At 42.1% G+C, this 144,179-nt stretch overlaps 2 protein-coding genes and 1 long non-coding RNA gene across 12 annotated transcripts in view; 1 reads left to right on the top strand and 2 right to left on the bottom strand.

Moving 5' to 3' along the window:
- The window catches only part of fam222ba (family with sequence similarity 222 member Ba), a 145,532-nt gene extending 86,065 nt beyond the window's left edge, over positions 1-59,467 (bottom strand). Inside the window, exons 1-2 of one of the 5 annotated variants that reach the window (XR_009512878.1) lie at positions 58,319-59,467; positions 54,813-56,443 (exon numbers count right to left, since the gene is read on the bottom strand). The gene's annotated coding sequence lies outside the window, so the exon portion shown is untranslated. Of the gene's footprint in view, positions 1-53,854; positions 54,395-54,812; positions 56,444-58,318 lie in introns of those variants that run through there. The other 4 variants (XR_009512877.1, XR_009512879.1, XM_059973683.1 and 1 more) reach the window with 4 other exon arrangements.
- A 20,122-nt stretch (positions 59,468-79,589) lies between these two features.
- eral1 (Era-like 12S mitochondrial rRNA chaperone 1) lies at positions 79,590-129,439 on the top strand. 5 transcript variants are annotated; one of them, XM_059973680.1, is made up of 12 exons: positions 79,590-79,734; positions 82,303-82,461; positions 89,063-89,190; positions 90,454-90,531; positions 97,252-97,298; positions 97,387-97,448; positions 98,150-98,262; positions 98,922-99,338; positions 101,428-101,577; positions 103,416-103,504; positions 111,720-111,832; positions 129,279-129,411. In XM_059973680.1, exons 1-11 carry the CDS (start codon positions 79,671-79,673, stop codon positions 111,829-111,831), a joined length of 1,419 nt encoding a protein of 472 aa, XP_059829663.1. In that variant the 5' UTR covers positions 79,590-79,670; the 3' UTR covers position 111,832; positions 129,279-129,411. The 5 variants fall into 5 exon arrangements, with proteins under 5 accessions (XP_059829663.1, XP_059829665.1, XP_059829661.1 ...); XM_059973682.1 differs by lacking the exon at positions 111,720-111,832 and having other exon boundaries at positions 103,416-103,496; positions 129,279-129,439; XM_059973678.1 differs by lacking the exons at positions 111,720-111,832; positions 129,279-129,411 and adding an exon at positions 110,230-111,712 and having other exon boundaries at positions 103,416-103,496.
- Positions 111,827-129,272, bottom strand: LOC132396154 (uncharacterized). 2 transcript variants are annotated; one of them, XR_009512880.1, is made up of 3 exons: positions 120,304-129,272; positions 116,855-117,018; positions 111,827-116,160 (listed from the first exon to the last, which is right to left on the bottom strand). It is a non-coding gene; the product is annotated as an uncharacterized LOC132396154 (long non-coding RNA). The 2 variants fall into 2 exon arrangements; XR_009512881.1 differs by having other exon boundaries at positions 122,619-129,272.
- Positions 129,440-144,179: the final 14,740 nt, after the last annotated feature.

Below are 144,179 nucleotides of genomic sequence, written 5' to 3'. Positions count from 1 at the left end.
TCTATGGTTAAGAAGGCATACGGTATATTGGTCTTCATCAACCATGGGATTGAGTTTAAGAGCTGAGAGGTAATGTTAGTTATATAGGACCCTGGTCAGACCCCACTTGGAGTACAGTGCTTAGTTCTGGTCACCTCACTATAGCAAAGATGTGGAAACTATAGAAAGAGTGTAGAGAGATTTACAAGGTTGATGCCTGGATTGTGGAGCATGCCTTATGAGAATAGGCTGAGTGAATTTGGCCTTTTATCCTTGGAGCGATGGAGGATGAGAGGTGACCTGATTGAGGTGTATAAGATGATGAGAGGCATTGAGTGTGTGGATAGTCAGAGGCTTTTTCCAAAGCTGAAATGGTTAACACGAGCAGGCACAGTTTTAAGGTGCTTGGAAGTAGGTACAGAGAAGATGTCAGGGGTAAGTTTTTTTTTTAAAACGCAGAGTGATGAGTGCATGGAATAGGCTGCAGGCAACGGTGGTGGAGGCGGATACAATAGGGTCTTTTAAGAGATTCCTGGATAGATACAAGGAGCCGAGAAAAATAGGGGGCTAGATAATTTCTAAATTAAGTACATGTACATGTTTGGCACGACACTGTGAGCTGAAGGGCCTGTATTGTGCTGTAGGTTTTCAATGTTACAACATCCCCAGGTCACTGTTGAATAGAAGTTGAACTAGGTCAGCTACATAAATACTGGCTACAAGAGTAAACAGAGACTTGGTATCCTGCATTGATTTTGGATCGACTCTTGACATCCAACATCAAGTCATCCTTGATGACAGCATCATCAAGGACCCCACCGTCCAGGCCATGCTCTCTTCTCGCTGCTGCCATTGAGAAGCAGGTACAAGAGCCTTAGGTCCCACACCACCAGGTTCAGTAATAGTTATTTCCCCTCAACCATCAGGCTCCTGAACCAGTGTGAGTAATTTCCTTCACCTCAACTCTGAACTGAGAGCACAATCTGTGGACTTACTTTCAAAGGCTCTAAAACTCATGTTCTCAATACTAATATTTATTTATTTTGGGGATTTGCACAGTTTGTCTCTTTTGCACAATGGTTGTTTATCAGCCTTTGACTTTTTCATTGATTCTATTGTATCTCTTTGTATCTACTGTGAATGTCTGCAAGAAATAAATCTCAGGGTGACATATATGTACTTTGATAGTAAATTTACTTTCAACTTTGAACATCCTAAACTATTTGAGCCAATTCCAAGGCATAAGGCAGGAGTCGGATGCACTTCCCTTCCCTGGGAAAGTACAGTTCCTACAACTCTTAAGAAACTTCGCAAGGACAGGTGATTAACAGCCTGGAATTAAAGGTGCCTGAGAAGGTGTTTTAGTCAGGAATTTCAGAGATTAAAGCCTAAATGGTTAAGAGCACAACCCTGAGTGGGGGAGCAATTAAAATTGGGACAGACACAAGCAAGCAAAGTGGAGGAGTATAAATAGTCACTAGGCTAGAGGAGAGTGGAGCTGCTTTGTTCTGGTGTCAGAGAGGACCTTGGGACGAAACAGTGAGAATTGTAATAAGGGTGTATTTTTTTAAAAGACAATTGGCTTCCTTCTGCACCTCAACAATTTCACAGAGGTCATGACACAACTTGATAAAGCTGGTTAAGCCACAGCTGGGGTATTGTGTACAGTTCCACTATAGGAAGGAAGTGATTACACTGAAGGGGACGCAGAGGAGATTCTGCAAGATATTGCTTGGGACAGAAATATTTCAGTTACGAGAAAAGATTTGATAGATTGGTATGTTTTCCTTGGAGCAGAAGAAGCTAAATGGGAACCAATCAGGGCTGCGGTAATTCCCTCCCTTCCTTCCCCTAGCAGCCTAGGATATATCTCAATTCTGAGAGCCACAGACAGGGCAAATAATAGAAAAACTGTTCTCATTTAAAACGAAGGGCAGCAGGAGGAGAGCTAGAGTGGATCAGAGTAAGAAAAAAAATCACCAGGAGGGTGGTTATCAGTTGGAACACACTGCCTGAGAAAGTGGTGAAGGCAGGTGTTCTCTCAACACTTAGAAATATTTGGACAAGCAGTAGTATCGCCAAGGAGGCAAAGTAGCATAGTGGTTAGCATAATGCTTTACAGTGCCAGCTGTAAGGTCAGAGTTCGATTCTCACTACTGTCTGTAAGGAGTTTGTACGTCCTCCCTGTGACTATGCGTGTTTCTTCCGCATATTGTGGTTTCCTCACACATTCCTAAAGATGTATGATTAGCATTAGTAGTTGTGGGCACGCTGCATTGGCGCCAGTAGCATGGCAAAGCTTGCGAGGTCCTCATCATAATCCTCACTGATTTGATTTGATGAAACGATGCAGTTTGCGGTATGTTTCGATGTACATGTGACAATAAAGCTAATCATTTTCTTTTTTATCTGTTGATCTCCTAGTCCGTAAAGATCAATAAAACATCATACACATGATGTGTGATTATATCATCAAACTAGCAAGGAAAATACGAACACACAAATTGGGAGCCGGTGTAGGCGCCACCATCCAATAAAATCATACCTGATCACTGACTACCTGCTTTCTCCCAGTAACCTTTCACCCCTTTCCTAATCAAGAATCTATCTACCCTAATTTTAAAGAAAATAAACCATGGCTTTCTTCCTCAAAGAGAAGTGGAAGCAGTTCCAAAGTATATTTATAGTCAAAGTACGTATACAGAATACAACTCTGAGACTTGTGCTCCCACAGGCAGCAGCGAAACAAAGAGACACCATGGAATCTGCTCAAGTAAACATCAAACACCCAATGCACAAAAAAAGAACAGATTGTGCAGATGGCAAAAAGCAAGCAGACAACACACAGAATATAAAACGTCAAACCGGAAGTCCAGTAGTATTCAGTTTAGTTCAGCATTGTGCCATTGGCCTGCTACAAGCCATAGGAGCAAAGCATTCTTTACTGAAGCGCCCCAGTCCACATTGATCGCCTGAGTAACCAGAATCCAGGAACACGTGCAATATGAAGACCAAAGTCCCTCAAAATGAGTCCACAGCTCATTTAATCAATCCTTACTACTCGGTTCCCAAGACTCCTTCCTGCACTTTACTCCAACAGCAGCTAGCAAGAGGGAGAGGAAGACCGGTCAAACGCACAGACAGACAGCACCAAACACCCGCCCATCTCCACTCTCATCCTCATTAATTTCAACCTTCTTCGACACTTCAATCAAAGAAAAGCAGTGGAGGTAACTATGGGCTTGTGTCCTTGACTCCTCAATCAGAAAAAAGCAGTGAGATGCACAATTCTCAGAGAAATTTTCCTCATCTCTATTCAATGGGTGCCCTCTCATTTTAAACTGTGACCACCATCCCTATCATCAAATTTGCAGACGATACCAGAGTGACAGGACTAATTAGAAATAACAACAAAACAGTAGACAGAGAGGAGATGCAATAACCTTTCACTCAACATAAAAAAACAAAGAAATTATTATTGATTTCAGGTAATCAAGAAGGTATGAACAAACTCCACTAGTCAGAAATGGTGAAGCAGTGGCAATGGTCTCCAGCTTTTAAGTTCTTGCAAGAGAACATCACAGAGGAGCTCTCTTGGACCACCAACACCACCTTGACAATAGAGAAGGCTCAGCAGCACCTATACTATCTTATGAGTTTAAATAGAGTAAATCTGCCCAAAAGCTGCTGGTAAACTTTTACCAATGTGCCAATGAGAGCATACTGACCTACCTTACCGCATGACGGGATGGAGCATTAGCTGGAACAAGATTGATGAGAAAGCACTTCAACGAGTGATCAGTACTGCACAGAACATCAATGGGACACAACTACCAGATATAGAAGCCATTTACAACACATGGGCTCGCAACATTATGATGAACTCATCTCATCCCAATAATCACCTGTTCAATCTATCATTCGGCAGAAATTACAGAAACATCTCTGCACGGACAGCCTGACTGAAAATCAGGTTTTTGCCCAGGGCTGTCATGCAACTGAACAATGCCTCCTCTCCCACCCATAGTCCATAGGCACTTTTGACAAGCTCTAAACTACAATACAAGTACAATATTTGGGCAGCTACTTTCTTTGATTTCAGGGGGGCTTTTTAAATCTCAGCTTTAATTCTCGATGCCATTTTATATTTAAAAATTGTATTTTATAACATGGACATGTGCAACACTTGAAAGGGGCAGCCACTGTTTCTTTTAATTTTAGAGCTGTTTGTTTTAAATTCAGTTTAAATTCAGAATTACACTGAATGAAGTTTACTGCAATCTCGTTGTCCTCAGCAATGACAATACAGCACTAACTAACTAGTTTTAGATTCACCCACAAGAGGCAATACCGTCTCCACATTATAAAACACAAGATGCTGGAAATCTTGAGCAACACACATACAAAATGCTGGAGGGGCTCAGGAAGCATCTGTGGAGGGGAATAAACTGTCTTAATGAAGGATTTCCATAAGACCATAAGATATAGGAGCAGAAGTAGGCCATTTTGCCCATCGAGTCTGCTCTACCATTCAATCATGGGCTGATCTAATTCTTCCAGTCATCCCCACTCCCCTGCTTTCAACCCATATCCTTTGATGTCCTGGCTAATCAAGAACCAATCTACCTCTGCCTTAAATACACACAATGACTTGGCCTCCACAGTTGCTTGTGGCAAAAAATTCCACAGATTTACCACCCTCTGACTAAAGTAATTTCTCCACATCTCTATTCTAAATGGACATCTTTCAATCCTGAAGTCATGCCCTCTTGTCCTAGACTCCCCTACTATGGTAAATAACTTTGCCAGATATAATCTATTTCAGTTCAAAATGTCAACTGTTTATTTCTCCTGACTTGCTGAGTTCCTCCAACATTTTGTGTGTGTTACCCTATCCACATCAACCTCAGAAGATCCATCAAAATGTGCAAAAGACAAAATGCACAAATACAAACAAACAAATAAATATTGAAAACATTATTGTTGAGTCATTGAAAGTGAGTCTATAGGTTATGGAATAAGTTCAGTGTTGAGGTGAGTGAAGTTATCCACACAGGTTCAAAAGCCTGATGGTTGAAGGGTAATAACTATACCAGAACTTGATGGTGTACCTTCTGCCTGATGGTAGAATTGAGAAGAGAGCATGACTGGGATGGTGGGGGTTTATGATGATGGATGTTGCTGTCTTGGGCCAGATGTATCTTTTAACCATTCAATATGTTGCAAATCTAATCAAGAAGAAAAGAGCTTACGAAAGGTTCAAAAAACTAGGTAATGATAGGGATCTAGAAGATTATAAGGCTAGCAGGAAGGAGCTTAAGAATGGAATTAGGAGAGCCAGAAGGGGCCGTGAGAAGGCCTTGGCGGACAGGATAAAGGAAAACCCCAAGGCATTCTACAAGTATGTAAAGAGCAAGAGGATAAGACGTAAGAAAATAGGACCAATCAAGTATGACAGTGGAAAAGTGTGTATGTAACCTGAGGAGATGGTAGAGGTACTTAATGAGTACTTTGCTTCATTATTCACTGTAGAAAAGGACCTTGGCGATTGTAGGGATGTCTTGAAATGGATTGAAAAGCTTGAGCATGTAGATATTAAGGAAGAGGATGTGCTGGAGCTTTTGGAAAGCATCGTTGGATAAGTCACCGGGACTGGATTGGATGTACCCTAGGCTATTGTGGGAAGTGAGGGAGGAGATTGCTGAGCTTCTGGTGATGATCTTTGCATCATCAATGAGGATGGGAGAGGTTCCAGAGGATTGGAGGGTTGTGGATGTTGTTCCCTTATTCAAGAAAAGGAGTAGAGATAGCCCAGGAAATTATAGGCCAGTGAGTCTTCCTTCAGTGGTTGGAAAGTTGATGGAGAAGATCCTGAGAGGCAGGATTTATGAACATTTGGAGAGGCATAATATGATTAGGAATAGTCAGCAAGGCTTTGTCAAGGCAGGTCATGCCTTACGAACTTGATTGAATTTTTTGAAGATGTGACTAAACACATTGATGAACGTAGAGCCATAGATGTAATGTATATGGATTTCAGCAAAGCTTATAAAGGTACCCCATGCAAGGTTTTTGAGAAAGTAAGGAGGCATGGGATCCAAGGGTACATTGCTTTGTGGATCCAGAACTGGCTTGCTCACAGAAGGCAAAGAGTGGTTGTAGATGGGTCATATTCTGCATGGAGGTCAGTGACCAGTGGTGTGCCTCAGGGATCTGTTCTGGGACCCCTGCTCTTCATGACTTTTATAAATGACCTGGATAAGGAAGTAGAGGGATGGGTTAGTAAATCAGTTGATGACACAAAGGTTAGGGGTGTAGTCGATAGTGTGGAGGACTGTCAGAGCTTACAGTGGGACACTGACAGGATGCAAAACTGGCTTGAGAAGTGGCAGATAGAGTTCAACCCAGAGATGTGCGAAGTGGTTCATTTTGGTAGGTCAAATATGATGGCAGAATATAGTATTAATGGTAAGACAGTGTGGAGGATCAGAGGGATCTTGGGGTCCAAGTTCATAGGGCACTCAAAGCTGCTACACAGGTTGACTCTGTGGTTAAGAAGGCATATGGTGTATTGGCCTTCATCAACCGTAGGATTGAGTTTAAGAGCTGAGAGGTAATGTTAGAGCTATATAGGACTCTGGTCAGACCCCACTTGGAGTACTGTGCTCATTTCTGGTCACATTACTACAGGAAGGACGTGGAAACCACAGAAAGTGTACAAGATAATGAAAGGCATTGATAGCGTGGATAGTCAGAGGCTTTTTCCCAGGGCTGAAATGGCTAGCACAAGAGGGCATAGCTTTAAGCTACTTGGAAGTGAGTATAGAGGAGATGTACTTACGCAGAGAGTGGTGAGTGTGTGGAATGGGCTGCCGGTAGAGGTGGAGGAGGCAGAAATTATAGGGTCTTTTAAGAGACTCATGGATAGGTACATGGAGTTTAGAAAAATAGAGGGCTGTGGGTAAGCCTAAGTAGTTTTAAGGTAAGGGCATGTTCAGCACAACTTTGTGGGCTGAAGGGCCTGTATTGTGCTGTAGGTTTTCTATGTTCTATGCCCATACACAATTCTGAAACACTCATAACAGAAACTTGTCTTTCACAACACAGATATTATTCTGGATACAACAGATTTCATGACTCTAAAATGTATGAGAATAGATTAACAGCTTGTGGTCACAGCGGTTGAAATACAATCAATATACCTGACAGAACATCAACGTCCTTGGAGGGAAAGCCTACAAAAAATGGTGGACACAGCCCTTCCCACCATTGAGCACATCTCCAAAGAGCACTATCACAAATAAATAAGTCTTCAACAACCCCCACCATCCAGGCCATGCTCTCTTCTCACTGCCACCTTTGGGAAGGAGGTATAGGATCCTTAGGTCCCACACCACTAGGTTCAGGAACAGTTATTACCCCTCAACCATCAGGTTCCTGAACTAGTGTGGATAACTTCACTCACGTCATCATTGAACTGATCACTGATTCCACAACCTATGGACTCACTTTCAAGGACTTTACAATTCAGTTTTATGTATTATGTATGTAGGTATGTATTTTTTGACATTTGCACATTGTCTTTGTTTGCACATTGGTTGTGTGTAGTTTTTAATTGATTCTATTGTATTTCTTTGTTCTACTGTGAATGCCTTCAAGAAAATGAACCTCAGGGTAGTATATGTGTATTTTGATAATAAATTTACTTTGAACTTTGGGAAATCATGATTAAACTCCAAAGTACGATCAAGAAGTGAACAATAATTTTGACATTTCAGAAAACCAAACTAAAAACCTTAGTAATGAGATGTAACAGAGCCATATATCCATAAAACATTTCTTTCCTTGCCCACTTGAGAGCTAGGTTACGACAGCATGTTTTAGCTGGCTCTTCCCATAGATGTTTGAAATCACCGACCGTAGACAAGCTGCTTCCCAAGCAAATGTGCAAGACGAAGAGAATTTCATGTTATCTTGCAAATGATCCCTCAATCCCTCTGCTGAAAATTTCTTGAATTTTGACAATGATAATCTTGGAGCAATTTAAAATAATTCAGCAATTCAGTGCAAAATATCTGGCTGCAGGATTCAAGCTGGTGTCACTGAACTCATCTATGAAAAGATGAAAATTACAAAATCTCTGTATGCTTTTGTAAATTAAGTGGAAAGGAGCTGAGTGCTGTAATCATGTCTGTATTTTAAACAGGATTTTTAAGGAAGGATAACCATAAGGTCCAAGTAGCTCTGCCCTTTAAAATGTGTCAATACCATTCCCCCCCCCCCCCCACCCCCATCTCCACACTATGTCTCTCTAACAAGTTCTCTCTGGAAACATAAGATGATCCCTAAAGCCATTTGTACTGCCCACTTCAATGCCTTCTTGCTAACATATTCTGCAATTCCATTAACCTTTATGTGTTTGTAGTCTAGCCCAATTTCCCTTCTGACTCAATTTTTGAACATGCGGAACAGTGAAGATTCCTCTGGTACTTCAATCACTCTAATGACTATTACCTGAAGAATTGTACCATCTCCCTTCGTAATCTAGCAGTTTTCATTTAGGTCACTGAATCGTGCCCTGTATGAATATAATAAACCCAACGTCCTCATGCCTTGATTTCCTGATATGCATCCTGTTAACCTCTGCCTCTTTCCATAGGGGAGAACTGTTTAAACTGAGAAGTCAAACATTCAATTTTCTCAGTGGGCAAGTGGGTAACCTCAATTTTAATGGAACAGCCAGCTATTTGAGTTAGGAGGAAACTGCCCTTTAGCTTGGTAGCACAATTTGAGGTAGTTTTTTTTTCAAAACTTAATCCTAATTTTAAAAGGCTATTTTATCAGAACATTCATATAAAGTTGAGCTGTTAATTCTAAATTCATTAATTGGAGAGTATGAAGATTTCAGCCTGTCCCTGACCCACCTTTCTCAAACGCTCTTCTCATACTGCCCAATCAAGGGCTTTCTAACATTGCCCAAATCTTGAGAACTTACATCAATGAAAATAGGATCTTTGTGGTAAAGCAATTCAAATGCACAGGAATACAAGAAGCTGCAGGGAGTAGTGATGTCTTCACGGCTGCATCTTTCCCCACCATCAGTACATCAGTAGTAATGAACACAAGGTGCTACCTCATCCAGCTTCAAAGATCCCCACCATCCAAGCCATCTTTTCACAGTTACCATTAGGCAGGAGGTATAGAAGCCTGAAGTCTCACATCACCAGGCTCAAGTTAGCTACTTTCTTTCAACCACTTGGTTATTAAACAAAACAGCAAAACCCCACGGTTAAGCAACACTATGACCACTTAAGTCACTTTGTTCTAAAGTAGACTGTGCCCCTTTTAGTAAAAATCATGTGTTGTTTACATTTAATTTGTTTTTCTTATGAATGCTGCTTATATGATGCTATGTACCTGTGAAGCTGCTGCAAGTAAGACTTTCATTGCACATGTACACTTATGTACTTGCACATACAACAGTGAATTCAACTTTGACTTTGGTCCCGTATAAAAATATAACCTTACAAATTAGCAGACACTCTGGATGAAGTGGGCTACATTGCTAAAGTTAGTATGTCACCAAAGACCTTATAAATTTATGCAGGCAGGATGGAGAGCATCAGTGCTTCACAGGACCTACACATTGATGCAACCACAAAGAAGACATACTTCATTTGGAGTTTGAGAAGGTCTGGTATGTCACCAAAGACCTTATAAATTATAACAGATGCTTTCTGACTGGTTGTATCACTACGTGGTTTGGAGGCTCCAAATGCACAGGATCCCAAGCAGCCACAGGGCAGGGGTTCCCAACCATATTTATGCCATGGACCAATACCATTAACCTAGAGGTCCATGGATTCAGGTTGGGAGCCCCTCTGCAGAATTATAGATTCAGTCAGCTCCATCACAGGCACAACCAAGAGCAGCAGAATTAGGCCACTTGGACCAACCTGCTGTCTTAAATGGACACAAGAAGAACCCATTGCAGTTCAGCATGCAGTTATCTCTACTACTTTAGAACACAGAACATCAGAACACAGCAGAGGCCCTTCGGTCCATGACATTTGGCTGACCTTTTGCCTAGTCTAAGATCAATCTAACCTTTCACTTCCACATAGCTCTCCATTTTTCTATCGTAGATGTGCCTATCTAAGAGTCTCTTAAAAGTCCCTAGTGTGTATGCCTCTGCCACCACCCATGCAGCATGTTCCAAACCCCACCATTCTGTAAAAATCCTACTTCTGACATCCTCCTGTACTTTCCTTTGATCACCTTAAAATTATGTGCCCTATTAGCCATTTCTGCCCTGGGAAAAAGACTCTGGCTGTCCACTTGATCTACCCTCAGTGGCTATTATAATAGGTACACCTAACTGTTACCTAATCGCCTGATATGTGGCAGCAACTCAATGCATACCAGCATGCAGACATGGTCAAGAGGTTCAGTTGTATAGACCAAACATTAAAATGGGGAAGAAATGTGATCAAAGTGACTTTAACTATAGAATGATTGTTGACACAGACAGGGAGGGTCGAGTATCTCACAAACTGACCTCCTGGGATTTTCACACACAACAGTCTCTAGAGTTTACAGAGAAAAGTGAGAAAAACAAAAGTCGTCCAGTGAGCAGCAGTTCTAAGGGCGAGTACGCCTTGTTAAAGAGAGAAGTCAGAGGAGAATGGTCTGACTGGTTTCAGCTGACAGAATGGAAACAGTGACTCAAATAACCATGTGTTACAACAGTGGTGTGCAGAAGAGCAGCTCTGAATACACATGTTGAATCTTGAAGTTAATGGGCAACAACAGGAGAAGATCACAAATATACATTCAGTGGCCACTTTATTAGGTATAGGAATCGCCTGATAGAAGCATATATTCAGAGGCCACTCTATCAGCTCGTATACTTCTATCAAGTTATCTCTCATCCTCCTTCACTTGAAAAAGAAAAGCCCTAGCTTTCTAAACCTTTCCAATTAATGTACCTGTACAATCTTGTTCAACATTTATTCTTCAACCAATATAGAAATCATTCATTGTACTGAGGTTGAAGAGGGGAGTTTGCTTTGCAACATTATATATGATAGATTGTTTCAACAATGTAAGAAGTATTTTCTAAATACTTCATAAGTTATATAAAGAATTTTGGGCAGTTGACTTTCTGAAAAGTGTAATATAGAATATTGTCTAGCTTTCTTTATGAAGTTAATCCTGTCAGCTCAAATTTTTATTTTTTCATCGAGACGCAGAACCAACGCGCTTAAAGGCTTGGAAGGTTTCAACTTTCCAAGTCTAGCCTGTGCCCGACTCAAAAAGTTGCTGACTGTATTTTGAATTTGATAAGGTGGTGTTAACTGACCTTGATAAGGTCAGTTAACAACTACCTTATCAATTTCAAAATCTAGATTTTGCACTTCACAGATCTTAAAAGCAAAGTCACGTGCTACATCACAAGTTACTGCACATCAAGAACTAACCTTGAAACAAGTGCTAATCAGTTAGCAAAGCAAAGACATCTCACTTCTAAAAGTGTTGAACACATAGCATAGTACATGGTTCTGAATATACATTTTATAATTTGTGCATCCAGTGCAGTACCTGATAATACTCCCTACATAAAAGGGGAAACCATAAACACACGAGATTCTGCAGATGCTGGAAATCCAGAGTGATACACACAAAATGATGGATGAATTCAGCAGGTTAGCCAGGTTCCATGGAGAGGAATTAACAGTTGATGTTTTAGCCAGGTCGAGATAGAGAGCAAGAGTGCACGCGCACACACACACACACACACACACTCACTCACTCTACATAACTACATAAAGGGGCAGTGGCTTTGATCCATAGTCTGAAAAGTAGAGGAAAGAAAGCACAGTACTACAATCCAGTGTTCTTTCCCGCTCAGTTGTGACATGTTGGGAGGTTACCACAAACACCAACCCACAGCACCCTCTCTCCAGTCAAGTTGTACATTTGCATTAATAAAAAAGACTTCGGCTAGTACTAGAGAACACCTTTTGAATGATGCCTTACACTCAGTGACCACGTTATTAGATACATCTGTACACCTGCTTGATAATACAAATATCTAATTAGCCAATCATGTGGCGTCAACAGCAACTCAAAGCATAAAAGCAAGCAGACATGATCAAGAGATTCAGCTGTTCAGACCAAACATCAGAATGACGGAGAAAGGTGATCAAAGTGACTTTGACCATGGAATGACTGTTGATGCCAGATGGGGTGGTTTGAGTATTTCAGAAACTGCTGATCTCCTGAGATTTTCACACACAACAATCCCTAAAATTTACAGAGAATGGTGCAAGAAACAGAAGAAAAAAACATCCGGTGAGCAGCAATTCTGTAGGTGATAACACCTTGCTAATGAGAAAGTTCAGAGAATAGCCAGACTAGCTCAAGCAGACAGGAAGGCAACAGTAATTCAAATAACCACATGTTACAATAGTAGTATACAGAGGATCATCTCTGAATGCACATCATGTCAAACCTTGAAATGAATGGGTTTTAGCAGAAGATCATGAACCTACACTCAGAGGCCACTTTATTAGGAACAGGACATATCAAATAAAGTGGTCACTGAGTGCAGATAAGAGGCAATACTTTATAGAAGCTGGAAGTTACCAGTGATCAAAGAACAAACTGCTGGTGGAACTCAGATCAGGCGACATCTAAGGGGGTGGGGGGGGGGAGAGGAGAAGTTGACGTTTCAGGTTGAGATCCTTCAACTGGCCTGGAAATAAAATAATAAGCAAACACAGCCACATCTCTGAAGCTCTGCTCCCCATCACCAGTGTTATACTTATCTTGATCAGCACAGAGAAGAGGGAGCTATGTCCATGCCAGATTAAAATATATGCAGGCATTGTCAATTAGATTTGAAATACAATCTGAAAATAGCATAAATGCCAGAATTTGACATACAATCAGTCCCAATTTCACACACACTCACCTTGAGGGTAGACATCACACTGGGACAAATTCACTGACAATGCAATATAGAACGACAGCCAAATCACCATACTACATAAATAAATCCCAACAAGCTGCTACTGCCGGGAGTCAGCAATATAAATGGGTAGCATTCTCTAGTACCTTGACCCAATTATGACACTGAAACTCCATCTCAGCATATAACAGGATCTTCTGCAATTAATAAGCATCAGACATTCTAGATAAAAACACGAAACACTTTAATAAAAGGTTTGTGCAATTTCTCAAAGCCAGCCCACTTCAGTTAGATCAGCTACTGTAGAATCAGGTGCTAATTTGTTTCATTTTATGAACTCTTCTGAACTTTTACTTATCATTAGCTTGCTGAAACGGCTGTCAGCAACAATATGTGCCAGCCTAACAGTCAAACTAATGTTAGCAGAACCAGAAAATTTGATAGTCTATTGCACATTTTGAGCATTACAATACTAAGACTGACAAATTAATTGCTAAAATATGTCAATCCACATAGAAGATGTTAAAACTTGGGTCAATTATTTTCTGAGCACCTCATATATTCCTAAAAAGATGAGACCTTTCATAGGTCTCATCATGGTGTGGTAGTGTAACAGTTTATGCACCACCACCACCAGTGCCAGCCAATGATCACCAGTTGGGATTCAATTGCTGTCACTGTCTGTAAGGAGTTTGTACGTTCTCTCCATAACCGCATGGCTTTGCTCTAGATACTCCAGTTTCCTTCTACGTTCAAAAGATGTACAGGTTTCTTCAGGTACATAAAGTCTAAAAGAGAAGCCAGAGTGGATATCAGACTGCATGATGCTGGACAGGGGGTAATGGGGGACAATCAAATAGTGGGTGAACTGTGGAAGACAGTAACGGTATGGTGGAAGTTCCAGGTGTCAGGGGGCATGAAGTGTGAGAAGTTACCATAACTAGAGAAGCTTCTTGGGAAATTGAAAGGTCTGAAGTCACCTGGACCAGATGCTGTACACCCCAGAGTTCTGGAAGAGGCAGCTGAAGAGATTGTGGAGACATTCTTTCAAGAATCACTACATTCTGAAATGGTTCCAGAAGACTGGAAGATTGCAAATGTCATTCCACTCTTCAAGAAGCAGGGAAAAGGAAACCATAGGCCAGTTAGACTGACCTTACTGGTTGGGAAGATGTTGGACTCCATTATTAAGGATGAGGTCTCAGAGTAGTTGGAGGCACATGATAAAATAGGCCGTAGTCAGCATGGTTTCCTCACAGGAAAATCTTGCCTGACAAATTTGTTTGAATTCTCTGAAGAAGAAAAAACAAGCAGGATAGACAAAGAAGGATTGGTTGCTGTTGTGCACTAGGATTTTCAGAAGGCCTTTGACAAGGTGCCCTACACATGAGGCTGCTTAACAAGCTATAAGTCCATGGTATGACGGGAAAGATTCAAGCATGGATAAAGCAGTGGCTAATTGGCAAAGAGGCAAAGAGTGGGAATAAAGGGAGCCTTTTCTGGCTGGCTGCCAGTGACTAGTGATGTTCCACTAGTGGTCTGTGTTGGGACCTATTATTTTTACATTATATGTCAAAGATTCGGATGACGGAATTGATATGGCTCTGTTGCAAAGTTTGCAGATGATATGAAGATAGGTGGAGGAGCAGGTAGTTTTGAGGAAGTAGAGAGGCTACAGAAGGACTTAAGACAGGTTAGGAGAATGGGCGAAGAAATGGCAGATGGAATGCAGTGTCATGAAATGTATGGTCATTTACTTCAGCAGAAAAAAATGAAAGGGTTGACTATTTTCTAACTAGAGAGAAAATACAGAAAACAGTCGCAAAACAGCTTGCGAGTCTTTGTGCAGGATTCTCTCAAGGTTAATTTGCAGGTTGAGTGTGATGAAGAAGGCAAATGCAATGTTAGCATTCATTTCAAGGGGAATTGAATATAAAAACAAGGAGATAATGCTGATGTTTTATAAAATGCTAGTCAGTCTGCACTTGGAGTATAGTCAACAGTTTTGGACCCAATATCTCAGAAAAGATGTGTCATTAGACAGAGTCTAGAGGAGGTTCATGAGGGTGATTCTGGGAATGAAGGGGTTAACATAAGGAACATTTGGCTGCTTTGAGCCTGTACTCACTGGAATTTAGAAGAATGCAGGGGATCTCATTGAAATCTACCTAATGTTGAAAGGACTAGATAAGATGCATGTGGAGAGGATGTTTCCTATGGTGGGGGTGTCCAGAACCAGAGGGCACAGCCTCAAAATTGAGGGCCGACCCTTTAGAACAGAAGTAAGGAGGGATTTTTTTTTAGCCAGAGAGTAGTGAATCTGTGGAATGCTCTGCCACAGACCACGATACAAGTCAAGACCATGGGTATATTTAAAGTGAAAATTGATAGTTTCCTGATTGGTCAGGGCATCAAAGGCTACGGCGAGAAGTCAGGTGTATGGGATTGAGTGGGATCCAGGATCTGCCATGATGAAAAAGCAGAACAGATGATGGGCTGAATGGCCTAATTCTGCTCCTCTGAATGAGGGGTGACTTCATTGAAACCTATCGAATGGTGAAAGGCCTTATAGAGTGAATGTGGAGAGAATATTTCCTCTGGTGGGAGAGTCTAAGACCAGAGGACACAGCCTCAGAATAGAGGGGCGTCCTCTCAGAACGAAGATGAGGAGGAATTTGTTTAGCCACAGAGTGGTGAATCTATGGAATTCGTTTGCCACTGCCAGCTGTGGAGGCCAAGTCCTTATGCATAATTAAGGAAGAGGATGATAGATTCTTGAGTGATCAGGGCAGGAAGGGATACAGGAAGAAGGCAGGAGATTGGGTCTGACAGGAAAATTGGATTAGCCATGATGAGATGGCTAAGCAGATTCAATGGACCAAATGGCCTAATTCTTTTCTTATATCTTGTGGTGTTATGGCTTAGGGATAGTAAGTTGTGGGCATGCTGTGTTGGCGATGGAAGCATGGCAACACTTGTGGACTGCCTAGCACAATCCTCACTGATTTGATTTGACTCAAATGATGCATTTCACTGTATGTTTTGATGTACATTTGACAAATAAAGCTAATCTTTTAATCAGATCTTGCTTACTAAAAAGCTGAAAATTGAGAGGATGTGTAAATGGTCTTTCCCTGCTTGACAAGATGCAGCAAAGTATATCATGGTGTCATGGTGTAACATGATGTCTACAGGGATCAGTACTGAAGCCTCAACATTTATTCCCCAATTTATATTAACAACTTCAGAGTTCAAAGTAAACTTATAATCCAAATATGTATATGTCACCATATACTACCTTGAGATCCATTTTCCAGCAGGCATTTACAGGAAAATAAAGAAAATACTCCAGTCGCCTTGGTAGCACAGTTCAGTGCTATTACAGCTGAAGGAGTTCTGGAGTTCAGAATTCAATTTCGGTGCCGTTCTGTAAGGAGTCTCAGTACATTCTCTGCATGTAAGGTGTGAGTTTTTCCCCGGTTGTCCACTGTCCAAAGACATACCATGTAGGTTGATTAGTGATTGTAAATTATCCATGATGAGGTTAGGGTTAATTGGAGTCATGGGGTTGCTGGGCAGCACGGCTCAACGGGCTCGAAGTGCCTATTCCACACTACATCACTGAATAAATAAAGAAAATAAAAGGAATAAAGGTATGCATTGTAAACTTGCTATTGAACAAAGATAGGTAAGAACGTAAATGTAAAGAGGGCATATGATGACTATGAAGGAATATAGGAAGATCATTTATTCAAGTGAGTGAAGACCTGGCAATGGAAATTTATTATAACAAAAGTTTATTTGTCCAATTTGGCAAAACTAAATATCTAAATAGTGTGAGATGACAGAAGACTGACTATCAAAACATTTAGGTTCCTCGTGTGCATTCGCAGGAACAGAAAATAATTAGGAAAGCTAACAGAATGTTACTGGTTATTAAGCACTGGGGAATTAAATAGAAATGGAAGGTTATGCTTTGTTTGTGTACAACATTGCTGGAACCACATCTGCAGGATGTTTGCACAACAGAAGCTATTTGGAGGTTTATTAGAATAACACCTGGAACAAGTGGGAATAATTATAAGGGATGGTTGGATGAGGTTTGCATCTGCTGGAGATGAGATGAGCACATCTCAATCCTGAGGTGATATGGATGGAATGTTTCCTTGTGGGAGGAGTTAGTTATAAGGTTACTGTTTAAAAGTAAGAGGTTGACCTTCTCTGACAGGGATAAGGTAATTTTTTTTGGAATGGCAGCGTAGTGATTAGTACAATGCTTTACAGTGCCAACGACCACTGATCAGGGTTCAATTCTTGTCGCTGTCTGTAAGATGTTTGTACATTCTCTCTGTGGCCATTCCAAAGACATACAAGTTAGGGTTAGTAAGTTGTGGACATGTTATGCTGTCATTGAAAGCATGGACACACTTGAAGGCTGCCCCCAACACATTCTCAGACTGGGTTGGACATTGTCCTGAAACATACAGTGGAATGTGTTGTTTGCATCAAATTGGACAAATAAAGTTCATCTTCTTTAATCTTTTCTCTCACGGTTCATGCATTTTCAGAACTCTCTTCCTGATACACAAGAAGGTGTAAGGTTACCAGGAATGGGCAGGATGTGGAGATAAGGTTGATGGTCATTTGAGCTATGATCTAACTGAATAGCAGAGCAGGCTCAAACGGCAGAGAAGCCTATGCTTACTCGTAGAAGACAATGGTCAAGTAAGAAGACAACGAGTAACTACATGATAGCATTTTCACAGGCATTCTTTCATTTTCACATCAGAGGTGAGATATTGCATGAAATGCCACAACCGAGCAAATCAATAATGTAATGTTGACGTGACTTCAAGCATGATGTTGAAAGGAATTGTATATTTAACAACTAAATTAATGCAGATAAACACCGTGAACCAGTGTGCACCTGTTATAAAAATCCATGGTTAGGTGGAAGAGTGAGGGCAGTGGAAGCATGTTATACGACAGTATGAATTTAGAACAGTTCATTAACATATATTTGTTGCTTATTCACGAGTGGCTAACGACAGGCCTGCAGCTATAATCATTACAGACGATGGCACTGTGCCATAATCAGAACTGACTCCAAATATAAAATCCTCAACAATTTCTGTCCTACCTGGGAGGTGCAGGACTGAAGTGCCATTTACAAAATAAGCAATGACACTAGTTATTTTCCAGACAGCCCAAATCATCAAGTTATTGGCTCAATTACTTACATTAATATCAATGAAACGTTAATCAGACTTTTTACTACTAAAATGAGCTGACTTTCCCCAACCAGTATGAGAAATGTTTATTAATTGCGATTCTCAGATCAGCACAAATTAGTATACATCAATTTTCGAGAGAAGGTCACATTATTTCAGACGAGGACTTAATGGTAAAATCTCAGACTTGAATAAAAGCCACAGAAGAGAGTTTCAGAGTTTTCTAATCCCTTTCTTTCTACAGTATGTTATCACTTTATTTCTACAAGAATATACTCAGTGGTCACTATATTAGGAACACCTATACATCTGCTCATTAATGCAAATATCTAATCAGCCAATCACGTGGCAACAACTCAATGCATAGAAGCAAATGTGACCTAAGCAACTTTGACCTTGGACTTCTGGTTAAGATGGCACATGTACAACAGCTCACTGATAGTTCAAAAGGCATGACATTTGACCAAAACATTACTAATAACTTTTCTGAAATAAATTGTAATAAATTAGCACTGCAAGCTATGAAGAGGCGAACGGAGGCAAAGCGAGTTCGAGGAATGAGACATGCTGGTGTGTTGCAGAATCAATGCAGATAGAATGAGCCATTCGTGGAGGAGAAATTGGAGTATAGGATACCCATACAACTGGCCCAGGTGCAAGATTGGATCGCTCTGGGCGCTGAGCTCATTTGAAGAGTTTGAGAGTGGCCTTGGACTGGGCAGCAAAATCTAGGTCTGGACTGCGTTGCTGGACAGCGTGGTCTAGGCCGGGGATCCTTTGCAGCATCAGTACAGTCCACTATTCAGACAATTTATAAACACTGGCCCAGACCAGAGGTGAGAAGTCAATTTCACTTGCTCTCCCACAATGTTCACTCCTCTGTCCGTGGTGCCAGAGTCTTTTGCTGCAGTGGTTCCTGGGTCCTGATGCAAGGTACTATCCGTTGTTTGGACAATTTAAATGCTGGTCTAGATAGACTGGAAAGACTGCGTCGGGATTGGAGGCGAGCGCTAATTTTTGCTTGCTCTTTGCAATGGTGACTCCTGTCTCCATGGCGCTGAGGCTATGAAGACTGCCCCAGCTGCTGTGTTCTGTGTCCTCTAACATAATGAGCTGATACTAAGGCTTTAGACCTACTCCGGGCTGCCCTGGGGTTTGGATCTGAGGACTCCACTTGGTTCAGAATGTCGTTGCTCACTTTTATTGTTTGCATGATTTGTGTTCCCCCCTCCCCTTTCTGTGACACATTGGGTGTTGGTTTCTTTTTTTTTAAATTGGGTTCTTTCATGTTTCTTGCTTTGTGGCTACCTCTATGCAAACAAATCCCAAGGTTGTATAATTTATATATTCTTTGATAACAAATGTACTTTGAAACTTTGAATGACAGGGTGGTTTGAGTAACTCAGGAACTGCTGACCTCCTGAGAATTTCACAAACAAATCTCTATAGTTGAAAGAGAATGGTATGAAAAACAAAAAAAAAATAGGTGAAGTTAGAGGAGAATGGCCCAACTGGTTCATGCTGGCAGGAAGGCAAGAGTAACTCAAATAACCATGCATTACAATGGTGGTGTTGAGAAGAGCATCTCTGAATGTACAACACGTTGAATCTTGAAGTGGATGGGCGAGAGCAGCAGAAGACCACACTAGGTTCCACTCTTGTACCTAATAAAGTGGCCACTGAGTGTATATCATCCTGTGGAGATCCTCACAAAAATAGCTGTCAATCTCAGAAGTCCAAGAGCACACCATTGCCTCCTCAACCCTTGCTCCAACAGGATGTCCGTTTATCAAGGAAAGGGTTGTACAGATTAATGCATGATTAATACTCCAGGCAAAACCCAATAAACACTGACCACTTCTATCAGAAGGCCACTCTCAGGAAAAACAGCCATCAACAATGAAATTTTTAAAACATCAACAGAAAATGCAGGATATTCTCAGCAGGTTAGGCAACATATATGGAAAGATGCAGAAGGTTGTAAATCTAGTCAGCTCCATCTTGGGCACTAGCCTACAAAGTACCCAGGACATCCTTAGGGAGCGGTGTCTCAGAAAGGCAGCACCCATTATTAAGGACCTCTAGCACCCAGGGCATGCCCTTTTCTCACTGTTATCATCAGGTAGGAGCTACAGAAGCCTGAAAGCACACACTCAGCTTCTTCCCTTCTGCCATCCAATTCCTAAATGGGCATTGAAGCTTTGGACACTACCTCACTTTTTAAAAAATATACAGTATTTCTATTTTTTCACATTTTTAAAAATCTATTCAATATACATAATTGATTTACTTGTTTATTTATTGCTATGTTTTATTTTATTTATTATTTTTCTATCTCTGCTAGATTATGTATTGTATTGAACTGCTGCTGCTATGTTAACAAATTTCATGTCACATGCCAGTGATAATAAACCTGATCCTGATAAAATTATGTTTCAGGTCTGCTCCAATTTCCCTACCAGCACAACAGGTTCACAGTAGATGCCATCTCATTGGCTCTTCACTCAATCCTGGAATGTTAAACATGCATACATCAGGATGCTCTTCATTGACTATAGCTTGGCATTCAATACTATAATCCCCTCAAAACTAATCAATAAGCTTCAAGAGCTTGGCCTCAATACCTCCTTGTGCTATTTGATCTTCAATTTTATCACTTGCAGACCTAGTCAGTTTGGATAGGCAAAAACATCTCCTTAATCTCCATTAGCACTGCTTAGCCCCCTGCATGACTGTGTGGCTAAGCACAGCTCCATTGCCATATTTAAGTTTGCTGACAATACCACTGTCATCAGCCAAATCAAAGGTGGTGATGAATCAGCATATAGCATTGAGAATCTGACTGAATGATGCCACAACAACTATCTCTCGCTCAGTGTCAATAAGACCAAGAAGCTAATTATTGACTTCAGAAGGTGGAAACTGGAGATCCATGATCCGTCCTTATTGGGGGATCAAAGGTGAGGAGGTTCAACCAGTGCTTCTACTTTCTCTAGAGAATAAAGGAATATGGTATAACCCCTTTGACCCTCAAAATTTTTTTTATCATTGCACCATAGAAAGCATCCTATACAGATGCATCATGGCTTGATAGGACAACTGCTCTGCTCAAGACCATAAAGAACTTCAGAGCTTGGCACATCACGGAAACCAGCACCCCCACTCCCAATCAACTCTGTCTACTGTTTCCTAGTATAATAAGATGAGCTTTTGACCTTATCATTGACACAAACCTCCCCATCATCAAGGACATCTTCAAAAGCCTCAAAAATGCAGTATCCATCACAAAGGACTCTCAACATCTGAGACATGCTATCCTCTCATTACTATCATTAGGAAAGAGGTACAAGAGCCCGATGAGCCACACTCAATGTTCAGGCAATATATTGATAGATCTTTTCTGCACCCTTTCTAGATTAGTACCCTTTTTACCTGTGACCCTGCTTCAGCACAACTCTTCTTGCACAATCCTTGAAACATTTGCTGAAAGACTACTTCTACTTTGTCTATGCTGGCACATCAAGAGTTGAAACAACTCCAGTTTTCCATGCTGACTGAGTAACCTTGTAGTCAAAATTCAAGATGATTGGAATTATTATTCTAAGCCTCTTCTGCATCTTCTCTTCAGAGGCATTCCCTTCAGTTGGTATTGTGGAGCTAGAGATATTCCAATCATGCATTTTGACAGAAACACTTTCTACTCCAGTCACTATTGGCTTTTTGTTAAGAACTATAACATTGGTAAAATTTTTAAGTTCATTACAGCTTTGCTCAGTGCCTTCCTCTTTTACTTTCTTAGAAGCTTTTGTAGATTCAGGGATGTCACCTAAAACTTTGACAAACTTCTGCAGTGAAGAGTATCCTAACTGGTTGCATCTTGGCCTGATATGGAAACACCAATGCCCAAGAACAGAAAAGCTGAGTGATACGGCTCATTCCATCACAGGCAAAGCCTTCCCTCCCATTGAGGACATCTACAAAGAGTGCTGATACAAGAAAGCTGCATCTGTCATCAAGGACCCCACCAACCAGGCAATGCCCTCTTCTAGCTATTATCATTGGGAAGAAGGTGCAGGACCCTTAGGTCCCAAACTATCTGGTTTAGGAACAGTTATTACCCAAAACCAACAGGCTCCTAAACTGGCATGAATAACTTCACTCATCCTAACTCTGAACTGATTCCATAATCTACACACTCACTTTCAAGGACTCTTATTAACTCGTGTTCTCCATATTATTTATTTATATGATTTGTCTTCTTTTGCACATTGGTTGTTTGTCAGGCTTTGTTTATGTATAGCTTTTCATAAATTTTATTATATTTGTTTTCCTTCAAATGCTTGCAAGAAAATGAATCTCAAGTTAGTATATGGTATACACATATACATACTTGGATAATAAGTTTACTTTGACTTTTCCCCCAACTATTTCTTGACAGGTTGCTGGCCAGTGGCATCTGCACTGGACTTCAAGTTAAGTGGACCCTGGTTCCAAACCAGCCAGCTCCTTGCGCACATTCCATCCATGCTAGTTTGACCCTCGAGTTGGAACTTGGCCTCATTAAAAAAAACAGACAAATAAAAAGGTATAGAAACAACAATTTGATGCCGAATGCACCATGAGGTATGGAAAGAATCAACTATCTCTCAACAGGGATGCATCTTGGCTGAGTCACAGAATAGTGGAGTAATTTAAAAGTAACAAACACAAATGCATACGAACTTAACTTGAGTTCCAGCTCCATAAATCAGATTGCATTGAAACTCATAATCTGCAGTGCACACTTGGTTTGGATAAAAATGCATTAAAGAAAAATAATAAGAAAAGAATCCAGCTTCTCAACTGAAGAATTTGGGCTCCCTGACAATGACCTGCTTTCTATCCACCTTCCCTGTATGTAAAAAAATACCCCTCAGACTTCAAAGATCGGCACTGCTGACCCATTTTCAGTGGATTATATCTAACATAGTATCTTTCACACTCGACTCCAGTTTCAACTTCTGGAATGAAAATACCACTAAAATTTCACAAAGAAAACTCCTGGTTACAATAAACCAAACAAAACAAGGCCATACTCTGTACTAACTCTGGGAAATGATTCCAAATGGGAATAATTAGTGCTGTAATATCTTAAAAACTGAACCAATACCTAGCCAGTGAATGACCCATCTTGCGTAAACATGCAAACCAGTGAAATTCATTTGTTGCAAGCAAAATCTAAATTTCAGTCTGCACAATTAGTTCAATGTCACATGAGAACAATGCCCTTCTCAACTAGGTCAAACAGGAATTCATAAGCTTTGTGTATTTAATACAATCCAAAGTCAGCTGTTTGTACCTCAATCTCTTGTGGTGTGTTTGCATTGAGTGCATAAAGGCCAGATGTTCCTCAGAGCAACCAAGGTCACTCATCCAGAACCAACATTTTAAAATGCCTTACATTTTTATGTTACACAACATTCACAGACAGGAACAGGACTTAGGAACCTCTTTGGAATACAAGACTGAGCTCCCCAACACACAGCTAATGGCAGATTGAGCCTTCTGATTTTGATCCATGACAACATTTTGGAATCATTGTTTCTCTCAGCAAACTTAGAGTCACTTACAATCTTCTAATAAGGTCACAAAGCTTGTGTAAAGATTTGAAGGACTCTTTGCAATTAATGCTCTTGGTAATAATTGTTTTTTAATTTATTTGCATAATTTGTCTTATTTTGGTAATTTGCCAGTCTTAGCTGATATATGATTTTTTTGTAAATTCTACTGTATTTCTTCATCAAAGAGATTGTTGAAAGGATGGGAGGGATTATTAATGATGCAAAGCCTTAGCATTGTCAATGATCCCTCTCAATCTGTCCAACAATCTATTTGACCCCCTACCCACCTTAATTCTGGCATGGCCCCTGAGGACTGGAAGATTGCAAATGTCACTCCACTCTTTAAGAAAGGAGGAATACAAAATAAAGGAAATTATAGGACAGTTAGCCTAACCTCAATGGTTGAGAAAGTGTTGGAGTCTATTATTAAGGATGAGGTTTCTGGGTACTTGGAGACTAATGATAAAATAAGTCAAAGTCAGCATGGTTTCTGTAAAGGAAAATCTTCCTGACAAATCTGTTACAATTGTTCGAGGAAGTAACAAGCAGGGCGGACAAAGGAGAGGCAGTGAATGTTATTTACTTGGATTTTCAGGAGGCATTTGATAAGGTGCAACATATGAGGCTGTTTAACAAGATAAAATCCTATGGCATTACAGGAAAGATACTGGCATGGGTGGAAGAATGGCTGACAGGCAGGGGGCAGTGAGTGGGAATAAAAGGAGCCTTTTCCAATTGGCTGCCAATGACTAGTGGTGTTCCTCAGTATTGGGACCACTGCTTTTCCCATTGTTTGTCAATGATTTGGATAATGGAATTGATGGCTCTGTGGCAAAGTTTACGGATGATACAAAGATAGGTGGAGGGGTAGGTAATGCTGAGGAAGCAATGCGATTGCAGCAAGACTTAGAAAAGTCAGAAGAATGGGCACAAAAAGTGGCAGATGGAATACAGAGTTGGGAAATGTATGATTATGCATTTTAGTAAAAGGAACAATAGTACAGACTGTTATCTAAATGGGGAGAAGGTTCAAATATCAGAGGTGCAGAGGGACTTGGGAGTCCTCATGCAAGCCTCCCAGAAGGTTAATCTACAGGTTGAATCTGTGGTAAAGAAGGCAAATGCAATGTTGGGATTTACTTCGAGGGGAATAGAGTATAAAAGCAAGGAGATAAAAGATTTTAGTCAGCCTGCACTTGGAGTATTGTCAACCGTTTTGGGCCCCATATCTCAGAAAAGATGTGTTGTCATTGGAGACAGTCCAGAGAAGGCTCATGAGGAAGATTCCAGGAATGAATGGGTTAACATATGAGGAGCGTTTGGCAGCTTGGGGCCTGTACTCACTGGAATTTAGAAAAATGCAGGGGGATCTCATTGAAACCTACCAAATGTTGAAAGGACTAGATAGGGTGGATGTGGAGAATCTCAAGGTAATATATGGTAACATATATGTACTCGATAATAAAACTTATTTTATACTCGACTTTGAAGAAGATGTAAAAAAAAATGACAGAAAGGCATAAACACGTGAGATTCTGCAGATGCTGGAAATCCACAGCAACACCTGCAAGATGCTGGAGGAACTCAGCAGGTCAGGCAGTATCTGTGGAAATGAATAAATTTTCAATATATTTGGCTGAGACCCTTCATGAGGACAGTTCAATGATGGAAATGGACAAGTTCAAACTATTTCCCTTTCAGTCCCAAGTTCACATATAGCAGCCCACACAGAACTGTAGGAGCAGCAAACCTCTACAGGACATCAACAATCCACATGGATGAGAGATATGACCCAAAATCACCAAAGCAAATCAACAAGAATGACAACACATTGTCAACAAAAGAAAATCTCTTTTTATCCTGGCATCTTCCCCCTTACTTCTCGGTGCTGAAGAAGGGTTTTGGCCCAAAATGTTGACTGTGTACTCTTTTCCATAGATGCTGCCTGATCTTCTGAGTTCCTTCTGCATTTTGTGTGTTGAAAATCTGAATGCTAGTTAGTATGATTTAGCTGACTCATAAACTTGTCTGCCTATCAGACTGATATTCTCCATACTCAAGCATTTCTCCAAGTTACAAATACTAAATGGTAGGGGATTCATATAATACTCACAGATTATTCAAATTAGATCCGAACATAAAGAGTATGTTAAGACCTCAAGTCAAATTAAAATCCCACGTAGTCAACAGTGCACTAATTAATGCAGGCACTGGTTTCAGATTCATATTCATTTGCTTATCACATGAACATCAAACATACAGTGAAATGCATTATTTGTCTAAGCAACCAAAGGATGTGCTGGGGCAACCCACAACCACACATCATAATAATAAATTGTCAATATTTCTAGATGATACTGCATTTATTTGACTTGCCTTACTAGTGGCTCAAAATACCCCATTAAATATATGTCCAAAAATTCCCTCCTAGCCCTTTTCAGAGAGTTGTTGTGTTAATACGTAGTTATTCAAATTCAATCCCAATAACTTTTAACTCCGCAGGTTCCAATACTCCATTGCTTCTCGACTTAAGAAGGGGCTATTGCACAGGATCAGAAAAGGCTGCAGATGGTTGTAAACCCAGCCAGCTCCATCACAGGCACTAGCATCCCTATCATCAAGGATATCTTCAAATGGTGATGCCTCAAAAAGGCTGCATCCATCATTGAAGGCCCCTTACCACCCAAGACATATCCTGTTCTCACTGCTACCATCAAGGAGGTGGTAGAAAAAACAAACTCAACGTTTTTGGAATAGCGATTTCAGATTTCTGAACAGTCCATCTATCCGTGAACACTATCTCACTATTTTTCCCTCTTTCTGAGGTACTTACTTAATTTTTTTTCACTTGGCAATTTTTTATGGTACACATCTCCCAATTCATTAGAAACAGGGACTGATGGTCACACATTTGGAACATGGAACCTATTTTAAAAACCCGCAATATAAACCTGCGGGTGGCACGGTAGCATAGTGGTTAGCAGAAAGCTTTACAGTACTGGCATCCCGGGTTCAATCCCGCCACTGCCTGTGAGGAGTTTGTACATTCTCCCCATGACCACATGGGTTGGTACCAGCTGGTAGGTTAAATGGTCATTGTAAATTGTCCTGTGATTAGGCTAGGATTAAATCTGGAGATTGCTGGGCAGGTGTGGCTGGAAGGGCCTATTCCACACTGTATCTCAATAAATAAACAACAAATCAGTTTACCTAAGGACGACCTCCACGAGCCCAGCAAAATTCCTTTTGGGGAATGCCAAACATAAAATGGAAGCGGCACGACAGATATTCCCAATTGCTTCATGCAGTTTCAGGTAACCCAAGTTCAGCAACTAAAAAAACGTTTCCTAAATAAGTCACCTTGCAGCTTCTGTAGTAGACCATATGAACTAAATGTCACCGGAGTTTCTAAAAATAACCATTTTAAAATGCTTATGTTATCAGTCTAAGCTAAAGTGACAAAGATGTGCCGAATTTCAAAGCAAGGTAACAGCAGAGCAGGGAGGATTGAATAAAAACAGGAACTTAATGAAACCTTATTTGATTTTTTACTAATTATTAAACCTATGGGTTGCAAACAGACAAGCCAAGTGGTTGACATAGAAGATTTATTTACTTATGTAGCAATACTGTGCAGAACAGACCCTTCCCCACCCAGCAACTCACCTATTTAACCCTAGCCTAATCACAAGAAAATTTACAATGACCGATTAACCTACTAACCAGAGATTGGGAGGAAACCAGAGGAAACGGCTCACAGGAAGGACATACAAATCTCTTAGAAACGGTGTTGGAACTGAACTCTGAACTCCGACACACCAAGCTGTAAGAGTGACTAAGCTACTGTGGCACCCTGTAACCTAACAATGCAATATAATAAACATGCACCCTGCTCCAGCGTACACATTTGTTGAACTGGGGTGCAGAATTGTTTTGTTGAACTTTCCTATGCTTGCTTGTATATTTATATAATTTCATACATACATGTAATTGCCTTGAATTTTCCAGTTATTATGGTACAGTTGCTTCTGCATTTTTCTAGAAACTCCAGAGCTTTCAATAACAGCTGTCACACCACTTGAATCATCATCATCACTTGTGCTGTATCATATTACATGGGCGATCACAGTCTATGGCCACGATTGTTCTTGGCAAATTCTGCAGAAGTGGATTGCCATTGCCTTCTTCTGGGCAATGTCAATCAAGGTGGGTGATATGCACCAGCTGCTCATATGACCATCCACTGCTTCACATGACCCTAACCCTGTAGCAGGTGCTACACCCTGCCCAAGGGTGACCTGCAGGCTAGTGGAGGGAAGGAGAGCATTAGACCTCCTTTGGTAGAGACATAGCTCCACCCCAGCACCCAACCACTTGAACATGACTATTTTATAGGTTAATTACTATCATTAGAATTTGTGTTATCTATAGTCTGAGCATTCTCAGCACTTTTTGTTCTTCTTTGCTCATGTAATATTTAATAAAATGCCTATAAGTAATATGTTTTATGCCTCATTCTTGACTTCTGAAGAATCTATGTACACCAAGGTCTATAACACATTGGTCAAGCATTAAGTTTAAAACAGGAAATTAAGCAGAATATATTTACAGCACCATCTCCTAAATTTCTATGTGCTACTAATACTCAAAGCTGAAGTGCCCAAGCCAGAAATCTCTGGGTTCAAGATACTCTCTTGATATTTCAGAAGAAATCCAGGCTCTCGCACAAATCCCATGCAGAAGGAATACCCCATATGGAAAGATGTACCATCTCTCCAGATAATACATTAAACTGAAGTTCCATCTGCTTTCAGTTGGCATTATTTCAAGAGAAAAAAAAACTTTCCCCTGCTGCACTGATCAATATGCATCTTTCAGATCAACACTGAGATTATCTGGTCATTATCATCTTGCTCTCTGTGGCATCTTTGATGGTTTTGAGTCACAGTTTGTTCTAGATTTAAGCACCTGCAGTCTTTTGTCTTCATATTTAGCCTCGAACTCGTCAGTAAACAAGTTTGACGCTGGGTTCAGGGGAGGGGGAAAAATTGGTGTCAAAACAAAAACTGAAGCAAATATACATTTAATGCCTTCTCGCCCAACCATTAGATCAGGGGTGCCCAACATTTTTTTATGCCATGGACCCCTACTATTAACTGAGGGGTCTGTGGACTTCAGGTTGGGAACCCCTGCTTAGATTAATGCTTCCATTATAAAAATCAGGTAACGTTGACCTGTTACAGCTCTGTACATGCATCATCTCATCACATTACATCCTGCAGGGGATTGATGGCATTCCAATAATGCACAAAAATGCAATTTTGTAATTAGTTCAATACCTTGGGAACAGACAGCTGCACTGGTCCAAAGAAATAGAGCTCACAGTACCGTGCAGGATGAATACATTCAGATCAGGAATACATTCCAGGGTGAAGCAGATCGAATATTCCATCATTTCATAAATATCCACTCAAATGTCATGGAAGATTTCCATGTACATTTTTAATTAATGTACAAATGCACTGTACGCTTCTTCTGTTAGTTTGTTCCAGTTATTACAAGTCTATCCAGAATTGATGAAATGTTCATTAGTTATTCCAGGTTTAAGAGGATAAGGATCAACAGACTTTTCTAGGCAATAACATCAGGTGGACACCTGAAGCTATAGCATTTTTTTAGGTTTTGACAAATTTTTACCTTTTCAAATCACTCGAATTATATAGAATAAGATAGTCTTATGGTCTAATTATATAGAATGGAATCGGACCTTTTGGTCCCAAGTGGCCCATACTGACCAAGATGCTCATCCAAGCTCGTCCCATTTGGCCTATACCCTTTTAAACCCTCCTAGACTATTTCCCCAGGCAGCTCATATCACATTCCTTACTTGGAGATAATTCAGAGTTCACAATACTGAGTGAAAGGAATCATTGCATGCCAACTAGTGATATAACCCAAAACAACATCCAATATGGAATGAGCTACCAAAGGAATGTGGGAAGAGCTGCCAGAGAACATGGTTGAGGGAAGGTTTAGAAGGCAGACAAATGGGACTAGCCTGGATGGCCATCTTGGTCTGTATGGAGCAGTTGGGCCAAGGCCTGTTTTTGTTCTTTATGATTCTACAATTCAAACCACGAACACCGGTTTAGAAAGGGTTTCTGACTTCTGAAAGGTTCAGTCATTTTCCCATGGTTGGGAGCTCTTGACATCTACACCAATTTCTTCAAATGCCTAAATGGGAAATTCTCTTGCTATGGAGCAAAATTACTACTGCTGTCACACATGAACTTGTCTCACAATAACACACATCCAATTCACATTCCCTACTATTCCAGCTAAATCTGTTTTACAATTGATAGCTTCATCCATCCACAGGCAGATTTCTGAACTCAAAGCTGAAGAGCCAGTCTGAAGTGCTCGTCAGAAATCTCTGGCTTCAAGATGCTCCGAGATTTTAGCAGAAATCCAGGCTCTCCACAAATCCCATGCAGAAGGAATACCCCATGAACACTACTCTATTAGCTTGCGCTCTTTTTGCACCACTTACTTAATGTATTTACATAATTATTATAATTTAAGGTATATTTATGTAATGCACTGTACTGCTGCTGCAAAACAGCTAATTTCACAACATACAGTATATCAGTGATCGGTGATTCTGATTCTGATTCACTCAAGGTTCTTGGCTGGGCTATCAGAGAGGTATTGATTAAACCAATAGGAACAGGGAAAAAAAAACAGATTAAAGGAAAAAGGTGCATTTTTCAGCACAGTAACTTCACTCCATATAAACAGCCAAGTACTCAAAACAACCTCAGCAGAAACTTGAATTTGAAGATTGCCTGATTCATTCACCTCAATTTGGAAGTATTCACATTACCTCAAATAGGCTAAGCAAGTTAGACCAAATTGAATCCCTTATCACCATCAAAAAATGCACCTCAAAACCATTTTCCTATTTTAATGATGACAAATCAATAGTAAAATATAGAGTCAGAGAGCACAACACTACAGTCCACACTCATCTGGTCTTCAGCGAAGTCCCATCAACCTGCACCCAGACCCATAGCCACAAGACCATAAGACACAGCAGCAGAATTAGGCCATCCAGCCCATCATAGATGATTTATTATGCCACTCAACCCCATCCTTCTATTCTGAGGCTGTGCCCTCTGGTCCTAGACAACCCAACTAAAGTAAATGTCCTCTCTATGTCTGCTCTGTCTAGGCCTGTCAATATTCAATAGATTTCAATGATATCCTCCCCTCATACTTCTAAACTCCAGCGAGTACAGTCCCAGAGCCATCAAACACTCCTCATATGTCAACTCTTTCATTTCTGGGATCATTGTCATAAACCTCCTCTGGACCCTCTCCAACGTGAGCACATCCTTTCTTTGATAAGGGGCCAAAACTGCTCAAGATACTGCAAATGTGCTCTGCCAAATGCCTTATAAAGCCTCAGCATTACATCCTTCCTTTTTATTCTAGTCCTCTTTAAATGAATGCTAACATTGCATTTGCCTTCCTTACCACTGACTCAACCTGCAAAATTAACCGTTAGAGACCGGGTACATTTAAAGCTGAGGATGATAGGTTCTTGATGAGTCAGGGCATCAAAGGTTACAAGGTGAAGACAGGAGAATGGGACTGAGAGGGATAATAAATCAGCTATGGTGGAATGGCAGAGAGAACTCAATGGGCTGAATGGCCTAATTCTGCTCCTATGTGTTATGGAATCCTGCACACTGACTCCTAAGTTTCTTTACACCTCTGATTTGTGAACTTGCTCTCTGTTTAGAAAATAGTCTTTATTTCTTCTGCCGAAGTGTATGACCATACGCTTCCTACACTGTATTTCATCTGCCACTTCTTTACCCATTCTCCTAATCTGCTCAAGTCTTTCTGCAGACTCTGATTCCTTAACACTACCTGCCCTTCCACCTATCTTTGTATCATTTGCAAACCTGGCCACAAAGCCATCAATTCCATCTGCTTAAATGCTTCACCTTAAATCTCTGATCTCTAGATCCACTCTCACTCAAGTGGAGGACCAAAAGCCTGCAAACATTCAGGGCTATCCATCCCCGTTATGAATTCACTTAAACAGAGTAATACTTATCCAACTAATATTAGGACAACAGTGGAGAGGTACATATGAAAACGATCCTTCCCGTCACTGAGAAACAACATCACTGTTTAAACTGTACTGGGCATCAGACTGCAAGACCCTGCTGAGGATGGTAAAAACAACAAAGAGGGGATCTCCTTCCCCTTTATTTGTGACATTTACTGGGAGTGTTGTAGACAAAGGGCCCAAACATTGTTGAGGGTCCCTACCACCCATCCCACAACCTCTTTGACTGACTACCGTCAGTCAGGAGGTACTGGAGCATCAGGACTAGGACTGTCAGACTGGGTAACAGTTGTGAAACTAATGAATACCCTGTCACCACGGAGATCTCGTCACTAGGACGGCAAGCTGTTTACTGTACTACTTACCTGTGCTGTGCACTATATGCACATTGAATTATATTTTATATTTTATTAACTTGTTTGTGGTAATATTTTGCATTATGTGCTGAGTGTGATATATATATCGTGGGTGCACCATAGTCCAGAGGCAAGTTGATTCGTTTGGCTTTATACATGTACAGTGAAATGACCAATAAACTTGAACTGTCAGAGAGAAGCCATTAAATTTTTCTTGTAACCACCATTAGTGATAAATTGAGACGTAAACTCATAAATGACCTGAATAGGAAGTTGCACTATATATGGAGCATTTAATGTGACAGATTGTGATCCCAGTTTCCATTAATAGTGATACCAATCTTCACGACAAAACCTCTATAGATTCAATATGCTCATAAACACCATGTTCTTAGTCAGAGAAGTCCGTGAATGGATGGTTTTAATCAACTTCACGTTAACACCATTCTTAAGTTGTTCATTTATGAGGAAACTAATTACATGAATAGGTTTAAAAAGATTTGGCATGTCAACAAAAACTTCTATAGATACACAGTGGAGAGGATCCTACAGGCTACCTGATGGGCAAGTATGGAAACACCCATGCCCAGTAACAGAAAAGACTATAGCCCAAATTTCAAGTGTATTTATTATCAAAGTTATCATTTTCTTGAAGGCATTCAAAAACACAATAGAATCAATGAATGTAACACACACAGAACACTGGAAAAGGGTTGTGAGAGTTGCTTTGGATTTCTAGCACCTGCAGACTTTCACGCGTTTAAGAGCAAGTAAAAGACAGCACCCAACATGGCAGACAGACGCCAATGTGCAAAAGACAACAAACTCTGCAGAAGGAGAAATAATAATAATAAATAAATAAGCAATAAATATCAAGAAAATGTGATGAAAAGTCCTTAAAAGTGGGAACAGTTCAGTAATAGGGTGAATGTCCATCACAAGCAATGTCTACCCCACCACTGAACACACTTAAAAGGATCGCTGCCGCAAGAAAGCAGCATCCATCATCTCGGACCCCCCACCATCCAAGCTATGCTTTCTTCTCATTACGACTATTGGACAAGAGGTACAGAAGCACAGAGGTAATAACCACCATAACTTGAACTGACTCTACAACTCTACGACGAGAAGAGGCTGAGGACGAGCTTCACTTCAAGTGAGGTAAGGCCGGGTAAGTTCCTTTCAAAGGAGAAAGTTTCAAAAGTTGAGGCAAGTATTGGGTAGGTCATGGCAGCTGAGATTGGCCTCGTGGTTTGTTCATCCTGCAGCATGTGGGAAATCAGGGATACTTCCAGTGTCCCTGACGACTATGTGTGCAGGAAAGTGTGTCTAACTGCAGCTTCTGGCAGACCTCATTGAGCCACTGGAGCTGCGATTGGATTCATACTGGAGCATCCGCGATGCTGAGAAAGTCGTGAATAGCACATTCAGTGAGTTGGCCACACCGCAGGTAAAGGCTACACAGGCAGAAAGGGAAGGGGTGGCCACTAGACAGCGTAGCAGTAGGCAGGTAGTGCAGGAGTCCCCTGAGGTCATCTCCCTCCTAAACAGATATACTGTTTTGGATACTGTTGGGGGAGATGTCTCATCAGGGGAAGGCAGCAGCAGCCAAGTTCATTGCACCATGGGTGGCTCTGCGGCACAGGAGGAAAGGAAAAGGAGTGGGAGAGCTATAGTGATAGGGGATTCATTGTAAGGGGAATAGATAGGTGTTTCTGCGGCTGCAAACAAGACTCCAGGATGGTATGTTGCCTCCCTGGTGCAAGGGTCAAGGATGTCTCTGAGCGGCTGCAGGACATTCTGGAATGGGAGGGTGAACAGCCAGTGGTCGTAGTGCACATAGGTACCAACGATATAGGTAAAAAATGGGATGAGGTCCTACAAGGTGAATTTAGGGAGTTAGGAGATAAACTAAAAAGTAGGACCACAAAGGTAATAATCTCTGGATTACTAACAGTGCCACATGCTAGTCAGAGTAGAAATAGGAGGATATTTCAGTTGAATACGTGGCTTGAAAAATGGTGCAAGGGGGAGGGATTCAAATTTCTGGGGCATTGGGGCATTTCTGGGGGAGGTGGGACCGGTATAAACAGGACGGTCTGCACCTGAGCTGGACTGGAACCAATGTCCTAGGGTGAGCGTTTGTTACTGTTGTTCAGGAGGCTTTAAACTAATGTGGCAGGGGGATGGGAACAAGTGCAGAGAGACAGAAGGGTGTAAAATGAGGGTAGAAGCAAAAAGTAGTAAGGTGAAAAGTAAAAGTGGCAGGCAGGCAAATCCAAGGCAAAAAGCAAAAAGAGCCACTTTTCAACATAATTGTATAAGGGCTAAGAGTGTTGTAAAAACAAGTCTGAAGGCTTTATGTGTCAATGCGAAGAGCATTCGTAACAAGGTGGATGAATTGAATGTGCAGATAGTTATTCATGAATATGATATCGTTGGGATCACAGAGACATGGCTCCAGGGTGACCAAGGATGGGAGCTCAACATCCAGGGATATTCAATATTCAGGAGGGATAGACAGGAAAGAAAAGGAGGTGGGGTAGCATTGCTGGTTAGAAAGGAGATTAACACAATAGAAAGGAAGGACATTAGCCTGGAGGATGTGGAATCGATATAGGTAGAGCTGCATAACACTAAGGGGCAGAAAGCGCTGGTGGGAGTTGTGTACAGGCCACCTAACAGTAGTAGTGAGATTGGGGATGGCATTAAACAGGAAATTAGAAATGTGTGCAATAAAGGAACAGTAGTTATAATGGGTGACTTCAATCTACATATAGATTGGGTGAACCAAGTTGGTAAGGGTGCTGAGGAAGAGGATTTCTTGGAAAGTATGCAGGATGGTTTTCTGAACCAACATGTCGAGGAACCAACTGGAGAGCAGGCCATTCTAGATTGGGTATTGAGCAATGAGGAAGGATTAGTTAGCAATCTTGTCGTGCGAGGCCTCTTGGTTAAGAGTGACCATAATATGGTGGAATTCTTCATTAAGATGGAGAGTGACATAGTTAATTCAGAAACAAAGGTTCTGAACTTAAAGAAGGATAACTTTGAAGGTATGAGACGTGAATTAGCTAAGATAGACTGGCAAATGATACTTAAAGGGCTGACGGTGGATATGCAATGGCAAGCATTTAAAGATCGCATGGTTGAACTACAACAATTGTTCATCCCAGTCTGGCAAAAGAATAAACCAGGGAAGGTAGTGCACCCGTGGTTGACAAGGGAAATTAGGGATAGTATCAAGTCCAAAGAAGAAACATAAATTAGCAAAAAAAAGCGGCACACCTGAGGACTGGGAGAAATTCAGAGACTAGCAGAGGAGGACAATGGGCTTAATTAGGAAAGGGAAAAAAGGTTATGAGAGAAAGCTGGCAGGGAACATAAAAACTGACTGTAAAAGCTTTTATAGATACGTGAAAAGAAAAAAGATTGGTCAAGACAAATGTAGGTCCTTTACTGTCAGAAACAGGTGAATTGATTATAGGGAACAAAGACATGGCAGACCAACTGAATAACTACTTTGGTTCTGTCTTCACTAAGGAGGACATAAATAATCTTCCGGAAATAGTAAGGGGCCGAGGGTCTAGTGAGATGGAGGAACTGAGGGAAATACATGTTAATAGGGAAGTGGTGTTAGGTAAATTGAAGGGATTAAAGGCAGATAAATCCCCAGGGCCAGATGGTCTGCATCCCAGAGTGCTTAAGGAAGTAGCCCAAGAAATAGTGGATGCATTAGTGATAATTTTTCAAAACTCCTTAGATTCTGGATTAGTTCCTGAGGATTGGAGGGTGGCTAATGTAACCCCACTTTTTAAAAAAGGAGAGAGAAACCGGGGAATTATAGACCGGTTAGTCTGACATCGGTGGTGGGGAAAATGCTAGAGTCGGTTATCAAAGATGTGATAACAGCACATTTGGAAAGAGGTGAAATCATCGGATTTGTGAAAGGAAAATCATGTCCGACAAATCTTATAGAATTTTTTGAAGATGTAACTAGTAGAGTGGATAGGGGAGAGCCAGTGGATGTGGTATATTTAGATTTTCAAAGGGCTTTTGACAAGGTCCCACACAGGAGATTAGTGTGCAAACTTAAAGCACATGCTATTGGGGGTATGGTATTGATGTGGATAGAGAATTGGTTGGCAGACAGGAAACAAAGAGTGGGAGTAAACGGGACCTTTTCAGAATGGCAGTGGGGTACCGCAAGGCTCAGAGCTGGGACCCCAGTTGTTTACAATATATATTAATGATTTAGACGAGGGAATTAAATACAGCATCTCCAAGTTTGTGGATGACACGAAGCTGGGCGGCGGTGTTAGCTGTGAGGAGGATGCTAAGAGGATGCAGGGTGACTTGGATAGGTTAGGTGAGAGGGCAAATTCATGGCAGATACAATTTAATGTGGATAAATGTGAGGTTATCCACTTTGGTTGCAAGAACAGGAAAACAGATTATTATCTGAACGGTGGCCAATTAGAAAAAGGGGAGATGCAACAAGATCTGGGTGTCATTGTACACCAGCCATTGAAGGTGGGCATGCAGGTACAGCAGGTGGTGAAAAAGGCAAATGGTATGTTGGCATTCATAGCAAAAGGATTTGAGTACAGGAGCAGGGAGATCCTACTGCAGTTGTACAAGGCCTTGGTGAGACCGCACCTAGAATATTGTGTGCAGTTTTGGTCCCCTAATCTGAGGAAAGACATTCTTGCCATAGAGGGAGTACAGAGAAGGTTCACCAGATTGATTCCTGGGATGGCAGGACTTTCATATGAAGAAAGACTGGATCGACTAGGCTTATATTCACCGGAATTTAGAAGATTGGGGGGGGGGGGGATCTTATTGAAACGTATAAAATTCTAAAGGGATTGGACAGGCTAGATGCAGGAAGATTGTTTCCGATGTTGGGGAAGTCCAGAACGAGGGGTCACAGTTTAAGGATAAAGGGGAAGCCTTTTAGGACCGAGATGAGGAAGAACTTCTTCACACAGAGAGTGATGAATCTGTAGAATTCTCTGCCACAGGAAACAGTTGAGGCCGGTTCTTTGGCTATATTTAAGAGGAAGTTAGATATGGCCCTTGTGGCTAAAGGGATCGGGGGTATGGAGAGAAAGCAGGTACAGGGTTCTGAGTTGGATGATCAGCCATGATCATACTGAATGGCAGTGCAGGCTCGAAGGGTCGAATGGCCTACTCCTGCACCTATTTTCTATGTTTCTAACCTAGACTCACTTCCAAAGACTCTTTACAACTCATGTCCTCAGTTTTTTTTTAATATATTTACACAATTTATCTTCTTTTGCACATTGGTTGTTAGTTGGTCTTTGTTTATGCATAGGGTTTTCATAAATTCTATTGTACTTCTTTATTTTTCCTGTAAATACCTGCAAGAAAATGACTCTCAAGATAGTATTTGGAAGCAGATGTGTACTTTGATAGGATTTTACTTTAACTTTGGATACTGAAATTTAACATTAACTGGACTGTAAATCACAGAATCTGGCAGCAGACTTTTGTGCCTATGCTCTTTGGAAACAATATACACTCAGTGACCACTTTGTTAGGTACAGCAGATTGCTAATAAAGTGGCCACTGTGTATTTCTGTATGTTCTTGGCCTTCTGCTGCTGTAGCCCATCCATTTCAAGGTCTGATGTGCTGTGCATTCACAGATGCTCTTCCACACATCATTGTTTTAACATGTGGTTATTTGAGTTACTGCCATCTTCCTGTCAGCTTTAACCTGTCTCACCATTCTTCACTGACCTCTTTCACTAACAAGGCGTTTTTGCCCACAGAAATGCTGCTCACTGGATGTTTTCTTGTTTTTTTTTTCACCATTCTCTGTAAACTCTGGAGACTGTTGTGCATGAACATCCCAGGAGATCAGCAGTTTCTGAGAGACTCAAACCACCCTATCTGGCACCATCATTCCATGGTCAAAGTCACTTAGATCACATTTCTTCCCATTCTGATGTTTGGTGTGAACAACAACTGAACCACTTGACCATGTCTGCATGCTCTTATGCATTGAGGTGCTGCAGATTGACTGATTAGATATTTGCATTAATAAGCAGGTTACAGGTGTACATAATAAAGTGGCCACTGAGTGTACTTCAATAAGTTTGGAGGTGAGTTGCATTCACACACACACACACACCAGGCAGTCAAATGTATAGCAGAGACCATTTATTCAGCCTGTTTAAAAAGATTTTGTTGTAGCATAACCTTTCAACAAAATTGCAGCAACTTCTCACAATAAAAAAAAACAGCTATGAGAAGAAACATGTAACATGCAGATACATTAGGGATATTTATGAGACTTTTTTTTCGCTGCTGCACCAGATCCAGAATAAAAATCATTTGTTTTCCTTTACACTCATGTATTGAAGATTGACAATAAACAATCTTGAATCTTGGAAGGGAAATAGTACCACCTCTAACTTCACTCAGCACAAACCAAGTACAAAACAAAACACACAAAATGCTGGAAGAACTCAGCAGGTCAAAAGGCATCTATAAATAGTCAATGTTTCAGGCTGAGACCTTTCTTAAGGACTGAAAAGGAAAGGGGAAGACATCAGAATAAAAAGGAGAGGGGAGGAAAAAGCTAGAGGATGATAGGTGAAGCCTATGATAAGTGAGTTGGAAAGATAAAGGGCTGGAGAGGAGACTGATGCCATTGGAGAAAGGAAAGGAAAGGGGATCCACAGGGAGATGACAAACAGGTGAAGAGAGGTAATTGGCCAGAGTGCAGGATAGAAGGAGAGGGGAAAGGAGGGAAATTATTTCAACTGGAAAGAGAAATCAAAATGCCATCAGGTTGGAGGATACCCAGATGGAATATAAGGTGTTGCTCCTCCATTCTGAGGATGGTCTCGTCTTGGTACAAGAGGAAGCCATGGACCAACAGTTTATTACAGCGGAGTAAAGGGAATTACTGAGGCATAAGAGAAGAGTTGGCCAGTATTGATTGAGTTGGAAAAAAACACTGGCAGGAATGATGGCAGAGCAGCAACATTTGAAATTTCTGGAAACAATTCAGAAGGCAAAGGATATATACATCCCAAAGAAGAATTATTCAAAGAAAAGATGACACAACTGTGGCTAATAAGAGAAGTCAAAGCCAAAATAAAAGCCAGACAGAGGGCATATAATAGAGCAAAAATTAGTGGGAAGTTATAGAGGATTGGGAAGCTTTTGAAAACTGACAGAAGGCAACTTAAAAAAGTCATTAAGAAGATAAAGATACAATACAAAAGTAAGCTAGCCAATAATAATAAAGGGGATATCAAAAGGTTCTTCATATTCATAAAGCATAAAAGAGAGGTGAGAGCGGATATCAGACCTCTGGAAAATAATGCTGGAGAGGCAATAATGGAGGACAATGAAATGGCAGACAAACTGAATAAGAATTTTGCATTGGTCGTCACTGTGGAAGTTCCAGGTGTCAGGGGTCATGAAGTGTGTGAAGTTACCATAACTACTGAGAAGGTTCTTGCGAAACTGAAAGATCTGATGGTAGATAAATCACTTGGACCAGATGGTGTACACCTCAGAATTCTGAAAGAGGTGGTTGAAGAGATCGGGGAGGCATTGATCTTTCAAGAATCAGTAGATTCTGCAATGGTTCCAGAAGATTGGAAAATTGCAAACATCACTCCACTCTTCAAGAAGGGACAGAGGCAGAAGAAAGGAAACCATAGGCCAGTTAGTCTGACCTCAATGGTTGAGAAGATGTTGGACTCCATTATTACGGATGAGATCTCAGGGTACTTGGAGGCACATGATAAAATAGGCTGTAGTCAGCATGATTTCCTCAAGGGAAAATCTTGCCTGACAAATCTTTTGGAATTCTTTGAAGAAATAACAAGGATAGACAAAGAAGAATTGGTTGATGTTGTGTACTTGGATTTTCAGAAGGCCTTTGACAGGGTTTCACACAAGGCTGCTTAACAAGCTATGGGCCCATGGTATTACAGGACTAATTATAGCATGGATAAAACAAGGGCTGATTGGCAGGAGACAAAGACTGGGAATAAAGGGAGTCTTTTTCTGTCTGGCTGCTGGTAACTATTGGTATTCCACAGAGGTCTCTGTTAGAACCGATTATTTTTACTTTATATGTCAATGATGGAGTTAATGGCTTTGTTGCAAAATTTGCAGACAATATGAAGACAGGTAGAGGGGCAGGTAATTTTGAGGAAATAGAGAGGCTGCATTAGGACTTAGACAGACTAGGGGAATGAGCAAAAAAATGGCAGATGGAATATAGTGTTGGGAAGTGTTTGGTCATGCACTTTGGTAGAAGAAATGAAAGGTTTGACTATCTTCCAAATGGAGAGAAAATACAAAAAAAATCTGAGGCACAAAGGGACTTGAGAGTCCTTGTGCAAGATTCTCTAAAGGTTAATTTGCAGGTTGAGTCTCTGGTGAGGAAGGCAAATGAAATCTTAGCATTCATTTCAAGAGGATTAGAATATATAAATAAATTGTAATGTTGAGACTTTATAAAGCACTGGTAAGGCCTCACTTGGAATATTGTGAGCAGTTTTGGTATCTCAGAAAATATGTGCTGAAACTGGAAAGGGCTCAAACGACACATAAAAATGAATCCAGAATTGAATGGCTTGTCATTTGAAGAATGTTTGATGGCTCTGGGCCTGTATTTGCTGGAATTCAAAAGGTGACCTCATTGAAACCTATGAATGTGAAAGGCCTTGATGGAGGTTTCCTATGCTGGGAGAGTCAAAGACCAGAGGACACAGCCTCAGAATAGAGGTATGACCTTTTAGAATGTAGATGAGTAGGAATTTCTTTAGCCAAAAAATGGTGAATCTGTGGAATTCTTTGCCACAGGGAGCTGTGAAGGCCAAGTTTTTATGTATATTTGAGGCAAAGGTTGATAGATTATTGCTTGGTCAGGGCATGAAAAGATATGGGGAAAAGGCAGGAGATTGGGACTGAGAGAAAAATTGGATCAGCCATGATGAAGTGGCGGACCAGACTTGATGGGCCAAATGGCCTAATTCTGCTCCTATATCTTAAGGTCTTAGGGACACGTCAGAACAGGAATGGGAATCAGAATTAAAATGTTTGGCTACCAAAAATTTCCGCTTCTGGTGGATGGAGTGGAGGTGCTTGACAAAGCAATCCCACAATTTACAGTGGGTCTCACCAATGTCAAGGAAGCCATACCTGGAGCACTGGACACAATAGACAACTCCAGCAGATTTGCAGGTGAAGTGTTGCCTCATCTGGAAGGACTGTTTGGGATCATGAATGGATGTGAGGGAGGAGGTGTGTGGGCAGGTGTAGCATTTTGGCCACTTGCAGGGATAAGTGCCAGGAGGGAGATTAGTGAGAAGGAATGAATGGACAAGGGAATCACAGAGGGAGCAATCCCTGCAGAAAGCAGAGAGAGGGGGTAAGGTAAAGATATTTTTGATGGTCGAATCCCTTTGGAAATGGTGGAAGTTGTGAAGGATGATGTGTTGGATGCAAAGGCACATGGGGTGGTAGGTAAGAGTAAGAGGAAATCTAGCACTGTTAAAGTGGCAGGAAGATAGAGTCAATGCGGATTTTCGAGAAATTGAGGAGGTGTGGCTGAGGGCAGCAACAGTAGTGGAGGAAGGGAAACCCAGTTCTTTGAAGAAGGACAGATGTCCTAGAAACGAAAGTCACATCCTGGGAACAGATGCAGAGGAGGCGAAGGAACTGAGAAAATGGAATAGCATTTTTATAGGAGGCAGGGTGGGAAGTAGTATCATCAAGATAATCATGGGAATCAGTAGGTTTATAAAATATGGCAGTTAACAGTTTGTCTCCAGACATGAAAACAAAGAAATCAAAAAAGGGGAGGGAAGTACAATATTTGTTTGAAACCAGTGTCAGTGAATGAGTGTATTCAATCTAATTTAATTAGAAAGGTTAATCAAGCTTGAGTTTTCTTTCTGGAGCAAAGAAGGATGAGAGGTGACTTGACTGAGGTGTAAAAGATGATAAGAGGCACAGATACAGTGGACAGCCAGGACAGAAATGGACATAATTTTCAAGGGCAGAAATGGACATAATTTTAAGGTGATAAGAGGAAAATATATTGGGGGGGGGAACGTCAGAGGTAGTTTTGTTTAAATACACTGAATGGTGAGTGCAGGAATGGTGGTAGAGACAGATACATTCAGGACATTTAAGAAAGTCTTACGACACATGAATGAAAGAAAAATAAAGGGCAATATAGCAGGGAAGGGGTAGATTGATCTTGGATGAGGTTAAAAGGTCACTGTAACTATCCCCTGCCCACTTTTAGTGGAAGTTGCTGCAGCTTCCCTCATCTTAAGTCCATAAAATTAAAACTCTGTTATTGACAGGAGAATCATCCCATTATCTGACCGTAACTATACTTGGCCCTTTCAAACATTCAACTGGTCCTCACTTACCCTTCGCTCAAGCCATAACACAGGAGAGCTGTAAGTATTTATTGGAGAATATTATCACAATCAACTTTTAGGCACTTCTTTTCCTGATTAGAATATTGTGTTAAAAAAAGTTTCAAAGTAAATCTCTTTAAAAGTCCAATTTAAAAGACCAAGATTAAAGATTAGCTTTATTTGTCACATGTACATCAAATATAGAGTGAAATGTATTCCTTGCATAAAATCAAATCAGCAAGGATTGTGATTGTAAGTGTTGCCATGCTTCCGGCTCCAATATTGCATGCCTACAATTTACTCATCCATGTGCCTTTGAAATGTGGGAGGAAAAACACATGATCACAGGGAGAATGTAAAAACTCCTTATAAACAGAGGCAAGAATTGAACACCAATCAGTGATTGCTGGCACTGGACGGTAATTGAGCTGACTGCTATGCTACCCTGCTGCCCGTGCAGCATCTTAAATACTTTTAACTTTTATTTTGACACAGAACTGGCAATAGATAATTTAGATATTTGTGGGTAGGCACTTATTCCAGAGATACCTGCAATTGCATGTACTGATATATCACCCATCTCTCTCAGGATTGTTATTTCTTTAGAGAGAGCAATCACTGATTGAAATTGTTGCAGAAGTACCCCACTATATTTTTTTGAAATATAGAAATTGAATACGTACAGGGATTCAACTGCATCTGAAAGGAGAACTGATAGTCAGTATTTCTGATGGGAATTCCACACAAATGGAAAGTTATGATTGATTTACAGCTTTTGCAGTTCTGCTTTTATAAGCATCGTGCATCTGAGGATTTGTTGAGTCAGCAACTGGCTATGAATAATCTCCATTTTTTCAGTAATAATAGCAGTCTGTCATGCTTTAAATAAATTTCTTCAAAAAAAAAACTTGAATAGCTGTTTATGGTATTAGATCTAGCCAAGCCCTGGGGACTTTATCCATGATGTGTAATGTATTTATTCTTAGTTTGCCATTTGTTTTGCATAATTACAACTACAGTTTGCTCTAGCAGTTAATTATACGCAATTAAACATTAGCCTGGATTTGCATCAAGTTGTCAGTGGCAACCAACCTGCCCTTGCTTGTAAAATATAAGAGAATTTTTTTAATGCAGTGGTTTCTAACAAAGATAAGCTGTGTTAATATGAGCTCTTTATCAGACTCTCTGTTGCTGTCAACGGGCAAAAGCAGTTTAATAGATCAGAGGCCATTCTCACATACCTTAACCATAGCAACATCCTGCATTCTAGGTGGATTATGTGGCATCCCTCAGCAAATCACACCAAGGTCCACACATGTAATTGACAGCACGATTGCTGCCCAAATACAGCAATCAAATGTAGATATAATATCAGCTTTCCACTAAGCTCTGGAATTCCATTCTCCACTCTGTTAAGACACCCTTTAAAACTTAATCTCTCACCCAAGCTTTTACCCATCTTAACTCATATCTCACATGACTTTGTGTTAATTTTCATTTTATTAATGCTCCCGTGAAATGCCTTGGGATGTTTATACCGAGTGAACGGCATCCTATAAATAGGTTATCGCCAATGTCACATTTTTCCTAACCCTGTATACACAGTGAAGATTTCTGATGTATTGTCCTGGCAAATGAGTGATTTCCAAAATGTAAATATTTCCCAATCTTTTCTAAAAGGATGTTTTGGTTAGGAGAAATCACATCATTTGATTACTATTACTATACAATATAGGTAAATATACACACATGAAATTTATGATTGGGGTCAGCCAAAGAACAGCAGGTATCTTTATTTTCTTATCTAATGTACGATTCTGTGATCCATGATGGTTATTTGGGAGCAAGTTATTCTAGAATGTTGATCTCGGGAATGAGTTTGCAAGTAGATCTAATCCTATCCAATCCTAATAAGCACTATTCAATAGGGATAATGGGAATGAGATCAGAAGAATAGTCTTCAACACTTTTTAAAGATTATTTTTGGATTAACTGTTCACTTTTTAGATCTACAATGAGACCTGGGAAGGTGAATTAGATTTTGACCACAAGATACAGGAACAGAATTAGGCCATTCAGCCCATCAAGTCTGCCTCACCATTCTATCATGGTTTATTTATTATCTGTCTCAACCCCATTCACCTTCCTTCTCCCAATAATCTTGGATGGCCTTACCAGTTAAGAACCTATCACCCTCCACCTTAATATGCCCAACAACTTGGCTTCCTCAGCCACCTGTGCAAATGAATTCCACAGATGCACCATCCTCTATAAAGGTTTTAAATGGTTAAGTTCTTTCACTGTGTTGTTCCACCATTCTTGCAGTTTTTAAACCATGCTTTTGAGAAATCCCATTGTTTTCAATAATATATCAAATACCAGAAGACATATCTGACTTGCTCTCTTCAGCTACCTGATGAGATAACTGTAGCCTTTGGCCAGGAGCAGATGTCATCAGATGGTGCACAACCTTCCTGGAGTGTTTTGACCCTTAAACCACTACACTCTCTAGTTGATGGATCAGCAGTGGTGGCCAAGTCACTGCTCATCTGATCCAAATTTCCAGCTCAACTCCTCTTACCTGCTCCATATCCAGCAAGAGGCTCTTTGTGCTTCCTCCACCATCCTGCGAGTTGATTGGTTATTGCTCTTTTCATCAAGGCCCAGGGGAGACAGCAACCTCCATGCTGACCTTGCTGGGAACCCTCTACAGCCGATCTCCACGGGGAATAGCCACATCTGCCACCCTTTGTCCCTGCATTCCTAGACCATGAACTGGTACTTCAAGGCCTTCCTCTTGTGAGCCTCCCATGATACTGTGAGCTCGACCAGAATGATTTTCTTGTCTTCAGTGGACCAGAATACTATGTCTGGTTGAGTATGGTTTGTACCATCTCCAGGAACTGCAGCTTCCTCCCCACATCAACCCTCATTTCCCATGATTTGGCAGTTTGCAGCAGATTAGATTTAACCTTTTTGATATGACAGGTGAGGCCCTCTCCTTAATGAAAATAACTGCCAGCTGGTCTTTTTTTTTACACCTCTATCTCTCCAGTGTGTCAGCAAAGGACAGCAGGACCTTATCATGGCACTAACTATACCTTCCTTGTATTAAAGCTGTTTTGCATCCTAACAGTACATGTGCTAGTGAACCCCACTGACCAGAAGTTATGGTCCTTTCTCAGCCCCCATGTATGCAGCTGTGATAGTGAAGGGAGAGTGTCACACATGGACCGCAGGGGGAAAGAAATGTGGAAGGGCTCCAGTCTCCAAAGCTCTGCCCAAGTGATCTTGCTCTTGGGAGGATCCCATTTCATCCAGGAATCCTGTGACCCCAACTCCACTGTTTTCAATACCTGCCTTTCTTCCTTGTGGTACCATAGCTCTGCCTGCAGGTACCAGTTACAATGGTATTTGTACAGGAACTTGAATGTGCTGGGAGTGAAGGGACACAGACCAGAGTAACTTTGGAACGGGCACTTTGACCAAACCTGCTAAGGCTGACCATAATGTGACCACGACCAGCTTAAAGATCAGACAGAGTCTTTGATATGTCTCCAAAGACTCTCCATAGTTCATCTGTAAACATTTTCTAGAGTCATTGATATGTCACCTAAGACTCTAGCAAATTTTTACAGATGGACTGTGGAGAAAATTCGGACTGGTTTGACGGTACCAATACACTGGATCAGAAAAAGATGCAGAGGATTGTAATCTCAGCACTAGCCTCCCCAACATCGAGATCTTTAGAATACAATGCCTCAAAAAGGCAGGCATCCATCATGAAGGGCACCCCCCATCCAGGACATGCCATCTTCTCATGACTACCATCAATGAGGAGCCTGAGGACACACAGTCAAAATTTTAGAAATGGCTTCTTCCCCCCACCAACAGAATTCTGAACAGTCCATGAACACTATTCCACTATTTTGCTCTCTTTTTACACTATTTATTTTTATACATATCCTAATTGTAATTTATAGCAATTTTAATGTATTGGATTATAATGCTACAGCAAAGAAACAAACTTCACAACATCTCTCAATGATAATAGATCTGACTCTGATTCAGACATAATGGGAAATTGAACACAATGCTCTAATTGGGTAGCGTTGGCTTATTGGGCCAGTACAGCCATGCTGTATCCCTAAATTTAAAAAAAATACATTTCATACTAACATGTTTAAAGCAGACAATTTTTAGAAACTTCCAACTTAGAATCAATCCATTCATTTAAGATAGTTTGCCAAGTTCTCATTTGCACTAAGAGAACATAAACAATTATAATTGACAGAGACTTGCAGCCCAGCCCACCTATCTCTGCCTGAAACATTATTTTTTTCATTCACTGCACAACTTATTTTCACTCCCTTTAAATTCAAGGCTAGTGCTCCATATTCTAAACAGTAACAAATTAAGCCTATTGCTTCTGCTATAAGCCAACGCCAGAATTAAAGTGATTTTAAGACCTTGTTATAATTTCTGCACTAATTCAAATCATCTGATAATTTTGAACATCTAGATTACAGGTTGAGTGCACCTATTCCGAAATACTTGGGGCCGGATGTGTTTCAGATTTGGGATTTTTTTTGGATTTTGGAATATTTGCATCTATATAACCAGATAGCTTGGGGATGGGACCCAAGTCTAAACACGAAATCCATCTACATTACATATACAGCTTATAGATATACCCTGAATGTAGTTTTCTAGAATAGTTTTAATAATCTAGTGCATGATATAATGTGTACGTTGAACCATCAGAAAGGTAAGCTATTCACTACCTTGGCCGCCCAGGTGGACAGTCAGTGGCTGTTTGGCATTGACATCGTTAATGGCTGAATATATGTGTGACCGGTAAGCAGTCTTTGTCTTACACTTTTTCATTGCATATATGTACTGATGCTGCTGTTTGATGTGTTAGATTTTCATCAGTGATGATCTTGGCAAATACATCAATACATTTCTCAGCTGCCTTGTGATTAGCAAATGCTTTATCACCACAAATCTTTAAAAATTGAATGCCATGTCTTTTCTTAAATTCCTACAACCAGTCTGTTGAATATTCACAATTACTTTCAATTTTCAATTCATTGGAATAGATCTTTGCTTGTTTCATAATCAGCATGCTGTTAAATGGCATACGTTCACTCTGATACTGACAAATCCACTCCTTTAATACACGATTAAGATCTTCATTTTTCGCTTTACACAATGCTTTTCTATTTTTCATTAACATCTGTTCATTTCATATGTGAGGTCACTTCTCAGAATTGTGTATGCTGTGCAAGACCTGTGCATCGCCTGGGAATTTTCCATTTGTGATGTCATGTCAGTGCTAAAAAAAATTTGGATTTTCAGATAAGGAGTATTCAACCTATACTTCAGAAAACCAAAATTACATTTTTTTCCTCTCGGAATGCTAAACCCCAATGCAAGTGGAATAAGATATATATGAGAGATTTATTTGCAATATAGAAAGATTTTCTAATGGATTTCAGGAGGATTAAATAAGCTAAAGTAGCAATAGTAGAAATATAGAATTTTTCTTCATTGCTGCTAATATGGAAGTTTCAGGTAACTAAAAAATTGACTTTATATCCAATACAAAATAAATCAATTGGGGACAGTTTCAATCCCTGTAGTTAAGATCTAATTTGTTCTGAAATAAAACTGGTTTGAGTTGAAAAGGAAGCAAATGCAGCTGTTCTGATATCGGCAGTCATGGCAGCAGACAGCCCATATTAATGATCAAGCTCACATCCTGCAACACTAACTACAGTAAAGGAAATAAAAGGTTCTTTGATGACTTGGTGAATAATGAATGAATATTTATATTGATGATACCAGAACTACAGTTATAGCCACTGGAAATAATAAACAGAATGGTTCTTTTCTCTGAAAAAGAGAAGTCCAAAGGGTGACCCAACTGAATATAGAACAGTAAAGCACTGTACAGGCCCTTCAGCCCATGGTGTTGTGCTGACATTTTAACCTACTCCAAGATTAATCTAACTGTTCCCTCACACATAGCGCTTTATTTTTCTTTCATCCATATACCTAAGAGTCTCAAAGCATTTTTTTCTGTATACATCCCTAATTTGCCTCTAATATATCTGCCTCTACCATCACTTTGGAAGTGCGCTCCACACACTCACCAGTCTTTGTGTAAAAAAAATACCTCTGATATCCATCCTATACTTTCTGCCAATCACCTTGCAATAGCCATTTCCGCCTTAAGAAAAACTTAGCTGTGCACTCAATTATACCTCGTACACTGTATGTTTTGTTTTAAATTCCAAAGGGATAGATAATCTGCTTCCATAGAACAGAGGAACAGCCCCTCTAGACATGACACCAATCCAAACCAATCCCATCTTCCTGCACATGGTCTAGATTCCTGGTTGTAATACCTGGTTAAACACTGCTGTCATATCTGCTTCCACAACTTTCCCTGCCCAAGCATCAAAATCTTGCTTCATAAGTCTCCTTTCAACTCCCCACCCCACCTGAAAGCTATGCCTTCTGCTATTTGACATGTATACCCTGGGACTTGTGAAGGAGTCCAAAGCCATATAGAGAAGTTAGTCACTGATAAATCAAAGTTCAAAATAAACTTATTATCAAAGTACATATAGGTCACCATATACTAATCTGAGAATTATTTCCTTGCAAGCATTCACAGTAAATACAAAGAAACACAATAAAATCAATGAAAAACCACACACGACAGAAAAGGACAAACAACCAATTTACAAAAGACAAACTCTGCAAATACAAAAAGAGAAGAATAAAATTATAATAATATATAAACAATACATAGTAAGAACACAGAATCTAATTAAAAGAAAGCTAAATGTGTTCAAAAAGAGAAGGGAACTAAAGGACAAAAACACTCATACCATTTGGCTATAAACCCATAAGATACAGGAACGGAATTAGGTCATTTGGCACATTGAGTCTGCTCCACTGTTCAATGATCCCATTTTCCTGCCTAGTCCTTGTAACCTTTGATGCCCTTACTAATCGTGTACTTACTAACCTCTGTTTTAATCATAGTCAATGACTTGGCTTCCACAGCCATCTGTGGCGATGAATTCCACAGATTCACCACTTTCTGGCCCTAGACTCCTCCACTATAGGAAACATCCTTTCCATGTCCACTTTATCTAGGCTTTTCAATATTCGAGATAGCTGTCAGTGCAATCGCCCTTCATTCTTCTCAACTCAAGCAGGTCAAACAGCAAAATATATTAACCGAGGTTTCTGGTCAAGAGCATGCATGAGGGCCAAGAGAGAACACTACACAGCATGACACAGGGTGTGCCATAGAGGCTGGTGTGTGCTAGGTGGAACAGAAGGGGTGGGGGTGATGTAATAATGGTCAAAGGAACTAGGGTAAAGGATGAACTGAAGGAAATTTATATTAGGCAAGAAATGGTGTTGGATAGACTGTTGAGTTTGAAGGCTGATAAGTCCCCGGGACCTGATGGTCTGCATCCCAGGGTACTTAAAGAGGTGGCTCTAGAAATCGTGGACGCATTGGTAATCATTTTCCAATGTTCTACAGATTTAGGAACAGTTCCTGCTGACTGGAGGGTGGCTAATGTTGTCCCACTTTTCAAGAAAGGAGGGAGAGAGAAAACAGGGAATTATAGACCGGTTAGCCTGACGTCAGTGGTGGGAAAGATGCTGGAGTCAATTATAAAAGATGAAATTACGACACATTTGGATAGCAATGGAAGGATCATTCCGAGTCAGCATGGATTTATGAAGGGAAAATCATGCTTGACTAATCTTCTGGAGTTTTTTGAGGATGTAACTATGAAAATGGACAAGGGAGAGCCAGTGGATGTAGTGTACCTGGACTTCCAGAAAGCTTTTGATAAAGTCCCACATAGGAGAATAGTGGGCAAAATTAGGGCACATGGTATTGGGAGCAGAGTACTGATATGGATTGAAAATTGGCTGGCTGACAGGAAACAAAGAATAGCGATTAACGGGTCCCTTTCGGAATGGCAGGCTGTGACCGGTGGGATACCGCAAGGTTCGGTGCTGGGACCGCAGCTGTTTACAATATACATTAATGATTTAGATGAAGGGATTAGAAGTAACATTAGCAAATTTGCTGATGACACAAAGCTGGGTGGCAGTGTGAAATGTCAGGAGGATGTTATGAGAATGCAGGGTGACTTGGACAGGTTGGGTGAGTGGGCAAATGTATGGCAGATGCAGATTAATGTGGATAAATGTGAGGTTATCCACTTTGGTGGCAAGAACAGGAAGGCAGATTACTATCTAAATGGAATCAAGTTAGGAAAAGGGGAAGCACAATGAGATCTAGGTGTTCTTGTACATCAGTCAATGAAAACAAGCATGCAGGTACAGCAGGCAGTGAAGAAAGCTAATGGCATGCTGGCCTTTATAACAAGAGGAATTGAGTATAGGAGTAAAGAGGTCCTTCTGCAGCTGTACAGGGCCCTGGTGAGACCCCACCTGGAGTATTGTGTGCAGTTTTGGTCTCCAAATTTGAGGAAGGACATTCTTGCTATTGAGGGAGTGCAGCCTAGGTTCACAAGGTTAATTCCCGGAATGGCGAGACTGTCATATGTTGAAAGATTGGAGTGACTGGGCTTGTATACACTGGAATTTAGAAGGATGAGAGGGGATCTGATTGAGACATATAAGATTATTAAGGGATTGGACACACTGGAGGCAGGAAGCATGTTCCTGCTGATGGGTGAGTCCAGAACTAGAGGCCACAGTTTAAGAATAAGGAGTAGGCCATTTAGAACTGAGATGAGGAAAAACTTTTTCACCCAGAGAGTGGTGGATATGTGGAATGCTCTGCCCCAGAAGGCAGTGGAGGCCAAGTCTCTGGATGCATTCAAGAGAGAGGTAGATAGAGCTCTTATAGATAGTGGGGTCAAGGGATATGGGGAGACGGCAGGAACGGGGTACTGATTGTATATGATCAGCCATGATCACAGTGAATGGCGCTGCTGGCTAGAAGGGCCGAATGGCCTACTCCTGCACCTATTGTCTATTGAGAAGATGGAATTGGTGAGGTGGGGAAGCAGAAGTTAAGAAAGAACAATAGGCAGATGGGACCAGCTGGGAGAAGGGACATCCCTCTATTCTGATGCTGTGCCCTCTGGTCCTCAACTTTCCCACTACCCAAGTGGAATATTAAAATTTGTTCTTTAAATTAGGATTTGGAAAAAGAAGAAACCAGTTAGTCCAAATTACCCATTTCTTTATAAATTTTAAGTCATTCTGCCAGTTGACCACATGTTGGAACCATTCTTTGGGGCTGGAGTAGTCGAGCAACTCCAAATTCTCCACTGCAAATCATACAAACAATATCCCAATTCATCCTTCCCAAACACAAAGCCAGATATTACAAGACCAAAGATTTGGATAGTGAAGATCTTGTTATCGAAATAGCTGAATGTTTTTGAGTTCTTTTTATCCTCCTACAGGGATATGGCACACACTGATGGGACTAGGCAGATTAATGGTTCAGAATGGAAGAGATGAGCCAAAGGATGCACTTCTGTACTGTGGTGTTCTGTGACTCGATGGGGCTGAGATGGTATTTTATAAGGCTGAAAGGTTCAGACTTTAGATACATAATAGTTAACCAATGGCTGAGGCTTCACTATTTACGATAATCAGGGAATTCCAGCTCCCCCCTTACCCCTTCTCCTCCTCACCTGCCTATCACTTTCCTCTTGTGCTCCCCCCCACCCTTCCCTTTCTCCCATGGTCTACTTTACTCTCCTATCAGACCCCCTCTCCTTCAGTCCTTTACCTCTTCCACCTATCACATCTAGCTTCTTACTTCATCTCCCCTCCCCAAACTAACTCTTCCCTCACCTATCACCTATCAGCTTCTCCTCCTTTCCCCTCCCCCACCTTCTTGTTCTGGCTTCTTTCCCCTTCCTTTCCAGACCCGATGAAAGGTCTTGGCCAGAAACATCAGGTCAGCTGTTTACTCCCTCCATAGATGCTGCCTGGCCTGCTGAGTTCCTCCAACATCTTGTGTGTCACACAAAGTGAAAGCTTCCATTTACTAATAAAAACATTGGGTTTAAATTTGGTTTTAACTAGAAATGTTATCACAAAATTCCATTTCCTATCTTAGTTCAGAAACTCATCAAACTGGAATATATTAAGATTAAACTTGAGAGCAAGTGAACCAATTTAAAATCCAGGTTCAAGTCACAAAATCCAGCCTCAGCAAACACAAGGCAACCCGTTCAAACCTGACAGATTGACCTTCTGACTCTAATGTTAGATTAAGTACTCTTCTCTTGCCGAATCCTGATAAATGCCAGTTTTCCCAAGAGATGGCTTGGGATGTGCATTTCAATTGACTCAGTCTGCAAGAGCTGTGTACAAAATACACAGGATTAGTATCAGATCAGTGAGGCATTATGGAATGATATTCAAAATTCTTCTTTTCATATACGAGATCAGTATTCTTCATCAGGAAATGGAAATGCTGTTACAGCACAATAAACTTTAAATAGGAAACGCACATTGCAAGTAACAGTTAGGAAAATGCTCTCAAGCCTTAGAGAATCAGTCTCTGGCATAGATAAAATTTGAAATATTAGGTAACTCAGGGAACTATAAGCAGACAAAGCACCAGGACCAGGATACATCACTACTTGGTATGGCAACTGCTCTGCCCGAGACCATGAAACACTGCAGAGTCATAGACATAGCTCAACACACAGAGAAATCAGTTTCTCCTCCGTGAACTGCCTTGGTAAATCAGTAAACATAAGCAAATACCCCAGGCATTCTCTCTTCTTCACCCTCCCATCAGACAGAAAACATGTATCACCAGGTAAAACAAGCTTTTATCCCACTGTTTTAAAACAACTGAATGGTTCCCTATTGTGATTAAATAGATTCTTGACCTCACAATCTACCTCCTCATAGCCTGGCATCTTACTATCTGCTTGCACTGCACCTTTTCTGATTGGAACACTTTATTCTGCATTCTATTGTTTTTCCCTTGTACCACCTCAATGTACTGATTGCATGCATGAATTACATGCAAAACAAAGCTTTTTAAATTGTACCTCAGGGCATGTGACAATACTGAACTAATTTACCAATCTATTTAACTTACCCAGTGGTCTGCAATCAAAGGCTTTTACAGGAGGTGGCTGAATTTTTTCAAAACTCGTTAAATTCCAGGTAGGTACCTGAAAACTGGAAAGCTACTCATATGACTGCCTTGTTTAAATAGGTGGCTGGCATCTAGAGGTCAATGAGTTTAAAATCTATTGTTGGCTACTGGGAGTCAACAATCAATGAGGAAGTGACGAATTATTTAGGCAGAATACATTCAAACTTGGTGAATGCAATTTATAAGAAGTAAATTATTTTGACAAATTTTCTTCAGTAACAGGGAGAGTTAATAGAAGGGAACCTGCAGATATTGTATATTTAGGTTTCCTGAAGGCATTTGACAAGACTGTTGTACAAATTAAGATCACGGGGTATTGAAAGAATTACATTAGCATGAATGGAAAACAGTTTATCACATAAAACACACATAGAGTAACAGGGCAAGTACACAGAATGGCGGGTGCCTGGAACGCACTGCCAAGTGTGTGGTAGTGGACGCAAACATGCTAAGTGTTTAAAAAACTCTTAAATCGGAATTTGAAGAGAATGGGGGGGATAAGGATATTGTGTTGGCAGAAGGGATTAGTTTAGTTAGGCATTTAATTACTAGTTTAATTAGCTTGGCACAACAACATGGATGGTTGGTTTCTAGCCCACAATTGGTTATCACAGGTAGCTCTGTGATGATGTGCATTACCATTACGCAGATTGTGATTGATGGATTAGGGAAGACTACTTGCGTTAAGCGGGTTGCATTTGTCAGAGTGCAATCACAGATGGGGAAAGCCTGTTAAATGGGTGCTTAGAAGACAACTACAGCCTGTTCCACTATATCTCAAACTACTATAATGACTCAAAAACAGTTACTTTCCCCAAGTAGTGTGGCTGATCAACACATCCACCCACTAACCCGCCCACCCCAAACCCCCACCAGCACTATTTTATCGTTTGCTGTCAGTCACCTTATGTACAGACACTCTTGTGCCTTGCATCACTTTATGGACATACAATCAATGTATATAAGCTATAAGCAGATATTGTGTGTTTATTATTATTATTGTTTTCTTTCACTTTGTATTTTTTCCATGCTGCATCATATCTGGCTGACTTCATTTCTTTGCGGGAATGGAACCCACTCTCGGGGTTTCATAACTGGCCATGTTCGGCATGCCAAGGGCTTGGCCTAAGAGTCCAGCTCGGATTTAGAAGCCTAAGATCTCAGGGCTCTGGAGACGAGCAGATTGAGGGTCCGTGTCACAGCAGGAGGTCCGTGTTCTTCAGGGGAGTCGATACATCTATAGCGGTGTGCCTGGAAACCTGAGACCTTTAAGATCTTCAGGCACAGAGCTCAAAAAAGTGATGTAATGGACTTTTAACATTGTAAATCAGCAAGTTGTCTGTTACGTCTCCCTGCACGCTGGGAAGACGGAGGCACCACTTTCTCCCTTATTAGGGAGCGAGAGAGTCCGTGGTAAGTGGACTCAGCTTTCACTCAGGTGAAAAGCTAAGTGTTTGGGGCAAGTCAGTGTCTTTGCTGTTGCTTTGCTCACGCTTGAGTGCTCGGTAGCGAGTGCTCATGCTTTTTTTTGCCGGTGGGATTGTTACTTGCTGCCGCTTACACATGGGAGGGGGAGAGAGGTGGGGACTTCGGGGTTCTAACATTTAAATGTCATTCATTCTTTGGGGCACTCCTCTGTTTTCATGGATAGTTGCAAAGAAAAAGCATTTCAGGATGTGTATTGTATACATTTCTGACATTAAACTGGACCTTTGAACTGGATAAGAGGCATAGAGTGGACAGTCAGAGACTTTTTCCTCGGGCAGAAATGACAAATATGGTGGGGTACATAATTTTAAGGTGATTGGAGGGGGAATGTCGGATGTAAGTTCTTTACATAGAGAGTGGTGAGTGCATGGAGTTGCAAAGTTATTGGCAGAGGCAGATACAGTAGGGGCATTTAAGAGACCATTAGACAGATACATGGAAGATAGAGTAGGTTTAAAGATTGGCATAACAGCATGGGCCGAAGTGCCTATACTGTGCCGTACTGTTATATGTCTAAAAGAAGCCTGGGAAGGGCTGTTGTATCACGAAGCTAGATGATATTGGAGTTTAGAAGAATGAGGATGATATTCAAACATATTACATCCAAAGGAGACCTGGCAGGATAGATATTCTCTCAAGTGGGAGAGTCATGAACAATAGGACATCGCTGCAAAATAAGGGGTCAGTCACTTAAAACTGATGTCATAAGTAATTTCTTCTTGAGGGTGGTAAAGGCCAGATCATTTAAGGTAGAGATAGATAAATATTTCAGAATCAGATTTAATGTCACTGACATATGGCATGAAATCTGAAATTTTGGGCAACAGTGCAATGCAAAGACACAAAAATCTATATATTACTGTACAAAGATAGAGAGTTGAAACCAGCAGGGATCAGCCATGACCATATTCAATTGCGGGGCGGGTTTGAGAAGTCTCGTGGCCTCCTCTCCTCTATTTTCTTGCATTCTTGTTTTCTGTTCAACCCACTTACAGTTTCAGCCCAATTAAATGTCACTACGAAGCCTGAAATTAGAAAGGACTTTGGAGAGTAAATTATACTTCAGAGTATGTACAGTATAACATGTTTTTTTAAACAAATGGCAGCCACATGGAAATAATTAGCAAACGTACATGATATCTAACTCCCTCGAAAATTACTGTCCACTCACAGTAATTAGTCCAGTTAAATAAACTTGCAGATAGGAAAAAAACATCTGTATTGTCAGATTATCCCAAATAACATTAATGTACAAGATGTCAACAGAAAACATACAACTTCCACTTGAGGAACTGCAGCTTAATTTTTAAGTAAATAGACTGCACATCTGAAGTCTGCCCTGCTACTCAACTGACTGAGCAGAAAATCTAAATGCAAGTGTCTGCATTATCCAGAGTCACAAAGTACAGACTGAGAATTAAACTGATGAAATTTGCCTAGCAACCAACTCATTAAAAGCAGAGTTCAGAAACAGGCCAGCAATCCATTCACTCCCTTATCTCTCCTATAATGGTTAACAGTCTCCAGCCACCATCCTTCAGGAACTCCCATACTATATTCATAAAATAATTTGCCTCATAGCACTTGAAAATAATATTTCTTTGCTGTAGTGCTTTGGAAGATGTTACAGAAATGCAAATCTAAGAATCATAACAAGTCACACTGCTATATCAAATTTCCCCGTATTTTGTCTTCCTTCACACAAAATTGAAAACGGTGCAGGGCGGGGGTGACGGACACACACTGAAAGCAAAAGATTACACAACTAAAATTAATTATCATTCTCTGAGGAGACGATGGTAGGTGGATGGGGACATTTGGTAAGTGATGACAGGCGCCACACAAATGATCTGTCACAATGATTCGCTGCTAATCAATTCAAGATAAATTGGCTCCAAGAACACACGACTTGCTTTGGTTTGGCGAGTAGAATCACCTTTAACAATGGCGCACTGTAAAGATTGCCTCGACTGATTGAACTGTGCATCAAGCCGCAAGGTTATGTCATACCACAAAAACCTCTAGTTCTTCAAATGAAAAAGGGCCGACAACTATCCCTTCCCACATTAATCTTTACGAGACAGACACCGTCATGGCTTTATCGATAGAGGTTTTAAAGATCGACACAGATCACCATCCCCTGCAAATTCTCCATTTAAGGGAGAATTCAATGAATCTTTACCTCTTTCATTTCCATTAACCGTGCATTACATACCTCTGTACTTTAAAAGAATTACCCACTCATTCATTTAAAACATACGATCTTGGAGTTTATTTTTTCGAAGTTAACTTTTAATACTTTTTCACATCTCAGCGAAAAAATAAATAAAACTTTGGCTTCAGCGGTTGTGCAATTTGCAGAGGACTCCATCCAGTGAATGAAAGGCCAGAAACAATCCACATCTATCACTTTCTGGTGGAGATTTTTAGACATTTAAAAAGTTAAATGGATACAACTAGTGGACTTTACTCTTAAATGCTTTCGGCAAAGGCTGCAACCTCCACATAGAGGGATCGGCGACATTTGTTTTTTCCAATTTTTAAAAAACATTTTTTTAATACCACCCAGAATAAATTTCATTTAGGCACATTAAGAGAAAGCGAGCAAAAACACCTCGGCTTCAGAAGCTCGAGCCTCTGCCAGACGTAAGGTGGCAGCTGGTGTGATCGACAACGACCTCGACCAATGAGAAACCAGGCTGATTATCAACGCCCCACCCGCTAAGGGCAAAACAAGCCAATCAATGAAGAGGCGTCGCAGAACTTCCGCCAGCAAGTCCGGTTGCCGGGCGCCCGCCCCTCTTTTGTTAACTCTCCGACGCCACCACAATAATTTTTTTTAAAAAAGGAATGATCTCCAACAGACCAGGGAGGCAGGAGTAATTAAGTAACCCAGGAAGGCCGACGGACACTTACTTTCTGTGGAGCTGACAGGACTGCATAGTTAAACTGTGGGTAAGGTCATGGATTCGTTCGCTCCCTCGGCTCGCGCTGCTTCTGCGGCAAAAAAAACGCCAGACGCAGCGACTGATGGCGCATGCGTTCTGTCAGCTCCCAAGGACGCATGTCATTTGCCGACAACCGGCAGCGCATGCGTATTCACTCCACAATCGGCAGTATCAAAGGGGGCATGTCCTTTACCGGCATGTGCGTCGAGTGTTTATTCATTTCCATAGATGCTGCCTGACCTGCTGAGTTCTTCCAGCATCTTGCGTGTGTTGCTATGGATTTACAGCATCTGCAGAACTTCTCGTGTGTATGATTTACTAAAACACCTGACTGGGAGCCCACAGCATTTCGAGATAGACCATCCCAAAGAATCACAACTCTAATGACAGACCTCTCCCTCTAGTGCCCAAAAGGCAATTCCATCACGCTGCTTCTCTCCTCGGAATCAACATGGGAATATCAGAGTTCTCTCTTTTTCTGCTGAAAGCCTGCTGATTCTAACTTTCTCACTCTTGTCATGTGTTGTGGACATAGCAGGTAGTCTGTATTTATCCCTAATTCCCTTTCAAGAAGATCTGGCATCACTACTTTATTTCCCCTTCCACAAAGTATCAAGGTTCCAAATAAATTTATTATCAAACTGCATATATGAGAGAGGGATTAGCTTTATTTGTCACATATACATCAAAACACACACCGAAATGCATCATTTTGTGTCAACAACCAACGCAGTCTAAGAGTGTGCTGGAGGCAACCCACAAGTGGGCGTTTCTGTACCAGGCCATGATGCAACCATACAGATTATCCTAACTAGTTACATCACAGCCTGGTGTAGAAACACCAAAGCTCAAGAATGGAAAAGCCTACAGAAAGTATTGGATACAGCCCAGGTGTGTCGACGCTTCACCTGTGAGTCTGACGGGGTTGTATACTGTGTTCGGTGCTCTCGGTGCGCCTCTTGTATATCGGTGAGACCCAGTGTAGGTTGGGAGACTGCTTCGCCGTGCATCTACTCTCTGTCTGCCAGAACAGGCGGGATCTCCCAGTGGCCATCCATTTTAATTCCACTTCCCATTCCCATTTTGATATGTCCATCTTCCTCTGCTGTCAGGATAAAGCCACACTTAGGTTGGAGGAACAACACCTTGTATTCTGTTTGGATAGCCTCCAACCTGATTGTATGAACATCGATTTCTCAAACTTCCAGTAACGCCTCCCCCCACCCTGTCACCATTTCCCAACCCCTTGTCCATCTTTTTGCCCACCATTGTCTCCCTCTGGTGCTCCACCTCCCCTCCCCTTTTTTTCTTTCATGGCCTTCTGTCTCTTTCACCATTCAATTTACTAGCTCTTTACTTCATCCCTCCTCCTCCAAGTTTCACCTATTGCCTGGTGTATCTCTCTCCCCTCCACCCACCTTTCAAATCTACTCCTCAGCATTTTTTCTCCAGTCCTGCCGAAGGATTTTGGCCCGAAATGTCAACTGTACTTTTTTCCATAGATGCTGCCTGGCCTGCTGAGTTCCTCCAGCATTTTGTGTGTGTTGCTTGGATTTAGCCCAGATTATTACAGCAAGAACATATCTACAAGAAGTGCTGTCACAAGAAAGCAGCATCCATCATCAAAGTTCAAAGTAAATTTATTATCAAACTACATATGTCACCTATACAGTACAAACCTGAGATTCATTTTCTTGTGGGTGTACTCAATGAATCCAATAACCATAATAGAATTGATACTGCACCAACAGGGTGAACGATCAGTGTGCAAAAGACAACAAACTGAAAAAATACAAAAAGAAAGAAATAAGAAGTTGGCATGGAAGTTGAAAGCAACACACACAAAATGCTGAAGGAACTCAGCAGGTCAGGCAGCATCTGTGGAAAAGAGTAAACAGTTGGTGTTTCATGCTAAGACCCTTCGTCAAGACTGAGAGCGAAGGGGCAAGATGCCTGAGTTAAATGGTGGGGGTGAGAAAGAGATTAGCTGGAAGGTGATAGGTGAAGCCAGGTGGGTGGGAAAGCTCAAGGGCTGGCTGGAGACGAAATAATCTGATAGGAGAGAAGGGATCATGAGAGAAAGGGAAGGAGGAAGGGACCCAGGGGGAAGTAATAGGCAGGTGAGAGGAAGTAAAATTTCAAAGTGGTGAATCGAGGAAGGGGGTATTTTTGTTTACCAGAAGGAGAAATCGATATTCATGCCATCAGGTTCAAGGGTACCCAGATGCAATATGAGGTGTTGCTCCTCCACCCTGAAGGTGGCCTCATCTTGGCACAAGAAGAGGCCATGGATTGACACATTGGAGTGGGAATTGGAATTGGCCACCGGGAAGTTTTGCTTTTGATGGATGCAATGGGGGTGCTTGACAAAGTGGCCCCCCCAATTTATGACAGGTCTCATCCGCATCGAGCACCGGTCACAATAGACGACCTCAGCAGATTCGCAGGTGAAATATTGCCTCACCTGGAAGGACTGTTTGAGGCCCTGGAGGTGAATGGGCAGGTGTAGCTGTTTGGCTACTCACTTCAACTCTCCCTCTCATTCCCTTTCGGATTTGTCCATACATGGCCTCCTTTACTGCCATGATGAGGCCCAACTTCGGTTGGAGGAACAATATCTCATATACCATCTGGGTAGTCTCCAGCCCCTTGGTATGAACATCGAATTCTCCAACTTCCGGTAATTCCCTAACTCTCCCTTCCCCATCCCACCTTCACTCTATCTCCTCTTCTAGCTGCCTATCACCTCTCATGACTCTGCCTTTTTCTGCTACCCATAGTGCTTTCCCCTTAGATTCCTTCTTCACCTCCCCGGCCTATCCCCTCCCTGCTTCCCCTCCCCCACCCCTTGATCTTCTGTTTGGTTTTCCACCCTCTCCCCACCTTCTTTATAGGGCCCCTGCCCCCTTCTTCTTTAGTCCTAACGAAGCGTTTCAACCCGAAAAGTTGACTGCTTCTTTCAACGAATGCTGCCCGACCTGCTGAGTTCATCCAGCTTGTTTGTATGTCTTGATTTGACTACAGCATCTGCAGTGTACTTTGTGTTTTGCTCTTCGGCTGCTTGCAGGGATAAGTGCCTCAAGGGAGATTAGTGGGGAGGGACGAATGGACAAGAGAATCCCAGAGATCCCTGTGGAAAGTTGAGGGGAGTAGGTAAAGATGTGTTTGGTGGTAGGATCCTTTTGGGGTTGGAGGATAATGTGTTGGATCTGGATGCTTATAGAGTGGTAGGTAAGAACAAGAGGGACTCTGTCACTGATACAATGGCAGGAAGATGGGGTGAGTGCAGATGGACAGGAAATGGAGGAATTGCAAGTAAGGGCAGTGTCATATGCTAAAAGTGATTACAAAAAATGCACACAACTGGAAAAGTACTGGCAGTGATAATACTCATAATTATTTTTTGCACGTTGGTTGTTTCTCATTCTTTTTGTGTGGTTTTTCATTGATCCTATTGTATTTCTTTGCTCTACTGTGAATACCCACAAGAAAATGAATCTCAGGGTTTATATAGACAATAGACAATGGGTGCAGAAGAAGACCATTCGGCCCTTCGAGCCTGCACCGCAATTTTGAGATCATGGCTGATCAATTACTATCAATACCCGGTTCCTGCCTTGACCCCATATCCCTTGATTCCCCTATCCATAAGATACCTATCTAGCTCCTTCTTGAAAGCATCCAGAGAATTGGCCTCCACTACCTTCAGAGGCAGTGCATTCCAGACCCCCACAACTCTCTGGGAGAAGAAGTTTTTCCTTAACTCTGTCCTAAATGACCTACTCCTTATTCTCAAACCATGCCCTCTGGTACTGGACTCTCCCAGCATCTGGAACATATTTCCTGCCTCTATCTTGTCCAATCCCTTAATAATCTTATATGTTTCAATCAGATCCCCTCTCAATCTCCTTAATTCCAGCGTGTACAAGCCCAGTCTCTCTAACCTCTCTGCGTAAGACAGTTCAGACATCCCAGGAATTAACCTTGTGAATCTACTCTGCACTTCCTCTACAGCCAGGATGTCCTTCCTTAACCCTGGAGACCAAAACTGTACACAATACTCCAGGTGTGGTCTCACCAGGGCTCTGTACAAATGCAAGAGGATTTCCTTGCTCTTGTACTCAATTCTCTTTGTAATAAAGCCCAACATTCCATTAGCCTTCTTCACTGCCTGCTGCACTTGCTCATTCACCTTCAGTGACTGATGAACAAGGACTCCGAGATCTCTTTGTATTTCTCCCTTACCCAACTCTACACCGTTCAGATAATAATCTGCCTTCCTGTTCTTACTCCCAAAGTGGATAACCTCACACTTATTCACATTAAACGCCATCTGCCAAGTATCTGCCCACTCACCCAGCCTATCCAAGTCACCCTGAATTCTCCTAACATCCTCATCACATGTCACACTGCCACCCAGCTTAGTATCATCAGCAAATTTGCTGATGTTATTCTCAATGCCTATCTCCAAATCGTTGACGTAAATTGTAAACAGCTGTGGTCCCAATACCGAGCCCTGTGGCACCCCACTAGTCACCACCTGCCATTCCGAGAAACACCCATTCACCACTACCCTTTGCTTTCTATCTGCCAACCAGTTTTCTATCCATGTCAATGTCTTCCCCCCGATGCCCCGAGCTTTGATTTTACCCACCAATCTTCTATGTGGGACCTTATCAAATGCCTTCTGAAAATCGAGGTACACTACATCCACTGGATCTCCCCCATCTAACTTCCTGGTTACATCCTCGAAAAACTCCAACAGATTAGTCAAGCATGATTTACCCTTGGTAAATCCATGCTGGCTCGGCCCAATCATACATATACTCTACTTTGATAATAAATTTACTTTGAATCAAGTGTTGCCACAAAGCATACCCATAACTTACTAACCTTAACACGTACCTTTTTGGATTGTGGGAAGTACCCAGAGGAAACTTACATGGTCTCAGGGAGAACGTATGAACTCCTTATAGACAGCGTCAGGAATCAAACCCCAATCAGTGATCAGTGGTGCTATAAAATGATTGCTCTACAATGCCACCATAGAATATTTCAGAGTGTCAAGGAGATATATAGTAGTCTGTTACCATTTACTATCTTGAGATTAATTTTCTTGCAGGCATTAATGGGGGGAAAAGAAGTAAAACAATAGAATTTACAAAACACACACAAAATGCTGGAGGAACTCAGCAGGCCAGGCAGCAATCTATGGAAAAGAGTATAGTTGTCATTTCAGGCCAATTCCTTTCATCAGGAGTCTTTTCCATAGATGCTGCCTGGCCTGCTGAGTTCCTCCAGTATTTTATGTGTGTTGCTTGGATTTCCAGCATCTGCAGATTTTCTCCTTGTTTGAGAATTTTTGAAAAATTATACATAAACAGACAAAGGATGACACAGTGCCAAGAGGTACAGGAGCCTTAGGTCCCACACCACCAGATTCAGGAACAGTTATTACCTTACCTGGTTCCTTACCCAAGGGTATTAATGGGAATAAGCGCCCACTACCTATTAAATGCTCCCAGTAGTGTGTCTTAAATAGCCTCTGACAACCAAGTCTAGCTCCTGGCCCTCGCATGTGGTTTAGCTACTAAGCCTGGTGGAACCATATCTACTGACAGGAGAAGGGGCAAAGGAGGGATACTGGTGCCTTAAAACCAGTCGTTTTGGGCAGATGGGGCTTGTTTACCATGATTGGCAGCTCATTTAGGAGAAGGAAAGCTCTGACCTCAAAACTCCACTGCCTTGTGGCTATACCCACTCACAGGGAAGGCTCTGGGAGTAAACCCCAAAGGAAAAATCTGGAGCTGGAGTTCCTAAGGCAGTCCTACGTTGAGTTCAATGTTAACTGGCAACTCCTGCAATGCCGCTGGTGCCCAAATGTTTCAGTCTCTGCTGATCCTTTTGGTTCATCAGCTGTGTGGAGAGAGGGAGCCTGCAATACAAGAAACAGCTGGCTCTCCATAATATATTGCCCTGGTCTGCATTTCATCCATGGTCCAACTGAGGCCTCAGACTCAGTTAACCTAAACCATCAGGCTCCTGAACCAGTGGAAGGAGTTTGTCCATTCTCTCCCTGACCCTTTGGGTGGACCGGTTTCCTTCCACTTTCCAAAGACCTATGGCTTGGGTTAGTAAGTCGTGGCTGTACTATGCTGAGGCCAGAAGCATGCCAACACTTGCGGGCTGCCCCCAGCATAAATATCATGTGCTGGTTGTTGACGCAAATGACACATTTCACTGTTTGTTTCAATATACAAGTCATAAATAAAGCTTATCTACCTAAAAACAACTAATGAGTAAAGAAAGATAAACCATGCAAGTAAAAAATAATATTGAGAACATGAGTTTTAAAAAGTCCTTGAAAGTGAGTCTGTAATCCATAGAATCAGTTTAGAGTTGTGGTGAGTGAGTAAGGTTATCCACACCGGTTCAGGAGCCTGATGGTTGTAGGGTAATAACTTTCCTGAACCTGATGGTGTTAGACCTAAGGCTTCAGTACCTCTTATCTTATGGTAGTAGTGAGAAGAGTGTGTGGCTGGGATGGTGAGGGTCTTTGATAATGGATGCCGTTTTTTGTGGCTCAATGGTATGGACAGCTTTGCCGATGATGGACTGGTCTCTATCTACCACTTTCTGTAAACTTTTCCATACCTGAGCATTGGTGTTTGCATACCAGCATACTCTCCACTGTGCCTCCTGAGAAGTTTGTCAACATTTATGGAGTCATGTCGAATCCACTTGTAATGTCCTGGTTAGGATTTCGACTGCTATGCTGTGAGGTATTTTATTTTAGCAATTTTCTATAAAAGTGTGCCCCAGCAGTAACCCTGTGACAGGGTTACACACACAAACTTCTAAGAAAAGGGAGGTACTGTCAGGCTTCTTTGTGATGCTGGTCCCAAGACAGCTCCTCTAATCTGTTACCATCAAGGAACGTACAGCTACTGACATAGCTGGATCAGCCATTCACAATTAAAATCTCCTGAAACAGATCCACCCAGTTAATTCTCAGGTGGATGTTGAAGACTCCCAAATCCCATGTCTATGAGCAGGAAGTGTTCCCCAGTATCCTGTGACTGACATCAATAAAGTGAGATGATAGAGTCACTTTCACATTACTTGTGAGTGTCCTGCGCTAATTGGTTATCCTGTTTCCTTCATTAGAACACTTCATGGGTCACAAAGCCCTCTGGGTTGTCCAGGGATTCCAAGTAAAGCATTAGAAGATTAAAAAGATTACAATTATTTGTCATATGTACATCGAAACACAGTGAAATGCATCATTTTGCATCAAATCAAATCAGTGAGGATGAGCTGGGGGCAGCCCGTAAATGTTACCAAGCTTCCAGCACCAACAGAGTATGACCTCTACATACTAACCTAATAAGTTCAATTCTCATTCAACCATACATGAACACCCAAGAATACAGCCAAACAAAACAATGTTACTCCAGGGCCAAGGTGCAAAATACACACAGCACAAAGCACAAGTAGCACATATATGTATTTGGAATGTGGGAGGGAACCGACACGGTCACAGGGAGAACGTAAAAACTCCTTACAGACAATGACAGCAATTGAACTCTAATCTTACAGTTGGTATGCTATAAAGCGTTACAATAACTGCTATACTACCATGTTATGAAGCAACAACCCTTGTCTCAATAAACACAAAGGAAACTGCTGCAGCCCTGGAGAAGGGCTGATTAGAAGTGAGTGATAACCAGTGCACAATCTCTGGACCCGAATCTTGATTTGAGAGTTCGGCCCAGCACTTTTAATGAATCTGTCCATTGTGTTACATGGTTGTATAGACACTGAACCATTCATTTTGTGTAACTATATAGTGTCCTGTGACAGTTGCCTCCAGTTATAGATAGAAATCCTAATTAGGTTGTTTGGAAATTTTAATAGGCTACTCAACATTTTCATCTCCAAACAAGCCTGTAGCCATAAGAATCTGGCACAGATCTTCCTCGCCTTGCTGCCTGAAGGCACTGCCTTGTCTGTCATTAAGCAATCAGCTTTGAGGTAATTTAGTGCACACTGACGTGCAGGTGCTCATTTGCCCTTTATCCCTGTGTTAATGTATTACATTAAAAGTCAGCCAGTCTGCAAACATCAACTCCAGTCTCTTTCTTTAAAATGTTTTACCCATCTTGAAAGTTGAATTGAAGCTCTTGTGCTAAAGAAATGAAAAAGAACTTACATAGCTTTAGAGCGGCGCAAACAAAATACTACAGAAACTCAGCGAGTCAGGCAATATCCATCAAAAATAATGAACAGTTCCATCTCCAAGAGGCTGAACAGGCTTCCAAAGTTAACATCTTATCTGAAAGCCAGCAACTGCTGTATCACCAGAGTCCTGGTCTGGGTTCAGTGGTAAAAGTTTTTGGACCATGCTTTGAACTTTCCACCTTCTGAATGAAGCTGTTCATGTACCAGATTGTTCTCTATTTTTGTCAGTGGGTCCCAATTTAGATTAAAGATAAAAGCCCCATTAACCTGATCAGCATAGCAGTTGAATGTATTGTGGAAATCTCATGTTCAGTGCTTATTGTAATTTGACCATAAAGCATTGGAACAGAATTAGGCAATTTCATCATGGCTGATTTATTTTCCTTCTCAACCCTATAACCTTTGACACCCTCACTAATCAAGAACCTATCAAACCCTGCTTTAAATATATCCAATGACTTGGCCTCCACAGCTATCTGTGACAAAGAATTCCACAGAATCACCATCCTCTGACTAAAGAAATTTCTCATCCCTGTCTTAAATAGACATTCTTTTATTCTGAGCCTGTGCCCTCAAGTCCCAGATTCCTCCACTGTCGGAAACATCCTTTCCACATCCACTCTATCTAGGTCTTTCAATATTTGATAGGTTCCGATGAGATCCCCTCTCATTTTCTAAACTCTGGTGAGTACAGATCCAGAGCCATGAACGTTGGAAGACATGACTTGATAATTCCATCTTCCTTCCTCTGAGGAACTATCAGTGACCAGCAATTATTGTACTACCCTGCACTGTTTGGTGCATTTTATGTAGTCGTGTGCAGGTCTGTAGTCTAGAGCAGTTTTTATGTTATTTTACGTAGTCTAGTGTAGCCTTGTGCAGTCTCACATGGTCTAGTGTAGTTTTCTGTTGTTTCATGTAGCACCAGGGTTCCGGAGGAACGTTGTTTCATTTTTACCGTGTTCTGTACCAGCAGTTTATAGTTGAAATGACAATAAAAGCAACTTGAACTTGAACTTGATCAGCTCATCACAGATTGATTCCAGGAGATGATGTGTGAAAAATCTCCTGCAGTCCCAGAGTCAACTCCTACAATAACCATGAAGGAAGCCCCAGGACCTGAGACTGTTTCACAGCCACGTTTCACCTGCCAAGCAGAGTAACCCCCACCACCCCCACCTCCAGTCAGGAAAGATGCTCTCCCACAAGAATAAGAAATCCTCTGCAGTGATTAACTCTTTAGGCCTGAATGGGACGATTTAAAATTTACAATGTTATGGACATCTGTATGTTGTAGTTGTATTATGTAGTATACTGTGTATATAGTTGAGATGCATTCTCTATTGAGTTGGAGTTTATAGCTAAGCAGGGAGGAGTGATGCGTATTTAATATTTAAGTAATATTGAGTCATATTGTAAATATTGTTTGATTAAGTATTCTTGATTGTTTAAGTAATTGATTATGGGTTATATTATCAATATGTGAATTGCATGCATCATCAGGCTACCACATGATACGTACGCTTCTTGTTTAAAGTTAACACAAAGTTAGACTTGAAGTTTCGAACTCCTGTGTCTTCCTTCGAATTAGGTTAATGTTTTGAAGATACAAAGCATAACAGATTCCTGGAGATGATGAGCTGCCATCAAAGCACATGGAAGTGGGACGGCAGCCTAGACCTTTAGAATGAGAATTGAAATCAATTTAAAATCACCGGCACATGTCATGAAATTTGTTGTCTTTGTGGCAGCAGTACCTTGCAATACATAATAATAGAAACAAATGCGAATTACAGTATATATCTATTGTTAAATTAAATAGTATTGCAAAAATAATAAAGTAGTGAGGTAGTGTTCATGGGTTTAATGTCCATTCAGAAATCAGATGGCAGAGGGGAAGAAGCTGTTCCTGAATCATTGAGTGTGTGTTTTCAGGCTCTTGTACCTCCTTCCTGATGGTAGTAATGAGAAGAGGGCATCTCCTACGTGATGTGAGTTCTTAATGATGGATGCTGCCTTTTGAGGCATTGGTGCTTGAAGATGTCCTGGATATTAAGGAGGCTAGTATCCATGATGGAGCTTTTTGAGTTTATGACTTTCTGCAGCTTATTTCAATCCTATGCAGTGCCTGCCCCCCATCCCCCAACCCCAATACCAGATGTTGACGCAGCCAGGTAGAATGCTTTCCACAGTATATGTGTAGAAATTTTCAAGTGTCATGGGCAAAGGATAAAGAAACCCTTGCACTTTTCTTCTGTCCTTCAGGATGCCTCAGCTAATCAAATTCAAATTCAGATTTAATTGTCATTCAACCATACATGAATACCCACAAATACAGCCAAACAAAACTGGATTAACTCTGGGGCCAAGGTGCAAAGCACAGTACCAATAGTCACACAGCACAAAGCACATACAAGTTAGCTGCAAAATACATAATTTTAATTAAAAAACACAAAGTGTAATGTTTTAATGGCAGCTGGTTTGTAACGTAGGAGACAAAAGCAGACAATGTATGCGTAGCAAGCTCCCAAAAATATATGTAATGTCTATAAATACATGAGATTCTGCAAAGCTGGAAATACACGGAACACTGGAGGAACTCAGAAAGTCAGGCAGCATCTATGGAGGGGAATAAAACAGTTGGCGTTTCAGGCTGAGACCCTTCATCAGAACTGGAAAGGAAGGATGCAGATGCCAGGATGAGAAGGTGGGTGGAGAGGACAAGCTGGCAGGTGATAGATGAGACCTGCTGAGGGAGGAGATGGGTGGATAGGGGACGGGGAGTGGGGATGAAGTCAGAAGCTGGGTGGTGGTACATGGAAGTAAAGGACTGAAGAAGGAATCTGATCAGAAAGCAGAGTAGACCATGAGAGAAAGGGAAAGAAGTGGGTAACTAGGGGGAGGTGATGGACAGGTGAGGAAAAGAGAAAGGATAAGAGGGGAACCAGAATGGGGAATGGAAAAAGACATAAGGGGGAGGGGGAAGTAATTACTGGATGTTAGAGAAATTGATGTTCATGCCATCAGGTAGTCATGAATACTACCAAATGGTTAAGGAATTTATCAATTTACCATTATTTCCTTGAGATATCACCCCATAAACTTTAGTCCAGCGAAGAGAAGGCAGTGCCTCAGCATAATGCCTTGTTTTTAAAGGCGACAACTTCAATACTAAGAGAATCTTCTCTGATATTTGTCATGGTGGAGAGGCTTGTGAATTCCTGAGAGCAATGCCATTGGTTAGGGTCACCCAAGGTCAAGGGGGAGGTGGCAGAAAAAGAGCAATCGAACCAAGACCTCAACAATGGAGCCAGCTGAAGATGATGACACACTACAATGATATGAAGGCAGAGTAAAGCTGCAGCAGTAAAAGGTCTCCAACCATCTTGCATTCCATGACACTGGACCCTGAACCCGCACTGCCAAGGTACCCGTGATGGCTGCCCGTGCATCAGCCTCTCTGCGTTAAACAAATTCATGCACAGGCATTCTCCATTAAAGAAATAACCCCTGAGGAGAAAATCATACTCAATTCGAGTGATCATATTTCTATCAGTCTAGATTATTTTTGTTCATGTTTCTTGTGTGGGACATTAATCCACAATTTTTAGGTGAGAGGTAAAGTTTGTTTAAATGTGGGGCCAGATTGGAAAGGTTGGGTGTAGGCCATATTGAGGCAGCAGGGCCGGGGCCCAGGCCTGAGAGAATATAGAAACGGCAGGGCCTGGGTCCAAGACCAAGGAATGACGTGAGATTTGACTGATTTAAGTGTGGTCCAAATTTAAAAGGGACGGGCTGGTATTCAGCTCACTGCTGCGTAGGGTTTACTTGTCTCTATGCCACCCTTCAACTGATGGGCTTCCGAATTGGCTGCAGTAATGAATGGCTTCATATCTGCGAAATCACTTTCATGAACTTCAGTTCTGAATGTTATTTTAGTTATTTTCATTGTTCACACTATTTGGTTCTTTTTTCTTCACAGTGGGTGTTTGACAGTCTTATTTTTAATGGGTCCCTTTGGGTTTCTTTGTTTTGTGGCTGCCTGTAAGGAGACAAATCTCAAGGTTGTATAATATATATATATACTTTGATAGTAAATGTTCTTTGAACTTTGAAATAGAAAAGTAAAATGTACTGAAGCTTAGTGGACTCGAGCATTGAACATGAGTACAAGCAACACTGAAAGAGTCATTTCAACAACAGATCAATATTCACACCAGAGACAGAACACCAGAATCCAGCCACAATCTCAGATAACAAAGGAATTAGATCAATAATGGTGCCAGTTTTAGCCTGAAGATAGAGTAACTTGCATTTCCATGGTAACAGCATAAATTATTACATTCCTTCCACTGAGTATGATGACAGACAATGTCACCAACATCTGATTATATTGAGTTTAAAAGCATTTATTTATTTAGAGATACAACACGGTAACAGGCCCGTCTGACCCAACAAGCCTGCGCTGCCCAATTACATCCATATGGTCAATTAACCTACTAACCTATATGTCTTTGGAATCTACTGCATCTATGAACCCCTAAGTGTCAAAGAATGCGAGCCAGTACAATTCAAAGGTCAGCTGAAGGGGTAGCCAATTAGGACTGAGGCAAGTGAATGGGGGTCTATATAAACGTGAACACTCCCAAAGAAAAACACCAACAACTGCGCACTGAGGATGTCACCTTGACTGGTGATGAAACATCTGCAAGCTAATTGCCAAGCTCGGCAAACACCGCAATATCAAACATCTTCAGAATAGTTTAGAAACTTCCCCGCAGCTCTCCACTTTCCACAGGGGTGCCCTCTCTGTGATTCTCTTGTCCATTTGTTCCTCTCCACTAATTTCCCTCCTGGTAATTATCCTTACAAGCGGCAGAAGTGCTATACCAGCCCATTCACCTCCTCCTTCAACACCATTCAGGGCCCCGAACAATCCTTCTAAGTGAGGGAACACTTCACCTGTGAATCTGCTGGGGTTGTCTAATGCACCCTGCGGTCTTCTCTTTGTTGGTGAGACCCTGTATAGATTGTAGGACCGCTTTGTCGAGAACATTCAGTCTATCTGTGACTATCAGGATTTCCTGGTAACAACCTACTTTAATTCCAATCCCCATTCTAATTCCGACATGTCGGTCCATAGCCTCTTCTTTTGCCATGATGAGGCCACCCTCAGGGTGGAGGACCAACACCTTATATTCCATCTGGGTAGCCTCCAACCTGATGACATGAACATTGATTTCACATATTTCCAGTAATTTCTCCCCCTCCCTTCTCCCTCTTCTTCAATTCCCCACTCCCCTCTTACCTAATCTCTTCTTACCTATCTATCATCTCTCCTTGGGTATCGTTTTTCCTTCCCTTACTCCCATGGTCCATTCTCCTTTCCTATCAGATTCCTTCTCCTTCAACCCTTTAACTTTTCCACCTATCACAATCCAGCTTCTTATTTCATATCCCCTCTCCACCCACTTGGCTTCACCTATCACCTGCCAGCTTATCCTCCTTCTCCTCTCCCCATCTTCTCGTTCTGACTCCCTTTCATTCCTGATGAAGGGTCTTGGCTCAAAACATCAACTGTTTATTCATTTCCAGACCTGCTGATTTCCTCCAACACTTTGTAGGTGTTATTTTAAAAAATGAGCTTGTCATTTTTCACCGTGTGCTCATGGACTATATAATAGTGACCAAAATTTTACAATTTTTCAATTGTTCTACACTACAATAGGGACCACATTTTAAGAGCTTCACTGTGATGAGTTGTGGAACAATGGAAGTTGAGAAAAATTCTTACTAATTGTCACTTACCAAAATTTTGCAAAATTCTTGGGTTCCTGCTATGTAGAATGCTCAATACCTGATCTGTTCCCAACTATACCAGACTGAACTAAACCAGAGGGGATAGTTTCACTCAACTTCACTCACCCGAACAGTAAACTGTTCCACAATCTATAGACTCACTTTCAAGGACTCTACAACTCACGTTCTCAATATTCATTGTTTATCTATTATTTTTTATAATTTAAAAAATTATTTTGTCTTTTTCTCGTTTTGTATTTGTACAGTCTGTTGGCTTTTGCACATAGGGTGTTCGTCCATCTTTGTGGTTTTTCATTGATCTCATTGTGTTTCTTGTATTTACTGTGAATGTCCACATAAAAATGAATCTCGAGGTTGTATATGGTGACGTGTATGTACTTTGATGACAAATTTACTTTAAACTGGTCCGTGGAACTTCAAGTTAGACCCACCAGGTATTCTACTCCTACCCAGTTACAAAGATCAAAGTAATTTTATTATCTATGTATGTATCCAGTATGTCACCATATGCTACCCCAAGATTCATTTTACTTGCAAACATTCATAGGATAATAAAGAATTACATTAGTATTTATGTAAAACAATAAATAAACAAAACCCACCAACCAATGTGGAAAAGACAAATTGTGCAAATAAAAAAATAAATAGTAAATAAAACTGAGAACATGAGTTGTACAGAAGAATCCTTGAAAGTGAGTCTGTAGGTTGTGGAATCAGTTCAGTGTTGAAATGAGTGAAGTTATTCACGATGGTTCAGGGGTCTGATGGTTGAAGGGTAATAACTGTTCCTGAACTTCATAGTGTGGAACCTAAGGCTCCTGTATCTCCTTCCCAGTGGTAGTGGTATAATGAGAGCACAAGGCCAGATTGAGAATCCCTCAGGGTGAAGCATGGTAACGGGACAGTGGGGGGGGGGGGGGGGGAGGGCGGTGCTGAGCCATGTCTCAGTGAAGCAGAGAACATAGTAATCTTTCACTCTCCTTCACTACACCCACTCTGCAATCATACAACTGGAAGTGATAGAGTCTGAGTGCATTCCGTCAGATACAGGAACAGAATTAGGCTATCCAGCCCATCAGATCCATTCTGCCATTCACTCATGGCAGATTTTTTTCAACTCTTTTCTCCTGCCGTATCCCTGTAACCTTTAACTCCCCTCCCCCATTCCCAATGAACACCCCATCAATCTCTGCCTTAAATATACCCAGTGACCTGATTTCCACAGCCATCTGTGGCAATGGATTCCACAGATTCATCACCCTCTGACTGAAGAAATTCCTCATGATCTCAGTTTTAAAGGAACAGCCCTATATTCTGAAGCTGTGCCCATGCATCCTAGACCTTCCTACTAATAGTAATGTAATTTTCATGCATCACATTGCAGCTCCAAAGCATTGCCTTCACTACAGCTAATAAGACCCTAAGACACAAAAGCAAGATAGGGCCGTTCATCTCCGCCATTCAATCACGGCTGATTTATTACTCTTCTCAACCCCATTCTCCTGAATTCACCCCATAAACTTTGACACCCTTACTAATCAAGAACCTATCAACCTTTGCTTTAAATATACCCAATGACTTGGCCTCCACAGCCATCTATGGCAGTGACTTCCACAGATTCACCTTCTGGCTATAGAAGTTCCTCCTCATCTCTGTCCTAAAGGTATGTCCCTGTATTCTGCTCTGCTCCTAGTCTCTCCCATTATTGGAAACATCCTCTCCATATCCATTCTCTCAAGTCCTTTCACCATTCGATAGGTTTCAATGAGATTCCCCCTTCATTCTTCTGAACTCCAGTGAGTACAGACCCAGAGCCATCCAGCTCTCCTCATTAACTCATTCATTCCTGGGATCATTCTCATGAATCTCCTCTGGACCCTCTCCAATGCTGGCACATCTTTTCTTACATAAGGCGTCACAAAAAAATTTGAAGTGTAGTACTGACAATTTAACAAAGAAGTCCATAACACGTTTTATAATTGTTCTTGCTGGAGGCATGTAATCAATAATAGTAGTCTCAGGAGCAGATAAAGATGAGAACTTTCCCTTCAATTCAATAGTCATTTGAAGGCTGAGCATACAGTTTACATTCATCTTCAGTTTCAAATACATCTTAAATTGATTGCGGATCTAAAGCAGAGGAAGGCATTCTCTGCATTACGACACTGACCTGATCATAACTGAAGTATCAATGCTCATCCTCCCGGTAATGTTTAGTTCTTGGGAAATGTTAGTGAAGTTTGCTCTTTCACACCTGCCTTAAATTGAGGTCATGAAATAATTCACAGGTTTACATCCAACCCAGCACCTGAATAAAGCATTACCTTTCCCCGTGTAGGGAATGAATAATAAGTCAGACAGAGGATTCAGATGGATTTTTTATTGTCCTGGTCAGAACAGGGTGGAGAGGGAAAATAAATCAGCCATGATCCAGTGGCAGAGCAGACTCAATGAGCCAAAGGGCTGAATTCTGCTCCTATGTCTAATGATCTTCATAATTTGTGAAACACAATCAGCTTCAACCAAAGATATTGTCCAGGAATCAAAAAAACCCTCAGCCCCTCAAGCACATTCTATCATTCGATGCCTTCATAAAGACAAGGGATTCTGCAGATGCTAGAAGTCTAGAGCAACACACACAAAATGCTGGATGAACTCAGCAAGTCAGGAAGCATCTGTGGAGGGGAGTAAATAGTTGACACCTCAGGCCAAGACCCTTCATTGGGACCTGATGTTCTCATGAAGGGTCTCATGCTGTAACGTGGACTGCTTTCTCCCCTCCATAGATGCTGTCTGACTTGCTGAGTTCCTCCAGCATATTGTGAGCATTCAATATGATCAGATGGATTAGTTACATCTCCTTAATAAAATTCCCAGCCGTGCTCCTTGATACTCCAACCCAATGCAAACCTACCAATTGTAATTGACTCCAGACACAGGGTGTGAGTTCAAAGTGAATTTATTACCAATGTACATATGTGTTACCATATATGTACTGCCCTGTGATCCATTTTCATGCAAGCATTCACAATAAATAGAAAGAAACACGATAGAATCAATGAAAAGTCACATACAACAGAGATAGAGAAACAACCAATGTGCCAAAGCCAACTAACTTGAAAATACGAAAAGAAAATAAGAAAACAAGCTATAAATATTGATAACACAAGTTGTAAAGTCCTTAAAAGTGAGTCCATAGGTTGTGTGGAAAAAGTTCACTTTTGGTGTGAGTGAAGTTATCTCCTCTGGTTCAAGAGCCTGAGGGTTGAGGGGTAATAACACCTGATTTCAATGCCACCCCACACAAATCTTTACTTTTCCTTTTTACTGGATGCCTCTCCAGCAAAAAATTCCTTCACTTTTGAATTCCTCTTTCACTGTTAGGAGGCATCAAACATTACTCTGACACCAGGACGCTGGTCAGAGAAAAAACTTATAACCTACAATAGATAGGAGCAGATAAGTCAAAAACCATTTATTCCTCTGCTATTGTGAGAGTTTCCCAGGTTTACAGTACTGTGCAAAAATCTTAGGCACAGTTATGTAGCTATATATGTATCTAAGAGTTTTGCATAGTTCTGCATTTGTCAATATGGGGCAGAGAATGAGTTTGTTTATCTTGTAGGAGCTAAGGATGTTGGGAATGGTGAGGGAGGAGTGTTGTGGGAGGTGTGTGGGAGAGGCAGCAGAGAAAGTGTGCTGGGGAAGAGGCTAGTGTGGGTGCAGACACGCCCTGCCCTGAGACACCAGGCAAGGTCATTTGATTCTAAATAATTGGTTTATTGATCATTACAGAATGTCTCTCTGGTGCTTCACGCTCCCTCCCCTCTCCCTTCCCCTTTTCCCAACATTCCCCTCTCCCTGCCCCCTTCCCACTCTCAGTCCACAATAGAGACTCATATCAGAATCAGGCTTATCATCACTCACATATGTCATGATGAAGTTTTTTTTTGCAGCAGTACAGTACAATACATAAATTTATTACAGTATTATACAAAAGTCTTAGGTACCCTACCTATATGCTGTATACGTGCCTAAGACTTTTGCACAGTCACGTATATAATTAGTGTAGAAAGGAACATTTGAATTGATCTGAGAGTAGCTTAAAAGGTCAGCACAACATTGTGGGCCAAAGGGCCTGTACTGTTTTATGTTCATAGCCAAAATAAATCTAATACGATGCACTTAAAGGACTCTGACTTTGTTAGACACTGGATTTTACTCTCAGGCATGACGCGTAAATTGATTTTTCTGTCTCGGCCTAACAGCCAATGGTTTTCTCAGTAAATGGAAAAAGTAATATTACATTACTGTTGCCACTAATGACACAGACAAGGTCACAGATACAATTCTTGTCCTTACAGTGTCAAATCAATATCAGGCACTTTCCAAGAACTTCAAAAGATAATTTGTTTTCTAAAGTACCGTAATCAAAGTTGAAGGAGGAGCATGGATAAGATGGGTCCTTCAAAAATAAAAACACGCACAAGAGGGATCAGACAGGCTGAGTTGAATGACAAAGCTGAGAAAACAAATAAAGGACTATCACAAACACAAGAGATTCTGCAGATGCTGGAAATCCAGATCCACATACAACACAGAAAATGCTGGGGGAAATCATCTGGTCAGGCAGCATGCATAGAGAGGAATAAATAGTCACTATTTCTGGCCAAGACCGTTCAAAAAGGACTAAAGGTGGAGGGAGATAGAAGGTGATTGGTGAAACCAAGTGGGTGGGGGAAGGGGGAGTGAAGTAAGAAGATGGGAGATGATAGGTGGAAAAGGTAAAGGACTGGAGAAGAAGGAGTCCGAGAGGAGAGGAGAGTGGACCATCGGGGAAAGTGAAGAAGGAGAGGCACCGTGGGAGGTGATAAGCCATTGAGGAGAAAAGTTAAGGTGGGGGACAGAGTGGAAAATCGAAGAAGAGGGAGAGGGAAAATGACTAGAAGTTGGAGAAATTGATGTTTATACCAACGGTTTGGGGGCTACCTAGATGGAATATAAGGTGTTGCCATTACTATGTTTTGGTCAATGAATCAAGGGTATGAGGTGAGATATAAAGTAAATTGAGATAAAAATAACATTAAAATGTTAATAGCTGATGGTGAGTAAGAACTATTAGGCACTATGGCAAGAGTGTGGTATTCAGTTGCTAATTAATGGTGTTAATCAATTTATTCAAACACTTTATTAGGTATGCCTGTATACTTTGAATATCTAATCAGCCAATGGCAGCAACTCAAGCATGAAAGCATGCAGACATGGTCAAGAGGTTCAGTTGTTGTTCAGGCCAAACAGAAGTAATGTGATCTAAGTGACTTTGACTGTGGAATAATGGATGGTGCCAGACGGGATTGTTGGAGCATCTCAGAGACTGCTGACCTCCTGAGATTTTCACACACAACAGTCTCTAGAGTTTACAGAGATTGATGTGGAAAAAAAATATCTAGTGAGCAGCAGTTGTGTGGGCAAAAACACCTTGTTAATGAGAGAGCTCAGAGGAGAATGGCCAGACTGGTTCAATCTGACAGGAAGGTGACAGTAACTCAAATAACCACACATTACACCAGTGGTGTGCAAAAGAGCATCTCTGAATGTACAACACATCAAACCTTGAAGTGGATGGGCTACAGCTGCACAAGACCATGAACATACACTCAGTGGTAGGTACAGGAAGTTCCCTTCAACTATTGTATACAATTTCCACTTTCCAGTATGATGCTAGCAGTTCCATTTTGTTGAGTAGTTTCTTGGCCATTTATATGTAATTATTGACCTAGAAACCACAATCTATAATGTGCTCAAATAGATCTTGATTTTGCAGTACTTTCCAAATCATCTCATCCCATCATCACTTCCTTCTCTTCCTTTTGCCCTCCTGTGATTTTCCAGCTTTTCCTTAAATTAATTTCAACTATTCACTACAAAGACTCCAACGTTACTGTAAGTATGTGGTTAAAGCAGATTTCCCTGACTCCTGTGTTGGTCCAAGTTTTGGCCTCTTTCCTCTCCCCTACCCCATATAAGGAACCATCTCTATCTATCCATCAATCTCAGTCTACACAAAATGGTAGAGGAATTCAGCAAATTAGGCAGGTTCTATGGAAGGGAATAAATAGTCAACATTTTGGGCTGGGAGCCTTCATCAGAATGGAAAAGAAGGGCAAAGAAGCCAGAATAAAAAAGTAGGGTAAGGGGGAGGAGTACAAGTTAGCAGGTGATAGATGAGACCAGGTGAGGGGGAGAGGGGATGAAGTATGAAGCTGGGAGGGGATAGATGGAAGAAGTAAAGGACTGAAGAAGGAATCTGATAGGAGAGGACAATGGACCATGGAAGAGGGGCAGCAAAGGGAGGTGATGGGCAGGGAGAAGGGGTAAGAGGGGAACCAGAGTGGGGAATGGAAAAAGAGAGAAGGGGAAGGGATTTTTCTGGAAGGGCACTTTCTCACAGCTACCATTGGTACTGAAGTCTGAAATCCCACACTACTATGTTAAGAGCTTCCCTTCAACCACATAATTAATGAACCAAATGACAGATCACTGGAGTTTAACAACGTTGTCACCACTTCCATCAGTTGGGAAAAAATGGACTTTTTATTCTAATTGTGTATAATGTAAGTTTAATTGATGTTTTTCATGTTGTGAATGTTGATTTTATAAAGGTTCTGTACCTGTGATGCTGATGCAAGTAAGATTTTCATTGCACTAAATACATATATAGCAATAAATTAAGCTTTGACTGTGCCCGAAATGCAGCGTCCATTGAGGCTACATGGAGCTTAGAAAAATAGAGGGCTTTGGGTAAAGCCTAGGTAGTTCTAAGGCAGGGACATGTTCTGCACAGCTTTGTGGGCCGAAGGGCCTGTATTGCGCTGTATGTTTTCTAAGTTTCTTTATAAACAGTCGGCGTTTTGGCCTGCGATGCTTCATCAGGACCGGAATGTTTCTGGCTCCTGCCCTCTACAAATGCTGCCTGACTTACTGAGTTCCTCCAGAATTTTCTGTGTGTTGCTCTGGATTTCCAACATACACAGATGATCTTGTGTTTGGATGAGGAATTGGAAATAGTTGAGCTTTGTCCGTGTTGCCCGGTAGGTTTGGGGTTAACAGTGATGAGACTGAGCGACAGCGAGTCCTCCCGGTCTGGGGGTGGCGCTGCAGAGCCCAACAAGTTATCCCAGCACTCCCTGTTTGCTCCCACAATGCACTGCGACCCTGTCATGGTGTCTGTGGGCAAGGTTCGGTGAGGGGAGTTTGGGATGTTGAGCGGGGTGGCGTTCCTCCGGGTGCTCGGCAACCTGAGCAGGCAGAGCTGCCGAACAGGTCAGTGATAGCCTTACATACCCGTGCCCGGAGAGTGTGGAGGCAGCCCGAGGGTCCAAAACCCGGCCTTGCATCCTGAGCTGCTTGCTAACCACTAACCACGCCTGGTCCAATCCGAACAGAACTCTTGTCTGAAACATTCAGTGGTTTCCACCAAATAAGCGGAGTAAGCCGGGCAATGTAAGGTGCTGGTAGTCACCGGAATGAGGCACTGAGATTTAGAAATGATGGTTCCTTAGTAACACAGGCTGGAAACTTCTTTCTTATGGTGTCGGGCTAATCCTGGTAAGATGTTACTAGGAAGGCTTGAGTTAAAAGGAGAGGCTGGATAGACCGGGTCTGTTTTTCGCGAAGCAAAGGAGACTGAGACTTCATAGAGGCTTATAAAATCATGAAAGGTGTAGATAAGGTGAATTATTAGGGTAGAAGAAAACTAGGGGGCATAGGTTTAATGAGAGAGGGGGAAGATTTAAAGGGAACAAAAGTGGTAGCTACTTTTACACAGAGGGTGGTAATTATGGATTAAGCTGTTAGAGTAAATGTTAGCGGTAGCAAAATTTAAAAAATCGTTTAGACAAGTACATGGAAAAGTTTAGAGAAATATGGACCAGACATAGGCAAATGGGTCTAGTTCACAGGAAATTGGTCAGCATGAGTGCATTGTGCTGAAGAATCTGATTCTGTGCTGTTTTACTCTGATTTTGACAGTCACTGATCAAAACACACACATCTTTTTTTACAAGTTTTCATCAAAATCAGTCTGTTATGTTGTGAATATACTCAGTGATCTGACTGCTAGTTCTAGCTCTGTTCAAATATGTGGACTCCTAATTCTGTGATGCTGAAATTAAATGTTTTAAAATTCTTGATGAGGGATAATAGGCACTCTTACAGATGACGCTGATGAATTCAAAGATGGAGATTCAAAGCAAATGATGTGTAGGAAGTACCCAACCCACAAAAAAAGTTTTTTGCCTAAAATTTTACACAGCTATGGACTGTACTCTTCGAGGTTTATGGATTGCTGGAAAGAAAGTAGGCCTTTTTGATTTGAAATCAGCACTTAATTGCCTTAAATATTCCTTTCACTTACATCAACTGATTTCTGCTATTTAAATTTTATGTTTTTGGAAATAGAGGAATTGTCTTGAGAAAGTGCACTGATTATAGCAGAAAATTGCCTTGTTTTGGGGCTTTGAAGTTTAAAGTGACATTTATTATCAGAGGACATGTCAGCGCATACAACCTTGAGATACTTTTTCTGTGGGCATAATCAGCAAATCCATAGAATAGTAGCTGTAAACAGCATCAGTGAAAGAGCAAAAGCATAGAAGACAACAAACTGTGCAAATGCAGATATAAATAAGTCACAAATAACAACAGCATTAAATAATAAAATATAATGAAATAAAGAGATCTTAAAGTAAGATCATTGGTTGTGGGAACATCTCAATAGATGAGTGTAGTTATCCTTTTTTGATCAAGAGCCTGATGGTTTGGTAGTAACTGCTCTTAAACCTGGCGATGCAAGTCCTGAGGCACTTATACTTTCTACCTGATGGTAGCAGAGTGGCTCAATGGAGCACATACTCCATAAAATGCTCCAATTGCTACCATCCAGGAAACGGTACTGCAGCATTAAAGCCAGGACTAACGGACTCTGGGCAGCTTCTTCCACCAGATCATCAGACTGATAAATTCACACTGATCCAACTATATTTCTATGCTATATTGACTGTCCTGTTGTACATACTGTTTATTACAAATTACTATATATTGCACTTTAGACAGAAATGTAACAAAGATTTTTACTCTCATATGCGAAGGATGTACGAAATAGTCAATTCAATACAAATGACCCTTTTTGTTTGCTGTGGGAAAATCTGTACAAAGATTAAATCATTCAAAATCTTGTGCAGAGAAAGATTCATAGTATTGATGAGCTAAATAATATGGAGTTGTCATTATGTGCTGTGTTGTATGATGTGGGCGACCATGGTCTCCATGACTATGTTCTTGGCAAATTTTCTACAGAAGTAGTTTGCCATTGGCTTCTTGACAGTGTCTTTATAAAGACAGGTGACCTCAGTCATTATCAATACTCTTCAGAGATTGTCTACCTGACATCTGAGGTCATATGACCAGGTTTTGTGATGTGTACCAGCTGCTCATATGACCATCCACAACCTGCTCCGATGGCTTCATGCGACCCTGATGGGGAGAGGGGTTTGCTAAGCAGCTGCTACACCTTGCCCAAGGTGGACCTGCAGACTAATGGAGGGAAGGAGTGCCTTATATCTCCTTTGTAGAGACAAATCTCCACCCTGCTACCCTAAATATGGAATTAACCAACTCCTTTGAATTGCAATGTATGAATTATGACACCAGGATGAAGTAAGCTGCTGAGCCAGTTAATCAGATAAAAATTAAATATCCAACAATGCATATGTTGCAATTTTTGGAAGCTTCACTCTTAAGTTTTGTTATTTTAATTTGAGAGATATCTGCTGTATAATTTTTCGCAATAAGATTTGCCATTGTGAGAGTAATCTTGATGTGTTTTCTTAGCAGGTGCATTTCTAGCAAATGACTCATTTCATAGGGTCATCTGTTTACCAGGAAGTTACTATGGAAGCAGCTCAGCTTTGGGAGAAATCCTGGGTGTCGGGAAACCAGCATCTGAGAATCTCATTGACCAGTATCCTCCTGCTGTTTCCATCAGTAAAGGTAGGTTTTGTTCGGAGCCAGGATTCTTTCAAAGTTGAGTAATTGACCTGTGACTATGATCATGGATCTGAGAATACGCAGGCTTTGGTAAATATGTAGAGATAGAATCAGAATCGAAGTTCAAAGTCAACTTAGTTGGGTTGTCACCATGTACAAACCTGAGATTCATTTTCTTATGAGCATTCTCAAATCCATAAGAGAACAATAACCATTATAGAACTAATGAAAGATCGCACCAACTTGGACATTCAACCAGTGTGCTGAAGACTACAAGCTGCAAATACAAAAAGAAGAAGAAAATAAATAAATAAGCAATAAATATCGAGGGCATGAGATGAAGAATACTTGAAAGTGAATCCATCTGCTGTGGCAACAGTTTATTGATCGAGGCAAGTGAAATTATCCTCACTGGTTCAAGAGCCTGATGTTTGAGGGGTAATGAACTTGGTGGTAACTGTTCCTGAACCTGTTGGTATGAGTTTTGAGTCTCCTGTACCTTATTTCTGATGGCAGCAACAAGAAGAGAGCATGGTCTGGGTGGTGGATGTCCTAAATTATGGATGCTGCTTTTCTATGACATGCTATGTGTGGATGTGCTCAATAGTGGGGAGGGTTTTACCTGTGACGGACTGAGTTGCATCCACTACTTTTTGTAGGATTTTCCATTCAAGGGCATTGTTGTATCCATACCAAGCTGTGATGCAAACAGTTAATATACTTTTACCACATATCTATAGACGTTTGTCAAATTTTTAGATGACATACCAAATTTTGCAAACTTTTTCAGAGGTTGAGGCACTGCTGTGTTTTTTTTGTAATGGCACTTGCGTCCTGGGTCAAGGACTGATCCTCTGAAGTGATAACACCGAGGAATTTAAAGTTGTTGACCCTCTCCACCGCTGATCCCCCAATGAGAACTGGCTCATGGACCTCTGGTTTCCACTTCCTGAAGCCAATAATAAACTCCTTGGTTTTGCTGACATTGAGGAAGAAGTTGTTGTTTTGGCACCACCAGTTCAGATTTTCTTTTTTTTTTCTGTAATTTTTTAAAAAATTGAAGTTCATCATCAAACAAACATTTTCATAAGATGTATTTCAGCCCAGGTCAGATTTTCAATCTCCCTCCTGCATGCTGATTCATCACCATAATTTAATTTGACCAACAATTATGGTGTCGTCAGCAAACCTAACTACGGCATTGGAGCTGGGCTTAGCCTTACAGTCATTGGTATAAAGCGAATAGAGCAGGTTTACTAAGCACACAGCCTTGTGTTGTACCTGTGCTGATGGAGATTGTGGAGGAGATGTTGCCAATTGGAACTAACTGGGGTGTGTGGGTGAGGAAATTGGGCATCCGGATGTGCAAGGAGGTATTGAGGCCAAGGTCTTGAAGCTTAATGATCAGTTTTGAGGGGATGATAGTATCGAATGCTGAGCTCTAATCAATAAAGAGCATCCTGGTGTATGCATCTTCACTGTCCAAATGTTCCAAGCTTAAGTTTATGGACTGTTCAGAAAGCTGATGGTGGAGGGTGTTACAAACCCCGTAACTGGGTGACTTACCAGCAAAGAAAGAGACATCCATTGAAGTCTTATGATACTATTTTTAACAGTATTTATTAGTAAAAATACACAAAGGTAATATCAATGCAAATATACAGATAATATACATCGTCAATACTAAACCGAAAAGTGCGAGTATAATAATAATAAGAAATAAGCTCTATCATTGTCTAGGGGATAATGTATTGTCCGATGGAAATATAAAGTTCACTGCAGTTCACACAAATTGCCGTCTTTTTGGTTGTCGCTGTGTTGCAATTGTTGGAGAGAGAGAGAGAAAGAGAATGGGAACATTTACCGCTACGGGTTTTGCCAACCTTCCTCTATGATTTCGATCCGTCAGGTGTCTCGTTGTCGTGGCCGTTCAATTGTGACCTCTCCTTTAGCTAAACAGTTCTTCCATGATGAGCCCACCACCCAGGCAAGGGAGGACGCACATGAACTCTCTCTGGCTTTTGCTATAAAACGCTGTCCCTGGATTCTAGTGTTTCTCCTGGTGCGTCTAAGGGGTGTTTCCCAGACCCATCTTTTATCCTCACTCGCGGGGTCTCAGATGTCAATCAGGTTGGGATGATATAATCCCTCAACCAGACCACTCTGGTTGCCCCCTGAGGGGTTTCAATGAATAGTACAATACTCAATACACAATTCCTTCTCCAAGAGACAACGGCAGTAATCAGTGGTTCCGTTCCGCTTATGTCAGGAGACATTCCAAACCTTGTGTATTCTGTGTGTGTCTCTCTCTCTCATTTCCTGGGTCTCAGACCCGAAATAATAGCGATCTTGCGATTCTCAAAAAGGAGGGGGCAACTTTGTACCCTTCGGCCCCTCAGAGTTGCTCTACCTTCGTAACAAGGGAAAGAAGCTGTTCCTAAAACATTGAGTGTGTATTTTCAGGGACTTGTGCTACCTCCCTGATGGTAGCAGTAATAAGAAGCATGTTCTGGGTGGTTAGGGTCCTTAATCATACATACTGCCTTTTTGGGGCATTCCCTTTTGAAGATGTCCTCAATGGTGAGGAGGCCAGTGCTCATAATGGAACTGGCTAAGTATGCAACCCTCTGTGGCTTTTGTTCAATCCTGTGTAGTGGCTTCTCCATACCAGACAGTGATACAAACGGTTAGAATGCTCTCCAGTTTCACGTCTGTAAAAATTAGCCAGTCGTTGGTGACGTACCAAATCTCCTCAAACTCCTTATGAAACATAGCCAGAAATGGGCTTTCTTTGTCATTGTGTCAATATGTTGGGCCCAGCAAGGAGACTGATATAGGCACATGCACAGTTTATGCCTCAGTATACCTCTTCACACATACAGTGCCTTGTAAAAGTATTCAGTCCCCAAACCTTTGTTTAAATGAGTATTACAATCAGGGATTTCGACCAATTTGACTGAGATTATTTATTTGTGAATCACATGCTCCAATGCAGCAAAAATTGTAAGCATGAAAAACTAAAAATTAAAAACTGAAATATCAGCAGTTCAAACATATTCAACCCCTTCAGTAGTTAGTTAAACCATCTCTCACAGCTATTACAGCCAGTAGTCTTTTTGCATTAGCATGTATTGGCTTTCCACAATGTAATAGAGCAAGATTTATCAACTGAAAAGATTGTGGCGGCATTAGTAATAATCTTTCAAGAATCACTAGATTCTGAAATGGTTCCGGAGAACCAGAAATTTGCAAATGTCACTGCATTCTTTAGGAAGGGAAGGAGGCAGAGGAAAGGAGATTTTAGGCCAGTTAGCCTGACTTCAGTGATTGGAAAGATGTTGAAGTCCATTATTAAAGATGAAATGTTAGAGTACTTGGATGCACATGAGAAAATAGGCCAAAGTCAGCATGGTTTCCTTGAGGGTAAATTTTGCCTAACAAATCTGTTGGAATTATTTGAGGAAATAATTGGCAAGGTAGACAAAGGAGGGTCAGTGTACATTGTTTACCTGGATTTTCAGAAGGCCTTTGACAAGGTGTTTCATATGAAGCTGCCTAACAAGATGCGAGCCAATGGTATTACAGGAACGATACCAGCATGGATAGAAGATTGGCTGACTGGCCGGAGGCGAAGAGTATGAATAAAGGGGGCCATTTCTGTTTGGCTGCTGTTGACGAGTGATGTTCTGTAGGGGTTAGTGTTGGGACCGCTTCTTTTCACATTACATGTCAGAGGTTTGAATGATGGAATTGGTGGCTTCTTGCCCAAGTTTGGATGATATGAGGATAGGTGGGGGGGGGGGGGGGCAAGTAATGTTGAGGAAGCAGGGAGTCTACGGAAGGGCAGACCGATTAGGAGAATGGGCAAAGAAGTGGCAGATGGAATATATTGTTGGGAATTCTATGGTCATGCACTTTGATAGAAGGATTAAAGACGTAGACTATTTTTTAAACTGGGTGAAAGTTCAGAAATCCAAGGTGCAAAGGGACTTGGGAGTTCTTTTGTAAAGTTCCCTGAAGGTTAACTTGCAGGTTGAGTCAGTGGTAAGGATGGCTAATGCAATGTTAGCATTAATTTCAAGAGGACTAGAATATAAAAGCAATGATGTAATGGTGAGGCTTTATAAGGCATTTGTCTGACTGCGCTTGAGTATTGTGAGCAGTTTTGGGCCTCATACCTAAGAAAATATGTGCTGGCTTTGGAGAGTGTCCAGAGGAGGTTCAAGAGAATGATCCCAGGAATGAAAGGGTTAACATGTGAGGAGTGTTTGATGCCTCTGGATCTGTACCTGCTGGAGTTTAGAAGAATGAGGGGAGGAAATGTCATTGCAACCTATCGAATATTGAAAGGCCTAGATACGGTGGATGTGGAGAGGATGTTTCCCGTAGTGGGTGAATCTAACACCTGAGGGCACAACCTCAGAATAGAGGGACCTCTGGAACAGAGAAGAGGGATTTTTTTTTTTTAGCTAAAATGTAGTGAATCTGTGGAATTCATTGCCACAGACGCCTGTAGTGGAGGCCAACTTATTGAGTATATTTAAAGCAGAGGCTGATGTGTTCTTGATTTGTCGGGGCATAAAAGGTTACAGGGAAAAGGTAGGCGATTGGGAAAGAGAGGGATAATAAATCAGCTATGATGGAATGGCAGAGAAGACCCGATGGGCTGAATAGCCTAATTCTGCTACTATGTCTTGTGGTCTTATGGAATTTAATACAGACAAGTGTTGCACTTTGGAAAATCAGGGTAGGACTTGCGCAATGAGTGGTAGGGCTCTGAGGAGTGCGGTAGAACAGAGGGATCTGGGAATACAGGTTGAGAATTCCTTGAAAGTGGCATCACAGGTAGATAAGGTCGTAAAGAGATACATATCGGCCTTCATAAATCAAAGTATTTACTAAAGGAGTTGGGAGGTTATGTTGCAATTGTATAGGACATTGGTGAGGCCTAATTTGGAGTGTTATGTCCAGTTTTGGTCACCTACCTACAGGAAAGTTGTCCCAAGATTGAAAGTGACCAGAGTTTACAAGGATGTTGCCAGGACATGAGTTATAGGGAAAGTTTCAATAGTTTAGGATTTTATTCCCTAGAGTGTAGAAGATTGGGGGTAGGTTTGATAGAGGTATACAAAGTCTTGAGATGTATAGCTACAGTAAATGCAAGCAGGTTTATTCCAGAGGTTAGGTGAGAGTGGAACCAGAGTTCATGGATAAATACATGGATGGGTGGAGTATGGAGGGTTATGGTCCGGGTGCAATTTGATGGGTCTAGGCAGATTTATAGTTTGGACTAGATGGGCCTGTTTCTGTGTTGTATGACTCTAATGCCTCGATTTCTTCAAGAGATGAATGAAATTTGGCATATCACTGTCAGTTGATCCTTACCAATTTTTATTGTACACCATTGAAAGCATCCTGTCCAGATACATCACGGCTTGGTTTGGCAACTGGTCTGCCTGTGACCACAAGAAACTTCAGAGAGTTGTAAACACATTTCAGCACATCACAGAAACCAGTCTCCCCTCCATTGACTCTGCCTGCACTTGTTACTGCCTTAGTAAAGCAGCTAGCATAGTCAAAGACACCCCCTCCACCCTTGACATTTCTGTTTCCCTTCCATTGGACAGAAGATACAAAAGCCTGAAAGCACCTACCAGCAAGCTCAAGGACAGATTCAACCCCGCTGATATAAGACTACTAAAAACTAGTAGGATAAGATTGATTCTTGGCCTCACTATCTACTTCGTTATGATGTAGCACCCTGTAATTTACATGCACTACACTTTCTCTGTAGCTTTTACACTTATTCTGCATTGTTTTTGTTGGATCTTAATATACAACGGGCAGCGCTTTAGTGTAGTAGTTAGAAAAATGCTTTAAAGTTCCAGCTACCACCAGTCTCAGTTCACTTGCTGCCGATGTCTGTAAGGCATTCATACTTGCTCCCTGTCATTCATATGTTTCCTCTGAGTACTCCAGTTTCCTCTGACATTCCAAAGATATACAGCTTAAGGTTGGTGAGTTGTGGGCAAACTATTTTGACACCAGAAGCATGGCAACACTTGTGGACTGCCCCCTGCACATCCTCAGACTGTGTTGGTCATTGACGCAAACAACGCTTTTCATTGTACATTTCGATGTGTATGTGAAAAATTAAGTTAATCTCCTTTGAATCTTTGAGTAATGATTTGATCTGTATGAACAGTATGCAAGACAAGCTTTTCACTGTATCTTGGGACACGTGACAATAAACCTATTCCATGACTGAGCTGTGTTTATTTCATTGTCCAACACTGTTGGTGAGATTGCTCAATATAAATTTACCGCTTCTATTTGAAAAAGTCAAAAATGACTGCCAGCACCTATGCTCTACATCACACCTCAACTTTCCAAACTTAAGTAAGTTTATATAAATTCCTCATATCTGACCCAGCAGAATAATTTCAGACAATATGCACAACCTGGCCATATTAGTCAGAGCCCAGTACCCAGATCTGAATGCAGCAGGTGGGTGCAAACTTTTTCTGGTTATCGGAATCTGACTGTATGCTCCATACTTTACCTTTATTCAACACGAGACTAAACTTATGCTTCTCTCCCACAGATGAGCAGGGGAGCCTCCTCCAACATCAGCCAGACCAGCCACCAAACCCTCAAGTGCTGAGAGTTGCAATTATCGGTGCTCCCAATGCCGGTAAATCCACTCTGTCAAATCAGCTTCTACGTAGGAAGGTAAACCTAACACCATTTTGTAGATGGATCAAAGCCTTCTGATTTTATCTGGAAAACTTTTTTGAAAATTGCTTGAGGTCCTCCTCCTCCCTGCAAACTCCACCACCCTTCCCTTCCCTTCCCTTCCCTATAGTCACTAAGGTGTGCATATTTATTTATTTTATTTAGAAATGCAGCGCACAACAGACCTTTATGACCCAACGAGTCGCACCACCCCAGCAACCTACATATTTAACCTTAACCTAATCACAGGACAATACACAATGACCAATTAACCTATTAGCCAGAAGGTCTTTGGAATGTGGGAGGAAACTGGAGCACCTGGAGGGGAATCACACATGGGGATAAATGTGCAAACTCCTTACAGACGGAGTGGGAATTCACCTCCGAACTGTGCTACCCAGAGTGGTAATAGTGTTGTGCTAACCACTACACTACTGTGGCACCTCAAAAGTAAAGAGAAGAGAAAAATAATAATGAGGACATTTGGTCCATCAAGTCTGCTCTGCCATTTGATCATGGCTGATTTGTTTTTCCTGTTAACTCCATCCTCCTGCCTTCTCCCTGTAATCTTTGATGCTCTTACTAATCAGGAACCTATTACCTTCACTTTAAATATACCAAATGACTTTGCCTCCACAGCTATCTATGCAAGGAATTCCACAGATTCACCACCCACTGACCAAAGAAATTCCTCCTTATCTCTGTTCTAATGGGACGCCCTTCTATTCCGAGGCTGTGCCATTTGGTTCTAGTTCTGCCATTATTGGAAACATCCTCTCTCTCCGCATCCACTCTATTTAGGCTTGATGAAGGGTCAAAATGTTGTCTTGTTTATTTGTCTATTTAGCCTCCCTCAGCCTGACTTGCTGAGTTCCTCTAGCATTATTGTGTGTTTCACTCTAGACCTTTTAAAATTCAGTAGACTTCAATCAGATTTCCCCATATTCTTTCAAATTCCACTGAATACAGGCCCAGAGCCATCAAACACTCCTCGTATGTTAAGCCTCATGAACCTCCTCTGGACCCCCTTCAATGCCAGTACATCCTTTCTTAGATAAAGGACCAAAAGCATTTACATACATTTCCCATGGAATATACTACAATTTCTGAAGCTGAAGTCTGTTTGTGGAGAGTTAGGCAGCTGGATGAATTGTATGAAATTACCTTTGTCTTCCTGCTTTAAACAGTAACTGTTGAAAAGCTTTCCTCCACTTTAGTTCAGCTTCAGTGTAATGTGCTTATCTGCTTGTTGCGTTGCAGGTCTTTCCGGTTTCGAGCAAGGTCCACACGACACGGTGTCAAGCTCAGGGGGTTATCACAGAGGGAGAGACCCAAATAGTACGTGACTTCCTTTGAAATATTTCCAGTCAGAACACTATAGCCTTTCCGTGCATCTACTTCAAAAGTTCAAAGTACATATATATCACCATGTACAACCCTGAGGTAGTTTTCTTGTGAGCATTCATAGTAAGTACAAAGAAATGCAATAGAATTAGTGAAAAACCGCACACAACAAGGTGGACAACCAACCAACGTGTAAAAAACAACAAATGGTGCAAATACAAAAAAAACAATGAGTATCGAGGACTTGAGCTGCAGAGTCCTTGAAAGTGAGTCCATAGGTTGTGGGAAGAGTTCAGTGTTGGGGTGAGAGAAGTTATCCCCTCTGGTTCAAGAGCCTGATGTTTGAGGGGTAATAACTGTTCCTGATCGTGGTGGTGTGGGTGCTGAGGCTCCTGTACCACTTTCCTGATGGCAGCAGAGAGATGGCCTGGATGGTAGGGGTCCTTGATGATGGATAGTGCTTTCCTGTGACATCACTCCTTGTAGATGTGCTCCGGTCGACATGCACCCTGACCATAGTTCTCCATTACCCCTCTCACCCACATACTTATCCACACTTCCCTTAAATGTTGAAATCAAATCCGTTCCAGCACTTTCACTGGCAGCTCATTGCACACTCCTACCAGCCTCTGAGTTAGTCCGTGAGCCAGTAGGGTTGGTTGGAACCATCTGAGAGGAATAATGCTCATAATGATTTTTGGCAAGGTATACATCTCTAGAGTTAAAAATATGTGATAACATTGCACCAGTGGTAGCTTTATGTGTGCAACTCATGGCCAGTCTCTTCACCCCGTAAAGATCTTTCAATATTCTTGATAGAGTTCTCCTTGTATGTGTCGAACACAGCATCTAATTTGCTACTCTGACTGGCTTCCCTCAGAGCCATACCCAGAATTGTGGCAACATCTCTGAAAGTAACTTGATCACCTTTCACTCTTTGGATCAAGTTCATTCCATCAACCACTGTAGCAGAGTTTCCTGGGAGTTGCTTTTCTACCACAACATTTTTCTGCAAGGTTGTGGCTAAAGTAGCTTTATTTGTCTTTCTCAGCAGTCCTGGTGTGGACAGGACCCAGGGCAATGTTCCAAGGGGATGAGAATGGATATCCCCCATACATAGTCTGCACCCTTGTGCCATCACTATGATGCATCCAAACAAAGACCTGTCTCTTTCGACAATGTTTTTATTGCTTTTTTAAATAAAGAGAACATAGTGTAAAGGAGAATTGTGCAGTGCATAACAAATGTACAATTCACATTCATGAAAGAGATGCACCCATAGTACAAACATTATCACCCCAGCCCTCCCAGTCCCCAACTCCAAGCCATCAATGCATTGACAAAAAGGGTTAAACAGAACCTTTGTCCCCACAGAGCTGCATTGGTATAGAGAAGGTATGTTTTTCTAATACATAGGCTGTTGTATGATAACAAATCTGAGTCTGAAGAGTTTTACTGGAAAAAGCTGGAGGTCAGGGATTTGTGTACTGAGGAAAGGGAGAGAGAATGGACCTTTAGTCTGGCTGGGAATGTTGAAAATATTCAAGAAAGGGTCCCCACACCTTTTGGAACTTTATTTCCGAATTGAGGATTGAGTAGTGGATCTTTTCAAGGTGTAGACTGGACATGATGTCCCTAAGCCACTGCGCGTGGGTGGGCAGAGCAGCATCCCTCCACCTGAGCAAAACTGCATGCCTGGCCAACAGAGAGGCAAAAGACAGCGTGTGATGTTTAGTCGGACTTAGGTGCATGTCCCCATCTCCTGAGGTGCCGAAAAGAGCAATCAAAGGGTTAGGTTCCAGATTGTAATTAAGTATTTGGGATCAAGTTTGGAAGACATCTTTCCAGTATTTTTCCAAACTAGGACATGTCCAGCACATATGGATAAGGGAAGCCTCGCCCCTTTTGCATTTGTCGCAGCAGGGATTAACATCTGGGTAAGTGCGAGATAATTTAGTTTTAGACATATTGTCCCTGTACACAACCTTGAATTGTAACGGACAGTGGTGGGCAAATAAAGAGGTTGAGTTAACTAATTTGAGGACTTCATCCCATACCTCCTCTGGCATTGAAAATTTTAAATCTTGCTCCCAGGCAGTTTTAATTTTGTCAAGAGAGGCTCACCTCAGAGCCGCCAGTTTGTCGCAGATAATAGATATTAGACCTTTGCGCAATGGATTCATACAGAGAAACAAATAATGACATTTGTTTCGGGTGCCTCAGGGAAGTTTGGTATCAGAGGGCAGATAAAATGTCTAATTTGCAAATATCTAAAGAACTGAGTGTTGGGTAGATTAAACTTTGCAGACAATTGTTCAAATGATGCAAAACAGTTGGCTAAAAAAAAAAATCTTTAAAGCATCTAGTGCCCTTTCTGTACCAGTCTTGAAATTTTGAATCACATATAGAAGACTGGAAGAGATGATTATGCAGAATAGGATGAAAGAGAGAAGGCATGGAGACCACTATGCTTTCTGAACTGAGTCCACACTCTAAGGGTGTGCCTGATGACAGGATTAGCAATTGGTTTAGACATACAAAAAGGGAGTGCGGATTCAAGAAGTGCGGAGATGGAAACATTCTTAGTAGAATTGAGCTCCATTGTCACCCTTAATGGGCAGTCAGACTGATTATAAAAATGAGTCCAAAAGATGAGACAATGAATGTTAGCTGCCCAGTAGTATAAGTGGAAATTGTATAGAGCCATGCCTCCAACACAGTTAGATTTTTGAAGATGAACTTTATTCAGTCAGGGACACTTGCCTGACGATATGACTGAGTCTAGTGAGTCAAAAAAGGCTTTACGAATGAAAATTGGTATGGATTGAAAAAGGTATAAAAATTTAGGAAGGATGTTCATTTTGACAACATTGATTTGGCCCATCAGGGACATGGACAGGGGTGACCACTGTACTAGGCTCAGTCTTGTTTGATTTAACAAATTAATAAAGTTTCCTCCAAAAAGAGAATTATATTTCCTTGTTACTGTAACACCAAGGTAAGTAAATTGGTTATTCACTACCTTAAAAGGAAGGTTACGAAATGTTTGTGCTTCTCTATTTATTGGAGAAAGTTTGCTCTTGTGTAAGTTAAGTTTGTATCCAGAAAACTAGCTAAATTTGTCAAGGAGTGAGAACATGGGGCGTAAAGAGGTGATCGGGTTTGATATAAAAAGTAAAAGATCATCAGCATAAAGGGAAACTTTGTGCTCAACTCCCCCCCTCCAAATCCCCATCAGGTCCGCACAACTACGGAATGCAATCAAGATCTGTCTGCTTTCAAGATGTTCGCCCTCCGATTTGATTTCACTTCTCTCTTACACATATCACTGAATGTTTTCAGCTTGTTGGTTTTCATTGGGGTCATGGAATTTCTTTGCTGGTGGGTCTTCCTCTAGTTCCTCATCCTTGAAGGTTGCATAGCATTGCTCTCCAATCTCATATGCCTTCATCAGGTCAGAGGCAATGTCCTTGAGGGCTGCCTTTGCCATAGAGATGCTAATGAGTCCCGCTTCTCTGAAAATGGGTTGACCCATTCATATATGAGGCTAACCACTGCTGAAACTGCTTCCTCATCTTTCTGGATCCTTGGCTGCTGTAGCTCCACATGACAAAGCTCTGATTTGTTGCCTTGCACCATCTCCCTTAGCTGTCCCAGGAATGCACCGCGGTGCTCAGCTGTTATGTAGTAATGCTTGATAGCTCCAGCATTCAGGCTGAATCGTGATGTGCCTCCAGCAGTCTGTGTGTCTTTGTTCACTGTGGTTTCAATAGCCTGGTCCACAGGGATCTGCTCAAAGGGGTTGTTACTTGACAGCTGCGCTGACAATTGGCCTGTCTTGAAGGCCTCATACACAGAAGGATTCTTCTCTGTGAGGTTCATCATCTGAGCAAAATAAGGGGACAGGTACTTGGCATAATTCATCTTATCACAGGCAAAGCACCATGGGATCGTGGTTCTTATAGCATGGAGGTGCAACTCCCAGTCCCTCTCACGAGAGGCATGCAGAAACTCAAGTACTACGTTCTCTACCTTGTCAATGTATGATATCCAGAATGCAGATAGCTCTCCATTGTTGTGATGGAGGTGTTCCAGAAAGTCTGTCCACAGGGTTAGCAGCTCAGCTAAGAGTTGACTTTGCGGCAGATTGTTCAACTTCTGTTGGTTCAAGTCACTGGCCATATCGTTCACATGGTCTGAGAATGATTTGATCATCCCACTCCTCTCTGGAACGTTATCCTCAACCCATGATGTGAATTCTGCCCGTGTGAGTCTCATCAGTGCTTCGTAGATGTACTTGTGGACCCTGACAGCACGATTGTAGTGTTTACCATCAAGGACTGCATTGACGGACCCCTCTATGACAATTCCAGCCTCTATGCATATGTCCTTTAGACCAGCAAACCAAAATGGCTTTCCTAGGATGGCTAAGCTACCACCGCTGCAACGCTATCACATTTTCTAGCACTAGGGGTGTATACCTTGCCAAAAATCATTATAAGAATTATTCCCCCCAGATGGTACCGGTGGCCCAAATTTGGGTTCCTGGCTCACAGACTAAGTGAAGAAGTTCCCCATCAGATTTCCTTTTTTTTAACTTTTCAAGGACCCGTGCTCCACTTTTGTTTCAGAGAACACATGGTCATTAGTGAACTTGGTGGCTTCCTCCTTAGTTCGTAGAGTTATATGGCAGGGATTCTGTGCGGTCCAGATCCTCTGTTCTGTATTGAGCCTGGTAGCTCTTGCTACAGAGTGGCTCTTCACCAACCTGCAGTCTTAGAAAGTAAATGTCAGGAGGACGTACAAAAAAGCTGGATGAACTCAGCAGGTCGGGCAGCATCCGTTGAAAAAAGCAGTCAACGTTTCAGGTCGAGAGGGGTCAGGACAGGTCCTGACGAAGGGTCTCGACCAGAAACGTTGACTGCTTCTTTCAACGGATGCTGCCTGACCTGCTGAGTTCATCCAGTTTTTTTGTACATCTTGATTTGACCACAGCATCTGCAGTGTACTTTGTGTTTAAATGTCAGGAGGATATTGACAATGGCAGAAAAGGAAATATTAGATTGTGTGTCCAGCCCACTTCTCACAAGTTTAAGAAAAACCACTTTCACAAAGTGAAATGGTGAGTCATCACATAGTCAGAGGTGTACAGCACGGAAATGGACTGTTCTACCACCCTCCCCAGTTTTCTGGGATCTTACGTTTGGCTAAAGAAAATATCTATCAGGGTCCTAGCTGTCTCTTTCCTCACTTCCCATAACCTTAAATACTTCTCATTTGACCCTGGGATTTATCAACCATTATGCAGAACTGTGCAAAAAGACCTGGGCACACGTGTAAAAAAAAATTGTGTAGAGTGAAGATACTTTCAAAAATAATAAAATGAAAAGTTTTTAAATATCAAAATTTTAAACTGCATCAATTTTCTTAGGTACACTATTGTGCAGTTTTATAAGAAAATCGGCTGGTGGTGGGTGGTTCTTGGAGAACTTGCCACAGTTTCTGCAGACTTTTGGTGTTTCACTTGCTTCTGTCTCCAAGTAATCCCAGACACCCTCGATGATGTTGCAATCAGGGCTCTGTTGAGGCCATACCATCTGAAACCAAATCAGAAAAATCTAGGGTGGCCTAAGACTTCTGCACCCTATTGTACATCTCCTGATACCGACCACCTCCTATTGATCGGCTCCAGGTTATCATCTGAATTTATCTTCCATGTAAGATTAGGATCTAGAATTAGCATTAACATTAGTTACATTTGTCTCATGTACATCGAAACACACTGAAATACGTCATTTGCGTCAATGACCAACACAAGTCTGAGGATGTGCTGGGGGCATCCCACAAGTGTCACCATGCTTCTGGCACCAACATAGCATGCCCACAACTTACTAACCCTAACCCGTGCGTCTTTAGAATGTGGGAGGAAACCACATCACCTGGAGGAAACCCAAATGGTTGTGAACAGAACCTACAAACTTTTTACAGAAAGTGGGGGGAATTGAGTCTTAATCACTGCCTTTGTAAAGCATTGAGCAAACTGCTGTGTACCCTACCTCCTCCCACAGTACCATGCCACCCCTTCTCCTTAGTGAGTTTATCCGTACTCTTCCAAGACAAAGTAAATCATAGATCTTACATATTTTTGTTCAGGTTCTCATCTCTTGACCTTTTAAAGAATTGTCTCCACCCCTGGCTCATTCTTTGCTTTACTCACCACTCCTGAAGGCCTCACACCTTCCAGTTTATTTTTCTCTATGTCCTTTTGTCATTAAAATGTACCTCATTCTTCCCTGGCTTCTTTCTTAAGTAAGTGCAGATCATGTCATTTGTACCCAGTTTGCATGCTGTAATTGCTTAACAATTGTGAATGCAAACAGCACAATTTACTGTATGTTTCAATGTACATGGGATAAATAAATTTGAATTCTTAAGTCTAATCTACTGCCTTTTAAAATCTCCCTTAGTTCCTACCTCAGAAGGAAAATACAAATTACCTCAACACCTTTTTTTCTCCAATGGATTTGTTTTCAAATAGCATATGTTTGTAACAGAAAAATCACCTTTCAAATGAGGCATCTCCCTTTTCCTTTCAGTTCCTGATTTGCATTTGATTTCCCTCCGAGGTGTTTCTTTTTTGGTAAGGTCTGTGTAGGTGCACATCATTGCTCATTCCGGTACTGTTCCTGACCTCCTGTCACTCTCTTTCTACAGGTTCTTCTTGATACTCCTGGGCTCATTTCTCCCATGAAAATGAAAAGGTTTTGTTTACTTTTGTCATATTTTCCTGTTTCTGAGGCCTGTGTACACCAGTGGTCTTTAACAATTTAACTGTTCCTTTCTTGCCAGGCACAATTTGGAGAAATCACTGCTGGTTGATCCCTGGCACTCAGTAAAAGCAGCAGACCTGGGTGAGTGGTTTAGCTTAGCCCCAACCATTACCTTTCATTAGATGAGATTTATTGATCACATTTGAGGTGTTTGGTACTGTTATGGTCAATGTAACTTTATTACTGCGGCAGCAATCACCAATCAGGGTTCAATTCCCACTGATGCATGCAAGAAGTTTGTACATTCACCCCATGACCACGTGGGTTTCCTCGGGGTGCACCAGTTTCCTACCATATTCCAAAAATGTGCAGTTAAAGTTGGTGAGTTGTGGGCATGCTATGTTGGTGCTGGAAATGTGGTGACGCTTGTGAACTGTACAGCACAATCCTCGCTGATTTGATTTGACTCAAACAACATGTTTCACTGTATGTTTCAATCTTACGATATGGATCTGACAAATAAAGTTAATATACTGTGAAATGCAGTATTTGTATTAACAACCAACAGAACCTAAGGATGTACTAGGGGCAGTTGCAAGTGTCGTAAAAAAAACTCCAGTGCCAACATAGCATGCCCACAGTGTTCAACAGAACAACAACAGCAAAACAAGCCCCTTTCCTACCCATGCACAAATCAGAGCCTCCAACTCCAGGACAGGCCACCTGCTGGCCTCTGACCTCTAATCCTTGGCACAAGCCCTGGACAAGCAGGCATTTGACTTCCAACCTGTACTAATATCTGCAGGCTATGCCTGAATTGCTTCACGTTTTTTTTCCCCTAGTGCTTGTTTTGGTTGATGTGTCTGACCACTGGACTCGCAACAAGCTACATACTGAAGTGCTGAGATGTCTTACTCAAAATCCCCAGATTCCGGCAGTTCTCGCCCTGAATAAGGTAGGCAGCAAGAAGCTGAAGTTACCTTCGTGAAGCTGGACCTCTATTCCAGGAGGAAATAACTTGGGAACTTAATGTTCTGGCAAAGTCAGTAGTGTTGTTTTTGCATACCAAGAGTCAACAGGTAACACTTGTCTCTGGTTTAGAGATTGTGGGTTTGAATCCTGCTTAATCACAACCAGACTAATACTACCTATAAACACAGGAAATTCTACAGGTGCTTTTTGTGAGCATTGCATTCAAATTCAAGTTGAAGTTTAATTGTCATTTGGTCATATATGAACACTCATGAATATAGCCAAATGAAGCAGCGTTACTCGTTATCCTGAAATTGGTTTATCCCTCTACCACACAAAAAAGAAATCAGTTATCTTTTGAAATTTATGAGATTGTTGCACACAAGTATTGCATGTCCTAACTTGCAACAGTAGCTTCACTTCAAAGTGTTTCCCACTTTTGAACATCCTGTGATTGTGCAAGGTGATCTACATGCATGCATGATTTTTTTTTCCGTTGGTGAGGGGCCCTTAAGATGCTGTGCATGGTCCTAGGGTAATTTCACCATAAATAGAGAGAGCTCACTAAATTAATCATAATTTTTACCAGAACAATGACAAACACTCCAGCCAACATTACTTCCTTCTGCCTCTTGTTTCTAGGTGGACCTGTTAAAGAGCAAAGGCCTTCTTCTGGATTTGACAATCAAGCTGACAGAAGGAATAGTGAACAACAAGAAACTGAAGGTGAAGCCACGGTACAACTCGCTGCCACAGCCTGTTGGGAAAGAGAGAACTGGTGAAGCAGATGGCATGCCTGACAAACAGGCAAGAAATCAGAGCAGCACTTTGGATGTGTCCAAGGAAACACACAGCCCCCACTCTCAAGGAGATGTACATCGTTTGGAAATATCCAGTGACAGTGTTTCTGACATTTCTCAGCCAGAGACTGCTCAGCAGCAGGCATCTGCTCCTCCACACAGCACCTCTGAGAGCTGGAAGAACCGACAGGGCTGGCCTCACTTCAAGGAGGTGTTCATGCTTTCTGCTGTCAATGGCGAGGAAGTGGATACTTTACGGGTGAGTGTGCAAGGCTGCTTTCCCCTGGACACTGCCTTAAGGGTGACCAAACGTAACAAAAAGGGCTAAAATAATAACAAAACATAATGTAATGTAACGTAATTTTATTTAGTTTCATTTATTCAGAGATACAACATGATAATGGGACTGAGCTTGTGCAGCCCAATTACATCCATGTAACCAAATTTTACTACATTTGTCAGTGATAGTAAGCCTGATTGTGATGACTTCTCCTCTCCCATAAAACAAAGCAAATAAAATGGACTAATTCAGGGAACTCAGTGGGTATATGAGAGGTAAAAATAATAAAATGTCATGTAATGAACCTAACATTTTATTTATTTATTTAGTTGGTTTTATTTAGTCTTTAAAGTTTTATTATTTATTGATTGATTTATTGTTTAATTCATTCATTTATTGAGATACTGTGTGTGGAAAAGGCCTTTCTGGTCCTTCAATCCATGTCGCCCAGAACCACCCCCCCCCCCCCAACTTAATCGTAGCTTAATCACAGGACAGTTTACAATGACTAATTTCGGTGGGCCTTAGGACTATGAGAGGAAACAGGAGCACTTGGAGGAAACTCACGCAGTCACAGTGAGGATTTCCTGCTGCCACACAACAAATTTCATGTCTTTCAGTCAGTGATTACAATTCTGATTCTGATGGACAGGAGGCTTTTAACGAGGCAACTGCTGTAGAAAGGGGGTAAAGTTATGTTGTTTACAAAAAGTTGAGCTTTGTGTAATTATGTTACTGCCGATAAAATCTTTATCCAAAGGCCTATCTTAGGTGGCTGGAGCTTCATGCCTTTGTGATGGTTTTCAGTAGAATGCCTGTGGAGGCATTTGCTCCAGATCTTCTGCTTTTAAATTGTTTCTCCAGCGCAAACAGTGAAAGTGAGTTGATTGGAATTAAATAATTCACTGTGGCAAAGATTTCAAATAATGGAGACATTATTCTTTAAAAATACTTCATCTGGAAGGAGAACGAAGCAGACAGAATAAGTGGTTTAAGGAGCAAATATTTAAAAGCATACATAGATGGTATAAATATTGATAACATTTATGTATTTATGCACATTCTATTTCATATACGTACTTTAAACAGTAACTTTATTTTATATAATTCTTTATTCTGTATAATCGTTGAATGTTGTTTTTTGTTGCATGTCGTGCCCTGACCAACACACTACGGCAAATTCCAAGTACATATAAATGTATACTCAGTGGCCATTTTATTATATGCACCTGTTCATTAATGCAAACAGCTAATCAACCGATCATGTGGCTTTGACCGTGGAATGATTGTTGGTGCCAGATGGAGTGATTCGAGTATTTCAGAAACTGCTGATCTCCTGGGATTTTCACACACACCAGTTTCTAGAGTTTATAAAGAATGGTGCGAAAAACAAAAAAAAGTCCAGTGAGTGGCAGTTCTGTGGGTGGAAATGCTTTGCTAATGAGAGAGGTCAGAGCAGAATTGCCAGAGTGGTTCAAGGTGGAGCGGGCCAACAACTTTAAGTTCCTCAATGTTATCATTTCAGAGGACCTGTCCTGGGCCCAGCTCATAATTTCAATCACGAAGAAGGCAAGGCAGTGCCTCTATTTCCTTAGGAGTTTGTGAAAATTCAGCATGACATGTTAAGCTTCTATAGGTGGGAATGGCAAGTACATTCACTGGCCCTTGAACAGAAAATCCTACAAAAAGTAATGGATGTAACTCCATCCATCACAGAAGTATGCCCACAAAAAAGTGAATCTCAGGGTCATGTATGGTGATGTATGATGTACTTTGATAATAAATTCACTTTGAAGCTGACAGGAAAGTGACAGTAGCTCAGATATTCACTTGTTAAAAGAGTGGTGTGCAGAAGAGGATCTTAATGCTCAACACAGCGAACCTTGAAGTGATTGGGCTGCAGCAGCAGAACCTTTAGGTTTCCACAGTTGTATTAATAAAGTGGTCACTGAGTGTATATAGCAAATAAATTTGATCCTTTCTGTTGCGTTGAAGAAAATCTGGTTATTTAATTCACTGGTATTTGCAATCCCTGTAAGCATTCACATTAATTTCTCTTGGTTTTCAGCACTACCTTGTGTCAAAAGCCCAGCCAGGGCAGTGGGATTACCACAGCGAAGTCGTCACTGATCAGTCACCCCAGGAGATCTGCTGTAACCTGATACGGGAGCGGTTACTGGAGTATCTGCCTCAGGAGGTGCCATACAACATCACACAGGTACTGCTGGGTTAATTAAATTATCTATCCTGTCTCATTTGGACAACTGCTGTAGCTGAGAGCTTATGCACTCATAAGTTTTCAAGAAGCTATTTAGGCAAGCTTCTTGTTAAGGTGAATGTCTTGGCATCATTCAGAAAGGGGGCTTGTATTTCTTGCATACTCCATCATTATCACATCCTAATCATACTCTCCCCATAAAAAAAGAAATTGGTTGCCTGTCTTATTGTTCTGTGAGGGATCTTTCTGTATACAAGCTAGTTCAAGGTTCAGGTTTATCACATCATAAGATATAGGAGCAGAATTAGGTCATTTGGCCCATTGAGGGTGCTCCACCGTTTCATTGTGGCTGACGCATTGAAGCATGCAGTGAAATATGTCATTTGCAATAACAACCAACAGACCTAAGAACATGCTGAGGGCAAATGTTGCCACACATTTTGGTGCCAACACAGCATGCCTACAATGCTTGGTAGAACAGCAATAAAACGACAACAGCATTTTATAGATCGGGCACTGTCGGATCCTGATGTTTTTGTGATTTTGGAAGTAAAGAATGAGACATAAAACTTATTGCTTCCGATTCTTTCATTGTGTTACTTAAAAAGAAAAAGGAGCTGAAAGAACAAGGAAAAGGAAAAAGCTGTTTTGGTTGCCAAAGGTAACAAAATTCCAGTGATAACAATTAACCTACAACATAGCCAGATTCAAGTAGTGAATTTGCTACTGAAAACTAAGACGTTTGTAGGAAAATACAGAAACAACTGCACCATAGTTACTGAAAAATTCACTGACCAATTACATGTATATAGGTAATTGCATATAAAAATAGGAAAGATTAACTACAAGAAAAATAGTAATTCTACACCTTAATTGGGGTTGAGAAGGCAAATAAATGGACCATGATGCAATGGCAGAGCAGACTCGATGGGCCGCATGGCCTAATTCTGCTCCCATGTCGTGATATATTTTTACTGTGTGTTGGAAAGGTTTACTGCATGAATAGAGCAGAGGTTCTGCAAATCCAGGTCCCTCCCTTACTGGGGAATCTTGGATGAAACTCACAGATGAGATGTGCAGTATTTTAAAGTATACTCTTTTTCTATACAGAAGTTCTCTTGGAGATGTTCTGTGAAACTCTTTTGGGCCCCTTATCTAAGAAAGGATGTGCTGGTATTGGAGAGGGTACAGAAGAGGTTCACGAGAATGCTCCCAAGTTAACATATGAAAGGCTCTGGGCCTGTACTTGCTGAAATTTAGAATGATGGGGGTCTCATTGAAACCCACTGAATATTGAAAGGCCTAGACAGAATAGACAAGGAGAGGATGTCATCTTTAGTGGGAGAGTCTAGGACCAGAGGGTACAGCCTCAGAATACAAGGAAGTCCCTTTAGAACCAAGATGAGGAGGATGGTGAATCTGGAATTTATTGCCACAGACTGCTGCAGAGGGCAAGTCATTGCATATATAGGTTCTTGATTAGTAACAACATTAAAAGTTACAGGGAGAAGGCAAATGAATGGGATGAGAACATGTTTGAATTGTGGAGCAGACTTGATATGCGTAATTGTGCTGCTGTGTTTTATGGTCTTATGGAAAATAAACTTGACAGTTTTGAAGAGTCTGCATCCCACCCTCCTTTTATAGGACCCCCCAGCTCTGACAGAGTTGGAGTCTACCCCTTCCCACATCTCCCATTCGGGTCTGACAAATGGAGGAGCTGGTGCCTTGTATTTACTGTCCGGTCCAGTGGTGAGGAAAATCTGGGTCTAGATCAGTGCCTTGATGTCTGTCCTGGGTGTGAAATCAAACACACTTAAACATCTGTTAACTTCTAGGACACTGAGCTGTGGGAAGAGGGACCAAGCGGGGAGCTCCGTATTCTACAGAACCTCACTGTTGCCAGGAAGAATCACGCGGTGAGTAGGTTTGTAGATACTGTCTTGCTACTTCTTTGCAGTGGAGTCAGTTCATGGTTCGGGTTCACACTCAAAAGTAAAATTTCTTATCAACTTGTGTATATGTTATGATAAACTACCTTTAGATCCATTATCACAGACATTTACTGTAAAATAACAAAATACAGTAGAATTTACTGAAAAATCTGCATAAACAACCAACCAGTGTGGAAGTGTAGAAAAACTATGCAAATAAAAAAGTTAATACTGAGCACATTAGTTATAAAGAGTTCTCGAAAGTGAATCTGCAGGTTGTAGTATCAGTTCAGAGTAGTGGTGAGTGAAGTTTCTATGCCAATTCAGGAACCTGATGGTTGTAGGGTAATAACTGTTCCTGAACCTGGTGATGTGGGACCTTAGGATTGTGTTTCTCTTTCTCCTTGATAGTGAAGACCAGAGAGCATGGCCTGTAGTACGGGAGCTTTGTGTAGCAGTGCTCCATGTAAATGTGCTGAATGTTGGGGAGAGCTTTGCCTGTGACAGATTGGGCTGTGTCCACCACTTTTTGTAATCTTTCCTGTTGTTGGGTATTGGTGTTCCCCTACTAGGCTGTAACGCGTACAGTGAGCCACTGTGCATCTGTAGAAGTTTGTCAAAGTTTTTGGTGACATTCCGACTCTACAAAATTGTCTCCAGAAGCTATACTCTTCAAAGACCTTTCTTGCCTGGGCTGAATGCAATTTTTTCCTTGCCTGGCCATTGTTAACCCTTGCCTTGCCACAACATCCACAGATTGAATTGACCAATAAAAAGGTTGAGGGGATGGGATGGAGCAGGAGCTGGCAGGTGATGGATGGATCCAGGAGAGGGGATGGTGAAGGCCAGATGGAGAGCAGTGTCAGAAGCTGGGATTGTAGACTGGGGTGAGGTGTTATCAACGGTTCACTTTGCAAGTGAAGACTTCACTCTGCATTTGTCCAAACTTCACTCTGGGCTACATCTCTGACATGCCTGTTTTTTCCCTACTTTGCATGTTTGTTGACTATTTTGTCTTTGTTTTCAAAATAACTTATAACCATATAACAATTACAGCACAGAAACAGGCCATCTCGGCCCTTCTAATCCGTGCCGAACGCTTACTCTCACCTAGTCCCACCGACCTACACTCAGCCCATAACCCTCCATTCCTTTGCTGTCCATATACCTATCCAATTTTACTTTAAGTGGCAATACCGAACCTGCCTCTACCATTTCTACTGGAAGCTTGTTCCACACAGCTACCACTCTTGAGTAAAGAAGTTCCCCCTCGTGTTACCCCTAAACTTTTGCCCCCTAACTCTCAACTCATGTCCTCTTGTTTGAATCTCTCCTACTCTAATGGAAAAAGCCTATCCACGTCAACTCTATCTATCCCCCTCATAATTTTATATACCTCTACCAAGTCCCCCCTCAACGTTTCACACTCCAAAGAATAGAGACCTAACTTGTTCAACCTTTCTCTGTACCTTAGGTTCTGTAACCCAGGTAACATTCTAGTAAATCATCTCTAAACTCTCTCTATTTTGTTGACATCTTTCCTATAATTCGGTGACCAGAATTGTACGCAATACTCCAAATTTGGCAGCACCAATGCCTTGTACAATTTTAACATTACATCCCAACTCCTATACTCAGTGCTCTGATTTATAAAGGCCAGCATACCAAAAGCTTTCTTCACCACCCTATCCACATGAGATTCCACCTTCAGGGAACTATGCACCATTATTCCTAGATCACTCTGTTCTATTGCATTCCTCAGTGCCCTACCATTTACTATGTATGTCCTATTTGGATTATTCCTACCTTAGCACCTCACACTTATCAGCATTAAACTCCCATCTGCTATCTTTTAGTCCACTCTTCTAACTGGCCTAAATCTCTCTGCAAGTTTTGAAAACCTACTTCATTATACACAATGCCATCTATCTTAGTATCATCTACATACTTACTAATTCAATTTACCACCTCATCATCCAGATCATTAATGTATATGACAAACAACATTGGACCCAGTTCAGATCCCTGAGACGCACCACTAGTCACCGGCCTTCAACCTGACAAACAGTTATCCACCACTGCACTCCGGCATCTCCCATCCAGCCACTGTTGAAACCATTTTACTGCTTCAATATTAACACCTAAAGGTTGAACCTTCCTAAGTAATCTTCCGTGTGGAACCTTGTCAAAGGCCTTACTGAAGCCCATATAGACTACATCCACTGCTTTACCCTCGTCAACTTTCCTAGTAACCTCTTCAAAAAATTCAATAAGATTTGTCAAACATGACCTTCCACGCATAAATCCATGTTGCCTGTTTTTAATTAGACCCTGTCTATCCAGATAATTATATATACCATCTCTAAGAATACTTTCCATTAATTTACCCACCACTGATGTCAAACTGACAGGCCTATAATTGCTAGGTTTATTCTAAAAACCCTTTTTAAACAAAGGAACCACATGAGCAATACGCCAATCCTTCAGCACCATCCCCGTTTCTAGTGACATTTGAAATATTTCTGTCAGAACCCCTGCTATTTCTACACTAACTTCCCCCAAGGTCTTAGGGAAAATCCTGTCAGGATTCAGTGATTTATCCACTTTTATATTCCTTAAAAGCACCAGTACTTGCTCCTCTTTAATTGTCATAGTTTCCATAACTTCCCTACTTGTTTCCCTTACCTTACACAATTCAATATCCTTCTCTTCAGTGAAAACCGAAGAAAAGAAATTGTTCAAAATCTCCCCATCTCTTTTGGCTCCACACATAGCTGTCCACTCTGATTCTTTAAGGGACCAATTTTATCCCTCACTATCCTTTTGCTGTTAATATAACTGTAGAAACCCTTTGGATTTATTTTCACCTTACTTGCCAAAGCAACCTCGTATCTTCTTTTAGCTTTTCTAATTTCTTTCTTAAGATTCTTTTTACATTCTTTATATTCCTCGAGCACCTCATTTACTCCATGCTGCCTATATTTATTGCAGATCTCCCTCCTTTTCTGAAACAAGTTTCCAATATCCCTTGAAAACCATGGCTCTCTCAAACTTTAAACCTTTCCTTTCAACCTAACAGGAACATAAAGATTCTGTATCCTCAAAATTTCACCTTTAAATGACCTCCATTTCTCTATTACGTCCTTCCCATAAAACAAATTGTCCCAATCCACTCCTTCTAAATCCTTTTGCATCTCCTCAAAGTTAGCCTTTCTTCAATCAAAAATCTCAAGCCTGGGTCCAGACCTATCTTTCTCCATAATTATATTGAGACTAATGGCATTGTGATCACTGGACCCAAAGTGCTCCCCAACACATACCTCCATCACCTGACCTATCTCATTCCCTAACAGGAGATCCAACACTGCCCCTTCTCTAGTTGGTACCTCTATGTATTGCTGCAAAAAACTATCCTGCACACATTTTACAAACTCTAAACCATCCATCCCTTTTACAGAATGGGCTTCCCAGTCTATGAGTGGAAAATTAAGATCTCCCACAATCACAACCCTGTGCTTACTACAAATATCTGCTATCTCCTTACAAATTTGCTCCACCAATTCTCGCTCCCCATTAGGTGGTCTATAATACACCCCTATAAGTATTACTACACCTTTCCCATTCCTCAATTCCACCCAAATAGCCTCCCTAGATGAACCCTCTAATCTATCCTGCCAGAGCCCCGCCGTAATATTTTCTCTGAATAGCAATGCAACACCTCTCCCTCTTGTCCCTCTGATCCTATCACATCTGAAGCAATGAAATCCAGGAATATTTAGTTACCAATCACACCCCTCCTGCAACCATGTTTCACCAATAGCTACATCATCATATTTCTAGGTATCAATCCATGCTCTAAGCTCATCCACCTTTCTTACAATGCTCCTAGCATTAAAATAAATGCATTTAAGAAATTCTCCACCTCTTACTCTGTTTATCTCTAACAGTGCAAACAACTTTACTAACTTTTTCTTCCTTCTCCCATACATCTGTTCCTACACTCTGGTTCCCTTCCCCACCCCTTGTATCTAGTTTAAATTCACTGGAGCCTCTCTAGCAAACCTACCTGCAAGGACACAAAGTGCACTGCAGATGCTGTAGTCAAATCAAGACATCCTACTTTTTTGTACATCTACCTGCAAGAATATTCGTCTCCCTCCAGTTCAGATGTAAACCGTCGCGCCGGAACAGGTCCCACCTTCCCTGGAAAACTGCCCAATTATCTATAAATCTGAAGTCCTCCCTCCTGCACCATGTCTTCAGCCACTTGCTATATCTAATCCATCAATTAGATCGACAGTTCGCAGCCTTTTGCTGTTGTGGGATAACCTGCAGCCCTGTGTCGAGTGGGCCACTGTCCCACAGCAAATCTCCTATGTGTCCACGATTTAGCAGTGTCATATTTGCAGTGGACTGATCAGTGCTGACTGAACACCTCTGTCTCAGGTGAATTATTTCTCCATTTCCCCACCACACCTATTCTTCATCAATCTTGCAGCATCATAACACTTATTACAGTCATCACACAATAATCTATCGGGTTGCGGACTGAACTTGGCATTCACCAGTGCTTTTCTGGAGTGAGTGAGGAAGTTCTCTATTTTCGCCTAATATCTCCCTGATCTGAATTGACTTTATTACTCACATTCTTCATATACATGAAGAGTAAAATTCTTAATGTTATGTCTCTGTCTAAATGTGCAATTTGCAATTTATAGTAATTTATAATAAATAGTATCTACAACAGGATAATCTATATAACATAGAAATACAGTTATGTCAGCATGAGTTAAGCAGTCTGATGGCCTGGTGGAAGAAGCTGTCCAGGAGCCTGTTGGTCCTGGCTTTTATGTTTCCCAGATGGTAGCAGCTGGAACAGTTTGTGGTTGGGATGACTCAGGTCCCCAATGATCTTTCAGACCCTTTTTACACTCCTGTCTCTGTAAATGTCCTGAATAGTGGGAAGTTCACATCTACAGATGTGCTGGGCTGTCTGCACCATTCTCTGCAGACTCCTGTGATTGAGGGAAGTACAGTTCCCATACCAGGCAGTGATACAGCCAGTCAGGATGCTCTCAATTGTGCCCCTATGGAAAGTTCTCGGGCTTTGGGGGCTCACACCAAACTTCAACTGTCTGAAGTGAAAGAGACACTGTTCATCACACAACCCATATGTACAGACCACATGAGATCCTCGGTGCTGTGTCTGACGAGGAACTTAAAGCTGTTCACCCTCTCAACCCCAGATCCATTGATGTCAATAGGGGCTATCCTGTCTCCATTCCTCCTGTAGTCCACAACCAGCTCCTTTGTTTTTACCATGTTGAGGGAGAGGTTGTTTTCTTGACACTACTGTGGTGACTTCCTCTCTGTTGGCTGCCTCATTATTATTTGAGATTAGGCCCATCAGTGTAATGTTGTCAGCAAATTTAATTAGCAGATTGGAGCTGTGGGTGGCGACATACTCATGGGTATACAGAGAGTAAAGGAGGGGGCTTAGGACACAGCCCTGAGGGGCACCTGTGTTGAGGCTGTGGAGGCTGCAGGTCTAATTTTTAGTATTGTTTTGAACTCTTATTACCAGTATCCTTGGACTTTGTATATCTATAGTACTGTGCAGAAGTCTTAGGCACATATATATAGCTAGGGTGCCTGAGACATTTGCACAGTACTGCATTTGTCAACATGGAGCGGAGAGCAAGTTTGTAAATCTGGCAGGAGCAAAGGATGTTGGAAATGGCAAAAGTGGAGTGCTGCAAGAGGGGTGTGGGACAGGTGGCAGAAAAGGAGTGCTGGGGCAGTTGGTGGTGTGGGTGCAGACACACCCTTGTCGAAAACACCAGGCAAGGTAATTTTATTCCAAACAATTAGTTTATTGATCATTACAGAATGTTTCTCTGGTGCTTTCCACTCCTTCCCCTTTTCCAACCATGATTCCCCTCTCTCTGCCCCCTTTCCACTCTCAGTCTACAATAGAGACCCATATCTTGGTTGGTTAATTGGCCATTGTAAATTGTCATGTGATGAGGCTAGTGTTAAATCGGGGGTTGCTGGAGGTCGTGGCTGGAAGGGGCTGGCTGTTCTGCACTGTATCACAAACAAATGTCAGAATCAGGTTTACCATCACTCACATTTCTCATGATGAAATTTATATTGCTGCAGTAATACATAAAATTACTACAGTACTGTGAAAAGTCTTAGGCATCTAGTTATATATAGGTGCTGAAGACTCTTGAACAGTACTGTACCCCAAAAGGTCTTTTAAATCATCTGGATCTAAGCCATCTCTTGATGTCAATTTGTTAAATATTCAATCTCTCTCTTTCTCTCTCACCCCCTTGTGTACCCCCCCTATGCAATTCTCTCCACGATGGTGTGCTGACTTTTTAACCCACTCTAAAATCAATCTAACCCTTCCCTCCCAGATTGCGCTTCATTTTTCTATCATCCATGTGCCTATCTATGAGTCTTTTAAATGTTTCTAATGTACCACCGCCCTTGAATTCCAGCCACCCACCACTCTCTGGGTAAAACCTACTTCTGTAATTCCCCTCCTATAGTTTACTCCAGTCAATTTAAAATTTTGTCCCCTCGTATTAGCCATTTCTGTCCTGGGGAAAAGTCTCTGGCTGTCCTTTTGATTGCCTTGTACATATGAAGTGCTATTTTTGTGGTCTTTTGTTAAAATGCTATTTTTTTGAAACTTTTATGTTGGCAGAAATTATTGATTGGCCAGGGAGGTAATCTGATTGGTAAAATTGCCCGAGATGTGGGACAGGACCTGATGAACGTCTTTCTCTGCGACGTGCAGTTGAGACTGCGTGTGAAAGTCAAGAAGTGAGCCTGCTGTTCACCCAAATGGATGATTTGAGAGGCTGTTTTTCCTCACTTACCCCATCCTTACCCCACTGAATCAGCAGATGCAACATGCAACCTGTCTTGAAAGCCTCTAACTTGACCCAAACCTTTGGACTCCTGTGGAAAAGGCTTCACAGGAAAGCTCACTGAAGTTTTTTTTTTAAAAAGGTAGGAGTTTGCCAGGAATGTGGACAATAATGTTTCCCATGGTGGAGTTCAATTTAAATAATCTCTCGTGTAATCGTGTAAACAAGTGGGCTGTTGATGATGTTCAATCAGAGGGAAGTTCTCTGACTTTTTACTAATTCAAGTGATGTGGACTTCAGAGAATAAGATTGTCTCTCTAGTTCCCCTTGCGAAGGTGGTAGTAAGCTGCCTTGAATCGCTGCAGTCCTTGAGATATGGGTATAATCTGGATATTTGTTGTTTTATCACCTTCAGCATTGAGTTACACTTAAACACAGTGTTTTATCAGTCTTCAGCTCTGGAGCACCAGTTAACATGATTCTGTAATAGTCATTACTGCTTGGGGTGTTAGAGTTTGGAGTTTGAATCTGGTGCCATCTGTAAGGAGTTTGTGCATTCTCCCCATGACAGTGTGGGTTTCCCCCCATATTCCGAAGACATACCAGTGAGTAGGTTAATTGGTCATTGTACATTGTCCTGTGATTTGGCTAGTGTTAAATTGTTGGGTTTCTGGGTGGCGCACCTCGCTGTGCTAGAAGGGCACGTTCCACGTTGTATCTCTAAATAAAAATATAAAAATTTTACAGGAAAGATCAGTGTTTACAGTCCATTGTACACCTATTAAATCTCTCACTGCAGCACTCCAGGGTTAAAGTCAACCACATCAGGGTGTGATTATGGCCATTTAGGGCCCAGACACAAGGCCAACAATGTTACTTTGTAAAGATCTTTATTAGTTTAGATGAGTTTCTACAATTAATTACAGCTTCACAGACCCTTCAGTTAACACACCACCATGTTTCCACATATTTAAACTAAATTCAAATCCTCGTGGGATTTGAACTCTGTACTTAAGTGACATAACTATGACACAGACATACCCGAAAAACTAGTGACTGCGCTTATGTCTAACAAAGCTAATCAGTTATTAGTGAGGCCCGACATTGCAATCTTCAAACTTCTTACAGTGGTAAAGTGTCAAGCTTTGTGAGTGGGTCTGCCCTTCAGAGTGTTCTGGCTGTGAACAGCACATTTAATGGAGTTGCAGGAAATAATGGTTCTTTCCTGGGACATACATTCTCTGAGTCATTAGGATGTTTGTATTGTTTGTGAAACATCAGAAAGTAATTAAAGAGAAAGTTCAGTAATTCCCTGTTTCACCAGCCTCATGAGACTCGTGTCATTTAATGAACGGTACAGAGAAAGATCGTCACTTTGGTGCCAAGCCTTCCATTTCTATCTTACTTCCTTTAGCCTCAGGAGGGATTCTGTCTAAGGTAAGATTTAAATAATTTCTCTATATTACATCTCCTTATTTAACTTGTTTCCTGGGTGTTTAAAACAAAGGAATCTTAAATTTCACCCTAGTCACTTGCTGGCTATGTCACCTCCTTTCTAGTTTGCATCAGGCAGAATGCCAGAACGCTGGTGCTCCATTTCAGCCTCTCATTGGGCTGGCAGGCAGTGAAGGAGGGCAAGGTGTAAGCAATCCAGTTCTGCTGTGGTAGAACGTCCCGAGACCACAGTACGTTGTAAATGGTGGCGTGCAGAGAGATCTGTCTGAGATGGTTGCGGCATCCTGACGATGTCAATGGCAAGCCGAAGGAAAGTGATGTTGGTGCACAAGATAATGCGGCATTGATCGAGTGGACAGTCAAAGACATTTTCCTTGGAGACCTTAACCTACTACCTTGAGAAAGGATGCTGTGCTGCCTCCACATGAAGGCACAGTTCATGGCTTCTGCGCTCTTCACCCTGAATCCAACACCTTGGACAAGGTGAGAGCCTGTGGATGTAGTGTGCCTGGACTTCCAGAAAGCTTTTGATAAAGTCCCACATAGGAGATTAGTGGGCAAAATTAGGGCACATGGTATTGGGGGCAGAGTACTGACATGGATTGAAAATTGGCTGGCTGACAGGAAACAAAGAGTAGTGATTAACAGGTCCCTTTTGGAATGGCAGGCTGTGACCGGTGGGATACTGCAAGGTTCAGTGCTGGGACCGCAGCTGTTTACAATGTACATTAATGATTTAGATGACGGGATTAGAAGTAACATTAGCAAATTTGCTGATGACACAAAGCTGGGTGGCAGTGTGAAATGTCAGGAGGATGTTATGAGAATGCAGGGTGACTTGGACAGGTTGGGTGAGTGGGCAAATGTATGGCAGATGGGGTTTAATGTGGATAAATGTGAGGTTATCCACTTTGGTGGCAAGAACAGGAAGGCAGATTACTATCTAAATGGAGTCAAGTTAGGAAAAGGGGAAGTACAATGAGATCTAGGTGTTCTTGTACATCAGTCAATGAAAGCAAGCATGCAGGTACAGCAGGCAGTGAAGAAAGCTAATGGCATGCTGGCCTTTATAACATGAGGAATTGAGTATAGGAGTAAAGAGGTCCTTCTGCAGCTGTACAGGGCCCTGGTGAGACCCCACCTGGAGTATTGTGTGCGGTTTTGGTCTCCAAATTTGAGGAAGGACATTCTTGCTATTGAGGGAGTGCAGCCTAGGTTCACAAGGTTAATTCCCGGAATGGCGGGACTGTCATATGTTGAAAGATTGGAGCGACTGGGCTTGTATACACTGGAATTTAGAAGGATGAGAGGGGATCTGATTGAAACATATAAGATTATTAAGGGATTGGACACACTGGAGGCAGGAAGCAAGTTCCCGCTGATGGGTGAGTCCAGAACTAGAGGCCACAGTTTAAGAATAAGGGGTAGGCCATTTAGAACAGAGATGCAGAAAAACTTTTTCACCCAGAGAGCGGTGGATATGTGGAATGCTCTGCCCCAGAAGGCAGTGGAGGCCAAGTCTCTGGATGCATTCAAGAGAGAGTTAGATAGAGCTCTTCTAGATAGTGGGGTCAAGGTATATAGGGAGAGGGCAGAAATGGGGTACTGATTGTGTATGATCTGCCATGATCACAGTGAATGGTGGTGCTGGCTAGAAGGGCTGAATGGCCTACTCCTGCACCTACTGTCTGTTGTCTTTGCCCTGATGTGTTGGATCAGAGACTTTTTCCCCTGGGTGGATATGGCTAATCAATCTAACCCTTCCCTCTCACATAGCCTCCATTTTCTTTCATCCATGTGCCTATCTGAGAGTCTCTTAAATGTCCCTGATGTATCTGCCTCTACCCCCACCCCTGGCAGTGAGTTTCACACACCCTCCACTCTTTATAGAAAAATCTTGCCTCTGACACCACCCCATACTTTTTTCCAATCACCTTAAAGTTATGCCCCCTTGTATTAGTCATTTCTGCCCTGGGGAAAAAGTCTCTGGTTGTCCACTTTGTGCCCCTTATCATCTTATACATCACTATCATCACTTCTCATCGTCCTTCGTTTTAGAGGATAGCCCTGGCTCATGTGAAGAATCCTCATTGGGGATGTTCCAATCCAGGAAGCATCCTGTTAAATTTTCTCTGCACCCTCTCTCAAGCTTCCACTTCTTTCTTATAATGTGACCAGGACTGAACACAATACTCCAAGTGTGGTCTAACCAGTTTTATAGAGCTGCAGCATTGTCTGTGCTACCATCTGACAGAGGGAACCTGTGGATTCCACACAGACAGCACTGAGGAGTAGGATGGAAACGGGGTCCCTTGGAGCTGTGAGACAGCTACACTAACCACTTCCGGAATTGAAGTCCCACTCCAGAGACATCAGTTAAAAAAAAGTGGGCTGGTCTCTGTCTATTGCACTCTGCAGGACGATACTGTTACTGACATAGTACCCTTACTTGTCTCAACTTCCTGATGAAGGGTCTTGGCTCGAAATGGTTTTTCCCCTCCATGGGCACTGTCTGACCTGCTGAGTTCCTCTGGCATTTTGTGTGTGTTGCGTCAGACAAAATGTAGCTCAGTCAATCAGAATCAAAATTATTATCACTGACATGTTGAGAAATTTGTCGTTTTGTGGCAGTGGTACAACACCATACATTAAAGATATTATGTTACAATAAATAGAAAAATTATAAGATATATATTTGCAATTATAATATATAAAATAAATTTAATAACATGAATGAGCAATGCAAAAAGAGAGTAAATATGAGGTAGTGTTCATGTGTTCAGAAATCTGATGGTGGAGGGGAAGAAGTTGTTCGTAAAACTTTGTTCAGGCTCCTCTATCTCCTCCCAGATGGAGGGATTGAGAATTTTAAATGCAGAGAAAGATGGGGAGATTTAGGGAGAAACTTTAAAGTGTTAGGCTAGAGAGCTGAAGGGTGGGGTGGGAAGGATGCTTGATTTTGTGTCTGGGAGAGGCCATGGAGGAATTGGAAAAGGCTGATTGGAATTCTATATACGAGACTGTGTGATCAGGTCAATGTGAGCTCAAGGATGGTGGTGAAATAAGTCTATGCAAATTGGGACAGAGGAGAGAGACTTAGAGTGAAATTTACATAGTGTAGAATGCATGGGGGACCCACATGATAGAGCACAGTTGCACAGACACACACAATGATGCAAGTAGCCACTGAATTTGGATAATTGATCTGAGTTTGAGATGGAGAAAAAAAGATGAAGATAAAGCATTAGTTTTGTTTATCACGTGTACATCGAAACAACAGTGAAATGTGCCACTTACGTCAGTGACCAGTACAGTCCCAGGGTGCGCTGGGAACAGCCCACAAGTGTCACCATAATTCCGGTGCCAACATATACCATGCCCACTACTCACTAGCCCTAACCTTGAAATGTGGGAGGAAACCGGAGAACTCTGAGGAAATCCTCAGGGTCACGGTGGAGAACGTGCACAGGACAACATAGTAGCGTGGGTGGTTAGCATAACACTTTACCGCACTAGCAACCTGGGTTCAATTCCTGCTGCTGTCTGTAAGGAGTTTGTATTTCTCCCCCTGACTGCGAGGGTTTCCTCCAGATGCTCTGGTTGCCTCTCAGATTCCAATGATGTACGGGTTAGTGATTTGTGGGCATGCTGTGTTGGCACTGGAAGCATGGTGACACTTGCCTGCTCCCCTCCCCCAACACAATATTTGCTGATTTGATCTGATCCAAATGACTCATTTTACTGTATGTTCTGATGTACACATGACAAATAAAGCTAATCTTTACAAACTCCTTACAGACAGCGAGGGAATTGAACCCCGATCACTGGTGTTGTGAAGTATTACGCTAACTGCTACGTTAGTGTGCTGCCTAACAAGGCAGTTTGAATTGAATTTTGTGAGCAGAGTTTTACAGAAAATATTTGCTAGTGAGGGGAGATCTGCTGCAAAAGGCACGGTAATCTGGCTGCTCTGCTGCTCCCCTTACTTAACACTTGTATATCCACTTCCATTATTCCTGTAGTTTTAATTTATTTTGGTTGAAGTCACAAACCAATAGAAGTTCACAATTTATCATTGCTTCCGCTGTGTCCTTTTGCTTTGTTGTCTCTTCGCCTTCCAGCTGCTGAGAAGAGTCTGGGAGCAGCGGTATAACCCTTACCAGTACTTAAACAAGTAATGGTAACGGTTTAACCGACACCCCCTCAGAGTCCAGCGATAAGTCCCGTGCGTATTGGAGGCCTTGAGTTATCAGGAAAGAATGGATTGGCTGGGTCTGTTTTCCCTGGAGTGAAGGAAGCTTTGAGAAGACCTGTTAGAGGGGTGTAAAAAAAAATAAATCAAAAAAAAATCATGAAAGGTATAGATAGCCAGAGTGTTTCCCATGTAAAGCTTACAAGGCATAGGTGTAAGGTGAGAGGGAGGAAGTTTAAAGGGGACTATTTGTATTATTGCAGATGCAGCAGGGTAACAAGCCCAGCAAGCCCACCCTCAACCTATTAACCTGTACATCTTTGGAATGTGGGAGGAAACCGGAGCACCCAGAGAAAGCAGTCACATAGAGAACGTTCAGACTGCTCACATACAGCAGGAGGAATTGAACCTGGGTCACTGGCAACGTAATAGCATTAAGCTGATCACTACGCTAGTCTGAGGGCTAGATTTTCTACACAGAGAGTAGTTGGTGTCTGGAATGAGCTGCCGGAGGAAAAGGTGGAGGCAGGAACAGTAGCAGCATTTAAGAGACATCTTTATAGATACGGGAGTGAGCAGGGAACAGAGGGATATGGAATTAAGGCAGGTGAGCCGGATTAGTCAGAGTCAGAGAGTGAAACTGCACAGATACGGGGCTAGCAAGCCCATAACGACCACGGCTTTTTGCTAGTCCCATGGTCCGCATATACAAGTGGGCCGAAGGGCCTTTTTCTTTGCCGAACAACTCTATGTTTTTATAAATGTGTAAAGAAAGGAAGCCTTTAGTAGAAACTGAGCCACAGAAGCCTTACCTTGGTATGCGGGATCCAAGAACCTGGTTAGACTTCACCTGGAGTACTGAAGGCAGTTCTGAGTTTCACATCCTGAGGTAGCTTCCAGCCTGGGACAGAGAACTCTGTACATTTCCCAGGTCAGAACCAGAATCTTCGGATTGCAGTTCAATTGGCTTGTAGTCCTGAGAATTTAGAAGATCATAGGATGATTTCAATAGTTGGAGACTATATCCCTTGCTTGGGTGTTTAGAAGGTGGCACGGTCTTTAAGTCTTGTTCCTGAACAGCAGTACCCAAACAAACCCAGATCAGTTTCCAGTCCAACACTCAGAGTTCACAACATTTTGGGAGAGGGAGTTCAACATTTCTGCCACTGTTTTGTTAGAGATATTGCCTTGTCCCTAAATGTACTGGCCGTAAGATAATCCCAGGACAGAACTTTCACAGCCAGGGTGTTCAGGGGGTGAAGTCAGGAAGGTTTCCAAACCCCCAACAGAAAAATTTCTGACTTCTCTATCTGATTCTCTGTACTTGAGTGCACGATAATGTAGAGCTTAACACAGCTCTTTACAGCACTGGTGACCCACAAGTTATTATCGGAAAGCAAAGGCACACAGTAGTGTCATGGTTGGGAGTGATTTGCAGCTCCTGCTTTCACTAATTGGGGTTCAATTCCGGTCACTGTCTGAAGGGAGTTTGTACATGTTCCCTGTGACTGCGTGGGTTTCCTCTAGGTGCTTTGGTTTCTTCCCACAGTCCAAATACGCATGGATTAGTAGGTTTAATTGGGTGGCACAGGCTTGAAGGGCCTGTTACCATGCTGTATCTTTAAATAAAGATATAAGATCACCACAAACTCCAGATTACAAATCATTTGTAATCTGTGGTGATCATGTAACCTATTAAAATTTTTGATCAAACTTATAGCTACAGGGATGTCCTATTTTATCCCCTTGCCTGTTCCTTGAAATAAAATTCAGAAGTAATGTGTTTTTGCATCAGCAACAACACAAGTCATTGGATTGAATTTCATTAGAAGCAGAATAATTGGAAGTTCCCCCCCCAAACATAAAGTGAGTAACGTTCTAAACATGAAGGTGAGAGATGAAGCACCTGTGTGAGTGCCGGCTAGGCTCCCTCTAAGACTTCAGAGGGTGAAGGCAATGGATTAGTGCAGGTGAGAATGCTGGGTGCTACAGTTTGTCCAATGCGCTGTGTGTTTAGAGAGAATATTTCTGAAAACTGTTGATTAACGTCGCTGTGAATTTAAAAAAACCTGACATTTTTTTAAGCCACAGCAAGTGCACAGAGGAGGGAAACAGAAAGGAAAAGGGAATTGACTCATCTGAAGGGAAAGGTGACAGGTCTGTAACGTGTCTAATAGACTCGGTATGTAGCTTAGACCATAAGATATAGAGGCATTATTCAGCCATTGGGCCCATTGAGTCTGCTCTGCAACTTGAGTGATTAGATAATCACTCCCTGCTTACAGAAAGGCCACAATCAGTCTTTCAGCATTTGGGCTTAAACGGGGATTGTGTGTTTGAGAGAGATCAGATTCAGGTTTATTATCACCGGCTCAGTGAGTTAGAAACTAGTGCACTTACAATCTACAGCAGAGAATAGAGCTGCTGGAGGGTTTGCAGTCCGCAGCAACACAGAAGGTATCGTCTCACTGAAGCACAGAGAGTAATGAAGTGAGAGGGCACTGTACTTGAGGGTCAGCATTGGGGTACTACACTGTAAAAGGGAGCAGTACTGAGGGGAGGGGCAATATGGAGGGAGTTTTGCACTGTTGTGATGGGGGAATACAGAGCAGTACCTGGAAGTGCTGTGCGAGTGGAGGGTACCAGCATATGGATGGTCAGGGACCCCATTTTTCCCTTTCATATCCCACACCATTCTATGTGGGATATACACAGACATGTCTAATAAACAGAGCTAAAGCTACAGCACGGTACAGACCCTTCAGCCCACAATGTTGTGTTAGCCCTTTACACCATAGAGCTTCCCAGTACAGACCTGTGGCATCAGAAAGCAAACTAGCCTGAGTAAGAAATGGCTGGATTGTAGTTACATAGATCAGTACCGACCACAGCTCCAGCCTAACTAATCCCATCTACCTGCTTATTGTGTCCCTCCTCTGTTCCCTGCCTGCGTATGTGTCTGTCTAAATGCTTCTTAAATGCTGCTGTGTTGGAAGGGAGCATAGACCGCAAGAGTGAGAAAGCTGGGACTGGTTTGATGCTGTTCGGTCTAAACCTTGGTCAGAGCTGATTGATCTTAGGAACTGAGATTAGATGAGGTTTAATTGCCATATAAACTTCCGTACACTGTGAAGTGCGTTGTTTGCATCAATGACCAACAAACCGAGGAGGTGTGGGGGCAGCATGCCCCCAGCTTACTAACCCTGACCCATATATGTGGAGGAAGCCAGAGCACCCAGAGGAAAGCCATGTGGTCACAGGGAGAACTTACAGGCTTCTGCAGGCGGTGGCCGGAATTGAATCCTGATCAGTGATTGATAGTGCTCTATAGCATTGCACTGATCACTTTTAGTTTAGTCATAGTTCATTGTCTGCTTGGGAAGGAAAACATTGCCAATGCTGCTGTAACGTGTCTCAGTGGAAATGCTGTGAGTGGGGGTTACTGGTTCACCACAAAACGGGCAGATTAACACCACCAAAGATAAGGAGTGTATCACTGGCCCTTTTGGAGTTGCAGCAGGTAACAGTGGGAGATTTACAGAGGGTCAGGGTGAAGGAGCTGGACAAACATCAGTGGAGATACAACACATGGAGCTGGTGGAACCCCGATGAATGTTCGTAGAGAGATGTTTCCTCTGGGATGGCAGCTGGATCAAGATCAGAAGAGATGCAGATTGGTTACTCCCTTCGTCCGGCTGCTGAGTTGCTCCTGAGAGCAGCGATATAACCGTCACCAGTACTTAAACAAGTAATGGTAACGGTTTAACCGACACCCCCTCAGTATCCAGTTGTCTGTCCTGAGCGCAAGTGTATCGGTGGTGGGGAGGGGGTTTTCAATGTAAAATGAGAGTGGCAGAGACCTGGGAAATGCAGGATCAGGATTCAACGAGCATCAGGAGCAAGTATGAGCTCCTCGATCATCAGGAGACTAAATACCAAGGTTTTTTTTAAGCAAATGGATTCTGTATCTTGTGTTGGGACCTTCAGACAAAGAACATCATCCTACTGAAAAGCTTGCTGGTGAGTGACTGAGGGTGAGAGCTGCTTGGTGTATCGGCACAGAGCAGCTCAGGGAACTGGTACAAGACAACATACTGATCTCTGACACCAATGGGTGAAGGCTCTTGATGCTCTTTGGATTCACTCCTCTTGTACACTGGGTGTGATAGTTGGAACCATTCTCCCAGTACTTGGACTTGTCGGACAGTCAGGCCCTGGATAGTACATCATCTATACTGTAGTAACATTACGGTGAACTTACAGTATATGATGATATCCTGCCCCGAGCTCCAGGCACGTCTTCAGCGTCCTGTTGTACAAGGAAGTACAAAGGGAGTACCACAGTCACGATGAGCGGATAGCCACACTGTCTCACCTTTCACCTCACCTACCCATTCTGAAGATGGCTCCTGAGTCAGAAAGAAGATCACAAACCACATGGTGACTGGAATGAACAGGTAGGGGGTTTGTGCTTGAGTGTGTTGGTGGGGGGGGAGCAGAAATGAAATTTGCTTTCTATACAATATCAGTACTTCATTCACGTGGTCCTCTAATTCTGTGAAATGGTTGAGCACCTTTGTACCCTGCTGTGGCAAAGCAAAAGTGCTCGATGCAGATGTGAGCACAGGTGCTCTCTACTCCCTTGTGCTGTATCATACCCAGGGCTTATCTCACAGTACAACTGCTGACACTACAGCAGGAAAGCTGGAAAGACTTCTGATAGGGAGCATAGATGGAATGGACAGCCAGAGAATTTCCCCCCAGGGCAGTAATGGCTATACCAGAGGGTGTAATTTTAAGGTGATTGGAGGAAAGTATAGGGGCGTATCAGTAGTAAGTTTTTAACATAGAGAATCAGAATCGTTTAATATCAGCATATATCATGAAATTTGTTGTAATGCAACAACAGTACATTGCAATATATAATAAAGTAAATTACAGTAAGTGTATATATGTTAAATGTAATAAATAGTTCTAAAAATGGAAAAAATAGTGAGGTAGTGTTCATGGGTTCACTGTTCATTCAGAAACCTGATGGCAGAAGGGGAGAAGCATTGAGTTTGTGTCTTCATGCTCATGTACCTCATCCCTGATGGTAGCGATGAGAAGAGGGCATGTCCTGGGTGATGAGGGTCATTAATGATTGATGCTGACTTTGAGGCATCACTCTTTGAAGATACCCTGGATGCTGGGGAGGTTAGTGCTCATGATGGAGCTGACTGAGTTTACAAATTTCTGCAGCTTATTTCAATCTGGTGCAAATTCCACAGACACACACAGGTGGGTGCATGGAACATTCTGCCAGGGTGGTAGAGGCAGATATATTAGGGAAATCTAAGATGGGTATATGAATGATTGAGAAAAGGAATATAGGAGGGGAAGGTTAATTTATTTTAGAGTAGGTTAAAAGGTTAGCATAACATTGTGGACCGAAGGGCCTGTACTTTGCTGTAATGTCCTATGTCTTAGTCATTCAAGCAATTTCTATGGAAAGAATCCAGTTAACATTTTGACTCAAAGCTAACTCTTCCTGGGAACTGGCCGAAGAGTTTAAAGTTTTCAAAGCTCTGGACTCAATAATGACGGGCTCCGTGCTTAAGGGCAGTGTCCCAGGACACACCAACTGACCAAGGACTTTGATCAAAAGTGGGATCTGCCCACTTCACAGACCAGTGAGATTGCTGTTCACATTCCCAGTCTGGCACAGGCATGGCCAGCTGCCAGTTAGCTTCAGAATTATTTCAGAAAACGAACAGGAAAGTCGATCGATTCAAAATAGGACAAATTAAGACAAGGAACTTGCCAGCAATGGTACAATATGGATTAAAGCAACAACGCCCAGAACCATGATTAACACTTTGCTTTGTTCTGTTCTTTACTGTGGTTGACGCAATTACATTTTCACATGGGAATTAACAACAGCAACATCATTACCCTTAAAGACTTAATTCATTCAGAAATACAGCACAGAACTGGCCCTTCCAGCCCATCGAGTAGCACTGCCCAGCAACCCACCCATTTAACCCTGGTTTAATCACAGGACTATTTACAATGACTAATTAACCAACTAACCAGTGTGCCTTTGGACTGTGGGAGGAAATCCATCCAGTCACGGGGAGGAACATAGAAACTCCTTATAGACAGCACCGGAATCGAACTCTTGACACCCTGAGCTAACCACTATGCTACTATGCCACCCATCAATTGAGATCCAAGTACAATGAGGCCCAGAAGGCAGCTTCTCAGCCCCATGCCAGTTCATTTGATCTGTCGCTTTCTCCGAAGCCTTGAAAATTTTTCCTTTCCCAATACCCTTTCTGTATTTCATTCTACTGCCCCTTCAGGCAGCTTGTTACCGAGTGAAAGGGATTTTTCTGCAGGATCTGATAATTGCCTTAAATTTGAGTAGCCACCTGTCAGTGAAAGCTGGTTCTCTCATTTACAACATCAAAAAACCCCACATGCTTTTAAAATTCTGTGATAAAATCTCTCTGCTCTAAGGAGAACGACTGAGCCTCCACACACACTCCGCATATACTGTGTTGGCCCTCAGGTTCCATTTTAAGCAGCACTCACGGTTGTTCTGATCGTGACCACCCATTGCTTTATAGTTGGTGTCAACGTCTCAAGTCTCTGAGCTGTGTTCCTCACTGTTCGCCGCTCCAGGGTTTAACTGACTTCACCCTGCTTTTAGCTGCTTGGAGAGTTGGGGTTCGTATCAGGAAGAGAAGTCTCCTGCTTTTAATTGGCCGGTTTCTTTCTCACTCTCCATCTGCGGAAGAGAATTCAACTATTTTTAGTTCATCAGCAGTTGATTTTTTCTTGGAAAAGAGAACTGAAACTCCCAATCAAGTGAACTTAACATTCTATAAACAAATCACTAATCATGAATTTATCAGTGGTGCAGCTTGTGTGACCTGGTTGAAATTGATATTTTCTCCATAACAACTTTTTAACAGTTGAAGAAATTCTTAATTTCACATTTGTACTTTTCCGAGGTAGTACATGGCGCCACTGTGATCAGAGACTATCCCTTTAAAGAGGAATTGCGTTTGTGTGCTTTACCACAGTCTAGTGTGCAAGGGTAGGTGAAGTCAATGTGGCCATGACTGTTCCCCTCGGTAGGAGGTTATAGTGTGACTCCAGATTCTGGTTCCAGCCTGACTACTGGTGAGAATAAATACAAGGATGCAAAGCTGAGGCTTTATTAGGCATTGGTCAGATTGCACTTGCAATATTGAACAATATTGAACAATTTTTGGCCCCTTATCTAAGGAAGAGTGTGCTGGTATTGGAGAGGGTTCAAACGGGAATGATCCCAGGAATGAAAAGGTTAATGTATGAGGAGTGTTTGATGGCTTTGGGCTTGTACTCGCTGGAGTTTATGAGAATGAAGAGGGATTTCATTAAACCTATTGAATATTGAATGGCCCAGATAGAGTGCGCATGGAGAGGAAGTTTCCTATAGTTGTGGACCAGATGCCACAGCCTCAGAATACAAGGATATCCCTTTAAAACAGAGATGAGGAGGAATTTCTTTAGCCACAGGGTGGTGAATCTGTGGAACTCATTACAACGGATGGCTATGGAACCCAAGACACCATATAGATAAGGTGGATGGCCCACAGTCATTTTCCATGGAAGGAGAACCTGAAACTAGACAGCATTAATTAGAGATGAGAGGGAAAAGCTTTAAGGGATACGTGGGGAGGAACTTATCCCACAAAGTGTGGTGAGTATGTGGAATGATGTGGAGTCCTGATGAAGAGTCTCAACCTGAAATAGATGCTATCTGACCTCTTGAGTTGTGTGTGTATTGTGTGGAATAAGCTGCCAGAGGATGTGGTGGAGGCAGGTACAACTAAAATGCTTAAAAGACAATTTGAACGGATACATCAATAGGAAAAGGTTTAAAGTGGGGCTCCCAGATTTTTTAATGCCATGGATCAATACCATTAAGCAAGAGGTCATTGGACCCCAGGTTGGGAACTCCTGGTTTAAAGGGATATGGGCCAATGGGACTAGCTCAGTACGGCACTTGGTTTAACTATGACTACAAAATAAAAATCACAGCGAACCTGAGTATGCCAAGCCGGGACTCTTTGCCATGCTGTTGAACATACCAATAGCATTCAGATTTAACTCCATACATGCTATTGGACAGCAATAACCAGAGCTTCACACTGTCTGTGGGCCTTCAACTATTAATATTGGGAATATCCAAGTTTGTCAAGATTGTGAAGTTTGGTGGTGGTGTAAGTGGTTTGGACAGTGAAGTGAAATAACAAGGCATTGAGAGATTAAATGGACATCAGGTTCTGGTGTGGAGGAGCCACTGCACAGGATTGGAAAAAGCTGCAGACGGTTGCAAAATCATTCAGCTCCATCATTAAGGATCCTCACCACTGACAACATGTCCCCGATTCAATGTTTCAGGAAACGTTTCTTCCCCTCTGCCATTAGATTTTTGAATGGGCAAAGTACACTTACTCACTCTTTGTCCCCTTCTTTTTGCACTAAATTTAATTTTCTTTTTTATATATACTTACTGTAATTTATAGTTTTTATTATGCATTGCAGTGTACTGTTGCTGTAAAACAACAAATTTCACAACATATGCCAGTGATACTAAACCTGAATCTGATTCAGTACCCCACTATTTTTGCCCCTTTTGCACTGCCTATTTAATTTTTTAATATATAAAGTATTTGTTATTGTAATTTATACAAAATACACAAAATATACTGTACTGTTACCTATAAACAATAAATTCCACACCTGGGTCAGTGTAATAAACCTGATTTTAATTCTGAAAACCCCTTTTGAACCAGAATAACGTTTAAAGATTGAGAATGTCAAAGCAAAGAATATTTGACAAACCATACATTGTTGAAGTTCAGAGGGCAGTAAACAACATGGGATTAAGAGCCATTTCCTCAATGTACTTACTGCAGTTCACCTGCTGCTGTATAGATTCAACAGAATGCAACCCAGGATTCAAAGGGTTAAATGTATAGGCAAAACAGTTGAGTGTTCTCTCTGGTACAGAAAGTTAAGTAGGGAATTGTTTAAAGGAATTAAAAAGGGAGACACATTTTTTCCCTATCACACAGCTGGGGTGGGGGGGGGGGTCTTGGAAGAGGATGGAGCAGAGGAGGGGAGGAGGTCCTCTGAGCCCCCGTGATCCTCCTGCTGTTCCCCTTGACCCCATCTGAGGGCTGGTTCCATGTCAGTTTGGCACACCTGAGCTGAGGAACCAGTTTGAAATGACTCTGAATGTGATCCAAAACCTTTGGGCTTGGAGGCAGGGCACCTGCTTCGACGGTTGCTGAGTGACCACTGTACAACTCTGTAACACTCAGCCCGGGTTCAAGGGAGAAGTCTGAACTGCAAGAAGTGAAAGATGTGAGAAAAGGTGCAGAGTAAAGTTTCCACAACCTACCTCCTGAGAAATGATGCTCCCTCCCAATGCAGCTTTGTGGCTCCCACACTCCGGTTTCACCACTGACCGGTGCCTCAGGATTGAGGGCACTGCAGACTTGACTTTTTATTTCTTTGGTCCTTCTTGCTTTCACTCCATTCCTCCACCCCCCCCCCCCTTGAATCCAAACCCTTCCTCAGTCTCTCTCTGTCACACACACTCTCGTTTTCTCTCTCTCTCTCTCTGGTACATCCTTATTATGGGCTGGCTTCATTTGCATACTCCAAAAGAGGGTTCTCTAATTAACTATTCACTCAGTGTCCCACTGCTTGCTTGGTACTGATAAGGATAGATGTGGGGAGAGGCTGGAGTGTTATGAGCAGGCGGACTTGCTGTGGTTAGGGTGGAGGTCTTGCCTCAAGCAACGCCTTGAGGAGAGCAGCCTGATAAGGCTCAAGTGGGTCTATCTCGCCTACACCACCATCTGTGTGCTTCCAGGAATCCTGACCTGCTGCTGTCCCAGGGTCCCTTGTGTGTCTCTGACTGCTGGTCAGTTGGACAGGGTGACCTTGGCCAGACTTGGGTGAGGCTTCAGTTCCAGAGGGCAATGGCTTGATGTTTTCTGAGCTATGAGGGGCTGAATAATACTCTCGCTCACACTCAGACATGGGTACAAACACACGGACGCAGACTCTTCAAGTAACCTTTGTAAGAGTGGGATGGCAGTTGACTGCTGATCTTGGCTGGGTTTACACACGTGCCCCGGCCAAATCAGACCTGAGCTCCCAATTCCAGTATGTTTATGAAGCAATTGTGATTGTAACAAACTGTAATCACCATCAGTTTATTTTTTCTGGACTTTTAAACCTCTGATTAATGATCCTGCAATTTGAACTCTGAAGTGTTAGTTCAGTAACATAATACTTCTGTTCTGCACTGCCACACTCCCTAACTGTTCTGCCCAATGATCTAATGATGTGGTTAATTATCTGGGGTAGGAACCAGAGTTCTCATCCAGGGGCATGGGTTCAAATCCTGTCAGCCGGGATAGCTTACATAGGATATAGAACAGTACAGCACAGCTGTGCTGAACTAAATTAAGATGATGACATCTAATCCCTTCCGCCTGCACGTGGTCCATAATCCACCCCTCTTCTCTGCATATTCATGCATGCATCCAAGAGCCTCTTAAATACATCTTGTATCTGCTTCCACCGTGATCCCAGACAGCATATTCCAGGGATCCACCATTCTGTGTGTGAAATACAAACTTGCCCTGTACATTTCTTTGAACTTACCCCTTTTACCTTAAATGCATGAGCTTCAGTATTGACATTTTGACCCTGCGAGAAAGATACTGGCTCTCTACTTTAGCTCTGCCTCTCACCAGAGATGGGATGGTTTAGTAGGGTAGCAGTTAACATAACGCTATTACGGTGCCAGCAGTCAGTGTTCAATTCCTGCTGCTGTCTGTAAGGAATTTGTATATTCTTCCCATAGCTGCATGGGTTTCCTCCCACATTCCAAAGATGTATGGGTTAGTCAGTTAATTGGTCACATGACGAAGGAATTGGTTGTTGACTTCAGAAGGAGTAGTGGACTGCACGACCCTATCTACATCGATGGTGCGCAGGTGGAACAGGTCAAAAGCTTCAAGTTCCTCGGGGTCAATATCACTAATGACCTGACTTGGTCTAACCAAGCACAGTCAGTTCACTGCCAAGAAGGCCCACCAGCGCCTTTACTTTGGCCTGTCCCCTAAAACCCTCACTAATTTTTATAGATGCACCGTAAAAAGCATTCTCCAGGGTGCATCACAACCTGGTATGGAAGTTGTCCTGTCCAAGACCGGAAGAAGCTGCAGAAGATCATGAATACAGCCCAGCACATCACACAAACCAATCTTACATCCTTGGACTCACTTTACACCGCACGCTGTCGGAGCAGTGCTGCCAGGATAATCAAGGACATGACCCACCCAGCCAACACACTTTTTGTTCCTCTTCCCTCTGGGAGAAGGTTCAGGAGCTTGAAGACTCGTACAGCCAGATTTAGGAACAGCTTCCTTCCAACTGTGATAAGACTGCTGAACAGATCCTGACCCGGATCTGGGCCATACCTTCCAAATATCCGGACCTGACTTGCACTACCGTACTTTCCCTTTTCTATTTTTTATTTATGATTTATAATTTAAATGTTTATTATATTTACTATCAATTTGTACTCCAGGGAGTGTGAAGCGCAGAATCAAGTATTGCTGTGATGATTGTATGCTCTAGTATCAATTGTTTGGCGACAATAAAGTATAAAGTATGAGTGGGATTGAAGGGCCTGTAACCTTGCTGCATCTCTAAAATAAAAAAAAACTTTTTAACACATTTCCCTCAGCTTCTGCCTAGTTTGTCCAGCTTCTGTTGATAGCACATGCCTTCCTTAGCAGCATCCTTCCTGTAGTGGGGTGACCTGAACTGAATGCAGTTCTCCAGATACAACCAAACCTTTATAAAGCTACAACATAACTTCCAAACTCTTAAACACTATGCCTCAACTATTAGACATCCTTTACCACCCTATCAACTTGTACAGCTGCTTTCAGGGAGCTGGGGGTGGAGATCTCGGGATCCCTGTATTTATCAATAATAAACAAACCTGGGATGTGAAAAAGCTGGCCCCACTGGACTTTGTTAAACCCCTTTTGATGAGTAATGCCTTTGTGGGAAATCAGATTGGACAGAGCCACTTCCCTTCGACACCCCACTCTCCCAAACTCAACGTTGTCCCTTTCCGGCACTCTGGGGGTACTCCCCCTCGCCCCTCCCATTGGATACAAAAACTGAAAGCATGTACCACCAGGATCAAGAGCAGCTTCTATCATACTGTTGTAAGGCTGTTGTATGTCATCGTGGCCTTGTACCTTACTGGTTATCTGCAGCACGGTTTCTCTGTAACTGGAGCACTTCTACAGAGGCAGCTTGGTTAACATGGTAGTTAGTATAATGCTTTACAGTGCCAGTGATTGGGGTTCAACTTCTGCTGCTCTCCATTCGGAGTTTGTTCATTCTTCCCATGCTGTCAATGCCAAAGGCGTAGGGGGTCAGTAAGGGTTAGTAAGATGTGGGCATGCTATGTTGGTGACAGAAGTGTGGCGACACTTATGGGCTGCCCCAGCACATCCTTGGATGTAAACACTTTTCACTATATGTTTTGAAGTTTTGATGTACATGTGATAAATGAAGCCAATCTAGTCTTAATAAAATGAGATGATCTGTATGGGTGGTATGCAAGACAAGTTTTTCTGCATTGTTACATGTGACAGTTATAATGGGTGGCAGGGTGGACATGTGTCCCTAGCAGAGGAGGTGTAAGACGTTGTTTCCCTCCACTAGCCTACAGGTAACATGTAGCACCTGAAGCCATGGGTAAAGGTCACGTGTAGCTCTGGGAGCAGCTGGTGTATGTTACAACTTCTGGTTACGCGACCACTGACACCAGGCAGACAACCTCTCAAAAATATTGATAATGGCTGGGGGGGGGTCACCCATCTTGTAAAGACACTGCCCAGAAGAAGGCAATGGGAAACCACTTCAGTAGAAAAATTTCCAAGAACAATCATGGTCACGGAAAGCCCATGTTCGTCCTCATCAGATCACACAGCACAGAACGAATGAACAACAGTAAAAATCCAATTTTTTGGTTCGTGTGACGGAAGGTGACACTTGGAATCTGGTGCTTCACGGCCTTCAAAATTCTAAGTAAATTTGTTGTCAAAGTGCTGTATGTTATCATAAATTATCTTGAGATTCATTTTCTTACAGGCATACACAGGAAAATAAAGAAATACAATAGAATTTCATGAAAAAATAGACACATACAAGGATTGTCAAACAACCACGAAGAAATCTGCAGATGCTGGAAATTCAAACAACCAATGTGCAAAAGAAGACAAACTGCAAATTAAAAATAAATACTGAGAACATGAATTGTAAAGAGTCTGTGAAATGTCTAGATTGTATCACAAAGACTGAAAAATCTGCAGATGTTGGAAATCCAAAGCAACACACACAAAATGCTGGAGGAACTCAGCAGGTTAGGCAGCATCTGTGAAAAAGAGTAAACAGACAGCCTTTTCATCAACAGGACTGATGAAGGGTCTCGGCCTGAAACGTCGACTGTTTCCTCCTTTTCATAGCTACTGCCTGACCTGCTGAGTTCCTCCAGCATTTTGTGTGTGTTGCTGTAGGATGTATAATCAGGTATACAGTACTTGCTGGTTCAGGAGCCTGATAGTTGTAGGGTATTAGCTGTTCCTGAACCTGGTGGTGTGGGATGTAAGATTTCTGTACCTCCTGCCCAATGCTAGTAATGAGAAGAGGGCATGCAGTGGATGGTGGGGGCCTTGATGGATGCTGCTTTCTGTGACAGTGCTCCATGTTCTCTCCTTGCTCTCTGTTCTGAACCTCTTCAAATTAACCTTCCCTATTCCCTGAGCTATCAATCACAATGAAGAGCCTGTGTCTACCGATTGTCCCATCCAGCGTTATTTTAAACACCTCCCCAATACTGGAATGAATCACCTCCATTCTAATACAAAAAAAAAGCAGCAAGAATTTCAACACATCTTGTTTCCTGACAGCTACAACAGATGACGTGAAGTTAATTTCAGTATTGCCTCAACATCCTTCTCCCTGCTCTTCTCCAACTGAAGTTCTTCCCATATGCACTGTTACCCGCCATCTGAGATGACACTTCAGACCACAGTCCAGGCTGACACTGCCTGCACAGTGCTGAGGAAGCCCTGCACTGCCACAGGCACTATTTATTGGATTTCACTGCCTCATTTAGAAACAAAAATGCCCAGTAATGGGAATGTCTACTAAAAATGGTAGATACAGCCCAGTGCATCACAGGTAAAGCCCTCCCCACCATTGAACATATCTACAAGGAGCACTGCAACAAGAAATCAGCATCCATCATTAAAGACCTGCATGATCCAGGCCATGTTCTCTCTTCTCACTGGCAGGAGATACAGGATCCTTAGGTCCCACATCATTAGGTTCAGATATTTTGCATACTTGCTCCAGGTTCTACTACCAGCAGTCTTCATAGGAAGGAAATGATTTCACTGGAAAGAGTGCAGAGTAGATTCACGAGAATGTTGCCTGGTTTGGAAAGATTCACATGCTGGGCTTATTTTCCTTGCAGCAAAGAAGGCTAAGGATTGATTTATGTAGGTAAATGATGTAAAGTATGTACGGCTACAGCACATAGCACTGCAATGGAGGCAATGACTATGGAGAAGTGGAAGGGAAGGCAGTCATGATATTGTTGGTGGGGGCTTGATGACCATTGCCTCACGTCCCACAGACACAGTGATCATACTTTGAAAGAGCTTGATTGGTTACTTAATGATTCCTTAAGGATGTTATAGCCAGGGTTGGTAGTGGGGATACACTCCCACTACCTATTAAATGCTCCCAAAGATGTGTGTCCCAAATAGTCTGTGATAACTAAGTCAAGTTCCTGGCCTTCACATGCGGCTAGCTACTAAGCCTGGCAGAATCATTTCTACTGACAGGAGAAAGAGCAAAGGTGGATTACTGGTGCCCTAAAACCAGTCGCTTCAGGCAGGTGGGTCTCATCAGCCGTAGTTGGCAGCTCATCTAGTAGAAGGAAAACTCTGATCTCAAAGCTTTGCTCCTTGTGGCTCTACCGCCTCATGGGGAAGACTTCAGGAATAAATCTCAAGGGAAAGTCTGGAGCCAGAGTCCCTCAGGCAGTCCTTCCTTGAGTTCAATGCTGACTGACAACTCCTGTGACGCCTCTGGTGCCAAACTGAGTGGAGAAGGGGAGATGGGTAACAGCTTGCTCTCCATATCGTACTGCCCTGAATTGCATACTGGCTTATGTATCATATAAGCAGTTGGGACATAACATCCGTAGTCGATCCTGACTAACGGAGGGTCTTAAGGGTTACATCAAGTGTTTGGGTATCCTGGCTGGTGAAAAGTGCCAGGGCGATGCAAGAGTCTTTGTCCTGGGATTATTTGAAGAGATTGGCTTTATTTGTCTCCTTTACATTGAAACATGTAAAATGCATTGTTTTGCATCGATGCCCATCACAGTGCGAGAATGTGCTGAGGCAGCTCGCAAATGTCACCGTGGAATCAGGCACCAACATCGCATGCCCACACCTTGCACCTTTGGGCTGTGGAAAGAAACCGGAGCACCCCGAGGAAACCCACATGGTCATGGGGAGAACATACAAACTCTTTACGTACAGCAGCAGAAAATGAGTCCCCATCTTCCAGTCATGTGAACTATAAAGTGTTATGCTAACCATCAGCCTTTTACTTTTAAACAGTAATCCCTCAGTTCTTGTTTCTGTCGGAAGAAACATTCCCCTCCATCAGGCCTTAGATGCTTCAAGTCTCTGAGTCATCTAAACTTCCAATGATTACCATATAACATAAGAACCGAATTAGGCCATTCATCCCATCGTGTTAGCTCTGATACTCAATCAAAGCTGATTTATTTTTCATCTCATTCCCATTCTCCTGCCTTCTCCTGTAATCTATCAACCTCCACAGATTCACCACCCTCTGGCTAAAGAAATTCCTCCTTATCTCTGTTCCAAAGGGATATCCTTCTATCGTGAGGCTGTGGTCTCTGGTCCAAGATTCCCCCACTACAGAAAACATCCTCTCAGCATCCACTCTATCCCAGCCTATTAATAATCGATAGGTTTCAATGAGACTCCCCCTCATTCTTCAGAGTACAGGAGCAGCGCCACCAACATGTTAACCCTTTCACTCCTGGGATCATTCTCATGAACCCGCTCCAATGCCAGCCCGCACAAACTTCCTTCAGCCCTCCCACCCCTTCCAGTTGTTAAGTCATAGATGCACAGCAGAAACAGAAGTGGTTTCAGCCCAGTGCCTGTGAGATACCACTTCCCACTTCTAGCCGCACCGACAAACTGCCCTTCACCACAGCCCTCTCTTCCTCCCACCCTGACAGCTTCACCTGCAGTCCAGTCACAGGCTGCTCTGATCAGACACTGTGATCGCAAACATTGCCAGAGTGAATTGGTGGTTAATGTACCTGAGCAGGGCATTCCAAACACCAGCCGTACTTAAAACACGTCTCCTTTTTGCCCAGCATCCTGGGAGTTTTTAATTCATTCACATTTGAGGATCTGAACATCAGAGAAAGAGCCAATTGTTTCTGCTGAGCCATTTCAGAGACAGACCCGCTGTAACCCTCTCCGCCCCATACCCAAATGTAACACCTTCCAGCTCCTACACACTTCCCTGTCTCTGTAACCCCCTTTGGCTCCTCCACCCATCCCTATCTCTGTAATACTCACCATCTCTACACCAAACCTGTAAACACCCCAGTATCCCCTCTGGACCTCTACACCCATCCCTGCATCTGTAACCCCTTCTGGCTCCTACTCACTTCCCTATCTCTGGAATCCCCTCCATCTCTACATCCATATTGTAATACTGCTGTGGTTCCTACACCCATTTGTATCTTTGTAACCCCTCCGGAACCTTCATTGTTCCTAATCCCATCCTGATGGGAGTGGGACAAACAGTCCATGAGCAGGGTGGGTGGGATTCTTCATGATGTTACAGGTCTTTTCATAGGGCCAGTAGGACAAATGTAACCAATTGGAACTGTTGGTGCTGATAAGCTCGGAGTGCAGTTCTACCTGAGTGTCTCAGACTGATTTATAGGTAAAGTTGCTATTTAGCCCCACTCCTAAACTGAGCACTGAGCTAAGGGTAATTGAGAGTTAACCATACAGGAGACCTATACACTCAGATTAGGTTAAAACGGAGGTCTTCAATCTGAAGGGAAACAGTTTCACACACATCGTTCACGTACACTCAGCTCCTCAAGTTTAGCCCGCCATTCCAAATGATCGCTGCTGATCTGGTCCAAGCCTCGGTCCCTCTTTGCCTTCAATTCCCTAAAATTTCAACTGATCTCCTCAAGTATCCCGAAGATCAATGATCCAACCTCCTCAACCCTGGAAATTTCCATTGGCTTCCTTGGCACCCAATTGTAAATAATTACTACACATCTTGTAACTGGGGCCCTTGTGTGAATTTTAAAGTAAATTTGTTATCAAATTATGTATACCATATACAACCTTGAGATTCATCTTCTCACAGGCAGCCACAGGAAAGCAAAGAAATACAGTAGAATCTACAAAAACATACAGAGCAAAGACTGACAAACATCCAGTGTGCAAAAGAGGACAGATCTTGCAAATGATAAAAAAAAGGAAACTATCTATACTGGGAACTTTTACAAGAGTTAGTGCATATGGCTCAATCCATCAGGGGTAAAGCCCTCCCCACCATTGAGCACATCTACATGAAATGCAGTTGCAGGAAAGCAGCATCCATCATCAGGGTCCTCCATCACTCAGATCACACTCTCTTCTCGCCGCTGCCATCAGGAAGAAGGTACAGGAGCCTCAGGACTCACACCATCAGGTTCAGGAATAGTTACTACCTCTCAACTATCAGGCAATCGAACTAGAGAGGATAACTTCACTCAACTTCACTTGACCCATCATTGAAATGTTCCCACAACATATGAATTCACTTTCAAGGACTTTTCATCTCATGTTTTCAATATTTATTGTTTATTTATTGATTTTTTTTCTTGTATTTGAACAGTTTGATGTCTTTTGCATATTGGCTGAATGCCCAAGTTGGTGTAGTCATTCATTGATTCTATTATGGTTATTATTCAATTGTGGATTTATTGAGTATGTCCACAGGAAAATGAATCTCAGGTTGGTATATAGTGACAGAGAGTAATAAATTTGATAATAAATTTACTTTGATCACGAGCTACAGAGTCCCTGAAAGTGAGTCCACAGGTTGTGAGGTCAGTTCAGCGCCGAGGAAAGCGAAGCCAGTCCCACAGGGCAACAACTGCTCCCAAACCTGGTGGCATGGGACCCAAAGCTCGGCACTCCCGCCTGACGGTAACAAGGAGATGAAAGGGAGACAGGTCAAACGCAGACTGACACAAACATTTTGCTAATGTTCTCTTTTAGTGCAAACCTCTTTGCATCCGTGACTGCTCAGGATCTTACAACAAGATTCACCCTTTTTCTTCCAAATTCCAAAGCTTCTTCAAGATGCCTTCAATGACAAATGCAACCAACTGCGATGTCCTGCTGACAGTTCACAAAACTACTACTTCTACCAGATATGATTCTACTACTAAGCTGTGTGCAATTAGATCCTGTGGTTTACATTTTGATGGTGTGGTTTTTTTTGGATGTTTGATATTTTCTTGAACAGGTTCCATGTTGTTTCTTTGATTTGTGGCTGCCCACGGGAGGACAGATCTCAGGCGGTTTTCTGTATAGGTACTTAGGTGATAAAAGTACTCTGAATCTTTGAATGGCATGGCAGTGTTGTGGCTAGCGCCATGCCTTACAACACCAGCAGTCGGGGTTCAATTCCATTGCTATCTGTAGGAGTTTGTATGTTCCTCCTGTGGCTGTGTGGGTGAGGGTTAGTGAGATGTGGACGTGCCATGTTGGTGCCAGAAGCATGGCGGCACTTGTGGGCTGCCCTCAGCACGCCCTTAGACTATGTTCATCATTAACGCAGATAACGCATTCCACTTATGTATGGAAGTACGTGTAATAAGTAAATTTTATTTAGTTTAATTATTTGATTTCCCTTGCTGGGATTTATACCTGTGCCTCTGGATCCAGCCCTGACCCTGACTGCAATGTAGCATGCCTGTCTATACACACACAAACACACACACACACACACACACACACACACACACACACACACACACACACACACACACACACACACACACACACACACACACACATATCTCTGCATGTTTTAGGCAGAAGATATAAAAGCCTGAAATTATGAAATTATGTACCACCTGGTTTAGGGACAGATTCTATTTCACTGTAACATGACTATTAAATGATCATCTAACACGATAAGATAGACTCACCTTCACAATTTACCTATTTATGGCCTTTGTACCTTATTGTCTGCCTGCACTGCACTTTCTCTGACTGTAACGCTTTATCCTGCATTCTGTTATTGTTTTTGCTTGTACTGAAATGACCTGTGTAAATGTAATGCAAAACAAAGCTTTCTCACTGCACTTAGTTACATGTGATAATTATAAACGTGAACTAGTGGGTGCCAGGAGTGGTGGTGGAGGCAAGCACAAGAGGGGTATTAGAACATAGAATAGTACAGCACATTACAGGCCCTTCAGCCCACAATGTTGTGCCGACAAACCCTGCCTCCCATATAACCCTCCACCTTAAATTCCTCCATATACCTGACTAGTAGAATCTTAAACTTCACTAGTGTATCTGCCTCCACCACTGACTCAGGCAGTGCATTCCACGCACCAACCACTCTCTGAGTGAAAAACCTTCCTCTCATATCCCCCTTGAACTTCCCTCCCCTTACCTTAAAGCCATATCCTCTTGTACTGAGCAGTGGTGCTCTGGGGAAGAGGCGCTGGCTGTCCACTCTGTCTATTCCTCTTAATATCTCGTACACCTCTATCATGTCTCCTCTCATCCTCCTTCTCTCCAAAGAGTAAAGCCCTAGCTCCCTTAATCTCTGATCATAATCCATACTCTCTAAACCAGGCAGCATCCTGGTAAATCTCCTCTGTACCCTTTCCAGTGCTTCCACATCCTTCCTGTAGTGAGGCGACCAGAACTGGACACAGTACTCCAAATGTGACCTAACTAGAGTTTCATAGAGCTGCATCATCAGGAATCTTCTTCGACAGGCACATGAATGTGCAGAGCACAGCAGGGTAGTAGAACATACATAGGCAGAAAGGATCAAGGGTCAATTTTATTCCCCTTGTACATTGACATGTATTATGAATTTGCTGTGGTCTATAGATCAGGGTGTGACATGTAACAAAAGCAACATTTATAAAGAACAAAGAATTATATAACATTAACGAATAATATATTGTTTATTTTATATGTAATTTCTATCAAATAAAGTCATATAATTAATAAAAGCTAATAAAGTTAGAGGTTAAAGTGTGAATATGGAATCAAATGAGCGTCAATACGTAAAAACCAGCATGTACTTACAAAATGTAAACGGCTTTACAAATCGGGGTTTAAAGTGCCTGCAGTATCAATGAGATCGCCATTTTTTTTGCCCTCGATCTCAGCAACTGCAGTTTCTCTCGTAACTAGCTAGGAGTGCCTCCAGAAGTTTTGATCTGCAATACAAAGGCTGCAACGTGACAACCCATCTCTGAGACGTGCACTTATTCAGTGATCAGGTTCTGGGTTGTGCGTTTCCTGCAAGGTCCATGTCAAAAAGCTCTCGCGAGGTACAGATCCGACAGACCGTAGTCCCTGCATCGCTTAGTTGGGCCTTTGATTACTAGCACAACATGATGGGCTGAATGGCCTGTTCCTGTGATATTATAACAAACCAATTCCATTAGGACTGGTGACCAGGGTCAAGGAGGCAAGTTTTAGAGAAAGGTCCAGATGAAGGGTCTCAGTATGAAATATCCACTGTTTATTCCTCTCCATTGATGGTGTCTGACCTGCTGATTTCCTCCTGCATTTTGTGTGTGTTGCTCTAAATTTTAGGGAGTTGCTCACAGGGGAGAGAGAGGTGTTGTAGTTTCAGTCCTAGGCCTGTAAACAGGGGATTAAACTTGAGATAGAGCAAGGGCTCTAGTTAAGCTGCATGTGGAATATTGTTGACAGTTTTAGGCCCCATATTGAAGAAAGGATGTGTAGTCATTGGAGAGGGTCCAGAGAAGGTTCACGAGGATGATTTCAAGAATAAAGGGGTTAACACATGAGGCATTTGGCAGCTTTGGGCTTGTACTCACTGGAATTTAGAAGAGTGCAGGGGGATCTCATTGAAACCTACTGAATGTTGAAAGGACTAGGTAGAGTGGATGTAGAGAGGTGTCTCCTTTGGTGGGGATATCCAGAACTGGAGAGCACAGCCTCAAAATTGAGGGGCAACCTTTTAGAACAGAGGTAAGGAGACATTTTTTTTAGCCAGTGAATGGTGAATCTGTGGAATGCTCTGCCACAGACTGCGGTGGAGGCCAGTCCGTGGGTATATTTAAAGCGGAAGTTGATCATTTTCTACTATGGGGAGATGCATAGAGTTGATTGGGATCTGAAGTCAACCATGATGGAATGGTGGAGCAGACTTGATGGGCTGAATGGCCTGATTCTACTCCCATGTTGTATTGTCTAGGAGGCTGAGACGTGATGATTGCAGAGCTGTTGATGTGATGTGTGGAGCCAGAACAGGCTTAGGGACATTGTTTGAGTGTCTCTCTGCACAAGGGTCTCAATGAAGCTTATTTTGATGATGGAACCATCCTGCGCCCCACCCCTGGGCCCTGTGAGATAACATCACCCAGCACAGAATGAAAAACAGCAGCCTTTCACTCTGAGATAGCGCCAGAGTGCAGGGTTACTTCGAGGGCAGGAGGGCGTGGGGCTGCTATCACAATCGTGCACCCACAGGACCACACCTTCGTCACACTATCCCAGCAACACAAACACTTCAGCTTTGGGGGGAAAAACAGAACAAGAGAGAGGGAGTGAGAGTAAAATAAAGGGAGAAAGAGTTGGGGGACATTGATATTTTGGAAAAAAAAGGCAAGGAGGGTTTCAGAGAGTGAAGGGGGAGATTGAGGATCAACTTTATTCACCAAGTACATGTACGTGTTAGGAGCCTCCTGTGATGGGTTGGTCAGGGCGAGACATGTAAAAACAGTAACATTCAACAATTGTGAAGAATAAATAATTATATTAAAAATAAAGAACCTTACATAAGTAAAGAAGCTAATAGAGGTTAAAGTATGGATCTGGAGTAAAATGTGTATGAATACATAAATATCAGCATGTATTTGCAAAGTAAACAGCATTACAAACGGGTTTAAAGTGTCAGGGGAAATAGAGGTGTGGTCAGGAGGGAGGCTAAATGTAATGGTTGATCAGATTAACTTACCGGGGGAAGAAACTTTTCAAATGGTGTGAAGTTTTTTTTAATAGCTCTGGAGCACTTTCCAGAAGGGAACTTCTGGAAAATAGAGTTTCCAGGATGTGTAGTTACTGTCTGCAATGATTACTTCCTGAGCACATGCAAGTCCTCCAGAGAGGATATCAATAAAAATATTGTTGGAATGTTTCCCAAGTTCTGCTGGGACGACTCAATGGGTGAGTATCAGGGGGAGTTTAATGTTAATTCTTCTTTATTCCATCACGGCAAAAGAATCACACACACACACCTCACAAAATATCCAAGAAACCAGCCCATCCACCTCTCCATTCCCGTCTGTGGAGGAGTTTCTAGGGTCCACATAGTTCAAATTCAAGTTTATTGTCATCTGGATATACACCACCAAATGAAACAATGCTCTTCTGGGCCACTGTGCACCAACAGTACATGTATCAGACACAGCACATAAACAAAATATTACCACAAATAAGCTAATAAAATATAGTTCAAAGTGCAGGTAGTACACAGCACAAGCAAACAATAAACAGTAAACAGCTCACTGACGGAGTGTCAAGATCAGTGGTGACATCGGTCTCACAGTCTGAGGGAAGAAGATGTTGCCTTGTTTCTACAGTTCTAGTCCTGATGCTTCTGTACCTCCTTCCTGAGGATAGGGGGTGAAAGAGATTGTGGGATGTGTTGTAGGGATCCTCAACAATGCCTCAGGTCCTTCGTCTACAACATTCCCAGTTATTGTCATGAACAGGAGAGAGGGAGACCCTGGCAATCCTCTCGGCACTTTTTACTGTTCTCTGTAGGGCTTGCAGTCTGATTCCTTGCAGTTTCCGTACCACACAGTGATGCAGCCAGACCGGACATTCTTGATGGTGCTCCTGTAGAAAGTTGTTAGCATGGGGGCGGGAGGCCTTGCACACCTCAATCTCCCCAGAAAGTGTAGACGCTGCTGTGTCTTGACCAGTGAGGAGGTGATGTGGATCTGGGTTAGATCATCCATTATGTGCACACCAAGTAATTTTGTACTCTTCACTCTCTCCAGGGTAGAGCCATTGATGTCCAATGGAGAGTGGTCCACCTGAAACCCACAATCATCTCTTTTTTTTCTCCACACTAAGACTCAGGTTGTTCTCATGCCATTTGACCAGCTTCTCCACCTCCTCTCTGTATGCCGACTTGTTGATGAAGCCAGCCGTTGTTGGATCATCAGCGAACTTGATGATGCAGTTTGAGCTGAGTATGGCAGTGCAGTTGTGAGACAGCAGTGCGAACTGAGCAGACAGCCCAGGGGGTGGGAGGGCTCCAGTGCTCAGTGTGATGAAGCTTGAAATGTTGACTGACTCGGGGTCTTTCCGTTAAGAAGTCCAAGTTCCAGTTACAGAGACCTTACTAGCCTCCTCAGAACCCACAGCACTGTGTACTCGGCTTTGAGATTCTCATTCCACTCTTCAAAGTGCAAAATAAATTTAATATGTGCAAGAGTCACCACAGATTCCAACACCACATAGCATTCCCATAATGTTCAGTAGATCAACAAGCAACCAACATAAACCAAGCAAGATCAATTACAGCAACGTAACAAAGCAACAGTGAAACAAGCCCTCTTATTGAAGATCTTGTTTGTGGCCTACACTGTTCTCTTATTGGAGCACTGTGAGACCTTTGTCCATTGTGAAACCTAGTTGGATTGCCCTGATCAATACAATTTGTTACCTCTCTGAAAGATCGGTTAGGCAGGATCTCTCCCTACATGCTTACTTGACATCACCAGCGATTTCTGTTGAAACCGAAGATCAAAGCCCAAGGGCTGATCGGAGATCTGGAGGCCTGAGAGAGGAGCCCCAAATCTTTGAGTTCACTGGTAAAGTTGAAGGCCCGGTGTCTGTGAGTCTGCGAATCTACTGGAGTCTGGAAGCAGCCTGTCTTGGGGTTGGAGCACTCTGCGTGCGTGGGTGGATGGGTGGGAGGGAGGAAACATAGAAAATCTACAGCACATTTCAGGCTCTTTGGCCCACAATATTGTGCCAACCATGTAACCTACTCTAGAAGCTGCCTAGGATTTCCCTAAGGCATGGCCCTCTATCTTTTTAAGCTGCATATACCTATCTAAGAAGACCCTATTGTATTTGCCTCTACCACCCTCACTGGTAATGCATTCCACACATCCACCACTCTCTGTGTGAAAAACTTACCTTTGACATCCCCCTTGTACCTACTTCCGAGCACCTTAACACTTTGCCCCCGTGTGTTAACTATTTCAGGTCTGGGAAAAAGCCTTTGGCCATCCACACGATCAACGTCCCTCATCATCTGGAAAGGTGCTCGTTGCGTTGTTGTTTTATTGCTTGTTGTGTTGCTCCACCAAGCATGCTGGACGTCTTTTGTTGGCACCAGAATGTGTGGCAACACCTGGAAGCTACCCCCAGTACATCCCTAGGTTGTTAACACAGACAACACATTGCACTATGTTTTGATGTACGTGCAATAGAGAAGTGAATCTGAATCTGTTGACTGTCTTTGATTGATCCTTGACTGTGTGGAACTTAATGCTGTCCCTTAGGTATTTTTTGGTATGTCTAACTAACATTAGGCTCACTCGCCTTAACTAACTTACCTAATTCCTGCTGTGCTTTTAGTTTAAAGGGACCACGTTTGGTATTTTCCAGTCATGTGGCATTTAACATTAACCAGCAAAGGTTTACAGCCCCAACTCTCTTGCCTTCCCTTACAGCCAGGGATGCACCTGATCAGGTCCTGGGCACTTTCCACCAGGTAGTTTTGAGGAAGTAGAGAGGCTACAGAAGGTCTTGAGACAGGTTCAGATCATGGGCAAGGAAGTGTTGGGAAGTGTATGGTCATGCACGCACTTTGATAGAAGAAATAAAATTGTAGACCATTTTTTAAACGGAGAGAAAATACTGAGTTGCAAAGGTACTTGGGAGGCTTCATGCATGATTCCTTAAAGGTTAATTTGCAGTCTGAGTTAGTGGTAAGGAAAGCAAATGTGGTATTAGCATTCATTCTGAGAGGACTAGAATATAAAAACAAGGATGTAATGTTGAGGTAACACACACAAAATGCTGGAGGAACTCAGAAAGTCAGGCAGCATTTATGGAAATGAGTAAACAGTCAATGTTTACGATTTTTCACAGATGCTGCATAACCTGCTGAGTTTCTCCAGCATTTTGTGTGTGTTGCTTGGATTTCCAGCATCTGCGGATTTTCTTGTCTCTGTAATATTGAGGGTTTATAAAGCGCTGGCAAGGCCTCATTTGGGAGTATTGTTTTGGGCCCCTTATCTAAGAAAACATGTGCTGACATTGGAGAGAGTTCAAAGGAGTCTCACAAAATTATTCCAGGATTGAATGGCTTTTCATATGAAGAGCGTTTGATGGCTCCAGGCCTGTATTCACTGGAATTCGGAAGAATGAGAGGTGACCTCATTGAAACCTGTTGAATGTTGAAAAGCCTCTCGAGTGCATGTGGAGAAGATGTTTCCTATGGTGGGAGAGTCTAAGAGCAGAGGACACAGCCTCAGAATAGAATTCGTGGAGTTCATTGTCACAGAGAGCTGTGAAGGCTAAGTCTTTATGTATACTTAAGGCAAGGGTTGATAGATTCTTGAATGGTTGGGGCATGAAGAGACATGGGGAGAAGGCAGGAGACTGGGACTGACAAGGAAATGGATCAACTATGATGAAATGGCAGAGCAGACTCGATGGGCCAAACAGCCTATTTCTGCTCCTATATCTTATGATCTTATGGTCTTAAACCTTCAAATACTTTTTCCTTTTTAAATGAAAACATGTAAAATGTAATTGTCTGAATTCTCTGACAATGTTTTCCTTAGTGAAGATAGATGAGATGTATTCATTTAAGACCTTCCTTATGTCCTCTGGCTCCAGATTCAAATTGCTATTTTCAACATAGCATTAAGTTTATTATCAAAGTACATAAACGACACCATTTACTACCTCAACTCATCTTCTTGCAGCCATTTACAGGGAAATAAAGAAAAACAATAGAACCCACAAAAAAACACATGCATAAGCAAAGATAGAGAAACAGCCAATGTGCAAAAGAAGACAAATCATGCAAATAACAACAAAAATAAATAAATAGTACTGAGAACGTGAGTTGTAGAGTCCTTGAAAGTGAGTCTGTAGGTTGTGGAATCAGCTCAGAGGTGGGGTGAGTGAAGTTACCCACACAGGTTCAGGAGCCCGAGTTGAGGGGTAATAACTGTTCCTGATCTTGGTGGTGTGGGACCAGAGGCTCCTGTACCTCCTGCTTGATGGTCACGGTGAGAAGAGAGCAGGTCTGGATGGTGGGGGGGGGGTCCTTGTTTTCTTGTTGCAACGATCCATGTAGATGTGCTCAATGGTGGTCCTGCACTTTCACTGGTTACACTCTTGTCATCAATATACTTATAAAATGTATAGAAATCACCCACAATCTTGTCCTCTGGTGTTACTTGTGTCCCCTTTTGCCCTTTAAGGACCCCTAAAGTCTCTCTTCTCAGTCTGTGTCTGTGTTACTAGGAATGTACATGCAGGAAACTTTTGGGAACGTATCTGTATCTGAGTGTGTGGCTGTCACTCAAATGGTGTCCATGAAAGTGCCTGCTTCTGGCTGTCACTCAAAGTATGTTCCAGGATGTGTCTGGGAGTGTGCCCATGTTTCCCGGTTGTCCTTTACAACTTGAGGTTGTTCCCCGGGAGATCTTAAACGTTTTCCTTTGGGTCTCCTTGGTGTTTTCTGGAAGTTCACTCATAGTGTCTGCTATATACAAGGGGATCTCTGGCAGTGTGCAGCTCTTTCTGAGACTTGTGTGTGTGTGTTTGTGTTCGAATGACATCCTCATGAGTGCCTCTTCATTTTCACCATTTCCCCCGGAGTGTGTTATATTAACAAGTGTGTCAGTGTTTACAGAGGGTTCTCAGGAGTGTGTCGGTACTTACAGGAGGTCCCGGGGAGTGTGTCAGTATTTACAGGGGGTCCTGGGGATTGTGTCAGCACTTACAGGAGGTCCCAGGGAGTGTGTCAGCACTTACAGGAGGTCCCAGGGATTGTGTCAGTATTTACAGGGGGTCCCGGGGAGTGTGTCAGTATTTACAGGGGGTCCCAGGGATTGTGTCAGTATTTACAGGGGGTCCCAGGGATTGTGTCAGTATTTACAGGAGGTCCCGGGGATTGTGTCAGTATTTACAGGGGGTCCCGGGGAGTGTGTCAGTATTTACAGGGGGTCCCAGGGATTGTGTCAGTATTTACAGGGGGTCCCAGGGAGTGTGTCAGTATTTACAGGAGGTCCCGGGGATTGTGTCAGTATTTACAGGAGGTCCCGGGGATTGTGTCAGTATTTACAGGAGGTCCCGGGGAGTGTGTCAGTATTTACAGGGGGTCCCGGGAAGTGTGTCAGTATTTACAGGGGGTCCCGGGGATTGTGTCACAGTATTTACAGGGGGTCCTGGGGATTGTGTCAGTATTTACAGGGGGTCCTGGGGATTGTGTCATTATTTACAGGGGGTCCCGGGGAGTGTGTCAGTATTTACAGGAGGTCCCGGGGATTGTGCCATTATTTACAGGGGGTCCCGGGGAGTGTGTCAGTATTTTCAGGGGGTCCTGGGGATTGTGTCATTATTTACAGGGGGTCCCGGGGATTGT

This window comes from Hypanus sabinus, chromosome 6 (genome assembly GCF_030144855.1).
Source record: "Hypanus sabinus isolate sHypSab1 chromosome 6, sHypSab1.hap1, whole genome shotgun sequence".
Taxonomy (NCBI): Eukaryota; Metazoa; Chordata; class Chondrichthyes; order Myliobatiformes; family Dasyatidae; genus Hypanus; species Hypanus sabinus.
Note: the sequence above shows the minus strand (reverse complement) of the source record. Positions and strands in the feature narration are given on the sequence as shown.

What these genes read in the sequence shown, in the direction of transcription:
- eral1 (XM_059973678.1), top strand. Translation starts at nt 79,671, where the DNA reads ATGTTGAGCGGGGTGGCGTTCCTCCGGGTGCTCGGCAACCTGAGCAGG. An exon ending in CAGAGGGAGAGACCCAAATA is followed by an intron (nt 90,532 to 97,251) that starts GTACGTGACTTC and finishes CTCTTTCTACAG; the next exon opens with GTTCTTCTTGATACTCCTGG. An exon ending in AGTAAAAGCAGCAGACCTGG is followed by an intron (nt 97,449 to 98,149) that starts GTGAGTGGTTTA and finishes TTTTTCCCCTAG; the next exon opens with TGCTTGTTTTGGTTGATGTG.